Source organism: Erinaceus europaeus, chromosome 9, assembly GCF_950295315.1.
Source record: "Erinaceus europaeus chromosome 9, mEriEur2.1, whole genome shotgun sequence".
In the NCBI taxonomy this organism is placed as follows: Eukaryota; Metazoa; Chordata; class Mammalia; order Eulipotyphla; family Erinaceidae; genus Erinaceus; species Erinaceus europaeus.
This window is the reverse complement of record NC_080170.1, coordinates 120,502,736-120,637,314: the sequence shown is the minus strand read 5'-3', so window position 1 is coordinate 120,637,314 and position 134,579 is coordinate 120,502,736. Positions and strand designations below refer to the sequence as shown.

The 134,579-nt window shown below is 47.4% G+C and overlaps 3 protein-coding genes across 7 annotated transcripts in view; 1 reads left to right on the top strand and 2 right to left on the bottom strand.

Annotated features, from left to right (window-relative positions):
• Positions 1 to 32,949: 32,949 nt before the first annotated feature.
• LOC107522339 (large ribosomal subunit protein eL39-like) lies at positions 32,950 to 34,063 on the bottom strand. The gene is made up of 2 exons (XM_060197038.1): positions 33,957 to 34,063; positions 32,950 to 33,189 (listed from the first exon to the last, which is right to left on the bottom strand). The coding sequence occupies exon 2, from the start codon at positions 33,103 to 33,105 to the stop codon at positions 32,950 to 32,952; it is 156 nt and encodes a 51-aa protein (XP_060053021.1). The 5' UTR covers positions 33,106 to 33,189; positions 33,957 to 34,063.
• A 29,782-nt stretch (positions 34,064 to 63,845) lies between these two features.
• On the top strand, positions 63,846 to 74,260 carry ATP5PO (ATP synthase peripheral stalk subunit OSCP). The gene is made up of 7 exons (XM_007519742.3): positions 63,846 to 63,956; positions 67,326 to 67,376; positions 69,341 to 69,451; positions 71,392 to 71,521; positions 73,356 to 73,468; positions 73,815 to 73,901; positions 74,080 to 74,260. Exons 1-7 carry the CDS (start codon positions 63,921 to 63,923, stop codon positions 74,191 to 74,193), a joined length of 642 nt encoding a protein of 213 aa, XP_007519804.1. The 5' UTR covers positions 63,846 to 63,920; the 3' UTR covers positions 74,194 to 74,260.
• Positions 74,261 to 85,698: 11,438 nt separating this feature from the next.
• Positions 85,699 to 134,579, bottom strand: part of ITSN1 (intersectin 1) — a 209,352-nt gene continuing 160,471 nt past the window's right edge. For 4 of the 5 annotated variants that reach the window (XM_060198668.1, XM_016186705.2, XM_060198667.1 and 1 more), the window contains 11 exons: positions 105,450 to 105,571; positions 103,983 to 104,089; positions 96,933 to 97,116; positions 96,216 to 96,314; positions 93,170 to 93,337; positions 91,890 to 92,102; positions 90,411 to 90,532; positions 88,566 to 88,648; positions 88,182 to 88,265; positions 87,867 to 88,040; positions 85,699 to 86,456 (listed from right to left, as the gene is read on the bottom strand). In XM_060198668.1, coding sequence (XP_060054651.1) covers positions 86,308 to 86,456; positions 87,867 to 88,040; positions 88,182 to 88,265; positions 88,566 to 88,648; positions 90,411 to 90,532; positions 91,890 to 92,102; positions 93,170 to 93,337; positions 96,216 to 96,314; positions 96,933 to 97,116; positions 103,983 to 104,089; positions 105,450 to 105,571 — 1,505 coding nt within the window. In that variant the 3' untranslated portion in view covers positions 85,699 to 86,307. Of the gene's footprint in view, positions 86,457 to 87,866; positions 88,041 to 88,181; positions 88,266 to 88,565; positions 88,649 to 90,410; positions 90,533 to 91,889; positions 92,103 to 93,169; positions 93,338 to 96,215; positions 96,315 to 96,932; positions 97,117 to 103,982; positions 104,090 to 105,449; positions 105,572 to 132,843; positions 134,569 to 134,579 lie in introns of those variants that run through there. The other variant, XM_060198669.1, reaches the window with a different exon arrangement.

The following is a 134,579-nucleotide window of genomic DNA, read 5'->3' as shown; positions in this document are numbered from 1 at the left end:
GGGAGAAAGACAAGGGTGGACATGGCATTCAGGGGCACAGGTTGAATATGGATATGCAAAGCAGCTGAACAAGGCTCTGGAGCCTTCCCTTCTCTCTTCTAGAAGCTTCTCCTACTACCTAGGCTTTGTCTACCTGGTCCCCTTCTTCCTCACCCCAGAACCCCCATTCTGCTGTGCACCAAGCCCTTCTAGGACATTCTCTCACAGTTCTCCCTCAAGTCCCAGCGTCCCTACCCACTGCAGGTCCAGGAAGTCCTCCTGGTCTATAAATTCCCTCCCTGGAATTCCAGGAAAAATCCAGAGTCACCACCCCAGGGCTACTTACAGTTTGAAGTCAAACCCCAAAGAACACCAAGGAGACCCCAAGTGGGTGCCTCAAATCAGGTAGGGCATCTGATACCATTCCCACAACACACACACACACACACACAGAGGAATTTACAAAATACAGGTGCTGTGTGTCCAGTCTACACATGCTAAACAGGATACGGAAGTTAGAATAATGCTTCTGCAAAAGACCTTCATGTCTGTGGCTCTGACATCCCAGGTTCAATCCCAAGCACCATCATCAGCCAAAGCTGAGCAGTGCTCTGGTAAAATAAATAAATAAACAAATAAATAAATAAATTTAAAAAACACAGTAGGTTCTTGAACTTTCCAACTGCGGGAACCAATAAATCCTCACCACCACCACATACACACACTCAGGGAAAGGAGTGAAGGTTTCAACCTCTTGACAAAAAGGTTCTGATGCCCACTGAGCTGAGGATGGGCTCAGAGACAATGACTGAGGGGTACTTTGGAGCTTCAAGTTCACAAAGTCATGAGATAAGAAAGGAAGGAAGGAGTGAGGAAAGAAAGAAAGAAAGAAAAGAAAGAAAGAAAGAAAGAAAGAAAGAAAGAAAGAAAGAAAGAAAAAGAAAGGAGAGAGAGAGGAAGGGAGGGAGGGAGGGAAGGAAGGAAGAACGTGGGACTGGGTGGTGATACACCTAGTTGAACGCACATGTTCCAGTGTGCAGTGACCCAGGTTCAAGCCCCTGGTCTCCATCTGCAGGGCGAAAGCACCACAAGTGCTAGAGCAGGGTTGCAGGTGTCTCTTTATCTCCTTCCCTCTCTAGCTCCCCTTCTCTCTAGATTTCTGTCTCTAGCCAGTAAATAAAGGTTTTTAAAAAAGAAGAGAAAGATTAGATTAGATATAGACCTAGGTACAGATACAGAAATACAAGAGCAGCGACTGGGTGGGGGTCATTTACCCAGTAGAGCCTACACACTACCATGCTTGAGAACTCAGGCTCAAGTCCCTGCTCTTCATGTGCAGTGAGAAACTTCACCAGCAGTGGAGCAGAGTTGTAGATGTCTCTCCTCTCTGTCTCTCATCTTCTCTCTCTTTCTCTAATTTTTTAATTATATTTACTTGTTTATTTATCTGATGGAGACAGTCAGAAATTAAGAAGGAAGGGAGAGATAGAAAGGCAGAGAGACACCTGCAGCCCTGCTTCACCACTCACAAAGCTTTCTCTCTGCAGGTGGAGACTGGGGGCTCAAACCTGGGTCCTTGAGCCTTGTGACATGTGCGCTCAACCAAGTGAACCACCACCCGAACCCCCTCCACCTCTCAAGTAATAATAATAACAAATGGTCTGCAGGAAAGGAGGAATTGTATAGGCACTGAGACCCAGCCATAACCCTGGTGACAAAATTAATATAGCAAGAGTAGAAATAGTCTAAGGAATGCATAAAAGAAACATCACAAGCCCCAAACTAGGGAAATTGACAAACTAAAGAGAAAAGCAAATAATTACAGAAGAAATTTGGGTCAGGGTAGGTGGCTCAGTAGTAAAGCACAACCCTTGAATACATGAGTCCCCAGGTTCAATTCCCAGCACCACAGGGAAGTATGCTGGTATGTCTCTGTTTCTGTCTTTCTCACTAAAAGCTAAAATAGAGCTGGGGAGATATCTCCATTTGTTAGACCACCAGGCTTGCAATGCCTGAGGTCCCAGGTTGGTCTGGCAATGCCATAATCCAGAACTGAGTGCTCTGGTGCACCTCTCTCTCTGTCTCTCTGTCTCTTTGTCTCTCTCTTTCGCTCACTCACTGAAAAAAATAAACTAAAACTCTTAAAATAACAGAAAGGTATTTGACTGTATTACCACCTTCACATCCATCTCCCAGTTCTTCTGTCTTCTTCTAGACCCAGATTTAGTGTAGTGTGGTATCCAGATGTTCAACTTGGAAAAGGGAATGAGGGAGGTGGGAAAAGAAGGAGGAGGAGGAAGGGAAGAAGGAGAAGAGACACTGCTGGTGCCCTTCAGAGCCAGCTGGCTCCAGGTCTGGCTGTCTTCCCCAGAGACTGCCAATAAGTGATTTCAATACAGAACAGCTACAAACAATCTCCTTGACAGTTAGGATCATGTGTAATCTCTTAGTGTCGACCAGAAGGTCTGACATTCATATCACTTGCCTTGTACCTCCTCCCCTGCCCTCCCCCCCAAAAATCCTCATTTCACTTCTATTCATGAGGTATAAACCCCTGAGTGTCTTGGCAGACCTAGACGCAATTCATTGCACTGAGGTTCTAAGTCTTCTAAGACTCAACATCGCTGCCTTAATTAGTTTGCTAATAGGCATCCCTTGGCGGAGAACAAAATCCCAAACAGGCACACAGAAGTTATCAGCCGCAGAAGCAATTTTCCCAAAGTTACTACTCCCTGAACCTGGCTGTGGCTCCTCAGGGGTCCAGTGAAATAAAAACCAGACGTCCCATCAACACTCTCCACCAGCAGCCTTTCACACTTAATGGCTTTCTCCTTGCCCACCCCACCCCCAACTCCCGCCTTCCTCAACAGACCTCTCCCCTCCCCTCTCCCTCTGTTAGCTAGCAACCTCCCCTCCACCCTTTGAGCTGGGGATCTTTCCATTTCTTCCCATTCCAGAAAGCCCTCCGTGTCCTCTCTCACCAGGTTAGCAGCTTTTTTCCTCTGAGCCTGTCTCTGGCAGAAGGGAAGCATGTTCTCCAGCACCTGCATGCCCAAACTCGGGCTCCTGTATCCTCAATGTCTTACATAAAGCCTGCCCTTAGTGTACGATCAATAAGTGCTGGGTGGAGGGAAGGGAGGAGGAGGTGGGTTAATTGGTGAAGGACCATATGGGACTCTTTGCAATAGACTTAATGTAGAGTGGTGGTGCCTGGTTGAGTGCACATGTTACAGTGCTCAGGGACCCAGGTTTGAGCCCCTGGTCCCCACCTACAGGGGCAAAGTTTCGCAAGTGGTGAAGCAGTGTTACTGGCGTCTTTCTATCTCTCTTGCTCTCTGTCTTCCCTTCCCTCTAGACTTCTGGCTGTCTCTATCCAATAAATAAATAAAGATAATAAAAAAATGTAGATGTTGACTTGCCAAGATGTACACCAGAGAGTTCTAGAACGTTAGAATGCAATGTGACTTCAATAAGAAAACTGTAAATAAACAAATGAATTTATGAGCATATAAGTGGGATAAGTCCACAGATGTAACACTTACTCTTTCTTCATTCTCAACTTCTTTTATTTATGGGATAGAGATGCCTTTTTTATCCCCCAGGGCACTGCTCAGCTTTTGGTTGTGGTGGTGCAGGGGATTGAACCTGGGACTTTGGAGCCTCAGGCATGAGAGTCTGTTTGCATAACCATTATGCTGTCTCCCCAGTCCAGCTTCTCTTCTTTTGACCCAGAATAACCTGATGGCAACATCTCTCCTGAGTAACTAGCCATGAATCCTCTGTCCATCTGTTCCCCATGGCTTTCCCAGCACCTAGAACTGTATCTGGCTGACTGAGTGGATCAATCCTGCAAGTTGATTATCCACAATCCACCTCCTCTACCCCATGAGATTCCTTCTCTCTCCTTCCACACCCACCATGGAATGATGAACCCAAAAGTGGCAAACACAGGAGGCAGTTACACAAAGCCATGCCTGGGTAAGTCAACCGTTGAAGGGTTTCCCATGCCCAAAGTAGATCTGATCCTTTAGATCCACTGGATTACCATGAAAACAAGACCAAGGTGAGCACCATGAAGGAAATCCACCTTTTGGAAATCTCTCTTCATCAGACCACCATGTCATCTATGTTTGGTGCCAGTAGTCTGCTTTGGGTCTTGGGCAAAAAGCTTTCCCAATATGATGTAATCCAGACAATGGCCGAGAACTGAGTTTTCTTCTCTGGAATCGATTGTGCAAAAGCTTCATGGGGAACTACTGGTTATCACGATCACAAATCAGGACGTTTGTTCAAGTAGGTGGGAGAAGGGGGGTAGTCTGCTCTGTTAGACCTTGTGATTAAGAGAGAATTTTTGTTCCCATCACTCTCCCAACCCTAAGTTCCCAAGAGTTAGAACACAATGAACACACTTCACAGTAAAAAATAATATCGATGATGATAAACCTCTTGAACAGGAGGCAATGTTTCTTTCCTGGTTTCTGGATCTCCATGTTCCCAGGATCACTCAGTCATGTCTTTTTATGAACAATATAGAAGGGATTGTGGTTTGAGGGTCCATTTGGGAGAGTGTGGTGGGTGTGGGACCCTGACCACAGAGTCAGGGCCAGTCTGTGCTCCGGTGTCTACCCTCAGAGCACATCAACAAGCCATAGTGACCCTTTGTGCCTGGTCTCTGTGCTGATAAAACCTATTGCTCAAAGGCTTCCGACGTCCCACCCTGACTCCCCACTCCTGAACTCTATCTCCTTGTAGCTTCCAGTGGGAGCACAACTCTTTTCACTTCTCTTCATCTTTTCATTCACACCATCCCCTCTTCTATTTATTTCTCTGAAGATTAGAGCTATAAAGGACTCTGGGTACATTCAGCATCATTTCTCTCTTTTTATTTTTTTAATCTTTATTTATTTATTGGATAGAGACAGCCAGAAATTGAGAGGAAAGGAGAGATAAAGAGGGAGATTGGCACCTGCCGACCTGCTTCACCACTTGTGAAGCTTTCCCCCTGCAGGTGGGGACCAAGGGCTTGAACCAGAGTCCTTACACATTGTAATATACACTCAACCAGATGCGTCACCACCCAGCCCCTCCTTCCTTCCTTCCTTCCTTCCTTCCTTCCTTCCTTCCTTCCTTCCTTTCTTTCTCTCTCTCTCTCTTTCTTTCTTTCTTTCTTTCTTTTTTAAAGTGTTCAAGGGCCATCACACCACAAACAAAAGTGGGCTTGGAGCTTAGCTCAATCATTTTAAAAGTATCTGCATTTTGAAGGCACTACCAGAGCAGGTGAGAAAGTGGATTGGCCATCAGTGTCCAGAGAGAGAGGCGAAAGAGCTCCATGGTCAGTCTGTCCAGACCTGGTGGTTAAGTCGGCATCACTGCTGCCATGCTATATCATCAAGCATAGCATCACTGGCAATCCTAAGAGCGGTTACCATTTTGGAGCTAGAGGCCATTATTCCCATTTCACAGAGAAGAAAACTGACACTCAGATTGTGTATTGCCAGGATCAAGAGAAACCTGTTGGAAAATGCAGTTCATTGTCTCAGCAACTCTGTTCAAGCATGGTGGCAGGGACAGTGTCAAAGTCCCATGGGTGCCTGCAGGAGTCCTCCAGCCCTGAGCACGTGATTTCTTAGAGCCATCTGTGGCCCAAGCAGGACAGCTCTCTCTCTTGGTCTACTGGCCGGAGCTGCCATATAAAATGACACACAAGGCATTTGTGGCCCTTCGGTTCTGCAGGTTGAAAGTTTTGAGGTCAAGATGTCATTGTGCTTGGATTCTCCAGAGTCCTCCCTCCCTGGCTTGTGGGTAGTGGGCCTGACACTCCTGCTCTTCTTCTGCACGTCTGTAGTCTCTTTTTTTTTTCAAATTTAATTTTTTTATATTTATTTATTTTCCCTTTTGTTGCCCTTGTTGTCTTTTTATTGTTGTAGTTATTATTGTTCTTGTTATTAAGACCTCATCACAGACCCCTGCGAGCGTCCACCTGGCTTTGACCTAGCACGTCATGATTGGGCCCTCCTCAATCACTATCGAACAGGCCATGGCCGGTGCGCCGCTATGTTCCATCGCTGGGGAGCCAGAGACGACCCGAACTGCCCCTGCGGCTACAGACAGACCATGACCCACATAGTCAATGACTGCCACCTCTCCAGATTCAAAGGAGGTCTCGAAACTTGACATCAGGCTCAACCTGACGCTGTTGACTGGCTACAGAAGAAGGGCAAACGCTAGAAGAAGAAGAAGGACAGCGAGAAATGGAGAGAAGAGGGGAAGATAGACAGAGAGAAAGACAGACACCTGCAGACCTGCCTCACCGCCTGTGAAGCGACTCCCCTGCAGGTGGGGAGCCGGGGGCTCAAACCTGGGTCCTTGCGCTTTGTGCCACGTGCGCTTAACCCGCTGTGCTACCGCCCGACTCCCGTCTGTAATCTCTTTCTTCCTTGCTTTACCTTTATTATTTTTTAATATTTGTAAATGAAAGAGAGAAGGAAAAGAAAGAGGAGGGGAATGGAGAGGATAAGGGGAAGAGGAAGAAGAGAAGGAAGAAGAGAGAAGGAAGAACATGACTCTGGCATATGCAATCCAGAGGACTGAACATGGAGTGACATGCTCGAGAGTCCAGTGGTTCATCTACCATCTACTGTGCCAGCTTCATGGCCACTCCTCTACTTTAATGATTTTTTTCTTTTTGTTTGTTTTATTATAATGAGAGACACCGAGAGAAACACCAAAGGCAATGATCAGCTCTTACTTATGGTGGTGTTGGAATTGAACGGGAACATCGGCATGAAAATCTTTTTTGCAGGAGCACAGCAGGTTAAGCACATGTGGTGGAAAGTGCAAGGACCAGCGTCAGGATCCCGATTCAAGCCCCCCAGATCCCCACCTGAAGGGGAGTCGCTTCACAGGCGGTGAAGTAAGTCTGCAGGTGTCTGTCTTTCTCTCCCCTCTCTGTCTTCCCCACCTCTCTCCATTTCTCTCTGTCCTATCCAATAGCAACAACAGTGATGATAAACAACAAGGACAACAAAAGGGGGGAAATGAATGAATAAATAAATAAAGTTTATTTAAAAGAGAAAAGAAAATCTTTTTGCATAGCCACTGTGCTGTCTCCACAGCTCTGATTTCTTTAAATATCCACTAACCAATAAAAGAGAGAAACAGAGAGACAGAAAATCACTCTTCTGTATGCAGTACCTGGGATGAAACCCAGGACCTTATGTTTTCAAGTCCTGCATTCAACTGGACTTTTTATTCCCCTCTCAAATATGCATTCATTTATTTTATGAGGAAGATAGAAAGAGAGCGAGAAGCAGAGTTTCACTTCAGCATATGTAGTGCTAGGGAATTGAACCTAGGGTCTCAGGCATGCAAGTCCTGTTCTCTACCCAGTAAGCCACCTCCTGACTCTGAATCACTTTTTTTTAAATTTATTAATTTATTTATTCCCTTTTATTGCCCTTGTTGTTTTATTGTTGTAGTTATTATTGTTGTAGTTATTGATGTCATCTTTGTTGGATAGGACAGAGAGAAATGGAGAGAGGAGGGGAAGACAGAGATGGGGAGAGACACCTGCAGACCTGCCTCACTGCCTGTGAAGTGACTCCTCTGCAGGTGGGGAGCCGGGGGCTCAAACGGGAATACTGACGCCAGTCCTTGCGCTTTGCGCCCCCTGCACTTAACTCGCTGTGCCACCACTCGACTACCTGAATCACTTTTTTTTTCATTTCTTTATTGGGGAATTAATGTTTCACATTCAACAGTAAATACAATAGTTTGTACATGCATAACATTCCCCAGTTTCCCATATAACAATACAACCCCCACTAGGTCCTCTGTCATCCTTCTTGGACCTGTATTCTCCCCACCCACCCACGCACCCCAGAGTCTTTTACTTTGGTGCAATACGCCAATTCCATTTCAGGTTCTACTTGTTTCTTTTTTTTTCTGATCTTTTCTTTCAACTTCTGCCTGACAGTGAGATCATCCCATATTCATCCTTCTGTTTCTGACTTATTTCACTTAACATGAATTTCTCAAGGTCCATCCAAGATCAGCTGAAAATGGTGAAGTCACCATTTTTTACAGCTGAGTAGTATTCCATTGTGTATATAGACCACAACTTGCTCAGCCACTCATCTGCTGTTGGACATCTGGGTTGCTTCCAGGTTTTGGCTATTACAAATTGTGCTGCCAAGAACATATGTGTACACAGATCTTTTAGGATGGATATGTTGGGTTCCTTAGGATATATCCCCAGGAGAGGAATTACAGGGTCGTGGGGTAGGTCCATTTCTAGCCTTCTGAGAGTTCTCCAGACTGTTCTCCACAGAGGTTGGACCAATTGACATTCCCACCAGCAGTGCAGGAGGGTTCCTTTGACCCCACACCCTCTCCAGCATTTGCTGCTGTTACCTTTTCTGATGTATGACATTCTCACAGGAGTGAAGTGGTATCTCATTGTTGTCTTTATTTGCATTTCTGACAGAGACTTGGAGCATTTTTTTCATGTGTTTCTCGGCCTTTTGGATCTCTTCTGTGGTGAATATTCTGTCCAAGTCCTCCCCCCATTTTTGGATGGGGTGATTTGTTGTCTTGTTATTGAGTTTGACAAGCTCTTTATATATGTTGGTTAGTAAACTCTTGTCTGATGTATGGCATGTAAAGATCTTCTCCCATTCTGTGAGGGGGTCTCTTGGTTTGGGTAGTGGTTTCTTTTGCTGTGCAGAAGCTTTTAAATTTGATGTAGTCCCATACGTTTATATTTGCCTTAGTCTTCTTTGTAATTGGATTAGTTTCATTGAAGATGTCTTTGAAATTTGTGCGGAAAAGAGTTCTGCCAATATTTTCCTCTAAGTATCTGATAGTTTGTGGTCTAACATCCAAGTCCTTAATCCACTTGGAATTTACTTTTGTATTTGGTGAAATACAGTGGTTCATTCTTCTGCATGTTTTAACCCATTGTTTCCAACACCATTTGTTGAAGAAACTCTGCTCTCCCCATTTAAAAGTCTGGGCCCCTTTGTCAAAGATTAGATGTCCACAGTTGTGGGGGGCCGAATCACTTCTTATAAAGACACCAGTCAGGTCAGGATCCGAGCATGCCCTCATATCCCTCTTTTAGCATAACTGCCCCCTTTAAAGTCCTGTCTCCAAGTACCATCCTGTTCTAAGGTCCTGGGGTCTTCAACACATGGATTTAGAAAGTTCATTATTCAGTCCAGTAACAGGGTCAACTCAACCCGTTTCCTCACCAGCCAGCTTTTCTTTCTCTGTAGTGGACATGCCTATTGATGGCACATGGGCTGATAACATGATAGAAGTTTCAGGTACGATGCATACAATTCAAGATGTGTACACTCAACATGATGTCCTCGTCCACCACCGGAAGGTCGGTTTGCATTCGACGTCATCTAATCCATGATGTAGGTCAGCGTGTTGAGTGGGGACGTGCAGACAGAGCACTGGGAGAGGAGTGAGTATCCCCACTAAGCGTCAGGGTTCTGCTCCTGAAACCTCATCGATTCTGCCATCCAACAAGGACCTGCACCTCACCGGTATTTCAGACATAAGGTACAGCTTTGGTGGTGGGTGGGTCTGACAAGCATCAACAGTTTAATATCGCTTCTGTATCATTTAGAACATTTCTTTTTTAATTTTTTTATATTTATTTATTCTCTTTCGTTGTCCTTGTTGTTTTATTATTGTAGTTATTGTTGATGTTGCTGTGGTTGAATAGGACAGAGAGAAATGGAGAGAGATGGGGAAGACAGAGAGGGGGAGAGAAAGATAGACACCTCTAAGACCCGCTTCACTGGCTGTGAAGCGACTCCCCTGCAGGTGGGGAACTGGGGGCTCAAACCCGGATCCTTATGCCGGTCCTTGTGCTTTGTGCCACGTGTGCTTAATCCACTGCGCTACTGCCCAACTCCCTAGAATATTTCTTTTTTTTTTTTCATTTCTATTGGTGATTAATAGTGGGATAGTCCTATGAATGGGCTCTGTTTCATGCAGGCAGAGCTGTTTCTACTCTGCCCACCACTCTCTCCCCAGCTCCTGGTACACAGCAAGTGCTCAGTAAATGCAGCGTATGTAGAATGACTTGTTGATCGCTACGCTACAGCCTGGCATCGGGATATGACATGGGCAGGGGCCCCTGGAAGCTCAAATCACTCACCCAGCATCTCCCCCAGATAAAGGGACTCTTTCAATTGCCACAAAAGTGAAGATGGTGAGGGGCCACTGTGGGTAAAATGCTGCAAGAGCTTAGAGGAAATGGTGGTGAAATGTGTGATCACTGGCACATCACAAAGCCCAGTGTTGACTGAATAAAGATCTTTGTCCAGGGCTAGGAGCTAGCTCCCCTGTTAGGACACATGCTTTACCACGAGTAGAAACCAGGGTTGGAATCCCAGTGCCACATGGGAACACCATGACACTGGAGGAACCTCCCATGCTATGGTATGTTTCTCTCTCTCTCTCTCTCTCTCTCTCTCTCCCTTCCTCCTTCTTTCCCTCCCTCTCTACTGGAAGCAGAGCAGAGGGAAGGGAGCAGGAAGTAAAAATATTTTTTGTTCAGAGGCCAGATGGTGATGCACCTGGTTGAGCACACATATGACAATATGCAAGGACTCAAGTTCGAGCCTCTGGTTCCCACATGCAGAGGGGAAGCTTCACAAGTGGAGAAGCAGCGTTGCAGGTGTTCCTCTGTCTCTCTCCTTTTCTATTATCCCCTTCCCTCTCAATTTCTGGCTGTCTCCATCCAATACATAAACAAAGATAAATTTTAACAAATTCTTTAAAAGATTTTTTTGTAGAGAGTCGGACGATAGTGCAGCAGTTTAAGCGCATGTGACACCAAGCACAAGGACCGGCATAAGAATCCTGGTTCGAGTCCTCGGCTCCTCTCCTGCAGGGGAGTCACCTCACAACTGGTGAAGCAGGTCTGCAGGTGTCTGTCTTTCTCCCCCCACCCCCGTCTTCCCCTCCTCTCTCCATTTCTCTCTACCCTATCTAACAATGACATCAATAACAACAATAATAACTACAACAATAAAAAAAGACAACAAGGGCAACAAAAGGGAAAATAAATAAATATAAAAAAGATTTTTTGTTCTTGCATAATTTTTTAAACTGAATCAAACTTTTAAAAATATTTATTTACTTATTCCCTTTTGTTGCCCTTGTTGTTTTATTGTTGTAGTTATTACTGTTGTTGTTATTGATGTCGTTGTTGTTGGATAGGACAGAGAGAAATGGAGTGAGGAGGGGAAGACAGATGGGGAGCCAGGGGCTTGAACCGGGATCCTTACGTTGGTCCCTGCACTTTGCGCCACCTATGCTTAACCCGCTGCGCTACTGCCTGACTTCCTGTTCTTGCGTAATTTAAGAATCCAAACATCCTGAGCAGATGACTTCACCAATGTGTCCTGGAACCCCACCTCTCCAGAGCTCTGCCCTACTAGGGAAAGACAGAAACAGGCTGGGGGTGTGAATCCACCTGCCAATACCCATGTCAAGCAGAGAAGCAATTACAGAAGCCAGAACTCCCACCTTCTGCACCTCATAATGATCCTGGGTCCATACTCCCAGAGGGATAAAGAATAGAGAAGCTTCCAATGGAGGGGATGGGATACGGAACTCTGGTGGTGGGAACTGTATGAAATTATACCCCTGTTATCTTACAGTCTTCTTAATCATTTTTAAATCACTAATAAAAAGAAAATCCTTTGAAGAATCCAAACATAGGGGCCAAGCAGCGGTACACACACATTACAACGCATGAGGAACCTGGGTTCAAGTCCCAGGTCCCCATTTATAGGGAGAAAGCTTCACAAGCAGTGAAGCAGTGCTGCAATTCTCTGTCTCTCTCTCTCCCTTGCTCTCCTTCTACCCTCTCAAGTTCTCTTCGTCCCTATTTTTTTTAAAACTATGCAAATATAATAATTCTTCAATTTTCTCCAACTTGAAGATGGCCTGTTGACCTGGCCTCAGGATACCTGGACTCTGCTATCAGTCCAGCACTCCACTGGACTGTGACCTTAGCACACTACTGTGCCTCTCGGAGCCTGTTCTTTTTCTTTTCTTTTTTTAAATTAATTTATTTACTGGATAAATACAGAGAGAAATCAAGAGGGAAAGGAGAAGATAGAGAGAGACAGAGACACCGGAAAACAAGACGCCTGCAGCACCACTTCATCACTCTATGAGGTTTTCCCCCTGCAGAGGAGGACCGGAGGCTTGAACTCGGCTCCTTATACGACTTTGTAATGTGTGCACCTAACCAGGTGTGTCACCACCTGGCCCCTGCTATTTTCTTCTTCTTTTCTCTCAAAGATTGTTATATTTGCTTTTTTGAAGGTATCACTCAGTCCCTAGAAGTGCCTGGAATCGAACCCAGGGTCTCACATTTTGCGAAGTACGTGCTCCGCCCACTTCCATCCCAGCACAGGCCTCTGTGTTCTTGTTTTCAGGTCCTAGAAAAGGCTGCTGTCAGCAGTTCCCTTCCTCCTTGACCCTCCAGCAGTTCTGAGAGCTTCTAGTTCATGCTTCATCCAGGATGGTTGAGATTGTTTGCTCATGGCTAATTCTCCCAGCGCTCAGCAATGTCACTCTCCCTGGGAGTCAGGCCACAGAGATTCATGGCTTGTTAAGCCCCACTCTCACAGGGGTGGGAGAGAATACAGGAGACACCGGACTTGACTGCTTAGGGAAAAAAAAAAAAAGGCATTTCATCTCAAAACTGTATTATTCACCCAGCCCTGATCCTCAAAGCACAGTTCGATGTTGCTTTTCTGGAGAGTGTGAGCAGAGAACAAAGGGCCTGTCCCCCCCACAAGGGGACAGAGGATGAAATTCTCCAGGGAGCAGTGCAGGGGGGGGGGCGTGTTTACAACAGGCAACCCCACCCCCCAACCCAGACACCGAGAGATACCCCAGGCTGACTCACCTCAAGGGCCACTGAAGTGAAACGGGAAGCAGGGTAGGCAGTGCCAGGGCACCAGGAGCCCAGAGGGCGGGGGAGGGCACTGGGACTTTCAGAGGGAGGAAATTTACCAAGTGGAACCCAGGGACTCAAAGAGTTCACAGCTCTCTCCCAGAAAGCCCCGAGGCACTCAAGCCAGAAATAGATGTGTGTGTGTGTGTGTGTGTGTGTGTGTGTGTGTGTGTGTGTGTGTGTGTGTCTGGTTCTGCTAACTTAGAAAGATAAACTCTGGGGGCTGGAGAAATTGCACTGGGAAAGGCTTGTGTCTTGCCAGGAACACCGCCCAGGTGTTTATTATGGTACCAGAGATCCAATGCTGTGATATCTCTCCCTCTCTCCCTCTCAGTCTCCCTCTCCCAACCCCTCTCCCTCTCCTTTTCTCATTCTGAATGAAAAGGCAGCCCAGAAGCAGTAAAATCACACATCAGCAAGGCCCCAGCTTCAGAGAAACAACTAAATAACTGTTGTGATCAAGGGGAGGAGCTGTTAAGTCCACTCGTGTCCCCAAGACAAACATTTGTCCCCATGCAATAAAGCTAGGACATCTACAAGAGGGGGTGGAAAGAGGTGTTTTAACCCCAAATATTTTTTTATTCTATTTTTATTTAATTTATATAACAGGACAGGGAGAAAATAAGAGGAGAGAGAAAGAGAAAGAGACCTGTAGCCCTGCTTCATCACTTGTGAAGCACCACCTTCCCCCTCCCCCTTACAGGTGGAAACCAGGGGCTCAAACCCAGGTCCTTGTGCACAGTACCAAGTGCACTTAACTAGGTGGTCCACTGTTCACTGTCCAGCCCTTTTAACCCAAAAATCTTAAAAGAAATCGCCCATCCCGGGCCCCCGCCCTGCTCGCTTGTCACTCTCACACCAGTTGAGATGTGGCTTCATTTCTGAAGACCACAAAGGGCACAGAAGCTCTCTGGCCTTCTGCAATCTCCTCAGTACTTTGGCACAGAAAGCCACAGGGACACTAGTCACCTGAGGAAGAGGACGAAGGGACGCCCATGGGTCTGTTGAGAGAGCAGGGCCACTGAGAGAGGAGGGTGGCTGAGTGCCTATCTTTTGGCCAGGAGCAGAGGAGCTCTGTTGGGCCACTGGGTGCTGAACCCATGCAGCAGGCCTCATGGGCAAGTGGAGAAATTATAAGAGTTAGCCAGTGAGTCAGAAGGTGTCCTGCACCCCCAGGTACCCATGGGACTTTGACACTGTCCCTGCCACCATGCTTAAAGAGAGTAGATGGAAAGTTCAGGGTGAAGATAAGATCAAGGGTTCACTGAAAATTCTAACTTGAGAAGCTTGGGGTAAATTATACTGCGATGAGAAGACCCTAGAAAAAGAGCACTTTGCAGTCCCTTTGAAAGACTGTATGGAGAGCCCCTAAGCAAAACAAACAAACAAACGAAATTACCTTATGATCCAGCAATACCACTCTTGGGAATTTACACAAAGGACACTCAAATACCAATTCCAAGGGACCCATGCTCTCCCCCCCCCATGTTTTCTTTTCTTTTATTTATCTTTTTGAAGATTTTTCATTTATTAATGAGAATGATAGAAGGAGATAGACAAATCCAGATGCATTATTTACACTAGCCAAGGAGTGGAAGCAGCCTCAATGCCCATCATCAGATGACTGGCTAAAGAAGTCATGAGATACAGACTTCGTGGAATACTACTCTACAATAATAAATTAAATTAAATTTTAAAAAGGTGATATTGTGTCCTTTGGGACAAAATAGATGGAACTGGAGGTGATTATGCTTAACAAAATAAGTAAAGAGGTGAAAGACAACTATTAGATGATTTCACTCATGTGGAATCTAGAGAACTGATACACATGAACTTGGAAAAAAAACAGAAGTAAAAGAACTCTGTGAGAACTCTGTGAGAACTCTGTGAGAACTCTGTAAGACTCTGTGAGACTCTGTGAGAACTCTATGAGACTCTGTGAGAACTCTGTGAGACTCTGTGAGACTCTGTGAGAACTCTATGAGACTCTGTGAGAACTCTATGAGACTCTGAGAACTCTGTGAAACTCTGAGAACTCTGTGAGACTCTGTGAGAACTCTGTGAGACTCTGTGAGAACTCTGCGAGACTCTGTGAGAACTCTGTGAGACTCTGTGAAAACTCTGTGAGACTCTGTGAGAACTCTATGAGACTCTGTGAGAACTCTATGAGACTCTGAGAACTCTGTGAAACTCTGAGAACTCTGTGAGACTCTGTGAGAACTCTGTGAGAACTCTGTGAGACTCTGTGAGAACTTTGTGAGACTCTGTGAGACACTGTGAGAACTCTGTGAGAACTCTGTGAGACACTGTGAGAACTCTGTGAGACTCTGTGAGAACTCTGTGAGAACTCTGTGAGACTCTGTGAGACTCTGTGAGAACTTTGTGAGAACTCTGTGAGACACTGTGAGAACTCTGTGAGACTCTGTGAGAACTCTGTGAGACTCTGTGAGAACTCTGTGAGAACTCTGTGAGACTCTGTGAGAACTCTGTGAGACTCTGTGAGACTCTGTGAGAACTCTGTGAGACTCTGTGAGACTCTGTGAGAACTCTGTGAGAACTCTGTGAGACTCTTTGAGAACTCTGTGAGACTGTGAGACTTTGTGAGAACTCTATGAGAACTCTGAGACTCTGTGAGACTCTATGAGAACTCTATGAGACTCTGTGAGAACTCTGTGAGACTCTGTGAGACTCTGTGAGAACTCTGTGAGACACTGTGAGAACTCTATGAGACTCTGTGAGACTCTGTGAGAACTCTATGAGACTCTGAGACTCTATGAGACTCTGTGAGACTCTGTGAGAACTCTATGAGACTCTGTGAACTCTGTGAGACTCTGTGAGACTCTGTGAGAACTCGATGAGACTCTGTGAGAACTCTATGAGAACTCTGAGACTCTGTGAGACTCTGTGAGAACTCTGTGAGAACTCTATGAGAACTCTGAGACTCTGTGAGACTCTGTGAGAACTCTGTGAGACTCTGTGAGAACTCTATGAGACTCTGTGAGAACTCTGTGAGACTCTGTGAGACTCTGTGAGAACTCTGGCACTTCTCTGTGGGAGGTGACAGGGTGGGGACACAGAACTCTGGTGGTGGGTGTGGTGTGGAACTAGATCTTGTCATCTTAAAATCTTGGAACTCACTATCAATCACAAAAAATGGAGGGAAGGGAGTCAGGCTGTAGCACAGCGGGTTAAGCATAGGTGGCGCAAAGCGCAGGGACCAGTGTAAGGATTCCAGTTTGAGCTTCTGGCTCCCCACCTGCAGGGGAGTCGCTTCACAGGCGGTGAAACAGGTCTTCAGGTGTCTATCTTTCTCTCCCCCTCTCTGTCTTTCCCCTCCTCTCCCCGTTTCTCTCTGTCCTATCCAACAACAATGGCAACAATAATAACTACAACAATAAAACAAGGGCACCAAACGGGAATAAATAAATAATAAATGCTAAAAAAATGAAGGGAAAAGAGCACTTTGAAAAAATTATTGGAAGCAGACATGATATGACAACTTACTTTTGAAGGCATGTTAAAAAAATAAAAGCATTGCTGAAGTTTGTACAATGGTACCGACCAATGTTATCTCAATGGTTATAATAATTACAAATGTTTGAATAAATAAGATAGGGGCCCAGAGATGGCTTAGCCCACAGAATCCATACTCTGGAATCAAACCTCAAACACTGCATCAGAGTACCACAGACAGCACCTAGGGAGCTCTACAGCTGACAGAGCGGTGCTGTGGTGTCTATTTCTGTGTGTGTGTCTCGGTCTTCCTCTTTCTCTCTCTACAAAACAGAGAATGAAAAGCAAGCATAATATGACATGGTATATGCATGAGGGCTAATGTTCATTCCCCAGTGTCACACAAAAACAATGATCTGTAAAAAAACAATAATAAAATAAAATAAAAACTAGGGCAGGGACACGGGAATGCAAACTCAAGACTTCCATGTCAGACTTTTCAATACATGACAGCTGAGTGGCTATACCATCTCTTCAACTGGTACCAAGGGGAGAGGTTTGAGTAATTAGCTCACAAAAACGTGTATAATTTTCAAATAGAATTTATTTAAAAGAGGATACAGAGGTCTGGGGTAATGCAAAAGACTTTCATGCCTGAAGGTTTCAGGTTCAATCCCCAGCAGCACCATAAGCCAGAGCTGAAGAATGTTCTGGTTAAAAATAAATAGAGGGTTGGGTGGTAGCACAGCAGGTTAAGCGTAAAAGAACCTGCTCAAGGATCGTGGTTCAAGCCCCCAGTTCCTCACCTGCAGGGGGGTCACTTCACAAGCGGTGAAGCAGGTCTACAGGTGTCTGTCTTTCTCTCCCCCTCTCTGTCTTCCCCTCCTCTCTTGATTTCTCTCTGTCCTATCCAACAACAACAGCAATAACAACAATAATAATAACAACAACAATGGCAACAAAAGGGAAAAAATAGCCTCCAGGAGCAGTGGATTCTTAGTGCAGGCACTGAGCCCCAGGAGAAAATCTGGGATATAACCCTGGAGAAAAATAAATAAATAAATAAATAATAAAAATAATTTTTTAAAAAGGTACATATATATAATTTTCCCCCACAAGTGCTGAGAGAATGGCACAGTGAGGTAAGTGCAAGACTTGCATGCCTGAAGCCCTGGCTTCAATTCCTACATATGCTGAGCAATTTTTGTTCTGGCCTCCCTTTCATGAAATAAAAACAAATCTCTCACCTTGTATCTGGAAAAATTAAAAAATAAACATAAAGAACAGAATCAAGACTTCTGGAAGTGGTGGAATCATGCAGGCTCCAAGCTCAAAAACATTCAATCAATCCATTCGCAACTTAATCTTTAACATTAAAGTTTAAAACTCCAATAAGCATGGCTGGAGCTCAGATCATCAAGAAAGTGGCACCTCCCTTAGCACCTGGTGTGCTCAGCCCCACCCTCCAGGCCCCCTCTCCAGTCTTTTCCAGCTTCCTACAGAGCCCACAGGCCAATGGTCTCCTTCTCCCTGACCCTGCCTGGTGACAATTCCAGGGACATGGCTCTGCCCTGTCCACCCCTCCTCCCAACACTGGCAGGAATCCTTTTCTCAACGAGAATAAACCTTGTTTGTTGGGAGGAAGAGGGATGACCAGAGAGAAAGAACCCAGAAGGCCCTGACCACACAGCCTTCCTGGAAACAAAGGACTGTTTTGCATCTTCCTCTTCCTCCTCCCACTCCAGGAATAGCAAAAGGCTTGTGCCACTGGGCCTCCAATGCATCAGGACTTCATCAACAGACAGGGGGAAGCCCAGTCCATCCAGTGTCATCGTTAAAGGATGTCCAGTCTTTACCAGATCTCTTGAGTGTTGAATATTGCTCTCCTCAGGTTTGGGAGGCACCAGTCCTTGTTACCCATTCATCAAGCTCCTAAAGGCTCCTCTTCCCTGGTTGTCATCATCTGGGTGCTCATTGTTGAGGAGACTTTATAAATTTCTTTTTTTTTTTTTAAGTTTATCAGCGCCTAGAGCATTGTGATGTCCATTCCTGCTAACGCCTCCGTTCTTTTTATTTCGCTTAAAGAGGAGAAGAAGCCTCAGCACCCGAACTTCCTTCCTTTCAGTAGCTCTCCTATGTGGTAGCCAGCTCTCTGATCTGGGCCACATGCACGGCAAGGTGCCCTACTGGGTGAGCTATCTTCCAGTTTTTATCAATTTATTTTCTATTTTATTATTTATTTATTGTTGGATAGAGATAGAGAGAAATTGAGAGGCGTGGGGGAGGGAAAGAGTCAGAGAGACACCTGCAGCACTTCTTCACCACTCATGAAGCTTTCCTCCTGCAGGTGGGGGCCAGGGGCTTGAACCTGGGTCCTTGTGCTCTGTGATGTGTGCGCTTAACCAGGTGTGCCATCGCCTGGTCCCCTTATTTGTTTATTTACTTATTTTCAGGACCTGGAAAACTATGGGTTACAAGATTGTAAGATTACGGGACATAGTCCCACACCATACCCACCACCAAAATTCTGTGTTCCTACCCTCTCACATCCCAAAGTGAACGACTAGAGTTCTCACAGTCTTCTAAATAGTTTGCTTGCTTCTGCTTTTTGGTTTGTTTGTTTCTTTTGGGGGGTTGTTGGTTTGTTTTGTTTTCAAGTCCATGTGTATCAGTTCTCTAGATTCCACATATGAATAAAACCATCAGGCAGTTGTCTTTCATCTCTTATTTCACTAGGCATCATCACTTCCATTTTTTTCCCAAGGGACATGATATTGACAAGACAGGCCCCCTACCCAGTGCACAAACACTAACATCCCATCCCTCCCCTCTCCCCTTAATTGGCCTCAGTTCTCTTGTCAAAGCTCATGATCTATTTTTATTTTGTTTTGTCTGTTTCCTCAGTTTTATTTCCTTATACTGCACTCATGGGTAAAGTCACTTGATTCTGGTCTTTCTCTTTCTGATCTAGCTCACTTCCCACAGTCTTCTCAGATTCCTTTCATTTGTCACCAAATGACAGGCTGGCATCTTTTTGTAACTGAGTAGGTTTCCAGCGTGTGAATGCACCAAGACTTCTTTAACCAATCATCTACTGGAGGGCATTCTGGTTGCTTCTTTCCCTGAACTGTTGTGAACCATCCTGCAATAAACCCTGGGGGAAAATAGAATTTCCTGGGTTAATGCTGTTTGCATTCTTTGAACACATCCCCAAAAGTGGAATTTCTGGATTTTATGGGAGCTCTATGTCTAGTTTCTTGAGGAAGCTCCATACTATTTTCTAAAATGGTTGCACCGGTTGTGCTGGCTGTCCATTCTTAAACTGTTGTCTACCTTCCTCTGAGCCTTGTCCTGGAGTTATCCTATGGCTGAGGCCACTGGTACCTATGGCCACTTCAGTTCTAGAAGACAGTCCAGAACATTTCAGACCTGGTTCTGTTACTCTATGTCCTGTTCATCTGCATTAGAGAGAGAACAGTACAGGCTGACACATCTCTTTTCCATTCTCAGTGACCTTTGCTGTTTTCCTATCTATGCATTCAGTAATGTTAGCTTTTGGAAATCATTTTATTGGGAGGTTGATGGTTTACAGTATAATTGTTGATGCACAGATATAACTTTTCATCTCCTGGTGATAGATTTTTATAAAACACTCTCACCTCTAGCCTAAGTACTCCACTATCATTCACCAGGACTCCAAAGCCCACCTAACACCAAAGCCCTCCCTGTTTTCCCTCCTCTGAATCCTTTGCTTTTGTGCAATACACCAAACTCACCAAATTTTATTTTGTTTTCCCTTTCGGTCCTTTCTTAAGTTCTGCTTATGAGTGAGGTCACCCCATATTCACCTTTCTATTTCTTTTTTTATAAATATTTATTTATTCCCTTTTATTGCCCTTGTTTTTATTGTTGTTGTTATTGATGTCATTGTTGTTGGATAGGACAGAAAGAAATGGAAAGAGGAGGGGAAGACAGAAAGGGAGAGAAAAAGATAGACACCTGCAGACCTGCTTCACCGCCTATGAAGCGACTCCCCTGCAGGTGGGGAGCCAGGGGCTCAAACCGGGCTCCTTACGCTGGTCCTTGCACTTTGCACCATGTGCGCTTAACATGCTGTGCTATCACCAACTCCCCACCTTTTTCTTTCTGACTTATCTCACTTAACATGATGTCTTCAACCTCCATCCAAGATGAGGTGAGAAGATGACTTCATCATTTTTAACAGTTGGTAGATATAGCACAACTTTCTTATCCACTCATTTGTCATTGGACACATGGGTTGCTTCCAAGTGTGGGCTATTACAAATTATGTTCCTATAGGTGTATATAGATCTCTTTGAATAGGTGTATTGACTTCCTTTGGATATATCCCTAGAAGCAGAATTGCCTAGTCATAGGGTAGAACCTTTTCTAGCATTCTGAGAATTCCCCCAGACTGCTCGCCATGGGTGTTGGACCAATTTGCTTTCCCAAGAGCTCAATGAGAAAGACTTTCAGCCAAAAATACTCTACCCCACCAGAATGCTAGCAGGTTTTTGATGTTCTTTAAAATAGAAATTACAATCCTCTCTTCCTTAATATATTTAGATGGATGTAGAGCTGGGAGATAGCTCGGCAAGTGGAGCACACCCTCTGCCATGTGTGAGGACCCACGTTCTAGCCCCCAGAACAGTATGAAGGCACCATACACAATACCAAGGGAGGCTTTATGAATGGTAGAGTAACAACAGTCTCTTTCTTCTTCTGTCTCACTATCTGAAATTAAAAAAAAAAAAAGAGAGAGAGAGAGAGCCAGGAGCAGTGAAGGTATGCATATGTGAGGCTCTGAACAACAAAAAAGGTGAACGCTCATCTAAGCTGAATGATGACCCCTGATACCATCCCCACTCATGCTGAATCTCACATTTGTACAAATTACTTCTTTCTATTTGAGCTCTGTAGTCAGAGCCCCAGGGTTCATTTTGGTTTGGTATTTCTGTTCTCCCTCTCTCTCTCTCTCTCTCTCTCTCTCTCTCTCTCAATATTTTTATTTGTTTTTACTATTGGATAGAGACAGAAATGGAAAGGGGTGGGAAAGATAGGGAGGGAGGGAGAGAGAGACACCCACAGCACTGCTTCACCACTTGTGAAAGCTCCCCCCGAAAGTGGAGGCGGGCTTTGAGCCTCAGACCTTAATCACTGTAAGGCATGGGCTTACCCAGGTGCACCACCACCTGGTCCCTTTTGTTTACTTTCTTTATCTGTGCTCCCTGGTGCTGCTCATGGCGCTCCATGTGGTGCTGGGTCTGGAACCAAGGTCTTGCGGGTAAGCGTTCTCCCCACCTCTTGCCCTGCTATGTAGACTTCTACTGTCTTGTATGACGTGATATGGGCAACTATGAAACTCATTCCATGAAAGACATAAGCCCCCCAATCTAAGATGTCACCACCATAAATGTCAAGATCTCCCCCCTCCCTGGACCTTTACCTTGACTCTGCACTGCCCCCCTACCCCAGTGGGCCTCAGTCCCACCAACTCCCTAATTAAGGTACAGTTAATCCCGGCCAGAGAAAAATTCCTGGTCACCATGGAGGTGTTTGAAATGGGCTGGAGAGGGATTTGCAGAAACAGGAAGGTTGACGCCATGCAGGAGGTGAGGTGGGAATAGGATTAAAGGTTTAAAAAATGCTGGTTTTCTTCTGTTGTTCTTCTGAGAGCTAATAAGAGGATTTCAGAGATGGGGAGAAGGCAGGAGGGAGCCTGGCAAAAGAAGTAGGGTGTTAAATCAAGGGGACCTTTCCAATGGTTGTTCCTGAGTGTTGCTCATATGGAATGTTTGTTTGCCTGAGACATTAGAGGTTCCACCAACAGGAAGGAAGGAAAGCCTCTGTTACACGAAGCTTTGACTGCTGTCACCTTCTGGCTAGGGGTCTTGGGCTTCTGTTTTTCTCTTTTCAACTCAAGGCTTGAAATGTGCCTTGACCTTTCAGATTATATCATACGATGAGAGTAGCATGTCTCTTAGCTAGACAAGTATTTAGACACAGACATATTGGGCCAGGTGGCAGAACACCTGGTTGAGTGGACATATTACAGGGTGCAAAGACCCAGGTTCAAGTCCCCAGTCCCCGCCAGTGGGATGGAAACTTCACAAGTGGTGAAGCAGGGCCATAGGTGTTTCTCTGTTTCTCTCCCTCTCTATCTCCCCCTTACACCCTCGATTTATCTGTTTCCATCCAATAATTAATTAATTAAAAGATTTTTTTTAAATAAGAAGAAAATATAAGCACAGGCATATAGATTGTTAAAGCATAGTGAGGCTAACACTTCTAGACCAAAAGGCTTAAAGAACTGGGGGGAGGGGTACATATAAAACAAAAGACTAGGGGACACCACTCACCCACCTCAGAAAACTTCTAAATATGTGTAGTTGGTATAGTACTTTGATTGTACTGTTTATTTTTATTTTATTGTTTACTGAGGCCATGCACAGAAGCCATCAAGTAAACAAACAAAAATGCAGGTAAGGTGCTTGAAACAAGTAATTAGGACAAGAGAGATAGCACTGTGGCTCTGTAAAAAGACTCTCATGCCTAAGGCTCTGAGGTCCCAGGTTCAATCCCCTGCACCATCATAAGCCAGAGCTGAGCAAAAAAAGAAAAAAAGAAATAATAATCACAGCCTGGTAGCCACACACAATGAGGGCCAAGCTTTGTTTTTTTCTTTCTTTTTTTTTTTTTTTCTGAGTGCCAGTGGAACCTCCATTCATTTTCATTCAGCAAGATTGAAGCAGTAATGGCTGGGTGTGCAGAGAGTTTCCTGCAAATTCATGTGAAGCTGGAGTGGGGGGTGACGGGCTCCAGGCAGCCAGCAGGCCATTCATGCAAGCCAGTCATTCATTAACCCTCAGGAAGTGTTCCTTGCCAAGGGCACTAGTATTATTAGAAATGGAACCCCAGCCCCAAATGGGTGGAAGGCTACAGTTCTCACTGCAGGATGGGCTTATGGGTGTCAGCCAGGGAGCCTGAGTCATTTCTTAAAGTCCCCTCTGGCTCCTGGAGAGCTTGGCTTTGCATCTCTCTCTCTCTCTCTCTCTCTCTCTCTCTCTCTCTCTCTCTCTCTCTCTTTCTCCTGGTCTGCTGCATGCACGAAGCAAGTTTCTGAGTGTGAGGTATCATTCCTGCCATCTTTAGGAGCTGGTCCTGAGTGACTGTGACAGGCTGCTGTGTTCCATTAGTGTGTCGTGCAGCGGAGGCCCTGGGCCAGAGTGTCATGGTGCATGGCTTCAGTTACCCATGGTCAACTGGAGACCCAAAAGATTACATGCAAAAGGATGTTTTAACATTTTATTTGTTTGTTTGTTTTCATGCTCAGCTCTAGCTGATAGTGGTGCTCAGATTTAAACCTGGAACCTCAGAGCTTCAAGCATGAAAACCTTTGTGGCACAACCATTATGCTATTTCTCCAGGCCTGGCTGTTTTGAGATAGATGCTACATGTTCTTCCCTTTTATTATAGTATATTTCAGCTCTTGTTTTACATTTTCACGATTGTGGTTGGATTGTTCCTCTGCCTAGTTTATCACATAAACTTTGTCACATGTAGAAGAAAGATAAACTACATAGGACTTGGTATTCTCCATGTGAGTCTTGGAATTTAGAGCATATCTTCCTGAAATAACAGGGAGATGACTAAGTAACACTCTAAACTCGGGGCATGGACATCTGGCTAAAGACTACATTTCCCAGTCCACCTTGCAGCATAAGTGGTCATGTGACTCTGGTATAGTGGTGGTCACATTTGGATCTTTCCCTCCAGGAAGTGGAGGCATAATCCCCTCCCTGCTCTAATCCTATTCCCCCTCTCCACTATTGGAAAGTCCTGCCAGCAACTGGAAATGACACAGCACCAGTGAAAAAGAATGAAAGTGGATTTTTTTTTCCAAATGAATATTAGACGCAACTTGTAAGGGAAATGAATCTCTTAAACTTTGTCAAAAATATCGATTGGCCAATGGAGGGGAAAGTGGTTCAATCTCAGATTATTCTCCCACATCATTTCCCCCCTTCATTGTTGTCCTTTTCCTCTTATATAGTCTCTATCTTCTTTGTGTACTTGAAGGATTCCACATTTTCAGAGTCAGTCATATGCTAGAAGCCCATCCTATAAAGCTGGGTGGTATTTGTGTGTTTGTCAGCTCAGGGTATGCAGAGAGGATCAAGTTAGACTTCTTATTTTAACTCATAGATGTAACCTAACATTTCTTTCTTAAAGGCAAGTGTTTGAAGGCCAACCTGGAACTCCTTTCTTAATGCTAATAGAAGCCAAAGTTTCTTTCTTGGTAACAATAGATGCAAACCAGAATCCCTTCACTAGAATGTTTGATCTCTTCTTGCTCAGTTACACCAGGGGAAGCTCTCAGGTGGTGGCATTGCTCCCTCTGTCTCTCTGTATATGAAGGAAAAGGCAGTCTAGGAGCAGTGAAATTGCTTATGAATGAAGCCCCAGCTACACACACAGCATCTCATTCACATCGTCACAGCAGTGTTCTGTATTCTAAATATGTGTACTATAGTTCTAGCACTATATAAGTGACTGCTTTTCTACATTATCTCATTTAGTCCCCCAAAAGAAAAATATGAGTATATTTAGTATCATTGCTGTTCTGATACAGAAAAAAAAATCCATGTTTCAGCTCTCAGTGTTATAGCTCAAACGTAAACAAAGAACCAGACGGAGGCCACCTAGAAGGGAGAGTGTTGGGACAACAAAAGGGAACAGGTGGCTTCCAGGAGCAGTGGATTTGCAGTGGAGACACCGAGCCCCACGCCACAGTTTCCCTTCAGATACTGGAATGCATAAGTGAGAGTCTCCCCATACAGTGGTTTTTCTCTCCATTCTTTTGCCTGTGGATTTTTAATTTCAGTTCCATTTCGAAAATGAGAAAACCAAGATGTTAAAATGTCCAAGAGATTTGTACTCCATTCACCATCTAGCAGATAATGGAGAAAGGAGTCGAACCCGAACACTGAGATGACACCTCTTCCAAGTCTATCTCTAGCCAAGAAAATGACAGGCTCACAGAACATTCCCTCTGGGGCCCAGGGAAACATGTTCCCGGATTAAAAAAATCCAAAAGAGTCCAGCATTGACTCGGTGTGTGTGATCAGCATTCCTTGCTTTTCCAAAGACGCCACTCTCAAAAACTCTACTGGAGGGCTGGTGAGGCAACGTAAGGTGATGCAAAAGGATTCATTCCTGGGGCCAGGTGGTGGCGCACCTGGTGAAGTGCACAAGGATCTGGGTTGAAGCCCTTGGTCCCCACTTGCAGGGAGAAAACTTCACAAGTGGTGAAGCAGGGCTGCAGGTGTCTCTCTGCCTCTCTCATCCTCTTTGCCCCCCCCCCCCCCGCTCTCAATTTCTCTCTGTCACTATCCAGTAAATAAATAAGATGAAAATTAAATTAAGTTAAAAATTTTTTTTTAAGATTCATGCCTAAGGCTCTGAGGTATCATGTTCAATCCCCTCAACCCCCCAGACACCAGAAGTGAGCAATGCCCTGGGCTCGCTATCTATCTGTCTGTCTGTCTGTCTGTCTGTCTATCTCTAGCTCTCTCATATAAATCCATTTATTTATATTTAAGAAAAAAATCTACTGGAGCTATTCAGGAGGTGGTGTAATGGATAAAGAGTCAGACGCTAAATCATAAGAACCTGAATTTAATCCCCAGCATTGCACATGGCACAAAGTAATGCTCTGGCTCTTTCTTCCTCTCTCTCTCATGAATAAGCAGATCTGAAAACAAACAAGCAGAAACCTCTTCAATAATTCAGCAACTCCAAACTGACTGATTCACCTGTCTCCCAGCCATACCATTTTTTTTTCAACTTTTATTTGTGGTTAATAGTGGCTTACAATATTGAGGGGTAAAGGGTAGGTATATAGTTCCACACTGCACTCAGCACCATGGTTCTGCCCCCCTCATGCTCCCACTTCCCCCAAAGATAAACACCATAAAGACTTCTCACAAAGTCTTAGAAACAGTTTGTTTGCTTCTGGTCTTGTTTGTTTGTCTTGCAAGTTCGTGTGTATCAGTTCTCTAGATTCCACATATGAGTGAAACCTCCTGGCAGCTGTCCTTCATCTCCTATTTTGCTAAACATAATCACCGCCAGTTCCTTCTACTTTGTCCCAAAGGACACATTGTCATCTTTTTTATTACAGAGTAGTATTCCATGGAGTAAGTATTCCATAAATGCTTACCCTATCATCTGTCAATGGCCATATAGGCTGCTTTCCCTCTTTTGCTATTGTGAATAATGCAGCTATGAACATAGGGGTGTGTACGTCTCTTCAGATTAATGTTTGTTTGTTCTTTGGATAAATGCCTAAGGTTGGTATGCCAACCGTGGTATTTGACATGGGGAAAGGGGCTTGAATATGGATAAATCATGGTCCTTGAGATCTTGGGTCTTAAGAAACCTGTGTTCGGCGGTAAAAGAAAGAACGAGTGGGCATATGGCATGTGGCATGTCACTGCAGGCTGGGGTGGTCACGTTTTGCATTTCCAAGGCTTTTCCAAAGGGTAGACACCTTTCCATTTGGAGAGCCATGAACACAGCTCACTGCCAGAACACATACTTCTAGATAGGAGTCCCATGGTTTGATCCCCAGCACCAGAACAAAAGAATTGGCCAGGTGGTGCCTTGAAGGCAGCGCTAGATAACAGCGCATCTACTGAGACCTGTGATGCTTTAGGACCTGCGTCTTCTCACCCAGCTTCTACCGTGGGATTGATTATTTGGTTTCACCTCATTTTAGAGATGAGGAGAGGGAGGCCAGACGAACCCGAGGCATGTGCCCAAGGCCAGTTTCACCAGCAGTGAGGCAGGATTAAATTTTTTTTTTCTTGCCTCCAGGGTTACTACTAGGGCTCAGTGCCTGTACCACGAGAATCCACTGCTCCTGGAGGCCTGTTGTTGTTGTTGTTGTTACCTTGGTTGTTTTACCATTGTTGTGGTTATTATTATCATTGTTATTGATGTCATTGTTGTTGGATAAGATGGAGAGAAGAGGGAAAGACAGAGAGGGGGAGAGAAAGACAGACACCTGCAGACCTGCTTCACCACCTGTGAAGCGACTTCCCTGCAGGTGGGAAGCCGGGGGCTCAAACCGGGATCCTTCCACCGGTCCTTGCACTTTGTGCCACGTGCACTTAACCCACTGCGCTACCACCTGACCCCCAGGATTAAAATCTGTCTGTCAATGTGAGTTCAGACCTACAGGGATGCAGAGGTTACATAGGCTCCTGTGCTGAACATGGGCCCCAGATCAATTTGATGGGGTTTACAGTAAATAGTATTTATACACTTTTCCCATATTTGGGAGCTACTCTTTCCCCTGATCCAGCTTTCTAGCCCTCTTTCCAGCCATGACGTCATCTCCCCAGACAATAACTTGAGTCCACATGCGTATCAGATGTCAGGCTCAGGCAAAAACTAATAAAGCCATGCACCCTTTGAAATATACTTAAAATAGACCTACTACTTATTTCCAAAACAGAGACTCCAAATCTTCATCTGCACTATTCCAGCCTTTAGGTTCATGATTAGTCAACAATTTATTTGGCTTTATAAGTTAACTCTTCTTTCAGCCACCAAGTTCCAGATGCTACCATGATGCCAACCAGTTCCCTGGGCACATGACCCCACCAATGTGTCCTGGAACCCCACTTCCCCAGAGCCCCGCCCCACTAGGGAAAGAGAGAGAGAGAGAGGCTGGGAGTATGGATCCACCTGCCAATGCCCACATTCAGTGGGGAAACAATTACAGAAGCCAGACCTTCCACCGTCTGCACCCCATAGTGACCCTGGGTCTATACTCCCAGAGGGATAAAAATAGGAAAGCTATCAGGGGAGGGGATGGGATACGGAGTTCTGGTGGTGGTAACTGAGTGGACTTGTACCCCTCTTATCCTATGGCTTTGCCAACATTTCCATTTTAAAAATAAAACTTAAAAAAAAAAAATTCTGTCTGGGGAGTCGGGCAGTAGTGCAGCAGTTAAGTGCACGTGGCGCAAAGCGCAAGGACCGGCATAGGGATCCCAGTTCAAGCCCCTGGCTCTGCACCTGCAGGGGAGTCACTTCACAGGCGGTGAAGCAGGTCTGCAGGTGTCTGTCTTTCTCTCCCCCTCTCTGTCTTCCCCTCCTCTCTCCATTTCTCTCTGTCCTATCCAACAATGACATCAATAACAACAATAATAGTTACAACAATAAAACAACAAAGGCAACAAAAGGGAATAAATAAATATTTTTTTTAATTTTAAGAAAAAATTCTGTCTGACTGACTACAGCACTCACACTTTAGCAACGGCTTTCAAAATGAGAAAAAATTTTCTCAGGTGAAGATTTCCCACCCCTCAAACCTTTTGGCCAAAATGAAAACACCTGGAATGTGGGTATCCCCCTCACCGCCCCCCCCCCCCGCCCCCCCCCGCCCCGCTTCCCACCCCAGAGTTGAAGAAATAGCATAATGGTTATGCAAAAAGATTTTCATGCCTGAGGCACCAGGGCCCCAGATTCAATCCCCAGCACCACCATAAGCCAGAGCTGAGCCTTGTCCAGGAAAAAAACAAAATAGTAATAAATTTTTTAAATCCCTTTCTAGCTTCACAGTAAAAAGCTAAGAGAAAAAGGCTCTATGAAACATTTTTATTTTTGCTTTATTTTCAGATAGAGACAGAGGTCAAGAGACAGAGAGAGACAGTAGAGACCACACTGCATCAGGTCACAAGTATGTCTTTCTTTTACAGTCACTCCTAAAGGGTATTTTCTTTGCATCTAGAATTCCTGGAAAAAAAGTTTTCTGTTTTCTTTTTTTCTTTTCTTTTTTTTTTTTTTTTTTTTTACCAGAGCGCTGCTCAGCTCTGGCTTATGGTGGTGCAGGGGACTGAAGCAGGGACTTTGGAGCCTCAGGCATGAGAGTCTCTTTGCATAACCATTATGCTGTCTACCCCTGCCCTCTATTTTTTTTTTTTTTTTTTTGCCTCCAAGGTTATCACTGGGGCTCTGTGCCAGCACTAGGAATCCACTGCTCCTGGAGGCTATTTTTCCCATTTTGTTGCCCTTTGTGTGTTTGTTATTGTTGTTATAGCTGTTGTTGGATAGGACAGAGAGAAATGGAGAGAGGAGGGGAAGACAGAGATGGGGAGAGAAAGACAGACACCTGAAGACCTACTTCACCACTACTTCGAAGTGACCTCCCTGGGGGTGGGGAGACGGGGGCTTGAACCGGGATCCTTGCGCTGATCCTTGTGCTTTGTGCCATGTGCACTTAACCTGCTGTGCTACTACCCAGCCCTGGAAACCGTTTTCTTCAAGCACTTTCAAGGTGTAATTCTGCTGTCTTGTAGCCACCATTGTTTCTGATCCACAGTCTACATTTAAATGAGTCATTCTCCCCTACATGTCATGTTATCTCTGGCTGCTTTCAAGATTTTTCCATTACGTTTAGTGTTCAGCAGCTTATGATGTGATGGTGCTCGAGTCCCCTTTCACTTACCCTGTTTGGAATTCACTGAGCTTCCTAAATACATGTCTGTGCTCAAGTCCCCTTTGGCTTACCCTGTTTAAGATTCACTGAGCTTCCTAAATGCACATTGTTTAACCAAATTTAGGGCTTCTTAGTAAATAACTCTTCAAATTTTTTTCCTTCTGTTCCAGTCTCTTTCTTCTCTTCTTGTGGGCTTCCAACAACATTATAATTCTAAAGCCTGTTCCACAGGCCCCTGAGACTCTTTTTTCTTTCCCCCAATCACTTTTCTCCCTACCCTTCAGGATGGATCATTTTGATTGCTTCATCTTCAAGTTCATTGAGTCCTCTTGTCATCTCCGTTCTGTGACTGAATCTATTCAATGCATCTTTTTATATCAGGTCATGCCATTTTCCCTTGAAAAATGTCCTTTGTATTATTATTTTTTTAAATATATAATTATGGGGAGTCGGGCGGTAGCTCAGTAGGTTAAGCGCATGTGGCACCAAGCACAAGGACCTGCGTAAGGATCCTGGTTCGAGCCCCCGGCTCCCCACCTGCAGGGGAGTCGCTTCACAGGCGGTGAAGCAGGTCTGCAGGTGTCTGTCTTTCTCTCGCCCTCTCTGTCTTCCCCTCCTCTCTCCATTTCTCTCTGTCCTATCCAACAACAACGACATCAATGACAACTGTTGTATGCTTTACATTAGGTTCTAGTTCTCCCCCGCCAAGAGAATTGGATCAGTCCTGTTAGTTTCGCGGGCCTGCTTGGCCCCGCCCTGAGGAACCCCAACAGAGTTCCTGAGTTCCAGAGTAGGTGAGAGTGCTTGCGCCGCCACAAAGAGACAGCAGAGTTATGTTTGGTGATTAGTTTGGTTTAGTTTATGAATCGTTGTTCCTGAATAAAGAAATACAGCTGCCCTGCCCAGCCGTTGTCTCCGCGTCTCTGTTACCCGCCCGTGAAGCTAGCCCAGCCAGCTAGAGCCCTATGAATTTTAACAACAGACAACGACAATAACCACAACAATAAAACAACAAGGGCAACGAAAGGGAAAATAAATAAAGTTTAATATATATACATATATATATATATATAATTATGGGCTGGGGAGATAGCATTATGGTTATGGACCTCCATATATACCTAAGGCTCTGAGGTCCTAGATTCAACTCCCAGCACCACTATAAAATATGGATTTCATTATTATGCTTCTGTGTGTGTGTGTGTGTGTGTCTCATACACACACACACTCTTTCTCCTCTCTCACTCACTCTCTACATTTAAAGATGTTTGCCTTTATCTGATGAGGTGATTCTTTTTTTAGCAGGACAGAGAGAAATTGAAAAGGTGTTGTAATTTAACTTAAAAAGGGTTGGTGGGGCTGCTGCAGTGTGTGAAAGGATTCACAGGGGGAGTTGGGAACGCGTTTAAACAACACACAGTTTATGAGGGTGAAACAGGTAAAGGGCAAAATAAGCAATCATCATCAAGGGTTCAGAGTACGCTAGGTCCATAAAGTCTGAGTATAATTATCAAAAGTTTAGTCCCATAAGATAAACAATTATCAGCTCTGGTAAAGGTTGCTCGTGGCTATAAAGGGGCCTAAAAGCTTACTGGCTAGCAGAGTCACACGTGTTCAGTTCCCAGGAGAAGTAGCCATGGCGGATATCTGGCGCACCTCTGCCAAGATGTTTCTGACCAGGAGAGGCAGCAGCAGCCAAAGAGAGAGACTTCTGGCTGGCTGTACTTTTAAGTCTATCCAGCCCACCCACAATGCTTTGCACACCAGCACAGACTGGATCCACTCACAGTCCGCCATGCACCTGCACAGATCACTGCATGCTCTGTCACCAAGGCTGAGGTCAGCACTGTGCTGGGACTTCCATCTATGGTCACTGGTATACTGCATCACCACAGAAAGGAAATGAGGAGACAGAGAGGAAGACAGAAAGATAAAAACCTGAAGATCCGCTTCGCTGCTTTTGAAGTGTCCTCCTGCAGCCAGAGAGCAGGGGCTAGAACCCAGATCCTTGCACACGGTGACATGTGCGCCACAGCCCGGCCCCCTGGAAATGATTATAAAAGAAAGACACTCTTGTGACCTAGTGCAGTGTGCTCTCTTTTCTATCTGTCTCTTGACCTCTGTCTCTATCTGAAAATAAAGCAAAAGTAAAAATGTTTCATAGAGCCTTTTTCTGTTTGCATATTCTTTAGGCTATCTCCCCTGGCCTGTCAATGGACTTTTTAACAAAAGTCCCATCGGACGTAGCATGAGTGTGTCACATGTGTGTCATTATCTGATGAGGAAACCCCCAAGAAGTTGTATGATGGGGGGTGGGGCGGTAGTGCAGTGGGTTATGCGCACGTGGCACCAAGCGCAAGGACTGGCAGAAGGATCCCGGTTTCAGCCCCCGGCTCTCCACCTTCAGGGGAATTGCTTCACAGGCGGTGAAGCAGGTCTGCAGGTGTCTTTCTCTCCCCCTCTCTGTCTTCCCCTCCTCTCTCCATTTCTCTCTGTCCTATCCAACAATGAACGACATCAACAACAACAATAATAACAACGAGGCTACAACAACAAGGGCAACAAAAGGGGGGAAAATGGCCTCCGGGAGCACTGGATTCATGGTGCAGGCACTGAGCCCCAGCAATAACCCTGGAGGCAAAATAAATAAATAATAATAAAAAATTTAAAAGAAGTTGTATGATTTTCTTGGTGATAATGCCAGAACTGAAGTCCAGTAAGTCTGGCTCACACCCTTGACCAGTGTCCTGCAGGTGTGCGTTATGTCCTTGCTCTTGAACTCTAAGCCACCTTTAATTCAGGCTATATTCATTCTTTTTTCTTTTTCTTTTTTTCTTTTTTCCTAACCACTCACATATTTATTACTGAGTCAGGAAACAAGAAGAGATACAGGACCGAGTGGTTCCTAATCAAGTGTGCTAGACAACAGGACTTCACTCAGAGTACTAGCAGTCTAGCCCAGTATAAACATGTGCACATCCCAGAGGAATCCTTACAGACCCACATTTGACCTTCTCCAGTGTCTCCTCCGGAAGTTGTACCTGATTTTATTCCCAGTTTTCATCCGAATCCACTGGGGAATGGGACAGTTCTGCTTCTGTTTCTTAGCCAGGAAGCGCTTGATTCTGAAAGTCTTGTGAGAAGACATGGCGGAGAAAAGGAGAGAAAGCCAAACCCAGCCTTCAGAGAAGTCCTTCCCAGGTTTTTCATAGCTTCGTACCCTCTGTGGACCCTGCAGAGGGCATGGGAGAAGAGAGGGATTCAGATTGCTCACCAACCTTGTTCATTCCCTCTCCCTGGTCACCAGTACCCACCATTCCCTGTATCTGGGGTCTCCCTAGTGCACTAACCTATCTGTCTGCCTCCAGCTGGCTTTGTCAACCTGTGTTCTTTGCCAATTCCATCCTAGGCCAGACCTAAACTCACTCCCTCACTCCATGTCCCAGATCCCTAAAATAGATTGGCCTGCTAGCTAGATTCTAAGATATGGCCAACTCAGGACAGAGTGGAGGAGCATCTTGTTGGTCCTTCTTTTTCTGGAAATACCAACTAGATCAGGAATCACCCCCACCCCACTTCACTTTGTGAGAGTGTTTTCTCTAAGAGAGAGCAGGGTGGAGGCCAGGCAGTGGTCCATCTAGCGGAGTGTATATATCACCACGTGCAAGGACCTGGGTTCAAGGCTCTGTTCTCCACCTGCAGTAGGGAAAGCTTCATGAGCAGTGAAGCAGTGCTACAGCTCACATCTCTCTCTCTCTCTCTCTCACTCACTCTCCCTCACTTTCTTTCCCCCCCTTCTATCTTATAATTTCTCTATGTCTCTATCCTGAACAAATAAGTAAATAAAAATAATCTGAGAGAATGAGATGGATTCAGAAAGAGAAATCTTTCAAACATAGCATTTGAGATCATACTGGATCAGTCTTGCCAACAGCAATCAGGCCTGGGGTTCACAACCTGGAATTTAAGGGTCCTTTTCAGAGCAGGCATCCCACTCACCTCCTACGGAGAGGCTGAGCCTCAGCTGGGCATGAGATGTAGCTCTTACTTCGTGGCTTCAGAGCAGAAGTAGCACAATGCATAACTGAGCTGCTGAAGGAAAACCCGGCAAAGTCATCTTGTTGAGGTCAGGGAATGAACAGGGAGAGCCTGGGGAGCACAGACATGGCTGCACCACGCCGGAACACATATTCCCCAGGCATACACGTTTCCCATGCTACTGGGGGAAGAAAGCAAATGTTGCATGGAGGAAATAGGCTGGGTAACAGGTGTGGGTGTGGCTTAGAAAGGATGGAGGTGGGATTTGGAAGTGTATAAGAAACTGTTATGGACATTGTCAGTCTCTGTCTCTGTCTCTCTCTCTCTCTCTCTCTGCCAAACTGGATGCATCAACACATGACTAAATGGCCCTCTCTCTTTTTCTCACTGCTCACATGTACTCAAGCATGGGTATGTTCTCAGTTTTCTCTCTTAAAATTCCTGCAAGTCATGCTTCTTCCTCAATTTTTTGTTGAGCAATATATGTGTGACAAATCCTTAACCATGAGGAGAATGGTCCGTCTGTCCTTCCCCCACCACACACACACACACACACACACACACACACACACACACACACACACACACACACACACCAGTACAATCTTTCCAGGTTTCTGGGGCGCATTCTTGGTTTCAGCAGGCCTCCAGTCAAAGTCTAGCTCATAAGTCACCAAAATCCAATAGCCAGAAAAGGGTTCCTGCCAGCCAGTCTTGTTCACTCAAACAAGGAGAAACACCAACTGTATAGTAACCAAGAGCTCCCATTCTAAAGGCATCAGATCTCACTACAGAGCCAGAGGAAGGACCACCAATGGGTCCAGGAGTCTGAGGGTTGGTAATTCAACTCTACCACCCAGCACCAACAAGCCGGTCCAGCCTTGGATAATCTAGCCAGAGGCTAGATTCCTCTGCTCGTCCACCAGAGGAAAAAGTAGAGGAATGCAATAACCTTTTCTGGGCCCAACCACATGAGCTGTAAACCCCTCTTCCAAGCACCAGCTATGTGTGATTCACAGACTCCTGGTGAGATTTGTCAAGGACTAAACACCGTGGGCCTGGCAAATTGGTTCATTAGCTCCCTCCACCCTCGCACTAGCTCAGCAAAGTGGTGCTTGCCCGTGGCGTTTTCTGAAACGGAGATAGTCATGTGCCCAAGATGGTAACACTGGTTGGGGGCCATGTGTCTTGTCAGGATTGGGATCTATCTTTTCTGTCTCTTGCTCTGCCCCTGGTGTCCTGTTAGCTTCTCAAACTTGCTGCTTTCCCCACCCTGAGAAAGGAAGTAAAGGTACAGACAGAGGCTGCCCAGAAAACGGCCACCCCTATCAAGTGCCCTGTCTACACACAATACCCCCACCACCCACGAGGCCACAGAACAAAGGAAGACTCTAGAAGAGGGTGGAACAGGGCATTAATGAGATGCTGTAGGGACAGAGAAGGGGCAGATGATTTAAAGGCAGTAGCCATCCAGGGACTTGACAGCTGGCTTTGAAATGATGCCTTTGTCTTCCTGTGAAGAGTGTTGGCAACTTCGCATTTTCACTCGCAGAAACAACCTGTGTGCCATCTGCGCTGTGCAGTGATGCTTTGTCCACAAAATCACCTGGCAAAACTCCTGTTCCCATGATGCAAATTAACACCTGGGGGCACAGGGGAGGGAGGGGGACCAGCAGGCTTCCAGGGCCACACTGAGGAGCTGGATGCTGCCAACACTGTTGCTTAGCAACACAATGCCCTTCCAGAAAACACAGCCTTCCCGGCATGGCGAGATCCTTGTGGCTCTGCCCCAGTTATTCATAATCCTTTGCCCAGATTCCTCCTAGAACTCAGCCTACCTGAGGGGAGCTGGAAAAAGCCCAGGACTGTGTGCAGCTTCCTCCAAGCGAGTTGTGGAATTTTACTGGCTGGTCCCACGCTTCTCCTTCAAACCCCAGGCCCTTCCCACCACAGAAAGGCAGGTCCCCAGCTTGTGACTCACCACATACCTCAGGATCCTTGTTTGTCAGTCCTGGTTATGACTCATGCTTTCTTTTGCCTCTCTCTCTCTCTCTCTCTCTCTCTCTCTCTCTCTCTCTCTGTTTTTTTCCCCCTAAACTGAACTACTTGACATTTAAAGTGGGCTGGGGAGGGGAAGGTCTTTCTTCTCTTTTCTCCCCTTCTCTTGTTTTTTAAGCCCTTCTGTCACTTTGTGTGAAGAGTGGGAGTGGGAAGAGGTGAGTAATGGCTGCTGAGAAGGTAAACACAAGTGAGTCTCCAGTCAGTCACAGAGAAAACCAGCTGAGGATAAAAACATGGTCATGTAGTCAGGAAAATATGGGAAGCCCCTGGGCTTTATATCCTAGAAGGGACAGAGGCCTGATCCTCATTCAGCAGGGGGTTATAAGGAACAAAGAAAACTGGGGTTTTCAGGAGAAAGAGAGAGAAGCACAAGTGACAGACACTATCTGGAGCCAGACAGACAGCTGGGTTGGGGCTCTGATAGGACAAACATCTGTTGGGTGTGAGACAGACTTTTCCCTCTTGTATATAGCCCAGCACAAGTCTTGTCCTCTCCACAAAACCTTCAACCTATCCTCAACCTTAGACATCACCCTCTTCTCCCTCCTGATTGAGAGCACCTCCTGACCATGACCAAGGCACACCTCCCTGTAGGGTGCCAAACCAAAGTGCCGCCATATTAGTAAGGTCTGTGCTTAACTGGGTGCACCACCACCTGGCCCACCATATTGGGATGCTTGGTGCAGGCCATCTCTTTGTAGGGGAGATGGATATATGAAAGAATTGCTTGGCTATGCTGGTGAGGGTGTGGAGAAAAAAGAACCCCTAGGTTATGTTGTCTATAGAAATGTATGTGGGTTCAGCCTTTATGGAAAACAGTGAAGAGGTTCAACCAAAAAGTAGAACTGGAGGTGGGGTGGAGGTGGTAGCATACTCCTTACAGCACATATTATAATGCTGAAGGGTTCGAGTTCAAGCCCCTGGTCCCCACCTGCAGAGGGAAAGTTTCATGAGTGGTAAAGCAATGCTACAGGTATCTCTGTCTCTCTCCATCCCTCTTGATTTCTCTCTGTCTCTATCCAATAAATGAATATTTTTTCAAGTGAAAATAGAATTGCTCTCTGACTCAGTAATTCCATTCCTACATATCCAGCCAAAGAAGACAAAAACACTTACTGGGAAGATATATGCACACTTACGTTCACTGAAGTGCCATTTATAATAACCAAGATGTGGAAACAACCCAAATGCCCAGTGACAGATAAGCTGATAAGAGAGTTGTGGTTTATGGACACAAGGCAATATTACTCAGCTCTGAGGAAAAGATGAGATCTTCCTTTTATCGTTTTTGTCATAGCCTATGTGGCAGTAAAGAGGGTCGTGTTAGGTCAAGTGAGTGCAGTGGAAAAGGACAGTGCAGTGCTGAATGGCCTCTAACTCATATGTGAAACAGAAAAAAATAGGAGATGAGAAAAAAGTCCAAGGGAAATCAGCTCTTATACTCTGATCCCAGGACTGAGGTCACTGAAAGGGGAAGAGGAACTGAAAGAGGAAGAGGCCCAAGGGACAGCGGTGGCAAGAGTGTGGCGCTTCGGTGCTTGGTGAAGTGTGGTAGCATCTATCATGAAGGGATGTGAAGCTGTTTCCCTAAATATTCCAGTGTTGTATACAATGTCTTGTGAACCAGTAATTCCTCAACAACATCCAAAAAAAAAAAAAAAGTAAGAACTAATTAACCAACCCAATAACTAAATCCAATTGACCTTTTTTTTTTTTTTGCCTCCAGGGTTATCGCTGGGGCTGGGTGCCTGCACTATGAATCCACTGCTCCTGGGGGCCATTTTCCCCCATTTTTGTTGCTTTTGTTGCCCTTGTTGTTGTTATTATTGTTATTGCTGTCATTGTTACTGGTTAGGACAGAGAGAAATTGAGAGAGGAGGGGAAGACAGAGAAAGGAGAGAAGATAGACCCCTGCAGACCTGTTTCACCTGTTTGTGAAGCGACCCCCCTGCAAGTAGGGAGCTGGGGCTTAGAACCTGGATCCTTGCACTGGTCCTTGTGCTTCACGCCATGTGCGCTTAACCCACTGTGTTACCTCCTGCCCCCTCAATTAACCTTTTTTCAAGTAGAAGAAACCACCTGCCAATATATATATATATATATATATATACATATATATATTATGATTATTTGAGATAGACACAGCGAGGAATTGAGAGGGAATGGGGAATACAGAGAGAGAGAGCTGCAGACCTGCTTCACTGCTTGTGAAGCTTCCCCCCTGCAGGTGGGGACCAGGGGCTTGAACCTGGGGCCTTGCACGTTATAATGTGTGCACTCAACTAGATGCGTCACTGCCTAGCCCCTTCAATCCAGTTAACCTTTTGAATTCCTGTTTGTTCTCAAGATTAATAACATGCACTATCTATTCCAGAAAGGAATGAAGATCTAGGATGTGATACCACCCACAGCATTTTGAGTGTTCCAAACCCTTATGCCAGTATAAAGCCTTACTAGAAAAGAGAAGTGATTATCTAGTGTCCCCATGGTTAGTGGTCAGGACCACAGGGGTCAACTGGGGTAGGGGAAAGTTCTAACTAATGCAAAACAGTTCTCTTCTCTGGTTTGGATAACGCCTGAAAAATCCAAAATGTATGCTTTGGGGAATTAGCATTCAAGAGCGTTGTTAAATATGTAAATACTCTCTTTCGACATTAAGTTTATTACGAACCCCGTACTTTTGGAAAAAATTCATTAAATCCATTTGCAGAATATAAGGGACTTGAGGCAGATCCTGTTTACTCTTTGTTATGGAAATGTTCAAACACAAACTAAAGGTAACCACAAGGCCCCACCCCCACATCCCTCCCCTGTGAGTTCCTTAGCCTGCTTCAACAATTAGCATCGTAATGCCCTTCTTCCATCCACTGAACTCTGAATCAAAATTACTTGAAGCAAATCCAAAATCCAAAAGCTCCTGTTATTTCATCTGTGCACATCTCAACACACGACTCTAAAATGGAAGCAGTCCTTTCTAAGCCAACCACAGTGTTGACTGTGATAATCCAGCAGCCCCAAAGACAGTAGTACTTCCTTACTATCACCAAATATCAGGGCTGCCTTCAAATTTCCCCCAACAGAATGATTTGACTTTGAGATAAGAGGAGCACTCGATTCACAGTAAGCACTGGTCCTAGGGTTGGTTCTACCTAGCAGAGGGACCATACTGTGAATCTCCTGTCCACCATCCTGTTTTGTTTTGATTTCCATGTTCACAATTGCCAACAGTGATTCTGTAAGCCGTCAGCAACCAGCTGTCATGAGTATACTGGGTTAGGTAGTAATGTTTGAGCATTAATCTTGTCAGTTTCACTGGCTTGTAGAAGTTAGTCTGAACTTCTGTTTTCTTCTACAATTGAGGAAATCATTGGACCTACCCCAGAGTACTTTTTGTTTTTAATACTGATTTACAAGAGAGAGAACTGGAGCATCACTCTGGCATATGTGCTGCCAGGGAGCTTTAGAGTCCAACGCTTTACCCACTATGCCCCCTCCCGAGCCACCCCCTCTGTATTCTTAAGAGAATTAAAGAAAGTAAAGTATATCACGCACTTAGAAAAACCACAGTAACCCCATGATGAACGTGAACTATTATATCACTCTCCCCCAGTCTCCTTGGAAACCACAGCTTGGGCAAGCTGATGCTTGATCAAATAATGGCCTTGTCACAGCTGCTCCTCTGTTTGACAAAACATGAAGTCTGAACTACGCTCTGCCAGCCTTCCTCCATGAGAGCACCTGCACCCAGATCACCCTGCAGAGAACCGTGAACCAGGCTACCCTCAGGAGCACCAGTGTTTGAGAACTTCTGTTTCCAGCTTGCCCAAATGGTTAGGGAGTGACTTTCCCAGCCAGAGAGAAATGAGGTGAAACAGAAGGAAGCCAGGGCTTGAGGTGCTTAGTTCCAGACTCTTGGAAACGGAGTTGGCAGTCAGCTGAGGTAAAGAACAAGCACCTCATCACAGACCCCTGCGAGCGTCAACCCGGCTTTGACCTGGCACGTTATGATTGGGCCCTCCTCAATCACTATCGAACAGGCCATGGCCAGTGCGCCGCTATGTTCCATCACTGGGGAGCCAAACTGACGACCTGAACTGCCCCTGCGGCTCCAGACAGACTATGACCCACATAGTCAACGACTGCCACCTCTCCAGATTCAAAGGAGGTCTCGAAATTTTACATCAGGCTCAACCTGACGCTGTTGACTGGCTACGGAAGAAGGGCAAACGCTAGAAGAAGAAGAAGAAGAAGTGGGATTAGCATTATCTCTATAGGGCCAGAGGAGGTGCTGAGGGCAGAGAAGCACTTTTCACTACCCAGCTGGGGTATGATGGTATTTGCGGAGTATCACCACAATTGCATGAAGCTAAACACAGAATTCCAGTGCAGTGTTGTCAAAGACCATGTGGTCTCATGATGCCCATGACAAAGAACATACCAGTCCAGTTGTCTAGTTCCCCCACCCTCCCATTCCCATTAACAAATGTCATTTTGAGTGTCACTTCTTTGTCAGGCATCATGCTGTCACATATGGAGGAAAATGCAGGTATATTCCTGCCTTCTTGAGCACATACAGTGCTCTGAAATATTCAGAGATGGAAAAAGAGACAGAGAGAGACGTAAAGCTCATGAAAGTCTACAAATAGAGTGCCCAGGAAGTCGTACAGTGAACAAGGGGTTAAACTCTCAAGCATGAGGGCCTAACTTCAATCACTGGTGTCACAAGTGCCGGCATGATGCTCTGGTTCTCTTTTTCTCTTACTAATAAAGCAATAAATATTTGTTTAAGTCTAGAGCTAGGAAAAGACCTTAATGGGGGCCGGTGAGTGGTGGCACACCTGGCTGAGTGCAGACATTACAGTGCGCTGAGACTGCAGTTCAAGCCCCTGGTGCCCACCTGCAGAAGGAAAGCTTCATGAGTGGTGAAGCAGTGCTATCTCTCTCTCTCTCTCTCTCTCTCTCCATATATATATCCCTTCTCAATTTTTTCCTGTCTCTACCCAAAATAATTAAATAAAAACATTTAAAATAGAGGAGAAAATGGAAGGTGTCGTATGCTTTACATTGGTTTGTTCTAACCCCCCCCCCCCGCCAAGAGAATTGGATCAGTCCAGTTAATTTCGCGGGCCCGCTTGGCCCCGCCCCAAGGAACCCCAGGAGAGGGTCCCTGAGTTTGAGAGTGCCAGAGTTGGAGGGTTCCTGAGTTCCTGAGTTCGAGAGTTTCAGAGTTACAGAGTAAGAGAAAGTTCCACAGTGGAAGAGTTTCAGAGGGTTCCCCAGTACGAGAGTTCCAGAGTTCCAGAGTTGGAGAGTTCCCAAGTTACAGAGTAAGAGGGAGTGCTTGTGCTGCCGCAAAGAGACAGCAGAGTTCTGTTTGGTGATTAGTTTGTCTTAGTTTGTGAATCGTTGTTCCTGAATAAAGAAATACAGCTTCCCTGCCCAGCCGTTGTCTCCGCGGCTCTGTTCACCACCGCGAAGCCAACCCGGCCAGCAAGAGCCTCCGAATTTTAACAACAAATGGCGCCCACATGGACCTGACCTGCGCATCTCTCAGATAAGTAAAGACAATTTGGCTACCTATGCACTATGGCCTTCTCTTCTGCTTGTGAAGAGATCTCCAAAGGCCTCTGCTCTTTCTTCACGAGACTGTTTTGCTGTTTCTGGAACATTTATCTCTGGACCACTCTGTGGTTTCCACTCGCTCGGGCGAACTCAGAACAGCCAGCGGGAAGAGCCAGCGGGCAGGAGGCGAGGCACGGAGCTGCCGTTTCCACCTGGTTAAACAGCCAGCCAGCCGGCTGCACCCAGACAACCCTGCGCACCGCGCCCGCAGCCCCGCAGCCCCGCAGCCTGCAGGAGGCCGAGGCCAGCACACAAGAGCCCCTGGAGCCCGAGGCCGAAACTGGGCACACGAGATCTCCAGCCGCCGGTCCGGTCTGAAGGCAGACAAGCTGGAGTACGCAGAGATTCGTGCAGAGATCGCAACCTGCAATTCCTAAAAGTGAAGCTGCGCGGGAAGCCACCTCCAGATGGTGAACCCCCCCCCAACAACTAAGACAGTACAGATTTAAATTCGTGTTTAAAATGACATGTCTTCGTAACAAAGGTTTCTCTCCTTGTGTATTAATGACCATGTTTATGTGTGTGTTTAAAGTTTGGTAAACAGTAGCTTTAAGGCTAAATTCTTACTAGTCAAAGTTAAATGAAAAAGGTTTTCAATGTAATTCTCATAAAGATAAAATTAACTTACATTTAAAGTCTAAGGTAAAAATTAGTTAACAATCTATATATTTTAACTAAGTTAGTCTAAACAAAAGGTTAAATAGACTTGTTGATATGTAAAACTCTCCATTACCTTCTCTATTAGAAATGGTAGATCGCACAATGGCTATGCTAATTATTCTCATGCCTGAGGTTTCCTCTCCGGCCCACACCTAGGGTGTGTCTCCATCTTGAATGGGTGTAACAAAAGGTTAAAAGACGTTGTTGATATGTAAATGTAAAAGTCTCAAATTCCTTCTCTATTAGAAACGTTGGATCGTGCAGTAGATATGCTAATAACAAGTTTTGTTTCATAGTAAGTAAGTTGCAGCCAGCTGCCTGTGGGACTCTACGCTGTTCCCCGCCCCCATGCAAATGCCCGTTGAGGCAAGTAGCCCCCCAGAGGCAAGAAATGTTTTTTTTTAAGCTGATAAAGTTTAGTTTGTGCCAGTTTCTTTTTTAAAAAATGCCTGTACGATATAGGTTTCTGTTCACCCCACACCCTTGATACTATAGTCATTTAGTTAAAAAGAAAAGGGGGAATTGTTGTATGCTTTACATTGGGTAGTTCTTCCCCACCAAGAGAATTGCATCAGTCCTGATAATTTCGTGGGCCCGCTTGGCCCCGCCCCAAGGAACCCCGAGAGAGGGTTCCTGAGTCCGAGAGTTCCTGAGTTCCTGAGTTCAAGAGTTTCAGAGTTACAGAGTAAGAGAGAGTTCCACAGTGGAAGAGTTTCAGAGGGTTCCCCAGTACGAGAGTTCCAGAGTTCCAGAGTTGGAGAGTTCCCAAGTTACAGAGTAAGAGGGAGTGCTTGTGCTGCCACAAAGAGACAGCAGAGTTCTGTTTGGTGATTAGTTTGTCTTAGTTTGTGAATCGTTGTTCCTGAATAAAGAAATACAGCTTCCCTGCCCAGCCGTTGTCTCCGCGTCTCTGTTACCCGCTGTGAAGCTAACCCACCCGGCAAGAGCCGTCCGAATTTTAACAACAGGAAGGAAGGAGAAAGAAGGAAAGAAAGAAAGAAAGAAGGAAAGAAGGAAGGAAGGAAGGAAGGAAGGAAGGAAGGAAGGAAGGAAGGAAGGAAGGAAGGAAGAAAGAAAGAAAGAAAGAAAGGGGGAGTCGGGCTGTAGCGCAGCGGGTTAAGCGCAGGTGGCGCAAAGCACAAGGACGGGCGTAAGGATCCCGGTTCAAACCCCGGCTCCCCACCTGCAGGGGAGTCGCTTCACAGGCGGTGAAGCAGGTCTGCAGGTGTCTATCTTTCTCTCCTCCTCTCTGTCTTCCCCTTCTCTCTCCATTTCTCTCTGTCCTATCCAACAACGACAACAACAATAATAACTACAACAATAAAACAACAAGGGCAACAAAAGGGAATAAATAAATTAAATAAATATTTTAAAAAAAAAAAAGAAAGAAAGAAAGGAAGGAAGAAAGAAAGGAATTTTAATGGACACATTCTCCAACCCTTTCATTGGACTGGTGAGAAGACAGAGGCCAGAAGCAGGGTAGAAGTTCCTTGCCCTACAGGGACTCTGGCCAACCAGGCTCTCGTGTCACAGTCCTCAGACCTCTCCCTGCCTCAGTCTAGTTTACCCTTTGCTGCACCAAAGAAAGCAAAGAAAGGGGAAAAAAAAATACTTGTTCTTTCTCCATGTCATGAAAATGAATCACTGGAACTTGACAACAACAAAATCCTTCCCACTTACTGTACAGTGCTAGTACATTTTTTTTTCATTTCATCTGAAAGTGGGTTATAAAACAGCATACAGAGAAGGAAAAAGAAAGAAAGGAAGGAAGGAAGGAAGGAAGGAAGGAAGGAAAGAAGGAAGGAGAAAAATCCAGCACACAGTGTGGGATCTCACTTTTGCAAGCAATCTATCTGTGAAGTACAGAGAGGAATCAAAGGTTGTCAACAGGAATTACAGAGAAGCTAAGACTAAGAGTGCTTCCTACTCTCTTCTAGCTTCCCAGAATTTTCTAGGCCTTCTACAATAAGCACAACTTACTTCTTTAGGATTAAAAGGTTAGTTTAGAAAATGTTTTTAATCATGTTTTGCCTTTTCAAGGCAAATGCTAACCTCTTAAGCTGTTTCTAGAATCTTTTTAAATATTTATTTATTTATGACAAAGAGAAATTGAGAGGGAAAGGGGAGGTAGAGAGGGGGAACAGAAAGACACCTGCATCCCTGCTTCACCACTTATAAAACACACATTCCCCCACACAGGTGGAGACCCCGGGATTGACCCCAAGTCCTCGTGCATTGTGTCATGTGAACACTACCACATGCATCTAGAATCTTTTTGTCCAGATTACAGCCTTCAAATGAAATTTTGTTATTGTCTTCCAGCAGCAACAACAAAAAGATGCAATTTAAAACACTTAGGAGGGAGTCAGGAGGAGTGCAGTGTTGGATAGTATGCCAGCTCCCCCTGGCTTCTGTTTAACCATATGCCTATATAGGGATAGATTTAATCCCATTCAAAGCTTTGGTCTATTTACATAAATCACTTTTACATTTACATAAAGCACTCCAGGGCATTGGTGGTTCAGTGATAGGATTCTCGCCTGCTCTGCCCCCTCCTTGTCACACTCTGATTTTCACCAGTCACTTTTCTCTCCACCCTCTCTATGTCACATCCTGTTTCCACCCTACTTGGCAAGTATATATAAAGACAGCATTGTGAGTTTTATAGTACCTTGAGTTCAGCTTAGCTCGTCTTAGATTGTGCTGCGTCCTGCATGAATAAAGAGATACTGCCTACAGCTCAACCATGAGTCCCTGGTCATCTGTTACCCGCCCGTGAAGCCAGCCCGGCGAAAACAACATAACCCGTCGAAAACAACAGTGCAGCGTGTTAAGCGCACATGGCGCAAAGCACAAGGACCTGCACAAGGATCCCGGTTCAAGCCCCCAGCTCCCCACCTGCAGGGGAGTTGCTTCACAGGCGGTGAAGCAGGTCTACAGGTGTCTGTGTTTCTCTCCCTCTCTCTGTCTTTCCCTCCTCTCTCCAATTCTCTCTGTCCTACCCAACAACGACATCAATAACCACAACAATGTTAAACAACAAAGGCAACAAAGAGGAAAATAATTTTTTTTTTTTTTAAAAAACACTTAGTAACCTGTTGCCAGGACTTGTCCAAAAGAGCCCTTGGATTTATTTAGGAAGTGACTCATAATAGAAATAGTCTTGAAGGAATTCAGCATATGTATAGAAAGTCCCAGAAATCTGCTATGTAGAACTGCCTAGTACACTGTGCCCAGAGGTCCAAGATGCACCAAGCAGGGGGATCTCAGCGTTCAAGCAGCTTACCATTTAACCAAGGAGAAGAGTCTGCGTAGGCAAAGTTCAGCAGCAAAATGAGAAGAAAGGCATGATTCTGGACAGCCCACACTGTGTCAGCCTGCTGCCACAGTTGACTCCAGCCACTGAGAGCCATGAAGCAGAAAGAAGATGGGGGACTGTGAGATACCCCTGAATGGTTTTCAAGCAGGGAATCGACAAAACCTGCATTTCTGGAACACCAGGATCTGTCAAATGTACAGCTGGACCGGAGGAAGTGAGGAGAGAGGAGAATAGTGCCGATCAAGTGAAAAGGACTCTGGGACTCAAGGGCAGTCCACTCACTAAGAGGTTTATCTGAACCTGTCCTGTGTACTGCCTGAGTCTGTTGGAAAAGTTTTCTGAAAGGCCTAAAGAAGACAGATTCCAAAAAAAAAAAAAACTCTGGTTGGGTTCAACAAATGACACTCAAGGCTTAAACCACTGGGAGAAAGTCTAAGGTCATCAGATAAAGAGAGGACTACAAAAGTTGGATAAGGGCAAGAGACTGGTCACTTAATAATGGCCCTTTTGGTCAATATCACACCACCCCATCATCTGGGGCCCTAGTCAAGAAACTCTTGGATTCCCACACAAACATGATAGGCCTAGACCTCTAATGGGTCCCTCTCTCCATCACCACTGGTCACTTCCATCAGGAACGTCATCAAGAACCCTCTTATAAGCCTTCCGAGGACCTTGCCCTCACCATAAAGCTGCTATGGTAGGGAGTGCCCCAGTCTCTGAAGAGAGGCTAGGAGTATCCTGTCCTGCCACTCAAGGAAGACTGGTCCTGAACTGAGTGCAGTGTACAGTGTTCCCAGCTGTGACCCTGAGCTGTGAGCTCAGACCAATAGGGACTCAGAGGCTACACAGCTCTGGTGCTAAATACACATGTACACACGGGCCCTGGATCGGGTGGATAGAAGTAGATAGTCAATTTTATACACAGAATTTTTTCAAGATTAGGAGCTACTCACTGCCCTAATCCAACTTTCTAGCTCCTTCCTCTGACATCGTTTTCTCAGACAATATTTCTAACTTCATGCTAGCTATCAAACTCAAGCAAAACTATCATTGTTGTGAGCCCCTAGAAACATGCCTAAAATGAACTTCCTAGCTTTCTTCCACCCTAAGATCCCTAATCTCATCAGCTCTGTTCCTACTTTTTGGTTTCTGTTCATTAGCCATTTTGTCTCACTGTATGTCCTGTCACCTTTCAGACACCAAGTTGCAGATGCTACGATGATTCCATCCTGACTTTTCTGAGCAGATGACCTCATTAGTGTGACCTAGAAGCTCATCTCTCCAGAGCTCTAGCCCACCAGGGAAAGACAGAAACGGGCTGGGGGTATGGATCGACCTGGCAACACCCACGTCCAGTGGAGAACAATTACAGAAGCCAGAATTCCTACCTTCTGCTCCCCAAAACCAATCTTGATCCAGAGTTCCAGCATGGCATCTTTTCTTCACTAACATGGTATTGTCTTACCGTGAGTTTGCAGGGCTGTGCAAATTCCAGGAACACATCTCCACCGAGCCGCCACCTGTGTTCCCGTGCGCTGCCCCTGATCACATGGTCCCCTCCTCCCCTCCCCCTTCCTTCCTTCTCTTGAGCCTCTAATAACCAACTCTTTCTCTTTATTAGTGATTTAATATTGATTTACAAAATTATAAGATAACAGGGGTCTAATTCTGCACTGGTGGTCACCACCACCAGAGTTCTGTATCCCTACTCCCTCCGCTGGAAACTGCACTCGTTTTCCCAAAGTCCGCAATATGAGCTGACTTTATATCTATCACTATCTGTATCTATGTATTTTTCCTCTTTTTATTAGCAATTTACAAAATAACAGAGGTACAATTCCACACCATTCCCACTACCAGAGTTCTGGGTCCTCATCCCCCCGCCCCATTGGAAACTGCATTGTTTCTTCCAAGGTCATAGATACAAGCTGACTATTATTTCTATAACTGTCTATATTTGCCTATATTTCTGTGGTCCTGCCTTCTCTTCCTTCCGAAGTCACACCTACACCTGTTACTACTTCCAAGCACCCTCCCTTTTTTCTCTTCTTTCTCAGATAAAAGAAAGAGTGTCTGGCTTCCTCCGGTGTTATCCAGATTCACTTCCCTTTCAGGTGAGGGTACAAAAACAAGGTTCCTGGTGACACACACGTTGGGTCCTGACCACCTTGCTTTCTGCAAAGTCTGATTTCTTTCTGTTGTAGTTTGTTCATTTGCTTGGGTTATTTATATCCCACATCTGAGGGAAACCATCCAATAACCGTCTTAACTTTCCGACTTATTTCACTTAGCAGAGTCATATTGTCCATATTGTTGCAAAAGGTACGATTTCATCTTTTGTAATAGTCAAGTAGGCTCCTGCAGATAGTACAGTGGTAGAGCACCAAAGACTGACAGACCTGAGGGCCCAGGTTCAATCCCCAGCACCACCATCAGTCAGAGTTGAGCAGTGCTCTGATCTCATTTCCTCTCTCTCTCTCTCTCTCTCTCTTTCTCTCTCTCATTAAACTAAATCTTTTTGTAAATAGCTGAGCAGTAATTTGTTGCCTATATAAGTCTTTACCTATTCATCTGCGGCTGGGCATTGAGGTTATTTCTGTGTCTTGGTTACTATGAATAATGCTGATATGAACGTAAGTATGCATTTTTTTTCCAAATTAATGTTTTACTACAGGGAATAAAGGTAAGGAATGGCATCCAATGTTATCTCTCCCACAGTTCAAGTAGTCCATTGCCTCACTATGTTTCTATGAGTTGAACAAAGAGCATACAATGTCACTGGAAGTCAATGCTCATATTACAATATAAAACCTAAGATTCCTTCTCTTTTTCTAAACCAAGCAGATTTTTTTTAAGTCCAGTAAAAATACACTGGGGAGACAGCATAATGGTTCTGCATAAGATTTTCATATCTAAGACTCCAAGGTACCAGGGTCAATCACCAGTGCCACCATCAACCAGAACTAAACAGTGCTATGGTAAAAAATAATAATAAATAAATAAAATCTAATAAAACATTTACCTGTTTGACGTGACTGAGTTCAGGTTGTCTCTCCTGGGATGGGGTGGAAGGGAGTACTCAGTTGTTTGTTTTCTTCTTCCAAGAATTTGGCTTCATTTTTAAATTATTATTGGGGTGAGGGATATCATGGTGAGAACACACCATAATTCTATGCCAGCAACCCCAGAGGTCCTAGGTTCAATCCATGGCGCCACCAGAGTGGATCTAGTGATAAGCAGGTCTCTGGGTTCTCTCATAAGAAATAGTGTTGGGGAAATCAGGAGGTAGCAGCGGGTGCAAGGACTGGCATAAGGATCCCAGTTCGCCGGCTCCCCACCTGCAGGGGAGTCGCTTCACAGGCGGTGAAGCAGGTCTGCAGGTGTCTGTCTTTCTCTCCCCCTCTCTGTCTTCCCCTCCTCTCTCCATTTGTCTCTGTCCTACCCAACAACAACGACATCAGAAACAACAATAAATCAACAAGGGCAACAAAAGGGAAAATAAGTAAATAAATGAATGAATAAATAAATAAATATTAAAGAAGTTTTAAAAGGGGGGTTGGGCGGTAGCGCAACAGGTTAAGCGCACCTGGCACAAAGCTCAAAAACCAGCGGAAGGATCCCAGTTCCAGTCCCGGCTCACCACCTACAAGGGAGTCGCTTCACAGGCGGTGAAGCAAGTCTGCAGGTGTCTATCTTTCTCTCCCCCTCTCTGTCTTCCCTTCTTCTCTTCATTTCTCTCTATCTTATCCAATAATGAACGACATCAACAGCAACAATAATAACCACAACAAGGCTACAACAACAAAGGCATCAAAAGGGGGGGAAATGGCCTCCAAGAGCAGTGGATTCATGGTGCAGGCACCGAGCCCCAGCAATAACCCTGAGGAAAAAAAAAAAAAGTTTAAAAAAAAGAAAAGAAATAGTGTTGGAAAAAATGGGTTGAAACATGCAGGAGAATGAAACTGAACCACTATATTTCACCAAATACAAAAGTAAATTCCAAGTGGGTCAAGGACTTGGATGTCAGACCAGAAACTATGAGATACTTAGAGGAAAATATTGGCAGAACTCTTTTCCGCATACATTTTAAAGATATCTTCAATGAAATGAATCCAATTACAAAGAAGACTAAGGCAAGTATAAATTTATGGGACCACATCAAATTTAAAAGCTTCTGCACAGCAAAAGAAACCACTACCCAAACCAAGAGACCCATCAAAGAATGGGAGAAGATCTTTACATGCCATACATCAGACAAGAGGCTAATAACCAAAATATATAAAAAGCTTGCCGAACTCAGCCAAAAGAAAACAAATTACCCCATCCAAAAATGGGGAGAGGTCATGGACAGAATATTCACCACAGAAGAGATCCAAAAGGCCAAGAAACACATGAAAAAATGCTCCAAGTCTCTGATTGTCAGAGAAATGCAAATAAAGACAACAATTAGAGACCACTTCACTCCTGTGAAAATGTCATACATCAGAAAAGGTAACAGCAGCAAATGCTGGAGAGGGTGTGGGGTCAAAGGAACCCTCCTGCACTGCTGGTGGGAATGTCAATTGGTCCAACCTCTGTGGAGAGCAGTCTGGAGAACTCTCAGAAGGCTAATAATGGACCTACCCTATGACCCTGCAATTCCTCTCCTGGGGATATATCCTAAGGAACCCAACACACCCATGCAAAAAGATCTGTGTACACATATGTTCTTAGCAGCACAATTTGTAATAGCCCAAACCTGGAAGCAACCCAGGTGTCCAACAACAGATGAGTGGCTGAGCAAGTTGTGGTCTATATACACAATGGAATGCTACTCAGCTGTAAAAAATGGTGACTTCACCATTTTCAGCCGATCTTGGATGGACCTTGAAAAAAATCATGTTGAGTGAAATAAGTCAGAAACAGAAGGATGAATATGGGATGATCTCACTGTCAGGCAGAAGTTGAAAAACAAGATCAGAAAAGAAAACACAAGTAGAACCTGAACTGGAATTGGCATATTGCACCAAAGTAAAAGACTCTGGAGTGGGTAGGGGGTAGAGTACAGGTCCAAAAAGGATGACAGAGGACCTAGTGGGGGTTGTATTGTTATATGGAAAACTGGGAAATGTTATACATGTACAAACTATTGTATTTACTGTCGAATGTAAAACATTAATTCCCCAATAAAGAAATTAAAAAAAAATTTTTAAATATTTATTTTATTTATTTATTCCCTTTTGTTGCCCTTGTTGTTTTATTGTTGTAGTTATTATTGTTGTTGTCGTTGTTGGATAGGACAGAGAGAAATGGAGAGAGGAGGGGAAGACAGAGAGGGGGAGAGAAAGACAGACACCTGCAGACCTGCTTCACCACCTGTGAAGCGACTCCCCTGCAGGTGGGGAGCCGGGGTTCAAACCGGGATCCTTATGCCAGTCCTTGTGCTTTGCGCCACCTGCGCTTAACCCGCTGCGCTACTGCCCGACTCTCAAAAAAAATTTTTTTTAAAGAAAAAAAAATAGTGTTGTGGGAGGTGGCCCATGGGGTGAGGTGTTAGAGTCTCAGACATGAGTTCCAAGTTTGATGCCTGGCATCACATGTGCCAGAGTGATGCTCTGTTTCTCCCCCTTATTCCATTAGCAAATAAATAAATATTTTTTTTGCTGTAGCTATTACTGTTGTTATTGATGTTGTCACTGTTAGATAAGACAGAGAGAAATGGAGAAAGGAGAGCAAGAGATAGACAGACACCGCAGACCTGCTTCACCACCTGTGAAGCTACTCTCCTGCAGGTGGGGAGACTGGGGCTCCAACCAGGATCTTTACACCAGTCCTTGTGCTTTGTGCCATCTGTGCTTAACCCGCTGCACTACTGCCCAACTCCCATAAGTAAATCTTTTTAAAAAATAAAACAAATAATATTTTAATAAAATCATTTTTTTTTAATTCTTATACAGACCAGAAAAAAAGAGTAGAGAACTTTGTCACGGGGGGTTGGGAAGGGGGGAAGATTTCCTAAACCACTGGAAACATCCCAGCTTCCCAGGGACTGAAAGGGAGAGAGAGAATGGGAGTGTCTGCCCATGAGGAACTTTCCTTTTTTCTTTACTGGGGAGAGGGGTTAATGATTTACAGTCAACAGTAAAATACAGTAGTTTATACATGTGTAACATTTCCCAATTTTCCACATCACAATGTGATCCCCCCACCCTTGTCCTTCTCCACCATCAAGTTCCAGGACCTGAACCCCCCACCCCCAGAGTCTTTTACTTTGGTGCAGCACACCGACTCCAGTGCAAGTTCTGCTTGGTGTCTCCCTTTTTGTTCTTATTTTTCAACTTCTGTCCATGAGTGAGATCATCCCATATTCATCCTTCTCTCTCTGGCTGATCTCACTTCACGTGATTTCTTCAAGCTCCAACCAAGATGAAGTGAAGAAGGTGAATTCACCATTTTTTAATAGCTGAGTAATATTCCCTTGTGTATATAGACCACAACTTGCTCTGCCACTCATCTGTTGTTGGACACCTGGGGTGCTTCCAGATTCTGGCTATTACAAATTGCGGGTCTACACAGATCTTTTTAGATGTGTGTGTTGGGTTCCTAAGGATCTATCCCCAGAGAGGAAATGCAGGGTCATAGGGTAGGTCCATTTCCAGCCTTCTTTTTTTTTTTTTTTCTTTTTTTTTTCCTCCAGGGTTATTGCTGGCCTCGGTGCCTGCACCAAGAATCCACCGCTCCTGGAGGCCATTTTTTTCCCCTTTTTTTGTTGCCCTAGTTGTTGCAGCCTCGTTGCGGTATTATTGCCATTGTTGACGTTGCTTTGTTGTTGGATAGGACAGAGAGAAATGGAGAGAGGAGGGGAAGACAGAAAGAGAGGGGAGAGAAAGATAGACACCTGCAGACCTGCTTCACCGCCCGTGAAGCGACTCCCCTGCAGGTGGGGAGCCGGGGACTCGAACCGGGACCCTTACGCAGGGCCGGTCCCTGCGCTTTGCGCCACGTGCGCTTAACCCACTGCGCCACCGCCCGACTCCCTATTTCCAGCCTTCTGAAAGTTCTCCAGACAACATGTTCTCCACAGGGGCTGGACCCATTCACGTTCCCACCAGCAGTGCGGGCGGGCTCCTTTGTTTGTGGGGACATTTCTTTCCCGCCTGATGAAATTATCTTGAACTAGATGGTGCCGCTTGCTACCCAACCCAGCGAATATGCTAAAAGCTCGACATATACATTTGCCGAGGTTAACTGAATTTCACGGTATGTGAATTCAGCATCAGTGCAATTTAAAAGTCAAAACAATCGGAGTGACAATCATCATAGCATCACTGAAAAAAAAAAAGAAATACTAAGTCTGGGCATGGGAGGAAAATAACAGAGAGGTTTTCTTTCCTGCCTAAACTTTCTGACTGAGCTAAAATGACTCAGTTTCCAGGCCGGTGGCACCATCACTACTCGGTGTCACTGCCCTGCCCCTGTGGAGGCCCTGGTCCAGTGACACCCCCCAAGCCACTGCCTTGGGTGGAAATGTTCTTAGCTGCTCTGCCGTCAAACATGCGTGTCTTGTGAGCACGCTACCTGGCTTGCAACGTGATGTAGAAATTTGCTGCTGGCTGGGTTTTTTTTGTTTGTTTGTTTTTGTTTTTATATTATCAAGTGTTTTTTACTTTGCCGTTGCAGAGACCATGAAGGATACCGTTTGCAAATGTGGAAGTTAAATAATAATTTTCTCACCAGAATGCTTGTAGAATGCTTGTGGCCAGAGCCATCACACATCACCCTGCCTGAAACACATCAAAAAAAAAAAAAATTTTGTGTGTGTGTGTGTGGCGTCAGGGAATGAGTCCAGGGCTTTGCATATGCGTGCTGCTACTGCAGAGCTGCCTCCCAGGAACCTGTTTTCATTGTGTTATAGAGAGAGGGGAGACACACAGTTCACTCCACCATCCACGGAGCCCTAACCAGCAACCCCCCTACCCCCTGCCCCCCAAGTACCATCCATAGTGCTTCCCCATGGTAAGCTGTGCATTCTACCAGGTGAGCTGTCTCCCAGCCCACCTGTGGTGTTTCAACGGTCCACAGAGAATTTCAGTCACTTGTCAAGACTGACAGCTACCACCCCTGAAAGATTAACACCTCCTCAAAAAGCTTTTAGCAGGAGAACATAACTTGGGGGGAAAGTCCATGTCTCAGGAACATCAGCAGGAATCAATGCGGAAACTCCATAGAGTCCAGGATGCACTGCGTCACCAAAAAAAGGAGGAGGAGGAGGAGTAGAAGGAGGAGGAGGAAGGGGAGGAGGAGAGGGAGGAGGAACAGAAGGAGGAGGAGGAAGGGGAAGAGGAGGGGGAGGAGGAACAGAAGGAGGAGGAAGGGGAAGAGGAGGAGAAGAAGGAGGAGGAGGAGAAGGAGAAGAAGGAGGAGGAGGAGAAGGAGTAGAAGGAGGAGGAGGAAGGGGAGGAGGAGAGGGAGGAGGAACAGAAGGAGGAGGAGGAAGGGGAAGAGGAGGGGGAGGAGGAGGAGAAGAAGAAAAAGGAGGAGGAGGGGGAAGAGAAGGAGAAGAAGGAGGAGGAGGAGAAGGAGAAGAAGGAGAAGGAGAAGAAGAAGGAGGAGGAGAAAGAGGAGGAGGCGACAGGGCATGTCACAACTCCATTCGAGAGCTTCATTTCCAGCAGGTACCCAAACCGAGCCCTAGACAGGGCTGCCTCTCAGACAGGATAACTTCATTTTACCATTTTTCACCCTGTATTGCTGTAGTCCGATGCCAAGATATGACAGGAGGAGTTTCCTGTCTCCTCGAAGCAGCTTAGATGTAAAAGCAGCTCCTATACATTTAAAGCTTTGTCAGTTAAAGCAATTCTACCATTTCTAAAATTATTGGTATTATGGGTATGATTTATTTTGCTGCATTTTTAACCAAACACATTCAGAAAGTGAATGTCTTGCATAGAACAAAGAGAAGGAGACTCTTCAAACCTGCTTCACTGCTCATGAGCCTTGCCCCCTGCAGGTGGGGAACAGGGGCTTGAACCCAGGTCCTTGTGCATGGTAATGTGTGCACTTCACCTGGCCCTCATGTGTTTATTTTTCTAGGACAGAGAGAACATGTTGAACTATCTCCACAGCCTCCTCTTATCCTACTTCAAACCATGCAATAAACATGGTCTGCCTAGCTACAGATTTGGCCTGAGGCTCCCAAGACCACACCCCTAGTAACTCCCTCCTCCCTCAGAAATCCTAAAGACCTTGCTTTCTTCTAGCCTCGAGATTCTACACACAGAATTATTTCTTAAAAAACATTTTATGTATTTATTTATTAAACAGAGACAAATTTAGAGGACAGGGGAAGCTAGAGAGGGAGAAAGACAGAAAGAGACATCTGCAGCCCTGGTTCACCATTCGTGAAGCTTTCCTCTTGCAGGTTGGGGACCATGGACTTGAACCCAGGTCCCTGTGTACTGTGATGTGTGTGCTTAACCACGTGCGCCACCACCCAGCCCCTTCTACACACAGAATTAAAAACTCACAGAAATAAGTCTCCTGCCAGGCTTCCCCCCAGCAGGTGCACACAGAAAATGCAAAAACCACAGGCTTCTTGCTACTCAGAGCCATCAGAGCAGGGTCGCCTACAAGAACGGGCTCATTCATGTGTCAGAGAAACAGTGGCTGCCTCTACTCTCCCCACCTATGTCCTTCCCAGGCTCTGCTGCAGACATTGGCTCCAGGTGAAGGCATCAAACAGAAACCACAGAGAAGAGCAGTCTGGAGAACTCTCAGAAGGCTAGACATGGACCTACCCTATGATCCTGCAATTCCTCTCCCGGGGATAGATCCTAAGGAACCCAACACATCCATCCAAAAAGATCTGTGTACACATATGTTCTTGGCAGCACAATTTGTAATAGCCAAAACCTGGAAGCAACCCAGGTGTCCAACAATAGATGAGTGGCTGAGCAAGTTGTGGTATATATACACAATGGAATACTACTCAGCTGTAAAAAATGGTGACTTCACCGTTTTCAGCCGATCTAGGATGGACCTTGAAAAAATCATGTTGAGTGAAATAAGTCAGAAACAGAAGGATGAATACGGGATGATCTCACTCTCAGGCCGAAGTTGAAAAACAAGATTAGAAAAGAAAACACAAGTCGAACCTGAAATGGAATTGGTGTATTACACCAAAGTAAAAGACTCTGGGGTGGGTGGGTGGGGAGAATACAGGTCCAAGAAGGATGTCAGAGGACCTAGTGGGGGTTGTGTTGTTATATGGGAAACTGGGGAATGTTATGCATGTACAAACTATTGTACTTACTGTTGAATGTAAAACATTAATTCCCCAATTAAAAAAAAAGAAGAAGAATTCAAGAAACCTTAAAAAATAAAAAAAGAAAGAAACCACAGAGAGCCACCCAGCTGGTAAGAGGCAGGGTTTGGGGTTCTGGGTTGGGTTGGGGTTCCAGCCTCTGCTGAAAGAACCATCTATAGAGAGACACCTGCAAGTCCTGTGTTCCATCACCTCCACCCACCATCATTTTTTTAATCCACTCACCAAACATAAGAATGCTCTGTGTTGGGAGTTGACGGTAGCACAGCGGGTTAAGTGCAGGTGGCGCAAAGCACCAGGACCGGTGTAAGGATCCCGGTTTGAGCTCCCGCAGGGGGGTCGCTTCACAAGCGGTGAAGCAGGTCTGCAGGTGTCTGTCTTTCTCTCCCCCTCTCTGTCTTCCCCTCCTCTCTCCATTTCTCTCTATCCTATCCAACTACAACAATAAAACAAGAGCAACAAAAAAAGGGAATTAAAAAATTAAAAAAAAAAAAAAAGCTCTGTGTTTAGGGCTGGGGAGATAGCATAATGATGATGCAAACAGACTCTCCTGCCCGAAGTTCTGAGATCCCAGGTTTAATCCCAGCACCAGAAGCAGGCCGCTCTGGTCTTTTTCTTTGTGACTTTCTCTTTGTATCTCTCTGTGTCTCTCTGATTAAAATAAAAATTTTTTAAAAAATTAAAAGATTAAAAAAACAAAGATTTGCATGGCTGAGTTTCTGAGGCCCCTGCTTAATTCCTGCAGCAACCAAAAGCCAGAGCTGAACAGTGCCCTCTCTGATATCGCTCTCTTTCTTTTACTATTGTGTTTGTGTCTCTCTCTTTGTATCTCATTTTCATTAATAAATAAATTAAATATTTTTATGTGATTCGAATTCTTTACTGAAAAAAGAAACAGGTGCTGGGAGAAAGCAAAATGACTGCCGAAGACTTTCCTGCGCGAGGCTCCCAGGTTCAGTCCCAGGCACCACTGTGAGCCAAAGCTGAGCTCAGGTCCACCTCTCCTTTACCTCTCTCTCTCTTCTCTGTGTTGCTTTCTCTCTGTATCTCTCTCCTTAAAAAATATACAAATCACAACCTAACCAATACAACGATTGCCAACTCAACATGCTTCACTTCAGACTGTGTCCAGAGACTTCACGTGTGGAATGACAACCCTTCAGCTTCATTACTCGGGTGAGACCTTTCCTTTCATAGTATTCTCTAATTCCATCCCAGGTGGTTCACTTTCTAACAAAGTCCCAAAACCTAGATATAGACCAGGTTCTGTGAGCAAGAGCATATGTTCACACGTATCCGTAAACTCCTGCAAAATATATGCCTGAAAGCAGAAGTACACTAGAGTTTGCAGTGAGTACCCCCCTAACACTTCCTCTCCACTATTCCAAGCTTTGGGTCCATGATTGCTCAACAATTTGTTTGGCTTCGTATGTTAACTCACTTTTCAGTCATCAGGTTCCAGATGTCATCAGCATGCCGGCCAGGCTTCCCTGGACTGAAGACCCCACCAATGTGTCCTGGAGCTCCGCTTCCCAGAGACCCACCCCACTAGGGAAAGAGAGAGGCAGACTGGGAGTATGGACCGACCAGTCAACGTCCATGTTCAGCGGGGAAGCAATTACAGAAGCCAGACCTTCTACCTCCTGCAACCCACAATGACCCTGGATCCATGCTCCCAGAGGGATAGAGAGTGGGAAAGCTATCAGGGGAGGGGGTGGGATATGGAGATTGGGTGGTGGGAATTGTGTGGAGTTGTACCCCTCCTACCCTATGGTTTTGTTAATTAATCCTTTCTTAAATAAAAAAGAAAAAATATATATACAAAAAGAAATTTGATGAAAATTCAGAAAACTTAAAAAAAAAAGTGTTGTGTTTCTCATTCTTTCCTTCCTTCCAGTCATTACCACCTCCCAGGACAGAACACCCATTAAATAGTCTCACTTCTCCCCCAGCCGAGTCGGGAAAGAGATTTTGGTGAAGAAAATGTTCCTTCTTCCAAACCAGAAATGTTTCTCTATGGAGCCAGCTGTGGTGATGACTGAGAACTGAAGAGCTACAGGAAATTGAGGGGGAGATGGGGGCTGGGGGTGCAGAATGGGATAGGCTGGGGGGACTAAGGCTGGGGATAAGACCGCAGGACAAAACAAGAGATTGAAATAGTCTGGACCCCATGATTGCTCAACAATTTGTTTGGCTTTGTATGTTAACTCTCTTTTCAGTCACCAGGTTCCAGGTGTCATCAGGATGCCGGCTAGACTTCCCTGGATTGAAGACCCCACCAATATGTCCTGGAGCTCAGCTTCCCCAGAGACCCACCCTACTAGGGAAAGAGAGAGGCAGACTGAGAGTATGGACCGACCAGTCAACGTCCATGTTCAGTGGGGAAGCAATTACAGAAGCCAGACCTTCTACCTTCTGCAACCCTCAATGACCCTGGGTCCATGCTCCCAGAGGGATACAGAATGGGAAAGCTATCAGGGGAGGGGGTGGGATATGGAGATTGGGTGGTGGGAATTGTGTGGAGTTGTACCCCTCCTACTCTATGGTTTTGTTAATTAATCCTTTCTTAAATAAAAAAGAAAAAATATATATACAAAAAAAATTTGATGAAAATTCAGAAAACTTAAAAAAAAAAGTGTTGTGCTTCTCATTCTTTCCTTCCTTCCAGTCATTACCACCTCCCAGGACAGAACACCCATTAAATAGTCTCACTTCTCCCCCAGCCGAGTCGGGAAAGAGATTTTGGTGAAGAAAATGTTCCTTCTTCCAAACCAGAAATGTTTCTCTATGGAGCCAGCTGTGGTGATGACTGAGAACTGAAGAGCTACAGGAAATTGAGGGGGAGATGGGGGCTGGGGGTGCAGAATGGGATAGGCTGGGGGGGCTAAGGCTGGGGATAAGACCGCAGGACAAAACAAGAGATTGAAATAGTCTGGACCCCAAAACACAAAAAATCTGTATTAGAACATATCTCTCTCTCTCCCCTCTCCCCTCTCCCTCTCCCCTCTCCCCTCTCCCCTCTCCCCTCTCCCCTCTCCCCTCTCCCTCTCCCTCTCCCCTCTCCCCTCTCCCCTCTCCCCTCTCCCCTCTCCCCTCTCCCCTCTCCCCTCTCCCCTCTCCCCTCTCTCCTCTCCCTCTCCCTCTCCCTCTCCCTCTCTCTCTCATCGTTTTGGTTTTGCTTGTTCATCTCACAATACTCTGCTTTGTTATCTCTGCGTGAACATCCTCACTGAGGTTTGAATGGGGAAAGCTCCAGAAAGAAATTGAATGCCAGGTCAGAAGCTTCATTTATGTGGTGAAAGGGCGCCCTCTAGCGTCTGCATGATCCATCTGCAAACTGGACCGAATAGCACCAGCAGTGTGACCTTGAGCTCCAGGGTTTCAAGGTGAGTGTCACCACAGAACTAGAGGAGGGGGGAAAAAGAGGTCAGGACCTGGCAGGGTGACGGGTTCCTGAGATACCAGCTCCTCCCTCCGTCATCTTTTTAGATTTTGAGAGTCTGTGCTGCAGGCATGGCTACAACTCAAACAAAGGAGGAATAGGAGATAGCTCAGCATTGTCTGGGTTACCCCCTGGATTTGTTCACCCCACCTAGCACATGGAATTCACTACACCAGCTTATGGTTTGGTTTTATTTGGTTTAATTTTTCAGAGAGAGAGACCAGAAGACCACTTGAAATGCCAAGGAAATGAGCCTGAGACCTCACGCACTCAAGTGCCCAGCTCTATGGTTGAGTGTCTCTCTGGCTCTGTGGTCCCTGTGTTGAGAAAGTAAAACTGAGCAGAGCTTGTTTTGAACTGAAATTCAGCATGAAGAGGCTATGAAGACAGCTCAAGCTGTTAGAGCACCAACTTGCACGCCTGTGGTCTCAGAGGCTTGCAGGTTCAGTCCTTGGCACCATCTTATGCCAGAGCTGAGCAGAGATCTTGTCAGTCTCTGCCTCTTTGTCTCTCTCCTCTCTCTTTCTTGCCTCACATTCTCTCTTGCATAATAAATAACTAAACTTTTTTTTTTATAAAAGAAAAAGAAATTCCATGTAAAACAAAGAGTTGAAACTCGGTATCTGGGTTTTGCTTCGCCGCTGCCCTGCCCTGAGTGACCTTGGGCACCTCCCTGTGACTCCACTGGTCTCAGTGGTTAAATTAACCATTCTGGGTGCTGGGGAGCTAGTTGAGTGTCAGCACCAACGTGCATACCTGAGGCTCCTGAGGCTGCAGACTCAGTGGTGGCACCACCTTACGCAAAAGCTGAGCGGTGCACTGATTTTTCTCAACCCCCCGACCCTTGTAAATCTCTCAAAAAATAAATTTTATGAACAAAACGTCTTTTGAAATCAACTGTTTAAATATATTTATTGATTTATTGAATAGAAACAAAAAGAAATTGAGAGTGAAGGAGGGAATAGAGGGAGAGAGAAACTCTCCTGCCTGAGGCTCCAAAGTCCCAGGTTCAAACCACCCACACCACTGTAAGTCAGAGTTAAGCGGTTCTCTGTTTAAAAAAAAAAAAAAGTAAAAAGAAAACTGAAGTTCTTGCAGTTCAGATTATTGTCTGAAAAAACATTAAGAGACAACTTATCTAAATATTGGCAATAGCTGACTCCAGCAGAAAAGACAGTAATTACATCTTTGCTCTGTTTCTGAATGCCTGAAAGTTTTGTATAAGGATGAGAAAAATTATTCTCTAAATAGAACTGTACGTATTTATGGCCACTATAGTATATTTATAACAGCCAATATCACCCAATGGACATTCCCAACGGCAGATGAGTGGGTAAAGATGTGATTCAAACGTGTGTGTGTGTGTGTGTGTGTGCACACATGCGCTATGTACACACATCCACAGTACAGTACCACTCAGCTGTAAGACTGAGACCTTGCCGGGAGTCCCCCGGTAGTGCAGCGGGTTAAGTGAACATGGCGCAAAGCGCTAGGGCCGGCCTAAGGATTCCAGTTCGAGCCCAGTTCGAGCCCCGGACTCCCCACCTGCAGGTGGTCGCTTCTCAAGCGGTGAAGCAGGTCTGCAGGTGTCTATCTTTCTCTCCCCCACTATGTTCCCCTCCTCTCTCTATTTCTCTCTGTCCTATCCAAAAACAACAACAGCTATGACAACAATAACAACTACAGCAAGCACAACAACAAGAGCAACAAAATGAGAAAAATAGCCTCCAGGAGCAGTGGATTTGTAGTGCAGGCACTAAGCCCCAGCAATAACCTTGGAGGCAAAAAAAAAGAGAGAGAATGAGACCTTGCCATTTTCACCAACATGAAGTTTTGCTAAGTGAAATTACTCAGGAGAAAAAGAAATATAATCTCACTCCTGTGTAGACTATAAAGAAAGTAAAAGAACACACAAAATCAAATGAAAGCAAGCACAGAACTGAGGTCACCGAAGGGGAGTGGGAGGAGGAATGGAAGGGCGGAGGAGCTCACTGTTGGTTGAAGGTACTGGAATTTTTGGTGGTGAGCATGGAGTGCTAACACAAATCAGGAAGAAGTGTGAGCTTGTGCCTCTAAAACATACAGCCTTATAAACTAGTGTTACTGGGGCCAGGTGGTGACATGCCCGTTAAAGCAAACATGTTATAATGTACAAGGACCTGGGTTCAAGCCCTTGGTCCCCACCTGCAGGGGGAAAGCTTCATGAGCAGTGAAGCAGAGCCACAGGTCTCTCTCTCTCTTTCTCTCTTTCTCTATCTCTTCCTTCCCTCTGATTTCTCTGACTCTACCAAGATAAATAAAATACAAGAAAATAAAATAAACCACCTCAGTAAAAAATAAAGGGGAGATGAGAAGAGATGAAATCAGAGGTCATTTTTTTTTATTTGTTTGTTTTTGGTTTTTGCCTCCAGGGTTATTGCTGGGGCTTGGGGCCTGCACCATGAATCCACTGCTCCTAGAGGCTATTTTTTCCCCTTTTGTTGCCCTTGTTTTTGTTTTTATCATTGTTGTGGTTATTATTATTGGTGTTACTGATGTCATTGTTGTTGGATAGGACAGAGAGAAATAGAGAGAGAAGGAGAAGACAGAGAGGAGGAGAGAAAGATAGACACCTGCAGTCCTGCTTCACCGCTTGAAGCGACTCCCCTGCAGGTGGGGAGCCAGGGGCTCGAACCAGGATCCTAACACGGGTCCTTGCTCTTTGTGCCACCTGCACTTAACCCGCTGCGCTACCATCCGACTCCCCAGGTTTTTTTTTTATATATAGAGACCGAGAAATTGAGAGGGAAGGGAGAAGTAGGAGGAGAGACAGAGAGACACCTGCAGCCCTCCTTCACCACTTGTGGTGAAGCTTTCCCCCTGCAAGTGAGGACCGAGGACTTGAACCCAGGTCCTTGCGCATGGTAGTGTCTGCACTTAACCAGGTGCACCACCCACTGGCTCTCTAGTCGGTTTTAAGTGTCAACAATTCAAGCACTTAATGTGCAGCTTGACGAAACGAGAATCCGTCAAGAAGCCCAGCCAGTCTATCTTGGCGTTACTCTCGATCGCACTCTGTCATTTCACGAACATCTCATAAAAACTGCAGCAAAGGTGGGCGCGAGGAATCACATCATTGCAAGACTGGCCAGCTCCTCATGGGGCGCGAGTGCTTCCACACTACGATCATCATCTCTGGCATTATGCTATTCCACTGCAGAATACTGTGCCCCAGGATGGTTCCGTAGTCCCCATGTCCACTTGGTCGATTCCAAATTATATTCCTCCATGAGGATAATTTCTGGAACCATCCGTTCCACCCCGGTTCCATGGCTGCCAGTTCTTAGCAACATCGCCCCGCCAGATATTCGTCGGGATGCGGCATCATCTAAGTTCATTTCCCACGTCTACGCTCGACCGGACCTGCCAATATACGCGGAGATCTTCGCCCACCCTGTCCAACGCTTGACGTCTCGTCACCCAATCTGGTCCCCTACGCCTACACTGAACTTCTCTGTTCCAGACTCTTGGAAACAGAGTTGGCAGTCAGCTGAGGTCAAGAACAAACACCTCATCACAGACCCCTGCAAGCGTCAACGCGGCTTTGACCTAGCACGTTATGATTGGGCCCTCCTCAATCGCTATCGAACAGGCCATGGCCGGTGCGCCGCTATGTTCCATCGCTGGGGAGCCAGAGACGACCCGAACTGCCCCTGCGGCTCCAGACAGACTATGACCCATATAGTCAACGACCGCCACCTCTCCAGATTCAAAGGAGGTCTCGAAACTTTACATCAGGCTCAACCTGACGCTGTTGACTGGCTACGGAAGAAGGGCAAACGCTAGAAGAAGAATTCAAGCACTCAGAGGACAAGCCAGGTCATGTTATGCTCAGGTGAGGAGTGTGGAGGGCTGTCACAACCTAGTTAGGAGCCATCACATCCCAGGTGAGAGGCTGCCACAGCCCAGGTTTTTGTTTTGTTTTGTTTTGTTTTGTTTTGTTTTGTTTTGGGGGGGTACACAGTGTCCGCTCCTAGATTATAAGGTACAGCTTCAGAAACTGATCTGTGCCCCATCCTTTGTCATGGTGGAAAAGACAGCAAAGAAGATGCTAAATGCTGAAGGTGAGATAGAACAAATACCACCTGACATCTCTAAATGGAAAACTTTATTAATTATTTAAAATTGACTTACAAAACTAAGATAAAATGGGGGAAAATTAACTGTACACAATAAGCCCAATTCCTCAGCAAGCACAACTTAGCCAGCAAATCGAAGATTTCGTTGGATTTTTTGTTTGTTTGTTTGGTGATTGCTTTTTGTTTTCCGACACCAAGCAAGCCCATAACCCCCCACACACACTCCCTGCCCTGAGGACTACAACTCCCAGTCTGCATGAGCCTTCTGCACATGCGTGCAAACGCTGTCCGCCTACATTCCCCAGCAGGCTGAGCGGCTACGCTGACGCGCGCCTGCGCCCTGGCGTCTCTCTCGCTCCTCCGATTCAGGTTTGACCTACAGCCGCCCGGGGAGAAGATGGCGGCGCCCACCATGTCCGGCCTGTCTCTGCAGGTGAGAGGTCGGAGATCCTGGAATCCCCCGGGGAGGAGACCTGCTGGGGTGACCCGTTGCTGAGTCCCGAGCTTCACGGTGCAAGGCCGCAGCCGGGGCCACGCGGCGGCCTCCATCAGGGTCTTGAGGCCCTCGGAGCTGCACCCCGGGGCGGTGGGTGCGGGCCTGGCGGGGGCCCGGGGGGAGGCGCGCAGGGTGGAGGGGGCTGCACCCGGGGGGGGGAGGGGGATTCACTAGGGGGGGAGGGGGCTGCACCCGGGGGGAGGGGGCTGCACCCGGGGGGGAGGGGGCTGCACCCGGGGGGAGGGGGCTGCACCCGGGGGGAGGGGGCTGCACCCGGGGGGGAGGGGGCTGCACCCGGGGGGAGGGGGCTGCACCCGGGGGGGAGGGGGCTGCACCCGGGGGGAGGGGGCTGCACCCGGGGGGGAGGGGGCTGCACCCGGGGGGAGGGGGCGGCACGACGCGCCCCCAGAGCGTCTTCTCTTGCGGCTGTGACCGGCCCTGCCTGGGACGTCTTATGAGGCGGATGTCAAAGCATTTTTAAAGAATTATTATTATTATTAGTGGTTTAATCGTGATTTCCGCGATTGTGAGCTAACGGGTGTAAGTAAACCCACGCCGTCCCCACCACCCTCCATTCCCTCCATTGGAAACTGCAGGGCTCTCCCAAGGTCACAGATGTGGGCTATTGATTTTATATCTGTCTCTATATATTTGTTCTTTTTTTTCTCTCTCTCTTTTTTTTTTTGTAATCGTATTTTACATAGTTTTTAAAAAATTATTTATAAAAGGAAACATTGACTAAACCACAGGATAAGAGGGGGCGACTCCACACAGTTCCCACCACCAGAACTCTATCCCATCCCCTCCCCTGATGGCTTTCCTCTTCTTTTCTTCCTTTTTTTTTTTTTCCCTCTCTCCCTCCCTTCAGCTAAGACAGCAGAAGAGGTTATTTATTGTACACGGGTTACCTTCAGCCACAAGGAGAGCAGAACTAGTCCAGAATGACAAGCCCAAGGCAAAGGAGCACACGGGCCGTGTCCTGGTGTGAGCAGTGAAGGTCCCTCGAGAGGGTCGTAGGATCCAGTGGGATGAGGTTCTCGCCCCGCTGCAGCACGAAGTCCAGTTTGTCCCAGCGCCTCTGGCCTCCGGGATCCCTTTTTTCTGCTCCCGTGGCTCCCATGGGCGCACACGTCTACTTGGGCCTCTGCCTCATCTTTCTTCTCTTGCGTGTCAGCCTGCGCATTCGCTTCTTCCTCCACTTGGCTCTCATCGTGCAAAGGGTTCTAGGAAGATGGTGCGAAGGCCAAGAGCTTTCCTATTCTTTTTTTTTTTTTAATTTATTTATAAAAAGGAAACATTGACTAGACCATAGGATAAGAGGGGTACAGATCCACACATTTCCCACCACCAGAACTCCATATCCCATCCCCTCCCCTGATAGCTTTCCTATTCTCTATCCCTCTGGGAGCATGGACCCAAGGTCATTGTGGGATGCAGAAGGTGGAAGGTCTGGCTTCTGTAATTGCTTCCCCGCTGAACATGGGTATTGACAGGTCAATCCATGCTCCCAGCCTGCCTCTCCGTTTCCCTAGTGGGGCAGGGCTCTGGGAAATCGGAGCTCCAGGACACATTGGTGGGGTTGTCTGTCCAGGGAAGTCTGGTTGGCATCATGGTAGCATCTGGAACCTGGTGGCTGAAAAAAGAGTTAACATATAAAGCCAAACAAATTGTTGATCAATCATGGATCTAAAGGCTGGAATAGTGCAGATGAAGTGTTGGGGGGTCCTCCACTTTGTAGATGGCTAGTAGGCATATTTTAGTTATATTCCAAAGGGCCTGTGGCTATACTAGTTTTTTGTGAGCCTGAAATCTGATTTTCCCCCCCTAGGGTCCCGCCTTCTCGTCCTTTCTAAGCCACACATACACCTGTCACCACTTCCAGTTGTCCTTCCTTTTCTTCCTCTTCTCTCTGGATCCTGATGGGGGTTCAGGGCCCTCTGGTTATGTTCCCCCAACGTCTCCCCCTCAGGGAGTCTGGACCGAAATTCTTTCTGGGGTGCAGAAGGTGGGAGTCCTGGCTTCTGTCATGGCGTCTCTGCTGGACGTGGGCGTTGGCAGGTGGATCCAGACCCCCAGCCTGACAACGATCCAGTTTTATGCCATAATGCAAAGTCCCTCCTCCGCTTTCCGCTGCAGTTTCCAATGGAGATGATGGGGACCCAGAAGCCTGGTGGCGGGAATGGTGTGGAATGGTACCCCTGTTGCTTCTATGACTGTCTGCCTGTATTTCTGCCCATCTCCCCCCATGGTCCTGCTTTGCCTTTTTAACTTTTTGTTTATTTATGTTTTTACTCCCTTTTGTTGCCCTTGTTTTATTGTTGTAGTTATTATTGATGTCTTTGTTGTTGGATAGGACAGAGAAATGGAGAGAGGAGGGGAAGACAGAGAGGGGGAGAGAAAGACAGACACCCACAGACCTGCTTCACCACCTGTGAAGGGACTCCCCTGCAGGTGGGAAACCAGGGGCTTGAACCGGGATCCTCACACTTGACGACTCCCTTTCTCTGCCTTTCTAAGTCACACCTGTAACTGACTACTTCGGAATGTCCTTCCCTTTTTTCCTCTTCTCTCTCTGGGTGCTGACGGATTGGGGTTCAGAGCCCTCTAATCATCATCCCCTGACATCCTGTTAGATGATTCTCTAGGGAGTCGGGCTGTAGCACAGCGGGTTAAGCGCAGGTGGCGCTAAGCACAAGGACCCGCATAAGGATCCTGGTTCAAGCCCTTGCTCCCCACCTGCAGGGGTGTAACTTCACAAGCGGTGAAACAGGTCTGCAGGTGTCTGTCTTTCTCTCCCCCTCTCTGTCTTCCCCCTCCCCTCTCCATTTCTCTCTGTCCTATCCAACAATGACAACAATAATAACTACAACAATAAAACAACAAGCAACAAAAGGGAATAAATAAATAAAAATAAATATAAATATATATATATATATTTTTTTAAAAGATGATTCTCTGAACATCAAAATTCTCATTCGCTCTCCTCCTGGTGTGCTAGACTCAGCCCGTTGCTAGCGAGCTGGTTAGTAGGACCATCAGTGAGCAACTTGCAAATGGAGGGTGTCGTAAAGGGATTAATAAGTAGTAAAGCTAGATAAGCAATGATAGCGCAGAATAAAATATGGTACTTGAAGAAGAGCGAGTAAATAAGAAAGGCCTTCAGTAGTCATGACCATCTCAGCCTCGGGTCCACTTTTCTGATGATGCTAAGAAGTGAAAACTGTGTTCAGTGCTTTTTGTTTATTTGTATAAAGGCCGAAATTCTTCAAAGCGTCTCATTTGCTGTACTTGGCTTTATTTTTAAAGGTGCGATGCTTCGGTACCTCTGTGGCCAGGCCGTTCGCCAAGCTCATGAGGGTATGTTGACTTCTGTCCCTTTGGGATTGTAGAGTGTGAGTGAATCAGCAGTGTAACCGTGGCATGGGTCTGTGTGTTGCTGTCCCAACTCCTGTGCGTGATCACAGTCACTAAAACTCAGTACTGCTGAGCGCATTCCCAGCGTGACAAACTGGAAGTACGAAGATCTCTGAAAACTCCCTGACGGTGGTGAGAAATCGCTGGTCTTCCCGTTCATTTCACGAAGAGGTTGCCAGGGCTGGGAAGATTTGCCCAGGGCGACCGCGGTTGCTTGGAACATGACCCTGGATGCAGGATCTTTGCTGTGCAGACTGTTTTCCCATTACAACTGTATGGTGCCACTAAACAGAAGCACTGCTGATACATACTGTGTTGTGTGGAAGCCCTCCGTTTATTGTGAAAAAGCACTAAGCACCAGGATGGGGCGGTAGCACAGCGGGTTAAGCTCATGCGCTGCAAAGTGCAGGGACTGGCGTAAGGATCCCGGTTCGAGCCCCCAGCTCCCCACCTGCAGGGGAGTCACTTCACAGGCGGTGAAGCAGGTCTGCAGGTGTCTGTCTTTCTCTCCCCCTCTCTGTCTTCCCCTCTTCCCCTCCTCTCTCCATTTCTCTCTGTCGTATCCAACAGTGATATCAGTAACAACAATAAAAAAAGAGGGCAACAAAAGGGAAATTAAATAAATATTTTTTTACAAAAGCACTAAGCACTTAGGAAATTGCCTGGGGATCCCATTAAGCTGAGCACTAGCAGTGCACTCGATAGGGGAGATTTCTCTTGTTCCTCTGCAGTGGATAAAAGTCAAGGCGTGTGGGCTTCATAAACATTCGCCATCTTGGCTCCTGATGCCACTTGTTAGCATTTAAAACCTCCCGTGCTTGGTACTCAGTAGTTAGAGGAGTGAGAAGGAAGCACGGGCTCTTCTCAGAATGAACAGTTGGCTCAGAGGTGGTTAGAAAGGAGCTTAAAGCGCCTTGATCCTAAGCCCCTTGGGGTTTCTTTCATGTGGTTTTGTTGGCTAAAGCCAATATTGATCGGCTTCTGGCTGATGGTGCCAGAGCTCCAGCCTGCGACTTCTCCCAGTGATGGTCCTGTGTGCTACCACTGTGCTGCTCTGTTGGCCGCCAGCCCCCCACCCCCCCCCCCCATTTACTTACTTGTTTACCAGAGCACTGCTCAGCTTTGACTGATGGTGGTGCTGGAGGGTGAACCTGGGACTTCAGAGCCTCAGGATTGAAAGTCATTTGCATAGCTCTTATGTTGTTGCCACAGCCCAGATCCTTCATTTTAAATATTTTATTTATTTTAATGGTGTGTTTGGGGTGGGGGAGGTTTTATGGCAGTGCTAGGGATTGAACCTAGGACCTCAGAGCCTCAGGCATGAAAATCTTTATGGAGAACTGTAGGCTATCTCCCCAGCCATTCAAACCCTCTGTTTTAAGATGAGTTGGAAGCTCAAAAATTTTGAGTGCCCCGACCAAGGAAGCATTCTGAATTCATTAGGAATGGTCTTTGGGCAGCCAGGTGGCACACCTGGTTAAGCACTCACATCACAGTGCGCAAAGGACTCTGGTTCAAGCCCCTGGTCCCCACCTGCAGGGGTAAGCTTCACAAATGGTGAAGCAGGGCTGCAGGTGTCTCTGCCTCCATCTCCCCCTACCCTTTCAGTTTCTGGCTGTATCTGTCCAGTAAATAAAGATAATTAAAAAAAATTTTTTTTTTAAAATGGTCTTTTGGTGGGGGTGAAAATAGCATAATGGTTATGCAAAGAGACTCTCGTGCCTGCGGCTCCAAAGGTCCCAGATTGAGTCCCCTGCACCACCATGAGCCAGAGCTGAGAAAGAAAAAGAAAGAGAAATGGTCTTTTGGACAGCTGTTAGGCCACATGTTTGAATCAGAAGCACAAGGACAGATATAAGCACAGTACTGTCTTCACTTTCTCTCCCTCCCCCCGCCCGCGCGTAAAGCCTCCAGTCCAGGTGTACGGGGTGGAAGGTCGCTACGCCACCGCTCTCTATTCTGCTGCGTCTAAACAGAACAAGCTGGAACAAGTCGAAAAGGAGCTGTTGCGAGTAGCAGTAAGTAGCGCTCTTGTTCATTATGCTTAAGTTCCTGTGGCACGTTTTCCCTGGCGCCTGGCAGAAAAAGAACTGCCCCCCAAAAAAGCCTGTTTCCTGTAATGATACTGAGAGTAATAACACAGGCTGCCGTTATTCAGAACCAGTTTTGTAGAAGTATAACTGAGTACATGTACAAATATTAACATCGGGGACCAAGATTTCAGACCAAGAGAACAAGACGTGTAAGATCTAAAGTGTGAGAGGGAGTCGGCCTGTAGCGCAGCGGGTTAAGTGCATGTGGTGCAAAGCACAAGGACCGGCATAAAGATCCCAGTTCGAGCCCCCGGCTCCCCACCTGCAGGGGAGTCACTTCACAGGCAGTGAAGCAGGTCTGCAGGTGTCTGTCTTTCTCTCCCCCTCTCTGTCTTCCCCTCCTCTCTCCATTTCTCTCTGTCCTATCCAACAACAACATTGAGAACAACAATAATAACTACAACAGTAAAACGAGGGCAACAAAAGGGAATAAATATTTTTAAAAAAATGCGAGATACTAATTGAAGAAAAGTTTCCATTTCAGAAAAGAATTACAAAATCTTTGAAAAAGTTTATGCTTGCATTCTAAATATTTCCAAAGCAATCTTTGGGAAATATCACACTTCTATTTTGACTGGGAAGTTGAGTTTCCTGGTGCGACCTCCCTTCAGTTTTCATTATTCTGTTCCCCAGATGTGTCCTGAGAGGGTACTAACAGAGTAACTGAAGGGTTAATAATAGAGGCGTGTAACTGGGAGGTGCCCCAGTAGGAACGGTTGTTTGGTCCTTTGGGACTCTAGGTGTTGGGAGTTGTGCTTTGCCCCTGGATCCAGACCTCCGAGATTGAATAGAGTGCAGGTGACACGGCGGCAACGGCAATTCCTGCCTTTTGTCCATTTTCCCTGCCAGACTCATTGAGGCTGTTCTAGAGCTCAGAGAGGTCTCTCTCAGGGCCGGGTAGTTCTCTGAAGAGGACAAGATCAGCATGAGCGGAGGAGGGAAAGACCCTTTGCAAGAGAATCCTGCTCTGTTGCAGTCAGCGTGTTTTTAGTACTGCCCTCGAGTCTCTTACTTTGTGAAAAACTAGAATGTAGGGCACTGTACCCTCATACTACCCAGTAGATACACTACCTAGGTGCGCCCCGCACACCAAGCTCTGTCACGAGTTCAGTCTGCTAGTGTGGTAGTGTCTTGAGAAGCCAGAGCACAACTCAACGTGTGATGCTGGGGTCAAACCAGGAGGCATGCTGGTCCTCTACCAGCTGAGCTGTTTCCCTTGCAGCTGGTTGCTTGGTATTTATTATTATTATTATTATTATTACTATCATCTTTATTTATTGGATAGAGACAGCCAGAAATAGAGAGGGAAGGGAAGAGAGACACCTGCAGCCCTGCTTCACCACTTGCAAAGCTTTCCCCCTGCAGGTGGGGACCGGGGACTTGAACCTGGGTCCTACTGCACTGTAACCTGTGCACTCAACCAGTGCACCACCACCTGGCCCCCTGCTTAGTATTTTTTTTATGATCTTTCATAAGAAGCAAAAGACATTCTAACGAACTTCACAAAGTACTGTCAGACTTTGTCAGGAAACAGCACATCCCACCAAAGTAAAGATGATGGCGTATAGTATATTCTTACAGTCTGTGAACACTGTATAAACTTGCCTTCATCTTTCGAAAAATACATAAAGGAACCAAGTGGTGGCTTACAGGGTTGCGCACACACATCACAGTGTACAAGGACCCAGGTTCAAGCCCCGGGGCCCCCCACTTGCAAGGGTAGAAGCTTCATGAAATCCCTCTCAATTTCTTTCTGTCTGTATTCAAAATAAATAACTAATTGTTGTAAAAGAAATACACGATTCATACAGCTTATATATATATGTCTCCAACAACTGTAAGAAATTATTCTCTGGTGCTTGCAGCAAATCTTGAAGGAGCCCAAAATTGCCTCTTTGATTCTGAATCCCTACGTGAAGCGCGTCACTAAAATGAAAAGCCTGAGTGACTTAACGGCCAAAGAGAGGTTTTCTCCCCTGACCGCCAACCTGATAAGTAAGTCGTGCGTCTTTTTCACCCAGAGTCTCCCGGGAATGCGCCCCTAGGCCGAGAGCAGCACTGCCCGGAGCAGTGAGGCGCCTCAGGACCCACCGAGGCCAACTGAGTGTGAGTCTCAAGCCACTGAACTGTGCACGTTAAGCGAGGCCCGAGGTGTCAGAGCATCCGCGTGCACAGTCAGTGGCGTTGACCTTGGAGACCAGTGGGGTTCACGCCAAGAAAATGGTTCGTGGCCAGCAGCTCTGCCTCTGTCGCCCAAGACTTGCAGCCTTAGGAACATGGAGACTGTCTTGCAGACTTCCAGAGTGCACTCAGAATGCGAGGTCGAAGGAAGTCTCTTCAGGTTGTCATCACTGAATAGAAGCAGGCCGTTAACTGGGGGATTTTTAGGCAATCTTCAGAATCCATGGCCGAAGTGAACATCAGATTGCACAAGAAACCTTACAGATCTCTTACCAAGTTTAATACTTTTTTTTTAATGCAGTCTCGGGCTGGGCGGTGGCGCCCCCAGTTAAGCGCACATACTACCAAGCACAAGGGCCTGGGTTTGAGCCCCCGACCCCACCTGCATGGAGGATGCTTCATGAGCAATGAAGCAGGTCTGCAGGTGTCTCTCCTTTTCTGTGTTTCCCCGTCCCCTTTCTCTGTCCTAGCCAATAACAATAATAAAAAAATTAGAAAATGCAGCCTCTTTTTAAACATGGGATATCATTTTGTTGTTTTTTATCATTCGTGATTTAATTCTGGTCTACAAAATCACACTTTCAGAGGTCATTCCTCTGTGTGTCACTGTACCCCCCTATTTATTTATTCATGAGAGAGACAGGAGGAGAGAAAGAACCAGACATCACTCTGGTACATGTGCTGCCGGGGATCGAACTCAGGACCTCATGCTTGAGAATCCAGTGCTTTATCCACTGCACCATCTCCCGGACCGCTTTTTATTTGTGACTGATTGATAGTGGGTTACGAGATGATAAGATTACATCAGAGTTTCGAGTCTCCACTCTCCCTCTTCTAAAGCTAACTAAAGATAGTCTCAAAAAGTCTTAGAAACAATTTGTTTACTTCTGGGGCGGGTGTTGTTTGATTGTGCAAGTCCCTGTGTATCACATCTCTAGATTCCACCTGTGAGTGAAACCATCCGGTCTGTCATCTCTTTACTTATTTCCTAAGCATCAACACACCTCCAGTTCCATCCATGTTACCCCAAAGGACATGATACTGTCTTTTGATTGCAGAATAGTATTCCATGGAATATATATCCCGTAACTTCTTCAGCCAGTCATCTGCTGACGGGCATTTAGGCTGCTCCCACTCTTTGGCTCTTGTGAATGATGCAGCTGTGCACATAGGGGTGCATGTGCCTCTCTGAGTTAGTGTTGGTATTGCTGGGTCGTAATTTCATTCTTGTTTGTCTGAGGACTCTCCCTCCAGACTTCCAAAGGCACTGCACCAGTTTGCATTCCTACCAACAGTGTAGCAGGGTTTCTTACTCTCCACGTCCTTGCTGACATTTGTTCCTGCTTTTATTTTGAGAGAGAGAGAGAGACCGACCAGAGTACTGCTCAGCTGTGGCTTATGATGGTGCTGGGGATTGAGCCTGGGACCTCAGGTGTCTTCCCCAGCCCTTGTTTGTTTTGTAGGCCATTGTCACAGGTGTGAGGTGGTCTGATATACTTCTTCTTACATGACAAGCTACGTCTTCTCCACCCACTAAGTTTGAGAACTTGGATGTAGTGTTTGATGGTCACAAGTTTGAGTTTGCCATCAAGGTGAATGACCTGTCATTAGTGGATTTCACGTCACCGAGACCCCTTCACTTTCCCAGATCTGCTGGCTGAAAATGGCCGTTTGAACAATACTCCCTCCATTGTCTCTGCCTTCTCCACCATGATGAGTGTCCACCGCGGGGAAGTACCTTGCACAGTGACCACTGCATCTGTAAGTGATGGATTCTCAGTGCTGCTGCCTTGGGCTTTGCACAGAGAGGGAAGGTGGGAGAACTAGTGGAGACAGCTCCATCTATTGATGCCTTCCACATGCTGCATACCTCCTTGTTCCTTCACACGGGAAGAGCCGTGTAAATTGAAATGAGCTCCCTTACTTCACAGGCGAGGGAACTGAGACCCAGGGAAAATGAGTCACTTACCCCCGGTTACAAAAGAGGGACCCAGCATCTGAGTGCATGTCACGTGTTTGCCTTGGAGCTGTGTGTCAGAAAGGGGTTTCTGTTTCGCTTTATGCAGATTTATAGAGTGATTTTTTTCTTTTTTTTTCTTTTTTTTAGGCTTTAGATGAAGCCACTCTTACAGAACTAAAAACAGTCCTGAAGAGCTTCCTAAGTAAAAACCAAGTGTTGAAATTGGAAGTGAAGGTAGGTTTTTAACTAGATATGGTATGTTTCTTCAAATTAGTTGATACTTTAAAATAACGGAATAGGTTTTTTTTTTAATATGGTTTTTTTTTTTTTTTTTTTGGCTTCCCACCTTTCCATTTGATACTGCAATGGCGATTTCTCTGCTTTCACATTTCCACCCTGTTTTCTTTCTTAGACTGATCCATCAATCATGGGTGGGATGGTTGTCCGCATTGGGGAGAAGTACGTCGACATGTCTGCAAAAACCAAGATTCAGAAGCTGAGCAAGGTCATGCGGGAAGTTGCCTGAAAGGGTCGGTTTTCGGTCTATGAAAATTCTAAACTTGGAACAACAATAAAATGCTTCCTGAACAGAATACACCGTGTGCTGCTCCTAAGTAGAAACGCCAGGAGCCTTGTGTTCTGCCTTTGCTCTCACCGGCCTGCTCCTTTACAGGTCGCTGTCTGTGGAAGCCTGTGTCCATTAGGAGGGAGAGCCGAGTCAGCGAGGCCTCACTTTTTCCCAGGCACTAGTCAGTGTTTGCTGAATCCTCTGTCCTTGGTGTCTGAGCCCAGCGCGTAGGGATGTGGCAGCCCACGGGTGGGGCTGAGGTACCGCCAGCACCTGGCATCGTCAAGTTTCGACTGCTGGTGCCATTTCTGTTCGGGGGGGACCTTGACAGTGACTCTGTCCCAAGCCCCAGAACCCACGCGCGTCAGACACCCAGCAGCTGAATCAGATCTGCCTAAAGTGCCCGAGTTCTGTTCGGTTCTGTCTGTTCAGACAAGGACTTCAGCCTTGGGGCGTTTCTCCTTGTTCCGAGCCCGTAGCAATCATGACAGTCCTGCTCTCCATGCTCCCTCCCTATGTCAGGGCACCAGTCTGCCAACAAACACTCATCCCCTCTCCCCTCCTGGGGGCAAAAGTCCCGGGCAGCTGTGCACGAGCCCTGACTGTCCTCTGACCTACAGTGTGACCAGCATGGAAAATCAAAGGACTCTGCTCCCTAGGGAAGCGGCCAGGGGAAAGCGCACATAGCACTAGAAGTCGCTGAACTCTCTGGCCCTTCAGTTCTCCGAGGTCTCTCTAGCAAAACCTGTACTTTCTCAGCAGTCAGGGAAGTGGTGGAGCCGGTAGAGCACCGAATCTCACGCTGGAAGCCCCTACTTTGATACTTGCCTCCGCGTGTGCAGCCTGCTGCTCTGACCAGCTTCCTCGGCGCCTGTAAATGCAAAAGCAAAGAGCGCGGCCTCAAGTATGAGGTCCCAAGGGCCAGGCCCGGCCTGTGCAGATAGACTCCTCAGCTTTACCTGCTGTCACGTGGCCACCGCCGGTCAAGCGGTAAGACAGGTAGCCCAGCAGGAGCAGAACCTTTGCTGCCACCGTGACCATGTTAGTCACTCGCAGAGAGGAATCCTTCTGGCCTGTAGTGACTGGGGAAACCTAAGAGCCACTCGATTAAGAGTCCATTTAAATTTAGACTACAGGGGGCTGGACGGTAACACACCTGGTTGAGCACACAGGTTACAGTGCACAAGGACCCAGGTTCAAGCTCCCAGGCCTCACCTGCAGGGAGCAAGCTTTGTGAGTGGTGAGGCAGGGCTGCAGGGGCTGTCTGTCTCTCGCAGCGTCTGTCCTATCGGATAACTGTGGGCCAGGCACTTGGGGCCTTTAAAGCACCAGGTGGTTTCATACACAGCAGCAGCCATGAGCCATCTTGACTAGAGCTGCTGTGCGCTGGGTGTTAGTCTGGGGCCCATGGATGTGTCTTGAAGGGGTCCTGTGGCAGGTAGCTTATCTGGTGCAGCGGATACTACCAGGCATGAGGGAGTGGGTTCAGCTCACCACCCCCATCCTCACCTGCAGGGAGGAAACCGCCAGTGGCAGAGCGGTGCTGCGCCAATCTCATTGCAGCCTTTTCGTGTACCTCTGTCTCTCACCCTTTCTTAGAAAGGCAGGGGGAAGGTGTTGGCGTGAGGAATGGTGGAACTGTGCAGGTGCTGAACCCTGGCAACAGCCCCAGGGGCTGACTCGACTGAGCCCAGGCCTCAAGAGTACGTAAAGCTTTCAGTTTGAGCCTCAGTCCACATGGGAATGCCATGAGTGGTGAAATGGTACTGTGTTTTTTTTTTTTAATATTTATTTTGCCTTTTGTTGCCCTTGTTTTTCATGGTTGTTATAGTTATTGTTGTTATTGATGTCCTATCCTGGATAGGACAGAGAAAAATGGAGAGAGGAGGGGAAGACGGGGAGAGAAAGACAGACACCTGCAGACCTGCTTCACCACCTGTGAAGGGACTCCCCTGCAGGTGGGGAGCTTGGGGCTCGAACCGGGATCCTTCCGCCAGTCCTTGCGCTCCGTGCCACATGCTTAAACGAAGATTTTTAAAAAAATAGAGGGCAATGGGGCTGGGTGGTGGCGCACCTGGTTGAGCGACAAGTTACCGTGTGTAAGGACCCGGGTTCGAGTCCCTGGCCCCCACCTGCAGGGAGAAAGCTTTGTGAGTGGTGAAGCAGGGCTGCAGGTGTCTGTCTATCTCCTTCCCTCTCGATTTCTGGCTGTTTCTATCCAATAAATAAAGATAATAAAATAAAAAAAAAAATAGAGGGCGGCAAGATAAACTCATCTGGACAGTGTATCTGCCACACACACACTCCAAGTTCAAGCCTGGTCCCTACCGTAAAGGAGGAAGTTGTCATGCTGTGGTGTCTGTGTTAAGTCAGTGTGCCTGAGAACTACTAGCATCTTAGGAAGACATGGAAGAATCAAAACTGGTTGATTTGGGTTGCTTTGTTTTTCCTTCCATCCCTACAGCTTTTTCTGTGAGCCAAGGAGACTCGATGAGAAGTGGCCCTGTGACAAGCTGCTCAGACTTCCTGTCTGCACAGGAAGGAGATGAAGTAGAAAGAACTCAGAATAGTCCGAGGTCACATAGTTAACTTTTTTCATTTTATTCATGAACTGTATAGGCTCAGACCTATACAGGTCAGAATAACCAGAGTTATCTTGAAGAGATTTTTTTCTTTTTTCCATTTCAAGAGACACATAAATAGCAATTTGTAGTGGTGTTGATACTGGTTGGGGGGGGGGAGGGTATCTTCAGTTATCATTTAAATCTGCAAAATGTAGTATTTCATACATCATAAAGTGCCAAAGGGACATTCATACAACAAACTAATCTCTTGTTTAAAAAAAAAAAAAACATATTTTGGCCCTGCCTTGTGAATCTTTACACAAATGCATAGCTCTGCAAGTTGTCATCGTGTCTAGTAACTTCGACCTCCACTGCTCACACGATGCAGCAGGCAATACAGCTTTTCTCTCACGGAAAGTTGAACAGCAGTTATGGTGACAAGTCCATTCCAGTCAGCAGGACGTTTAGGGTGGGCAAGGGACATAGTCCTACTCGTGGGCAGAACTGTGAGGGGAGCAGTGTGGAACACACACACACACACACACACACACCGTCACTGTGGCCCATTGGCAACAAAAGGGACACGTGTGTCAGGATTGATAGTTCCTTTTTCCAGACAGGCAGGGGCTAGCTAACACGTGTTGGTGTGCTCCCCAGTCAGTTCTGACCAGGCCGGTTCCAGACGCCTATCTAGTCTAAGCTTGGACCAGATCTCTAATGGACTCTTGCTCCAGGAATCCAGTCACAGTCCACATGGACTGATCCTCAAGGTGATTTGTAGCTCATTTGTGTCACTCAACAGATCTTAGAAGCTTCCTGAAATCATAGTCGCCCACACCCCTGAAAATTCAATCTCGGGCCCATCATAAAGGGGCGGTTGGTTGGCGGCGCTGAGAAGCCCATAGCCCATGAAAGAACTCTCCTTGGGTCTTTGCAAGCTGTCAGCCCTGAACTCCCCACAAAGCTGCCCTCTCCAGGAGGCCTGTTTCTCCACTATCACTTCCGGTCTCTCCTGCACCACTTCCAGTCTGCCAGGGAAGCAAGGGTGGCCACTTCCTGAAAGGACTTTTGAACGCGTCTTTCAGTTTTTAGACTCTTGAGTTTCATGCCTAACTTACCACCCCACCCCGACCTCTACTTCGGCCCCCGTTGGTGGCCTGCAGGGATGTTTCTAGAATATGGATGGTCTGGGCACCAGAACCACTTGAACTTATGACACTGTTCCTGGGAAGGGACACAAGACAATGCTTGGCCCTCTGGGAGGCTGGGCTGCGCTGCCTGCTTTGAAGACCCAGAAATAGCTTGAACCAGAGACCTCAAACTCCATCCTAAAACAGACCCAGCTGTCCAGCCCATAAAGATGAGGAAAGGCCCCCAGGAATATACATGAGAAATGAAAATGCCTTCAGGATAATCAGAATCTAGGGAGGAAGAAGTCACCTCCTCTACTCACACTGGAACTCTCTAGGAGAGCTGGGTCAGCACTGGATTCCCCACCAAGCCACCAGACTCCAGGGAGAGTCTCCTTCCTAACAACCACTTTACAGAACACATCACCAGTTCAAATCAGTTTTTAATGAAACACCAAGGCCCTACCCAGGACTGAAGCTATGGATACTTTTCAGTTTTCACAACACCGCCCACCCAATCTCATTTAAATCAGTCGTATTCTCTAGGGGAAAAAAAGACTTCTTTTTAACTTCTAACATCCACAATTTCCTTTTGTTGTTGTTTGTTTTTGTTTTAATGTAAGAAATGTAGTTGGGTTGAACCCAAGTCATCTGATCAGGCATTTTCTACTCCTAGAATAAGTTTTTTTAAATTTTTTTCTATAATTTTATGCACTTAAATTAGATTCCTAAAATACTCTCATATACATACAGAAAAATAATCTCTCAGTGACAAATCACAGTTTACAATGACAAGTTAAATACTTTTTTTGACTCCAGCATCTGTGTTAGTTCATTCGACGTTTGACAGAATAGCTTCTTAAAGATTATGTACACAGTCAGGGATGCTCCCATAAACAGCCGAGATCAAAGACGACCCCATTTGAAGAGTACAACTTTCTCACTTGGTGGAGTGGATTTCTGCATCCCCCCACCACCCTTGCCCCCAGCTGAAAACTAAAAAAAAAAGTCAGAAAACTGGAAGTTGAGAGCAGATCAGCACACAGGACATTGTCATGGGAGATGCCTCACCTGTCTACATGGATTTTCATATATGTCGACTCGACCACCTCTAGGCGTGAGGGGGCGCGTGGAGCTAAGGCAATACGATGATGTGGATGATCGCCAACTTCCTTCTCTGCGCAGAGCTGCCATGTGGGGGAAAGGGCAGAGTCCAGCCAGCTAGGCCTCTACAGACAACATCAAAACTGGTCCCACGGTCCAAAGCCACTTGGGCTTCAAGTGCACGTGTCAGAATCAACGCCGTCATCCACGGGCTGCCTAAAACGGCTCCTTTCTGACCCAGCGACATTGTAAAGATGCTGAGTGGCCATCGGCATGTCTCTGAAAGCCAACACTGCCACCACATCACCTCCAAGCTTCTTGAAAAACACTTCCTGAATTTTCAGGAGGTGGGGAATTGGCGCAGAGGCCAGGAACAGAGCTGGGGAAGTTGCTTTTTCCTTGCAAAAGGGCACAGTCTAATGCACAGAAGGTAAAACTGCAATTTCTGTCCATCTGCCTGTTGTGTTTGCTCAGCAAACTTTTCTCTCTCTCTCTCTCTCTCTCTCTCACACACACACAAACACACACACACACACACACACACACACACACACACACACCGCCCCAGAAGCAGGAAACAAGAGAAGGGTGGTTGTTCTGTGAGTGGTGAGAAGAAGCTGATTTGCAAGCAGGAGGCAGAGTAGCAAAGGCTTTGGGGATTCCGGCCCAGTTCAAGAAAGAAGGCGACAGGGAGGGAGGTCAAAGTACCCTCTGCTTCCAGGAGTTATGGTCTTCTAGAACTCAAATCTACTCAGCCAGTGAGCTCTTTGCTTTCGGCTACCACGGCTTTACTCTAAAGCTGCAGGGGCAGTCCTATGGGGTCCCCCTCTCAGAAGCAGGAGGGTGTTTGGACCAGGGGGCAGGAGGCTGCTGACCAGAAATACCTCTCTCTCCAGCTCCCAGACCCCAGGGGAACAGCAGAGGCCCACCACCTCCCTACTTCCAGGGCCTCTTACACGGATGGCCACTTTAAAGACCACCAGGAAAGGAGACAAAAGACCCTAGATGAGTGGCTAAATGATGCAAAGGAGGGCTTTATTATTATTATCACTGGAAACATTGTTTAGAGGGAGAGAGGCCAGAACACCATTCTGGCATCAACAGTGTCCAGACTTGAACTCAGGCCTCTGCAAACATTCTTCCGTTCCCCCTCCTCACTGTGGAAAGGGACCTTTTTTTAAAAGAGTGGGTTCAATAGAGAGACTCCAAGGCCACTCAGTGCCTTGTGGGTTGACAAGTGCCTGGACACAGTGGCATCTCCAAGGGGTATGGGGTCCCCTGTCCCTCTGATAGCTAGCTCAGGCCACACTGGTGCTCATGGGAGAGAAAGCAGAGTGGATGGCCCCTGCGTGAGACACCCGTCAAGTGAGACACCATAAGACAAGTCCCACCTGCTTCCAGAACCATCCAAGAAGACCTGCTGGGTTCACAAGTGAGTGGTGTGGCTCCCAGGACGCTGCCTTCCCAGCGTGCCCTCCCTCGCCCCACTCTCTGCCCTCACCCTCTGCACTGGGCTCTGAACTGGCAGTGGGGCAGGTCCTGAGTGTGACGGAGGGAAGGTCAGAGCCACCAGCCTCCCCATTCGGTCCCCACGTCCACTCACCCTGCCTGGTGTACACACACACACACACACACACACACACACACTCATGCAAACACACAGGCTCACATACACACTCTCACACTCACACAGACACAAGCACTGTCAGACTACATAGACACACAGCCTCAGACTCACGATTCACACAGACGTGGACACTCAAGTCCGCTCCCTCACACACTCACACATTCACATATCCTCACTCACAATCACACTATCACACCCACAGTCACACACATTCTAATTCACACAGCCACTCAGACCCATTCACACACTTGCACAAACTCACATCAACACACCCATTCACACCCAAATGTTCACAGGTTCTCATGCACTTACACACGCACACACACACGCACACACACACCGCAGTGAGTCTCCTCAGCCTCTCCTGCCTCACTCCCTCCAGTTCTTTACACCTGAAATGCCAGAAGTCAGAATCGCCCAGGGAGACTTATCCAAGCCCAGTGAAGGGACATGACTTGTTAGAAAGGAAGCCAGGGGCGGGGGCAGATAGCTAGATAGCAGCTCCAAGACCCCAAGTTCAACCACTAGCAGCACCAGCAGCCAGAGCTAAGCAGGGCTCTGGTCTCTCTCTGTCTCTGTCTCATTAAAATAACAGGCAGGGGAGACAGCATCATGGTTCTACAAAGAGACTCTCCTGCCAGAGGCTCCAAGGTCCCAGGATCAATCCCCTGCACCACCATAAAACAGAGCTAATTAGCTCTGGAGAAGAAAAAAAAAAAAAAAAAAAGGAAGTCAGGGGGCCAGATGGGTGCTACAGCTGGTTAAGCACACACATTAAAGTGCGAAAGGACCCAGGTTCAAGCCCTTGGTTCCCCAGGGGAAAAGCTTCACAAGTGGTGAAGCAGGGCTGCAGGTGTCTCTCTGTCTCTTTCCCTATCTCTCCCATCTTAATTTCTATCTCTATCCAATAAAAATATTTTTAAAAGAAAAGAAGGGAGGAAGACCAAGAGCTTCAATACAGCCCTTGCAGCAGGGCAAGGCAAGGAATCACTAGGTGCCCTAGGAGTTCTGGGTTCAAGCCCCACATCAGCCCCTAACTTCCTCCCCTCTACCCCCTCAGCCTCAGTCCCCCAGCAAGTGCATTCTGTGACTGGCACAGGAGTGAAGGGGCAGCGGGTGGAGCTGGTGGGAGAGCCAAGCTTTGCATCAACAAGGACCTGGGTTCCCTCCCCACACGCTGGGAGGGAAGGAGCAATACCCACAAGTGGCACTAGGGGGAGCCAGCGCTCTGCAAGCCTCCAGCCAGACCTGCGCTTCCACCAGAGCGCCCCCTTGCGGCGCCAGTGCGCAGAAAGGCAGCTGCCGGCAGGAGCGATGGTTTAGCCTCCTAGAGCCGCAACTAGCATGCGGGCGTCCCAGGTTCATTTCTGGGCACCATCATAAACCAGAGCTGAGCAGTGCTCTGGCTTTCTCTCTCCATTCTCTCTCTCTCTCTCATTAGGATTGGGGTATAAGACACATAAAAAAAGGTAGTTTTACCCATGTTCAGCAGGGAAGCAATGACAGGAGCCAGACCTTCCACCTTCTGCACCCCACAATGGCCCTGCGTCCATACTCCCAAAGGGTTAAAGAATAGGAAAGTTATCAGGGGAGGGGATGGGATACAGAGTTCTGGTGTTGGGAAATGTGTGGAGTTGTACCCCTCTTATCCTATGGTTTTGTCAGTATTTCCTTTTTATAAATAAAAAAAAATTTTAAGGTAATTTTAGAAATGCAGTCACACAGGTGCATATGCCTTTCTCTTAAACAAATAAATATGTACAAAGCCAGAGATCCTATTAGAAAGAAAGAGGTACCCACACCAGCACTTTCAAGAGACACGCTGGGTACTGGCTGATTCTCTGTAAGTCTTAGGGGTTTGGGATTTGTTTGTTTTTATTTTTCAAGGCTGGAAAAAATAAGCCCATTTCGGAAGCATTTTACTGGAGGGGGGTGGTGGAAGGGAAGCTCTGTATACTAAACCCCCACCCTTTCCACCATATATTCCGTGGAGAGAGTATACCGGAATCTTATTAACCCCCCTCTCCTGGGGCCAGACTGTGGTGCAGCAGGTTGACAGCACACATTACAGTGCTCAAGGACCTGGGTTCAAGTCCCCACTCCCCATCTGGAAGGGAAAGCTTCACTAGTGGTAAGGTGGTACTGCAGGTGTGTCTCTGTCTCTCTCTATTTCTATTTTCCCTTCTCCTCTCAGTGTTTCTCTCTCTCCAAACAGAGGGGGAGAGAGAGAGAGAGAGAGAGAGAGAGAAAGTAATTTTTTTTAAAAAAAGAAAGGAAAAAGTGACTGCAAGCAGCAGTGGATTCAGCATGCAGGCAGTGAGCCCCAGTGATAACCTTGGTGGCAAAAATGAATAAGAATAATGAGAAAAGGAAGAAAAAATATATTTATCTCTCCTTCCTGTAGAGTAGGGCCCACTGTCCCTGGAATACATCAAGCATGTAGTGTGCGGAGGACATAAAACAAGTGTTGTCTGGAACCCCAAGACCAGAAGGAAGAAACGCCTTCCCTTGCAGGAGCTGATCACACTGACACACAACCGAGATGATTAACTAGAGGTGGACACAAATCCTGAGATTGGCTACCAGGTCCCCAAAACACAACCCAGTGCAAGTGGTGGGTGTATACCACTGTATACTGGGATTCCTTCCCCTATGAAAGCCAGGCTACCTGAACAGAAGAAACCAGTCACTTTCCTAGACAGAGGTCATGCTTCAGTTATTGAAAAAGCAAAGAAGAAAACAAAAGAAATAACTTCCCCTTCCAACATCAGCGTTCTTTGAGAGCTCCCTCCTCTGCCATCAGAGGCCAAGGGACTTGTTACCCAAAGAGGAATGGCATCTTATTCAGCATCACTGGTGATTGTAGCCTTGAAGGGTCCCTCTTCTCACATCAGGCCAATCCTGAGCCTGACAACCTCCAGGTTTGTGGTCACAGCACAGCTGAGGGGAGGGGTGGCCTACCTGCCTTTCTTCAAGTCTGCCAGAAAACCTCCTCAAGAGGGCCAGGAGATGGATTGTCTATTTGGGAGAACTGGTTTACCAAGAAGTCCCAGGGCACAGCCCCGTGAACAGAGAAGCCCTCTGTTGGGCCAGGGCAGGTCAGTGTATCCTGCAAGAGTGTCTGGAAGGCTGTCATCCAAATGCTCAGAGGCAACAGCCTAGAGAGAGCCCGGGTTTACAAAGAGCTGGGAGCATCTTTGCAGGGACATTCTTGTAGGTCAGATATGTTTCATCTCTATGATATCTCACTCTGGTACCCAATAAGGTAGACTTGGAAGAACAGAGGTGAAGGAGTTTCAGGCTCCACCCATATTCCCTGCACCTCCTCCCACCCCCAACATGACTGTGTGGGGGGCGGCCCTCAGCTGATCAAAGGTCAGCCTAACTCATGACCAATGGGTCACAGAGGGAACAAGACAGGTAACTCTGAGAACAGGAATTCAGAGTCGCTGCCCTGGAAGGCATCCCTGGGAAACCCCGTGCACACACTTTGGGGCGAAAGACTCACATATTGCTTGTTTAGGCTGCATGACTTATGGCAGTGAGTGGTCTGAGGGATTTAAAAGACATTCGAGCAATGACACCCTGTGTGGCGACACAGAGAAAGTTCGTGAAGAACTCGAAGAAGAGGAAAAAAAGATTGGAATAGTGACCAAGTATCTCCTCATTTTTCACTGAGTATTTTTTTCTTTTCCCCTTCTGATATCACAGGTCCCTTGTTAGGACATCCAACAAGTCATATTGGTTAGAGGAATGGGCCAGTACGGGTCGTATGTCTGATTATAGGTTTCATTTAAAAATCTCTTCACGACATCAGAAAATAGAAGCATAAAACATTTGGACCGTGTTTTTCTGCCCAGAAGGGGTGAACAGAGAGGCAGACCTTGAAGTCAAACTTGGTGTCTAAGGTTGTTGGGTTGAAAGTTTCTAACTATAGAAGAGGGTGGTTTGTCTCAAAAAATACATATGTTTGTTATTCTGGATACAAAAGTCTATGCTATCGTCAATAAATAAATAATAAAGTATTTCTGAAAAGTATGAAATGTAAACTTTGGTGTCCTTTCACACACACACACACACACACACACACACACACACAGGCATACACACACACACACACATATTTTTGTTGTTTTGTTATGTCTTAAAAATTGCTTGAAATCAGACAGAGCTCTTAGGAGACGTGCTGACATGAGGCTTTCAGGAACCCAACAGAGGGGAGGGTGTGATTGCTGGCAGAGGACTTCTACAACCCTAAGATCTAACACTCAGCAGGCAGAGAAGCACCGACAGACACAGGAAGAAGCTGGGCCCCAGAGCCAAGATGACATGCAAACCACCGCTTATGGCTACAGCACACTGGAGCTGTGAGGACACTGGCATGCAGATGGAGTACAACCTGCACTCGTCACTCGCAGGTCAGTGGGGACCTCACTGACCGGCCTGTCTCTTAGCCTTTTGGTCACAAAGTCAGAGAACAACCCGCCCCACCCAGGTTGGTCACCTGGTTACCCACCTGTGATGCTATTTCTGCGCCTCAGAGGGGACCATGAAGAGCAAAGAATGGGGCCCAGACTTCCCTCTTCCTCCCCCACTGCCTGGAATCCACAGCTCCCAGGGTCTCCCCCCACCCACCTCCAGAGTGTCACTTCCTGCTCATGCCTTGAGGGGTTATTTTAGGGGGTGAGGGGAGGGGAGCAGGTCCCTTGGAGAGCTGCTGAAGTTTCTGAGAGAATCAGGATTCCATGCTTTCTAGCATAAAGAAGCTCAGAGCTGGTCACATATGAGTTTTCTTGGCAGGAGACAGAGCGAGACCTCCAGACCAAGAGGGGACATCTTCCAGCTGGGCTGGGGAGCAGGACCCAAGGTCAGATCAGAGGAACTGCGGAGAACCAAGCCAGCAGGGTACTGCTGTGTGGATGGCAAAGCAAAAAGAACGCTTCCTCCACCTTCTTCCAAGCATGCTGGAAATCCAAATGGAATCAGCCAGCACTCGTCACTGATTATTTCCCACTGCATCAATCCCCACCCCCCCAAAAAAAAGACAAAAAACATAGGGGTGGGGAGAGACTCCAATGGCTCTAGCAACGTACCTTCTAGAATCTTCCACGGACCAGCTCTTCAAACAGCTTACCCCGTCCGTGTCTGACCAAAAGACCATGTCTCCCAGTGGTCAGCTCCAAGGCAACCAATCAGGCCTCCAAGAAGGCAAGATTCTGAAACACTGACAGAAGAATCCTGTTTCCAACCTCCATGACCAGAGGTCAAGGGACCTGGGGGGGGGGCGGTGAGTTGTCTTGGGGGGCCGATGGGGGTACGAAACAGGAGGGCATGAGCACTCCCCCAGAAGACAGACGCTGCACTGATCACTCTAATTACAGGGACCGCACTCTGGCCTTCAGCCCAGGGACAAGTCGAGCTCCTGGCAGAAGCCCCTAGAAGCCCCCATCAGAGCAGCGGTGAGGACAGAGATGGGGAGAGACACAGTTTTGTCTGGGGTGAGGGGAAGATTGTCAAGTAGTCCCAGGAGCTCCAAGGGGTCTGGCTCTACTGTCCCGTCACGGCCCCGTAGCTGAACATGGGTTTCAGTGGTCTCAGGAAAGTCACGGCGGGCCAGGCAGCTTCTGCAGCTCCGCTGAGCTGGGCTCTAGGGCTCATCAAACAGCTGCAGGTCCAGGCGAACCACGATCTCGCCTGTGGGGACCTCGTGCAGCAGGAGACACTTGGTCACCGGCCCCTTGGAGCCCTGGTCCTTCTTGATGTCAGCCACTCGGATCTCTGTCCGCCCCAGGAAATCTGAAAGGATGAGAGACAGAGTCTGCTCAGGGACAGAGAACATCTGATCCTCCTGGGAGGCAGAGCAGGACTCTCCAGACTCTCAACACCTCTCACTGTTACAGAAACACACAGTGGTGTGAGAGACCTCCGGGTCTCTTGATTTAGTCCCCCACATTCTTTTTGGGCATTAATTAATTTGTTTGTTTGTTTGTTTTCTCTTTTGTTGCCCTTGTTTTATTGTTGTAGTTATTGATGTCATTGTTGGATAGGACAGAGAGAAATGGAGAGAGGAGGGGAAGACAGGGGGAGAGAAAGACAGACACCTGCAGACCTGCTTTACCGCCTGTGAAGCGACTCCCCTGCAGGTGGGGAGCTGGGGCTTGAACCGGGATCCTTACGCCGGTCCTTGCGCTTTGCACCACGTGCACTTAACCCACCGTACTACCACCGGACCCCCTTTGGGCATTTATTATAATCCAGGATTTCTGATTACGAGTGTTCTTTCCTTCTTCTTCCTCTTACTCATTTTTTTTTTTTGTCGCCAGAGTTATCTTTGAGGCTTCATGCTGGCACTACAAATCCACTGCTCCTGGCAGCCATATATATATATATATATTATTGGATAGGACAGAGAGAAATGGAGAGAGGAGGAGGAGACAGAGAGGGGGAAAGAAAGATAGACACCTGCAGACCTGCTTCACCACTCGTGAAGCATCCCCTCTGCAGGTGGGGAGCCGGGGCTTGAACCTGGGTCCTCGTTCAGGCCCTTGCTTATAGTACGATGTGTGCTTAACCAGGGGCACCACCACCTGATCCCCCTAGGAGTGCGCTTTGAAGGTTGCCATTTAAAGCTCATATCTCAAAATCAGTGGTCAGATCACTGAGTGTCTTTTATCAACATAAATAAAATGTATGTATTGGACAAGGAGAAATTGAGAGGGTGTGGGGTAGAGAGACAGAGACCCCTGCAGCACTGCTTCACTGCTTGTGAAGCTTCCCCCTCCCACCCCTGCAGATGAGGACTGGGAGCTTGAACCCAGGTCTCTGCACACTGTGCCACCACCCGGTCACCTCTTTCTTTCCTGACTTTGTGGCACTAGGACTTCAAACATACATGGTACCACTACTCAGTGGCCTTCCTGGGGGGTGGGGGGGATTTGCTCACTCTTCTGTGTATAGAGGGAGAGAGAGGAGAGAGACCACAGTGCTATTCCAGCACCCATGAGCTCTCCCTGTGGGGCTGGGGCTGGAACCCCAGGGTCTCAGGCCTGGCAAGGTATATGCTCTACTGGCTGAGCTATCTCCCGGCCCCTACTGAGTTGTTTCTAATGAGAGAGGCAGCGGCACTAGCAGACCCGGGGTCCCGCTCCCACTGAACCACCTCGCCACCCACATAAGGGTACCCGGAGCTGGGGGTCCTCCACTCACCATCTGGCGAGAACTGGTCCCTCTCAAACACAGTGACACACAAGACCTCTTGCTCCAAGTCTTTGATGAAGAACTGGCAGTTGGAATTCCACTTGGGGTTCAGGGTGTCCTGGATGGTCTTGGTGATATGACACTGGGAGCCCATGGTGACCTCACAGTAGGGGTTACTCTTCCCTGCAGGGGACAGAGCCAGCTGGAGCCCGGCCTGCCCTCCAGGTATAGCTTATTGGGGTGGGGTCCTGGGGGACCAGCACTCTCCCCACCCCCCAACCACCACTGCCTCACGGGACAAGGGGCAGGAAGAGTGGGCCTTACCATGTGAACGGCAGGGCTTCAGCTCGATGCCTTCGACCACGTTCACCATCAGCCTTCCAATCCCGGTGGCCCTCTGGGAGCGGACTAGGAGGGCAGGGGAGAGAACACTGGAAGTTCATGTCTCCTTCTGGGTCTGCTTCACACACCTGCCCCAAGCTACACCCAGTCCCTCTGCCTCTCCTTTCCCACCACTGCTGCTTCCTTGCTCCTGGGGGCTTCTTCCTCTGCACCCCACTCTCCCTCCTCCCACCTCTATCCCTCCTCAGGCCTCTTCTCTGGCTCCAAAACCAGCCTCCAGCTCTGAAAAGTCTAGACCCTACCCCGGGCACCCCCCCCCCCCCCCCCGCACTACTGCACAGGAAACACGGCCCCAGCCTGCGCTACCCAGGTATGCCTTCTCCCGCTTCTTTTTCTCCGTCTCTATGTAGAGCTCTGAAGCGGCTTTGATTTTCTGCACCCAGGCGGTCCTGGGGAAGGAAAGAGAGAGGTGACAACCAGCACCTGGAAGAAAACCTTCACGTTGATTTGAAAGGTGTGAAAACACAAGTTGAAAAGGATGTCCTCCCCCTCTGTGTTCATAGCTGTGCTGTGTTCACAACCTCCAGAACATGGAAGCAGCCTAAATACCCAGAGACAGGTGACCGGAGAAACAACTGGGAGATACAGAACTCAGTGGAATACTACTGTGCCTTGAAAAAGCACCACTGATCATTTCAGGATGGAACCAGAGGTGATTATGTTAAGTGAAATAAGTAAGAGAGTGAAAAACAACTACTGGGTGTTCTCACTGATATGTGGGCTGTAAATAGTTAAAAGGAATAAACTTGCAAAAAAAAGAATCAAACTGATTTTGCACTCTGTCTTAAAGACATAATTGAAGCAAAAAAAAACCCCAAAAAATCAGCCAGTATATCTGTCCCAATGTGCCAATGGGGGGGGGGGGAGGTGTGTGTGTCAGATTTGGAGGTACCTCTGAACCCTAGTCACTTTTTTATTATTATTATTTGACAGGACAGAGAGAAATTGAGAGGGAGAGGGAGATAGACAAGGAGACAGAGAGACACCTACAGATCTGCTTCACGGCTCATAAGACATCCTCCCTGCAGGCAGAGAGCCGGGGCTTAAATCAGGATCCTTACACGTGGTGATGTGTGTGCTTAACCGGGTATGCCGCTGCTTGGCCCCCAGTATTTTTTTTTAATTCTGATTATCATTATTATTATTATTATAAGACAGGACAAATAGAAATTGAGAGAGGAGAAGGACAAAGAGAGGGAGAGAGAAAGACAGACACCTGCAGGCCTGCTTCACTGCTCATGAAGTGTTGCCCCTGCAGGTAGGGAGCCGGAACTTGAACCTGGGTCCTTGTACGTGGTAATGTGTGTGCCACCGGCCAGCCCCCAACCCCCAATCACTCTCTCACTGGTTCATGCCAACAGGAAACGTGAGCGGCTCCATTTATCTCATAGACAGCCGAGGCTTTCTTTGCAAAACTCTCAAGCAAACTGAATTCCCCACCCTCCAATTTGAATTATTCATGCCCTGCTTGGAACATCTGAAAATCTCTTGAAAAACTACATTAGGGGCCACTGGGTGGTGGTGCACCCGGTTGAGCACATGTGTTACCACATAAAAAGACCTGGGTTCAAGCCCCCAATCCCCACCTGTAGGTGAGTGTGGGGGGGGGGGGGAGAAAGCTTCGCAAGTAGTGAAATGGTGCTCCAGACCTTTCCCTCTCCCTCTCCTTCTCTCTCTCCCTCTCTCTATATTTCTCCTCCCTTGTCAATTTCTCTCTGTCTCTAACCAAATAAATATTTTTAAAATGAAAACCATGGGAGTCGGGTGGTAGCGCAATGGGTTAAGTGCTGGTGATGCAAAGCACAAGGACCGGCCTAAGGATCCCAGTTCAAGCTCCGGCTCCCCACCTGCAGGGGAGTCGCTTCATAGGCACTGAAGCAGATCTGCAGGTGTCTGTCTTTCTCTCCCCCTCTCTGTCTTCCCCTCCTCTCTCCATTTCTCTCTGTCCTATCCAACAACATTAATATCAGTAACAGCAACAATAGTAACTACAACAATAAAACAACAAGGGCATGAAAAGCATATTAAAGGGTCCTTCCCTTCCAGCTGGAGGTGAGGCCATCAGAACAGAGGCTGGTGGGCCTGGCTGATGAGTGAGAGGTTCCACACCTGGGTCACCGGGTGCCTGGTGCAGGGAGGCGGCAGGGTTACCTTTCATTTATGCTTTCTGCCCGCAGGGTGTAGACTCGGTCGATGTGTGAAATGTGGAAAATGGGCTCATCTCCAGAAGGGTCGGTGGGTAACTTGACTAGGACCTCATTTAGGAAGATAGGCTGGGAAAGAGTGAACAGGAGTTAGACAGAGAGAGAGAGAGAGAGAGACCAGGGCCCTGCTTGGCTCTGGCTGATGGTGGTGCTGGGGACTGAACCTGGGACCTCAGAGCCTCAAGCATGAGAGTCTGTTTGCAGAACCATTGTGCCATCTCCCTGCCTCTTGTGGGGTAATTGTTAGAGCCACTAGGGCCTCATGCAGGTTTTATAGCAGAGCCGAGCACACCGTCTCCAGGGTTAAGCGCTTATTCTGTCTAAAGCGCTCATTTAGTAGGGGCCTAGCCGCGGCGCTCCTGCTCATATATCACCATGCACAAGGACTAAGGTTCAAGTCCACACTTCCCACTTGAAGGGGGGCAGGGACACTTTACAAGCAGTGAAGCAGGTCTCTCTCTCTTTCTCCCTTTTTTTTTTTTTTTTTTTTGTCTCCAGGGTTATTGCTGGGGCTTGTTGCCAGCACTACGAATTCACTGCTCCTGGAGGCCATTTTTCCTTTTGTTGGATAGGTCAGAGAGAAATTGAGAGAGGAGAGAGAGATAGAGAGGGAGAGAGACAGAGAAACACCTGCAGACCTGCTTCACCACTTGTGAAGCCTTCCCCTGCAGGTTGGGAGTCAGAGGCCCAAACCAGGATCCTTTTGTGGGTCTTTACACTTTGTAACCCAGTGAGCCACTGCCTGGCCCCTTCTTTATCCCTCTCTATTTCCCTCCCTTTCTCTATTTCTTTCTGTCCTGTCAGACAATATATACATACATATATATGGGAAAAGTGGCCCATAAAAGAAGTGGATTCATAGTGCCAGCAAGAGTCCCGATGATAACCCTAAAGGGAAAGAGAGAGAGGGAGAGGGAAAGAAAGAGAGAGAGAGAGAGAGAGAGAGAGAGAGAGTAAGAAAGAAGAAGAGAGAAAGAAAGAAAGAAAGAAAGAAAGAAAGAAAGAAAGAAAGAGAGGAAGGGAGAAAGAAAGGGAGAGAGAGAAAGGGACAAGGAGACCACTCCATGGTATCACACATCCTCAAGTCCCCGAGTTCTTTCCCCAGTGCTGCAGCAAAAGCATTTTGGTGGGGATCTGGGAATGTCCAGGTGCTGAAGCTCTGTGTCCTGCTTCTCCATGTCTGCCTCCCCCACATGGAGCCCCAGAGCTGCTCAAGGACCTGATAAGACTTCCCACCTTATGGGGGTCCCCCAGAACCCTCGGGCAGCTAAAAGGCTTTATTCCCTCGGTCCAAATGAACACTTGCAGCACTGTGGCGAGGTTACAGCCCCCTCTCTGCTTCTGTCACCCCAACCCTGGCTCCCCCTCCCCCTGCTCCCCCACAGCCAGCCCCCAGCCCCGGCCCAAAGTCCCCCCCCACACACACCGTCTTGTACATCTTGTACTGCAGGTTGGACTTGGGGCTGAAGACCTTGTCGGTGCCCGAGGAACCCAGGGGCTTGGCGATCTGTGTGAGCAACAGGAAGTCGTTGAAGAGGAAGCCATAGAGCTCCTTGTTGCTCTTGGCCTTGTAGAGTTTGCCGCTGTGCAGGAACTTGCGAGGGCCCAGGCAGTTGGTCACCGAGTTGAACACGAGTTGCTGGGAGAGGCAAACAGAAGGCAGAGGAGATGCGGTGAGCTGGGTCACCGTGTAAGTGTGAAGCCCACTAGAGAAAGAGAAACAGCCTGGGGTGTGGATCCACCCACCAACACCCATGTCCAGTGGAGAAGCAATGACAGAAGCCAGACCTCCCACCTTCTGCATCCCATAAAGAATGTTGGTCCGGACTCCCAGAGGGGGAGAAGTGTCAGGGGAGATGACCAGAGGGCTCTGAACCCCAAGTCCTACAAGACCCAGAGAGAGAAGAGTAAGGAAAAAAAAACATTTGGAAGTAGTAATAGGTAGTAGTAATAGGTGTGACTTAGAAAGGAATAGAAGGCAGGAACACACACACACACACACACACAACAACAACAAATGGGACTGAGTGGTGGTGCACCTGGTTGAGCACCTGCAGGGGGGGGGCTTTGTAAGCGGTGAAGCAGGGCTGCAGGTGTCTCTCCCTCTTCCTCTCTATTTCCCCCTCCTCTCTCAATTTCTGGCTGTCTGTATCCAACAAATATAGTTAAAAAATAAATTTTAGGGAGTCGGTTGGTAACACAGCGGGTTAAGCTCACGTGAAGCAAAGCGCAAGGACTGGCGGAAGGATCCCAGTTCGAGCCCCCGGCTCCCCACCTGCAGGGGAGTCACTTCACAGGTGGTGAAGCAGGTCTGCAGGTGTCTGTCTTTCTCTCCCCCTCTCTGTCTTTCCCCTCCTCTCTCCATTCCTCTCTGTCCTAGCCAACAATGATGACATCAATAACAACAACTGCTACAACAACAACAACAACAACAAAAACAAGGGTAACAAAAGGGAATAAATTAAAAATTAAAAATAAATAAATAAAAAGAAAGCAAGGGAGAGAGCTTTCCCCCTGCAGGCGGGGACCAGGAGCTTGAACCCGGGTCCTTGCACACTGTAATGTGAGCACTTAACCAGGTACATCTCCACTTAATCTCGGACTTGGAGATCTTTCTGGCCCTTCTCCCATTAATTGCTACAGCCCAGCCCGGGGAGCCAAGGTCCCGAGCCCCCACCCTCACTCCAGGATTGGGGGGCTGGCTACCTCAGACAGGCCTTCACATTGCACATGGGCCTGGATCCACTCCAGCCGGTCCGAGTTCTCCTTTTCGCGCACACCCTCGTTCACCTGTGAGCACAGCTCCTCAGCCTTCTCCAGGGCGTGGCGCAGGTGGCTGTGGTCGGGGTGGTTCTCAGGAGTGTTTTCTAGAATCTGCTCAGGAGAAGAGAAGAGAAGAGACGACAGACAGTGTGGACTTGCAAGCCACAGCCACAGTTCTGAAGAGCCGGCGGTGACGACTCCAAACATGAGGGTCACTTCTTGCCAACCAGGAGCTGGGATGCCATGCTCTTTGCACATGGGGAACAAGAGGGCAGTGCCCATGGTGAAAGCCATGCCATCGCCTTGGATGGCTCCCTGCAGAATGATGCAGGTGATGCATGGACCCCAAAGATTACGTAGAGACCGTAAACTATGTCTGACGTAAGTTATGACTGGCACCCTGAAGGTGTCTCCATCGAACGTGTACCCCTAAAAGAGGGCGACAAACAATGGAGCACCGCCTTAAGGACCAGAACCCTTTTGATAGCAAGTTTTACAACACAACAAGAATTCCAGGTTAGGGGGCCGGGCAGTGGAGTACCTGGTTAAGTGCACATTTTACCAAATGCAAGGACCCAGGTTCGAGCTCCCCACCTGCGGGGGGTCTGCTTCATGAGAGGTGAAGTAGGTCTGCAAGTGTCTGTCTTTTTTTTTTAAGTTGGTGTTTCTTTTCTTATTTATTTATTGATATTTTAAATATTTATTTATTTATTTATTCCCTTTCGTTGCCCTTGTTGTTTTATTATTGTAGTTATTACTATTGTTGTTATTGATGTCGTTGTTGTTGGATAGGACAGAAAGGAATGGAGAGGGGAGGAGAAGACAGAGCGGGGAGAGAAAGACAGACACTTGCAGACCTGCTTCACTGCTTGTGAAGCGACTCCCCTGCAGGTGGGGAGCCAGGGGCTTGAACCAGGGTCATTATGCCAGTCCTTGCTCTTTGCGCCACCTGCGCTTAACCTGCTGCACTACTGCCTGACTCCCTGCAAGTGTCTATCTTTCTCTCCCTCTTTCTACCTCCCCACCTTTTTCAATTTCTCTCTGTCCTCTAATAAAAATTAGAAAGAAAAAGGAAAAATGGCTGCTGGGAGTGGAGGATTCGCAGTGCTGGCACTGAACCCCAGTAATACACCTGATGGCAATAAATTAAAATAAAAGAATTCCAAGTTACAAAGGAGTTGATTCAGGCAGGAAGCAGGACCAACAGTGCCGCCGTGAGCAAATCTCTTTAGGGCTTGGGGTAGTAATGAAGTCCTACACAGTCCAAATCTCATCTTAGCATCTCTGTGTCTGTTGTGCCTCAGTGAGCTATTCTTCTTCCCTCACCTATCAGGGGTTAAGGATGAACCCAGGAGCTGTGGCTCCCTGAAATCTATTGCTCTTTAAGTCCATCTGTGACTGAGGGGCAAAGCGGATAGCTTACTGTGTCTGAAGGCCTTGAGGCACCGAGTTAGGCAGTAAGTAGGCATTAGCTGTGGACTCATCAGATTTCTAGTTGGATCGTGCTGCTACCGGAAGGAAGTCCCAAGGTTCTGGAGTACCAGTGCAGGCAGACACAGGTGAGTGATGAGGAGTTTTCCCGGCTAGGCTGTGCAGAATCAGCGGGTAGAGTACCAGGCCTGCAGGTGGGCCTCCCGGGCTGCAATCCCTCTCCACTGCTGAGCAGCTGTGCATTAGGGGAGGGTCCTCAACCTGGACTGAACTAGGGGAGCTGAACTGTGCAGCTGGGAAGAAGACAGTGAGAAGGCCGGAAGCTTCCTTCAAAACTAACATTCTAATCCAGCTGAGGAGAGGGGCAGATAGAGAGGACAGGGAGACAGAGACAAACCAGCAGCACTGTCTCACCCCTCATGAAGCTTCCTCCCTGCACATGAGGACTGGGGCTTTGAACCTGGGTCCTTACGCATCGTAACTTGTGCGCTCAACCAAAGTGCGCTGCCACTGGCCTCTTCCCTAGCCACCATGAGATTAAAAACTCATTAAAACCATGAGATTAAAAACCATGAGGTTAACCAGGATTACAGAGTTTCCCGTTTGTTGTCATTATTACTACTGCCACCAGGGTTATTGCTGGGGCTTAGTGCCTGCAGAGGTAGTCCACCACTTCTAGTGGCCATTTTGCCTCCCTCATTCCCACCCCTGTTATCATATCGACAGAGAGAAATCAGGCAAGAAAGGGAGGTAGAGAGGAAGACAAAGAGAAGACAACTGCGGCACTATTTCACCTCTCAGGAAGCTTCCACCCCTGCAAGTGGGGACCAGGGGTTTGAACATGGGCTCCTGCTCATGGTAACTTGTGCATTCAACTGCGGGCGCCACTGCCCAGTGGCACTCTCTCACTCTCTCTAGCTCTCACTGTCTCACTCTCTCATGCTCTCTGAAAAAGTCATCCAAGTGGTGAAACCCCAGTGACCACAAAAACCAAAAAGATGTATTTTATTTGTTGCAGGAGAGAGAGAGAGAGGAATCTCACAAGAGACAGGAATAGAAAGATATGCCAAGGCCAAGCATCACTCCAGAATGTAGGACACTGGGTCAAACTAGGAGCCTCAGGCATGCAAGTCCCATGCTCTGCCCAGTGAACCATCTGCCCAACACTGGTGTCTAATCTGCACTGGGGAGCCACATGTGTCAGAGGGGGACCTACCTGGAATGCCAGCTCCTTGAAGGCCGAGAGAGAGAGCTGCACTTGAGAAGGGAGGCCAGGTACTCACTTTTCTTTCTTTCTTTCTTTCTTTCTTTCTTTCTTTCTTTCTTTCTTTCCTCTTCTCCTTCTTCTCCTTCTTCTCCTTCTCCTTCTTCTCCTTCTTCTCCTTCTTCTCCTTCTCCTTCTCCTTCTTCTTCTTCTTCTTCTTCTTCTTTTTTTACCAGAGCACAGTTCAGCTCTGCCTTATGGTGGTGTGGGGGATTGAACCTGGGACTTTGGAGCCCCAGGCATGAGAGTCTGTTTGCGTAACCATTATGCTATCTAGCCCCACCCCATACTCACGTTTTTAATGATCAGTGGGTATCTTGTCACCCTCTGCATTGGCTTCAGGATAAAGCTAGAAAGGGGCATTCCTTTACACCGGGGGTCCATGGCCAGTCTCTGAAATGAGAGACGTCAGAATTACTCACCTACTTTTTTTTTTTTTTAATTGTGGGAACTAATGGCTTACAATGCACAGTATAGTAAATACAGTTGTTATTTTCTGCAAGGAAGACTAAAACAAAAATAAACCAAAGGGGGAGTTGGGCTGTAGCGCAGCGGGTTAAGTGCAGGTGGCGCAAAGCGCAAGAACAGGCGTAAGGATCCCGGTTCGAACCCCCAGCTCCCCACCTGCAAGGGAGTCGCTTCACAGGTGGTGAAGCAGGTCTGCAGGTGTCTGTCTTTCTCTCCTCTCTTTCTTCCCCTCCTCTCTCCATTTCTCTCTGTCCTATCCAACAACGATGACAACAATAACTACAAAAATAAAACAACAAGGGCAGCAAAAGGGAATAAATAAATTTTTTTTAAAAAAACTTTAAAAAATAAACCAAAAATAAACCAAGGGGTACTGTATCAAAGTGAAAAGCTTCTGCTCAGCAAAAGGAATCACCACCCAAACAAAGAGACCCCTCACAGAATGGGAGACAACGGCTACATGCCATACAAGAGACTAGAGGCCCGAAAGGGGAACCTATGCCAGCTGGCGCCAGCCCCTCCCCACCCGCCCCGCCTCCTCACTTTGACAAAGTCCTTGAAATCCGGGGCCTCGTCCGTCTTCTGTTGGATCAGGGCGGCCCCATTGAGCTGGCAGCTGCAGAAGCGGATGTAGGGCTGCATGTGGGGCAGCTGTGCCGTCAGAATGTCCCCGATCATCTTCACGGGCATCCGCTCCCCAGACATCTTCTTGCGGACCCTCAGTGCTCTGCTCGGAGACATGGGAAGTGAGGTGCCAACCCGGCCAGGGACAGAGCCGTGTAAGGGGTGTGGACCAAGGGGGCTACCAGAGCATCTGCTGGGGAGACTGCAAGCCAGGAAAGGGACAAGGGCAGCGAGACAGACACACAGCTGTCACATGGGCACCATTCTCCAGCTGCATCAACACTTCCTGACTCTTCCCCACCTGCAGGGGGGAAAGCTTCACATGTGGTGAAGCAGGGCTGCAAGTGTCTCTCTGTCTCTCTCCCTCTCTCCTCCTTCCCTCTGGACTTCTCTCTCTCTCTCTCTCTCTCTCGCCAAGAAATAAAGTATTCTAAAAATTAAAAAGGCTGAGTGGTGACACACCAGATTGAGCGCTTATATGACAGTCTGTAAGGACCCAGGTTCAAGCCCTCCTCCTCCCCACCTGCAGTGGGGGAGCTTCATGAGTGATGAAGTACTGCTAAAGGTGTCACACTCTCTCTCTCTCTCTTGTTCCACGCCCTCCACTTTCCCTCTCAATTTCTCTCTGTCTCTAACCAATAAATAAAATATTTTTTAAAAAACTTCCTGCCTCTTAGGAGTGAAAGCTTTCAAAACAGCATCTTTGACCTACAAGTCAACATTTAAAAAAAAAAAGTGTATGGATTGGAAAGACAAAAAAATGATTCTGCAGCAAGACTTTTGTGCTGAGACACCCAAGGTCCCAACTTTAAACCCCAGCACCACCATAAGCCAGGGTTGGGCTGTGCTCTGCCAAAAATAATAAGTTTATTAAAAAGGATATGTATTGCTTATGAGAAAGAGGGAGAGAGAGAGAGAGAGCCAGAGCACTACTCTGCCACATACGGTGCCAGGCATCAAACTCAGGACCCTGTGCCTGCAAGTCCTACCCTCCACCATTGTGCCGTCCCCAGGCCACAAAGACAATTGAAGTTCCTGTATTCTCAGAGTCCTTTCTTGAGTACTACAGACAGGACTCCTGAGTGTGGGTCCAAACAATGAGCCTGTTTCCAAGGTCAGTGGACGTTCATTGTTTTCAGATTAGACCGAACAATAATTAAGATGATTTGTCAATTACCACCAAAAAAAAAAAAAAGAAAGAGAGAGAGAGAAAGAAATTCCCATTGTGGTTCCTGATATATAGGACTCAAACAGAGCCATTCTGCCTCACTGGTCTGGCTTACTTGGAGGTGGCTGGGAGTTCTGAAAAGAGAAGCTCAAAATAGGACCATGGGCCAGTGGACCCAAACGCTTTATATCCTGGAGCCCAGAAGGGGGTTGGGAGGACTAGAAGGTGTTTGTTGGGTCTGGGGGTCTGGTCTTAATCTCATTGTTTAGAGTCAGGATGGCCAGGTCTGTGTGCCCCACCCTTCAACTCTAGTGTGTGAACTAACAAGTTTCTAGAAGGGGCACTGCGCTGAGCTTTACCACGGCAAGGAGCGGGGTGGGCTGGAGGATGGGAGTGTCCTGCCTGCCTTGGTGACCTCAGGTGGATGGAGAGATGGGTGGGTGGGTAGAAGGACAGTTTTTTTTTCATCGCAAGGTGTTGAGAAAGAGAAGAAGGAAGAGTTGACGGAGGAAGATAAGCAGGAGGAAGAAAAGCAGGAGGAAAAAGAGGAGGAGGTAAAGGAGGAGGAGGAAGGAGTAAAAGGAGAAGGAAGGAGAAGAAAAGGAAAGATGAGGAGGAAGGAGGAGAAGAAAGCAGAGGAATGAAGAAGAGGAAAAAGAAAAGGAGGAGAAATCTGGCCCCAGAAAGTTCCCGTTCAATTCAGGCTGTTTTGTTTTGTTTTGTTTTTTTAGAAAGTGAAAGCATTGGTCAGTTTACCCAAAGGGATCAGGCCACATCTGAGGAAAAGGGACAAGGCAGGGGGCGCCATGATGGGCAGGGGGCACCATGGATCCCCTTGCTCCCCAGAAGAACTGAGCCCGCCAGCTGGGTGCCATGGCTGCACTTTTGCAGACTCCCAAGGGGCCCCAGAGATACCTGGGAACTACACAGAAGAAGTTTTAAGATACGACTGCCTGGACAAACTCCTGTGACGTCTGCCTCCTGGATCCATACCCTTTCCCCTGGGGGGACACAGGCTGGACCCCTCCCCAGTAGAGTCCTGGACCTCCTTCATATGTAAGTGAATAAGTGTTAAAAAAATGAGCAGACATTAGAGGCTTCATTTGTTTTCTTTCTTTTTTTTAAATATTTATTTCCTTTTTGTTGCCCTTGTTTTTATTGTTGTCGTGGTTATTATTATGGTTGATGTTGTTGGATAGAACAGAGAGAAATGGAGAGAGGAAGAGAAGACAGAGAGGGAGAGAGAAAGACAGACACCTGCAGACCTGCTTCACCGCCTGTGAAGTGACTCCCCTGCAGGTGGGAAGCCGGAGGCTCGAACCAGGATCCATATGCCAGTCCTTGCGCTTTGCGCCACTTGTGCTTAACCCACTGCTCTACCACCCGACTCCTTTTTTTTTTCTTAATGTTTGTCACCGGGAACCTTTTGCCTGTTTGCTTGTTTGTTTTTGATTTTTATTTACTTGTTTGTTAGAGAAAATTGAGAAGGGAGGGGTAATAGAGAGGGAGAGAGAGACAGAGAGACATCTGCAGCCCTATTTCACCACTCTTGGAGGTTTCCCCCTGCAGGTGGGGAACAGGAGCTTGTACCCCAGCCCTGTGCACTGTGATGTGTGCACTTAACCAGGTGCGCCATCCCCTGGCCCCTGGAAGTTCCGTCTTGTCCTCCTGGGTTCTCTCCCTCCCCCTCAAGGGCCTCGCCTTGTCTGACATCTAACCGGGAAGAGCTTCAGCATTGGGTGTTGCTGAGCTGGAAGCCAGTCATGGATGGGTGGGAAGGAGAGACTTTAGAGGCTGTGTTGCAGAGGATGCTGGGTAATTTGGGGAGCAGACTGATCTGCTCTGGTGATTTCTTTTATTTTTTTAATATTTATTTATTGGATAGAGGCAGCCAGAATTGAGGGGAGTGGGAGGTAAAGAGGGAGAGAGACAGACACCTATAGCCCTGCTTCACCACTTTCAAAGCTTTCCTCCTGCGGGAGGGGGGGGGGGCCACGGCTTGAACCTGGGTCCTTGTGCATTGTAACATGTGTGCACATCACCCATCAAACCACCGGACAGTGGTGGAGCTGGCCCTGCTTCTTTCTCTCACCCACTACTATTTTTCCTTCCTTATGTAAGCCCCCGTCACAGGGTTGTGAGTAAGATGGTTCCTTTTGAAGCACGAAACTGGCCATCTTCTCAGATTGCCAGTGCCTGAATAAATTTGCTTTCCTCACACCAAGCCTGGCTCCCTGATGGTGCAATGAGCACCAAACACACAAGGCACCCGGCTTGCCTTCTGTGTAACTTTGGGCAAGTCACTTGACCTCTCTGAGCCTCATTCCCCCAGCTGACACAACACTGTCAGTTTCCAGAGCTACAGAACAAAAGGGAGGGGTTTGAGAGTCCGGTTGGTTCTGACAGAACTCAGTAAATGGGCTGCTTGTGTCCTCACAGGAGCAGAAGCAGGTAGGGAATGAAAGGTGGAAAAATGACAGGAAGATACAAGGTCAGCAGGCCAGGTGGTGGAGCTGGTTAAGTGCACACATTGCCATGCACAAGGACCAGGGTCCAAGCCCCCACTTCCTACGTGGAAGGGGGGGAAGCTTCACAAGATGTGAAGCAAGGACTTCAGGTGTCTCCTTCTCTCTCCCTCTCTGTCTCTCCCTTTCCCTCTCAAATTAAGGGGGCAAAATAAAGGGAACAATGGCCACCAATATTTAGTGGATTCATAGTGCTGGCATCCAGCTCCAGCAATAACTCTGGTGGCAAGAAAAAATCATCAATTAAAAAGGCAAAGTCAATGTCCAGTTCCTCTCCTGGGACAAGGACACTTGGGGACACCAGACACATGTCCTATGTCACCCACCACTCACTGAAACCTACCCATCCAAAAGTGCTTTAATCTGGAGTTTTAATCACAGAAAACAGCTGTGTATGTTTTATTTTATTTTGATTTGAGATATTGACATAGGAAAGGGAGCGAGGCAGAAAGAGAGAGAGAGAGACCACAGCACCATGCAGTGGAGGCGGGGCTTGAACCTCGGTCAAGCCCGTGACTAAGCAGAGCACTTATATCCACGTGAGCTATTCCAACCTGCCCAGTTGTATCTCTTTTAAAACAACTTGTGTTCAACACTTGAGGTTTATCTATATGCTTTGGTGTGTGTGTCTGTGTGTGGGGGGGGGATGGTTTAAGACCCACTCAGGATTCAATTTCTATTTCTTTTTTAATTATTTTATTCTACAAAAGCCAAATCAGGGCTAGGAGTAGCTGAGTGTGCAGCGTGCCATGAGTGAGGCCCTGGGTTAGAGACCTCGTTCCACATGGAGCACCACTAGGGGAAGTGTCACGGATGACGGAGAGATACTGTAGTGACTCTCCTTCTCCTTCCCCTCCTCTCCCCCCCCAACGCCCTCCTACCTTTCACACAAAATTAAATATATAAAGTCAGGCCAGGAAGTCTATCACATATGTGTGAGGTTCCCAGGTCCATTCCTCAGCCCCATATCAAGGAAGAACAAGTTAGGGGCCAGGTGGGGTTGTACCTAGTTGAGTGCACACATTACCATGTGCAAGGACCCAGGTTCAAGTCCCCAGTCCCCACCTTCAGGGGGGAAACTTCATGAGTGGTGAGGCAGTGCTGCAGCTCTCTCTCTCTCTCTCATCTATCTATCTATCTATCTATCTATCTATCTATATCTCCCCATTTCTATCTCTATCCAATAAATAATAAAATAATTAACAAATAAGAGAGATCAAATTAATAACCACCACACTCCCTTAAATTCCTCTCACCCATCCTCCCACCCTCAACTTCCTTCCTTGGGTGACCTCAGCTCTTTTGCCAATGTCCATGGCTTATGCTGATTTTTTTCTGTCCCTCACTTTAGTTTCATGTATTACACACATGGATGAAATCATATGATTTTTCCCCTTTATTGATAACTTATTGCCTTCCCAGAACACCCTTATTTTCCTTCCCCCAACTCTACTGGCTGAACGCTTGTAAATTCAGGGGCTCACTAAGTGCTTGCCCTCTGGTGACAGGCAAGCTCTCTTAGGTGAATGGGGTTCTCTGGGCCTAGGACCCAAATATGTAGACCTGGTGCTCACCACTCAGAATAACCTCCACATGGCAGGTAGACCTGGTGTTCACTGCTCAGAATACCCCCACATGGCAGGTAGACCTGGTGCTCACCGCTCAGAATACCCCCACATGGCAGGTAGACCTGGTGCTCACCGCTCAGAATACCCCCACATGGCAGGTAGACCTGGTGCTCACCGCTCAGAATACCCCCACATGGCAGGTAGACCTGGTGTTCACCACTCAGAATACCCCCACATGGCAGGTAGACCTGGTGCTCACCACTCAGAATACCCCCACATGGCAGGTAGATCTGGTGTTCACCACTCAGAATACCCCCACATGGCAGGTAGACCTGGTGCTCACCACTCAGAATACCCCCACATGGCAGGTAGATCTGGTGTTCACCACTCAGAGTACCCCCACATGGCAGGTAGACCTGGTGCTCACCACTCAGAGTACCCCCACATGGCAGGTAGACCTGGTGCTCACCGCTCAGAATACCCCCACATGGCAGGTAGACCTGGTGCTCACCACTCAGAGTACCCCCACATGGCAGGCACTCCCAGCAGCCCCCTCTCACACATGAGGACAGCGAAACCCCAGGTGTGTAAACGACAGTGGGTCACAGCAGGGGACAACAGCAGAGAGGGGTGAGCCAAGAACCAGACCTATGTTCAGAAAATTCTAGAACAACTGCTTTGGGAGAAAACCTGGAAACACTTTCTCTAAAAGTTCCTCAAGGGTCATCTTGGATGCCTTGTTTTCCAGAGGATATATATATATATATATATATATATCCATATATATATATATGGAGAGAGAGAGAGAGAGCAGACATTACATTCCTTTTCTCACACCCAACTCCTTCAATCACTCCCAAATGCACACTTGTGAAAGTGAGGACCTGAAAGTGACTTATGAGAACAATCCAGGGACCACATTTAGGAGACAGCTACTTCCCAACTTCATGAACACAGAGATCAGCAGTGGACACCCATTCTGAGATGTGTGTGTTAGCTCTTTGTTCTTGGGCCCTGGGAGAGGGCTGGTCCTTTCTCCCACTGGTCATGTCACCAGAGAGTCTCTGATTTACTCCATATTCTAGAGAGATATGTTACCTCAGACATACAGACACAGACCTGGGTTTGGCTTGAGGACTCATAAGGGACTTTTGTGATGCTCTAATCAAATCCTTTCATTTGATAGGATGGGAACCGAGGCTCATGGAATTGAGTTCCAAGTCCAGGCCTCCTGTCCCCTGGTCTCGTTCCCACTCTCTGGTCTTGTAGCTGTCTTTGCAAATCAAAGTTGGAGTAAAATATGTATAAGTGGCTCCAGGCAGCCCAAGGAACAACTGAGATGGGACATGAAAGACTCTTGTACCCCTGGGAAGCTGGGTCCAAGCACTAGCCCACACCCTGGGGAGGACAGGCCTGAAATCAGGAATCAGAAAGAGCCTAGCTAAGAGAGTTCTAGAACCACAAGAAAAGCAAACACTGGGAGGGATCTCTGGCCAATTCACTCTTGGCCATGAAGCTCTAAGGTGGGGTGTTCTCACAGCAGAGGTCAAGAGATAGGAGCCGTGGTGCATGTGATTGGGACCAGCAGAGAAGACACGGAGGGACACAGGGCAGCATGCGTGGGGGGGTGAGAGAGAACACGGGGATGGCCAAGGGGAGGCGCTAGTGAGTGAGCATGGTGAGGCGGGGTTAGAGGAGAGAGGCTTACTTCAGTAGCTTGATATTACACATAATCAGCTCCTTCCAGTTAACAAAAATCATAGCCCCCTCTTTCTCTGTCAGCAGCTCAGACTCCATCAGAGGTTTCTGAAAGATCTACAGGTGCAGAAAACGAAGCAGTTCAGAAAGCAAATGGTTAGCTCTGGACGCGCACAAGCATGCTTTCACTGAGGAGGGAAGGATGTCTATTCAGCCTCCCCTCCCTGCACCCCAAAGGCCTCTGCAGTTTGTCTGGGAGGCCCAGAAGCTGCACACCCCACTCTCCTGTTGACCTCTTCTCTGTCCTGGTGGGGGTCGGAGTTGCAAGATTGGTGAGCTGAAGGCTGAAATTGTGTAAGCACTAACTCCTCCGTTTAGAGCTTTGCCTGCAATGAGACCTGGACATGGCAAGGGAGATGGGGGGCTCCCTCATGGCTAAGTGGGTATTCTGTCAGCAGATATGCCACCCAGACAAGCCTGAGGGATTCTGGGGATGCAGCCCCCCCCCCCCCCCAGTAGCCTGGCCTGAGACTAACAGCTTAGGTGACAGACCCCATCATTACTCAGACCTCAGCACAGGCTGATCAGTACTTGGCACAGGGTGGGGGTGGGGGGGGCGGATGGAGGAAGGGGGTGGTGAGTGAGGTTGGCCTCCTGGGTCCCCAGAAATAAACAAGCCTGCCCACACTCTGCAGGGACCCCCGTTCCTGTTCCTGGATTAACTCAACATCAGGGGAGGGAGTGCAGGAGTGTAGGGGGTGGGGCAGGGGGATTCCAAACAGGCTCAGGGCTCTTCAGATCACAGGGGGACCCTGCCAGCACTCTGCAGACTCCTGATTCCTAAACATGCAGGTCCCCACGTGGAGGGACCAAAGTCTTCTTGAAAAGTAAGGGTCCAGGGGTAGAGCGTAATGATTATGTAAAGAGACTCTTCTGCCTGAGGCTCCAAAGTCCCAAATTCAATCCCCTGCACCACCATCAGCCAGAACTGATGTAGTAGCGCTCTGGTGGGAGGAGAAAAACAAAGAAAAAAAAAAGCAGGGATCACCAGCGATGCCTCACCCCATATTTTTGGGAGGAGGAACCCCAAATGAGGCATCAGCCAGGAGGGGGTGGTGAGTGGGGCTCCGGGAACAAGTATCTTTATTCTTTCCAAGGGCTTTTCTCAGGGAGCATATGTGACCCTAGATGCCAACCCCAGGACCAGGGAGTGACAGGAGTGACACAGTCATGGAATTAGCCAGCTGGCAGCTGGGCTACAGCTCCCAGTCCAGGGTCCCCCTGTGACCTTCCATAGGAGCCCATGGGGACCCACCAGTCCCCTGGCCTGAGGCAACACAGTCCCTCTGTGGGTGTGACTTAGAAAGTGGCCCTGGGGTCTCTCCTAGAGTCAGAGTCCCCAGCTTGGGAGTGGGCTGTTCTTGGTGGGGGCCACCTCTCCACCCTGCGCCCCGCCCACACCCACAGATGCTGTCACCTCGGTGACCAGCTGCAGGTCATTCACGTAGTTCTCCTCAGTGACTATGAGCTCGTGGATGTAGCCCTGCCGCTTCCTCTCCGTGGGCGTCAGCATGTCCAGCAGGTGCAGGTCTGAGCACCCTGGAAGACACAAGCAGAGGGGTGGTGAAGACCCAGCCTGGGGGCTGGCGTGGAGCCTCAGCTTTTGTGTCCGGGTCCTTGTAGTCAGGAGGACCTGTGGACTGAACAGTGTCCCCCCACCCCAACTGAACAAGTCACTTCCTGGAGCCTGGGGAAGGGACCTTGCTTATCTGGAAGTAGGGTCTCTGCAGACAAAATTGAATGAAAGAGAGAAAAGACACAATTTTATGGTGGGTGGTTTTGGTTTGCTTCCTTCCTTCCTATCTTTCTTTCTTTTTTTTTCTTTCTTTCTCTTTTTCTTTCTTTTTTTTATAATTTATTTCTTTATTGGGGAATTAATGTTTTACATTCAACAGTATTTTTCTTTCTTTCTTTCTAATCTATTTACTTAGATAGCCCTGGAGGTGGTGCAGCCGATAAAGCATTAGACTCTCAAGCATGCAGTTTGATCCCTGACATCTCTCGCTCATCAATCAGTCAATAAATCCTCTACATTAAAATATTTATTTCTATCCAAAATAAATAAATAAATAAGCCTGGGGCCTCAGAACCCCCAGCATGAAAGTCTTTAATTTATTTTTACCTTTAGATAAAGATAAATGAAGAGGGAAGGGGAAGACAGAAAGAGACAGCCCTATAGCACTGCTGCATAGCTTGTGAAGTTTCCCCTCCTCAGGTGGGGGTTGGGGGTTTGAACTCAGATCCTTGTGCATGGTAATGCACATGCTCAACCAGGTGCACCACCACTGAGACCCTAATTGCCTCCTTTGAACAGAAAGGGAAACTGAGCCACATAAAAATCTCTCCACTGGATGGGGAAGACAGGACTTGACTCCTGCAACTATGACTCCAGGGATGGGCTCCAGGAACAGGAAGACAAGAGTGCCCTGAGGAGTCTTTAGAAGGGTGCAGTGACTGTGCTGGGTTCCTGAGGGGACTGGGGCCAGGCAGGTGTTGGGTGCATGCAGACTGTGCTGGGGACCCCTCCCAAGCCAAGATGCTGCCCCCACCCCAGTTTTACAAAGACTGAGCAACAAGCCTGCAAGCACACAGGTACTAGAGCACTGTGATGAACAAAGGTGCCTGAGAGAAGGTTCTCTGCCACACACCAGAGCTGGCAGTGTGGGCAGTTACAGGCGCTGGTGGAGCCCGACTCACTTGGCAGAGGTGGGCCATCATGGGCGACAGTCTGGTTCCCAAGAATGCCTGCAATCAGGCAAAACTAGGCCCATCCCTTCTTAACAACAACTTCTTCCTCTTCCTCTTCCTCTTCCATTTCCCCTTCTTCTTCTTCTTCTTCTTCTTCTTCTTCTTCTTCTTCTTCTTCTTCTTTCCTCCTCCTCCTCCTTCTCCTCCTTCTCATCCTTCTTCTTCTGTCCTCCTTTGTCTACCTCTACTTCTACTACTACTTCTCCTCCTTCTCCTCTTCCTCTTCTTCCTCCTCCTCTTCCTCCTCTTCTTCTCCTCCTTCATCTACCTCTACTTCTTCTTATACTTCTCCTTCTCTTCTTCCTCTTTCTCTTCTTCCTCCTCCACCTCCCCTTCTTCTTTCTCCTCCTTTTTCTTCTTCCCCTTCCTCTCCCCTTCTTATTTTATTTATTTATTTATTTATTTATTTATGAAAGGAGACATTAACAAAACCATAGGGTAAGAGGGGTACAACTCCACACAATTCCCGCCACCCAATCTCCATATCCCATTCCGTCCCCAATAGCTTTCCCATTCTCTATCCCTCTGGGAGCACAGACCCAGGGTCGTTGTGGGTCTCTCCCCTTCTTATTATCCTCCTCCTCCTCCTTCTCCTCCTCCATCTACCTCTACTTCTACTATTACTACTATTCCTTCTCCTCCTCTTCTTCCTCTTCCTCCTCCTCCTCCCCCTCTTCTTTCTCCTTCTCCTCATCTTTCTTCTTCCCCTTCCTTTCCCCTTCTTCTGTCCTCTTCTTCCTTCTTCTCCTCCTCCTCCTCCTTCTCCTCCTTCTTCACCCAGAAGCCAGATTCCTTCATCAGAATGTGGGGTGATGTCCTGCTATGGGTGGTGATGGAAGGGGACTGGGGTGGAGCTGGGACACAGACTCCCACTCATTTGTTTTACTCTTCCATTCTCCCCACTAGGGGGCACAAAGGAGCATAGCATGAAGGGACCGGGGCTTCTCAAAGTGTGGCTCCTCGCCCGGCAGCCACAGAACCATCCAGTTAGAGGCCCGTTAAAAATGTCAGTCTTCATGGCTTGAATGAATGGACTCTGGACTCAGAGCCCAGGAATCTGATTTAGAAAGAGTAACTGGCCAACTCTCCACTTAATGTTTTCAGACACTCAGGTTTAAGAAGTTGGCTCTGGACACTCAGGGGTTCCTAGATGTTCATCTTCTCATGAGCGAGAGGCAGCATGGGCACATGACTGGCCTGCATGCTGGAAGCTTCTACAAATAGAATGAGCCCTCTGGGAACAATAGGATCATACACTTCCTGGCAAATGTTTTGCCAAGCTAAAGAGGAGCTCAAAAGTTGGAAATGTGTCTCTCAGTCCTCGGTTTTACCCCCTCCCCTGGCCAAATGGTCTTTCTAGGAGGTTGGCACATCGCTCCTTGGAAGAGGACAATCCTGGGATGGGCAGGTGATGCTGGCAAAGGAGCAAGACTGAGCTCTTTGCACCCTAGACCTCACAGTGGGTGCTCTAGGGTGTGACTGGCGGAGCAAGAACAAACCTTCTGGCAGATCTGTAGGTGTTTCTGGAAGTTGAGCCTTTGCTCAACCACCAGCTTGGCCCAGCTCTTCTTCCTGTCTCAGGGTGCTGGGTTTAACCACCTCATCAACACTGAATCCCCAGGAAGAAAGCAAACCTGGACCACTCCCTCCCTCAACCCAGCCCACTGCATGAGCTCAGCTTCATGGGAACTGAGTGACAACAGCCATTTCTTGGGCTTTTTATGGGGAAGGTCAACCGTCCGGTCCTGGCAGCATCTCATTCCTTCCAGAACATTCTCACCAGACTCACCTGTGAGGGAGCCAACCTGACCAAGACTAAAGCCGTTGTCTAGTCCGGAGGCAGAGGGCGGTTCTTGCACTACAGGACCAGAGTAAGCCCCTTCTGCTCCCCCCAGAGGAGAGCCCACTGAGTTGTTGGGTTGAACCTTTCTGCAGGATGTCAGAAAACTGGTCCAAAGCCGCAGACTCGCCTCCCACACACGTCTGCAGCAATACCGGACTACAACAGCTCACGACTTTAGAGCATTCAGAGGCCCTCCAGAAGGTTGTCCATAGGTTTCATTCACTTCTTCACTCACTCACTCACTCATTCATTCATTTAATAAATATTTAAATATTATTTGTTCAATAAATATTTATTGCTGCCCTTGCAGAGGAGTCTGGAATTGATGAGTTGGTGCTGGGGATTCAGCAGTGGAAGAAGAGAAACAGCTGGCCTTCTAGAGGGTATGGATAAGAGCTCTGGGGGCCTGGGCTGAAGGTGGCACTGCTCCCCTCACCCCCCCCCACAGGTGAAAGGTGGTTCTTGCCCTTTCAGACTCAAGATGATGTTGCCCCTGCAAGCTGAAGGTATCACTGACCTCCCTGATTGAAGGTGATACTGCCTCTACAGGCTGAAAGTGGCAGTGCACCCCACAGGTTGAAGCAGCATTGTACTCACAGACTGAAGATGGTGCTGGCCCTGCAGGCTGACGGCGGTACTGCCCTTGCAGGCTGAGGGTCTCACTGACCTCCTTGATTGAATGTGATACTGCCTCTACAGGTTGAAAGTGGTAGTGCACCCCACAGGTTGAAGCAGCATTGTACTCACAGACTGAAGATGGTGCTGCCCCTGCAGGCTGACGGCGGTACTGCCCTTGCAGCTGAGGGTCTCACTGACCTCCTTGATTGAAGGTGATACTGCCTCTACAGGCTGAAAGTGGTAGTGTACCCCACAGGTTGAAGGCAGCACTGTACTCACAGACTGAAGATGGTGCTGCCCCTGCAGGCTGACAGTAGTACTGCACCCACAGGCTGAAGGTATCACTGTGCTTCCAGAATGATAAAGATGGTGCTGCCCCTGCAGACTGAAAGTGGTACTGCACCCAACAGGCTGAAGGCAGCACTGTGCTTCCAGAATGATAAAGATGGTGCTGCCCCTGCAGGCAGAAGGTGGTATTGAGTTCAGAGGTGGAAGGTGATCCTGCCCCTCACAGGCTGAAAGTGGTACTGCGCCCACTGACTATAGTACTGTGAATATAGACAGAATATAGTACTGTGCCCCCTTAGTTGAAAGTGGTATTGCCCTCCAGCCCTAAACCCAGGTCTGGCTGTCCTATCCACTAAATCAGGACTGAAAGAAGGTGGCCTGCAGCACACAGGACAGAGAGGCTCCCACACCAAGTGCCAATGCCACCACAGAGAAACACTAACAGCCAGACCACGACCAGACACTGCAGTGAGTATGGCACAAGGAAGTACAAAACACTCTCGAAACAAGTACCTAGGAGGGGAGATGATGGGTACTAGCTGACTTTGGGTTTCAGAAGCTCTTCTGTGCCTTCAAGTCTTGTATTGTGTGGTTTGGAAGGATATTCAAGAGTGGAATAGCCGCAAAAGGCTCATAGTGGATTGGGGTCATTGATCTGAGAACCCTAAGTGATGGGGTCACAGGAAGGTGACTGGGATGAGGGAGTCCCTACTCATGAAGGTGGGACATGAAGAGGCTGCACACCTCCTGCTCCAAGAACTTGAGGCCTCCACTAAGCCCACCCTTCAACCCACTGCAGAGGGATGGAGCCAGGGTGACCAGGGGTGACAGGCACGTAAGTCTGGGCTGCTTCCTCAAGCGGGCCTGCCTACCAGCCTGCTGGAAACAGAGGGGTGGCCCAGATAACTCCCCCAGGACCCAAACCACAATAAACAGCAAAGATTATGTGGGGAGACTGGCCTCTACAGTATGCTTTGAAATTGTCCATCAGCTGCCAAACGAACTCACAGGAGACTGCTTTTAACATTCTGGCTGATGAATGCTGAAGCAAGAGAAAATACTAAAGACTTGAGACAGGCACTCTGAACTCTAAAATATTCCTACTTTGCAATTTTAATACTTAGAAAAACAGGAAAGATAAAAAAAAAAAGGACTCCATTATTCAGAGCAGGCTAAATGGAAAAGACATTTCAAAGGAAGAAGTTTACTTTTAGGGTGGAGGGAGCTGAGCTGTTTCCCCTTTGGGGACCAGGATAAATCTGGTCTTCTGCCTCCCTTTCCTGGTGCAAAATGAGATGACACAGCCCAGAAAAGGCCTCTCCCAGCCATCTGAGAAGAAGCAGCAGTGCACACATCTTCCGTGTGCGAGATCCTGGGTTTGAACCCTGGGACCACGCAGAAGCACAGTGGATGGTGGAGTGATGCTATAGTGTCTCTCTTTACTACCCCTTCTCTTCCTTTGCCCTTTCCTTTTCTGTCTCTCCTTATCCCCTCACTAATGATGATAATGATGAAGAAGATAATAATATTAATGATAATAAATAATATAAAATTGGGCCAGGGAGATTGCTCAGTAGTTTTGAGTAGATATAGAGGTTCATTGCTTCACAACACCAGATTTAAAAAAAAAAATCGAGGGAGTCAGGTGGTGGCACAGTGGGTGAAGTGTATGTGGTGCAAAGCGCAAGGATGGGCAGAAGGATCCCAGTTTGAGCCCCTGGCTCCCCACCTGCAGAGGAGTCACTTCACAAGTGGTGCAGTAGGTCTGCAGGTGTCTGTCTTCTCTCCCCCTCTCTGTCTTTCCCTCCTCTCTACATTTCTCTCTGTCCTATCCAACAACAATGACATCAATAACCACAACAATGTTAAACAACAAGGGCAACAAAAGGGAAAATAAATAAATAAATATTTTTTAAAAATCGGGAGTCGGGTGGTAGCACAGCGGATTAAGCGCAGATGGCGCAAAGTATCTTTCTCTCCCCTCTCTGTCTTCTCCTCCTCTCTCCATTTCTCTCTGTCCTATCCAACAACAATGACATCAATAACAGCAACAATAATAGCTACAACAATAAAACAAAGGCAACCAAAGGGAATAAATAAATACATATTTTTTTAAAACTTTTTTTCTAGAGCATTGCTCAGTTCCAGCTGATGATCCTGCTGGTGGTTGAGACCTCAAAGCATCAGGCATGAACATCTTTTGCATAACTACTGTGTTATCTCTCCAGTCCTCTACAAAATAAGGATTCAAAAAATAGGGGGCCAGGGGGCCAGGTGGTGGTGCACATGGTTAAGTGCACACATTACAGTGCACAAGGACCCAGGTGCAAGCCCCCAGCCCCCACTTGTAGAGGGAAAGCTTCCTGAGTGGTGAAGCAGGACTGCAAGTGTCTGTCTCTCTCTCATCCTCTCTATCTCTCTCTCCTCTCTCAATTTATCTTTGTCTTAGTAAATAAAATAAAATATCAGGAAAACCCCTGGCTCCCCACCTGCAGAGGAGTCGCTTCACAGGTGATGAAGCAGGTCTGCAGGTATCTGTCTTTCTCTCCCCTTCTCTGTCTTCCCCTCCTCTCTCCATTTCTCTCTGTACTATCTAACAATGACAACATCAATAATAACAACAATAAAAAAACAAGGACAACAAAAGGGAAAATAAATATACAAATAATATCAGGAGAAAAATGTCTGCTTGGAGTGGTGGATTTGTAATGCCAGCACTGAGCCTCTGTGAAAACCCTGGTGGCAATAAAACATTAATATAACATAATATAATATAATACAATACAATACAATACATGATAGCATAACATAATACAATATAATGTAATGTAATATAATATAATATAATAGTTGGAGAGATATCATAATGGCTATGCAAAAGACTTTCATACCTGAGACTCTGAGGTCCCAGGTTCAATCCTCAGCACCACCATAAGCCAGAGCTGAGCAGTATTGTAGTAAAAATGACTGACTGACTGAATGAATGAATGAATGAATGAATGAATTACTGAATAAGTGCAATAGCAACCACTAAAACATGGGCCCATGAGCTTCCCACCCCTTTTCTATGACATCAGAAGTTACACGTGAATGGTCTTGCTGATGCTCTAAAGGGATTAACATTCCCCACAGAGAAAGGTCAAGCAGGTTATTATAGGCCTGTGCTCCAAAGTCATCCTCCCATTTCTAACTGGCCTCCCCTGGTGAACGTAAGGTGGCCAGTGACCACAGATGTGGAGAAGTTGCTATGAGTCTCATGACAGCAGGTTACACATGGGTGGAGTCATCAGGCCAGAATTTAACATGCAACTCAAAGATCGAGAAAACTGTTGCTGTGGTGCTGACTAACTCAAGAGGCATCATGAACCAGGAAGACACAAGCCCGGAACATACATGAGAGGGGATGCTGGGATCCTTTGGGTCAGGGTGTAACACATAGGTGAAAGTAAGATGGCTTGGTAGGAAAAACCAGTAGGCCAAGCACAGGTGTGGTAAGGTGAGCTGTGTCAGATAAGTGGGTGTCTTCCTCCTAAGGGAGGGAGAAAGGGGTGCATGCACTGAGGGGTCTTACATGGGCTGGCTTCCCACGTGGCATGAGTGAGGAAGGTTTCACCAGGATATCAGGTAAATACACAGGTGCTGTGGGAGATGAGAGGAAGAAGGAAGTAGACAAAGGGAAGGAGGTCACAGAAATGGGGGTTCCAAAGTGGTCAGGTGACAGGAGAGGGTACCACCCAGAAAACTGTGTGTCCATCTCAAAGGGAGAAGAGACAGCAGAGATGCTGGGGACTTTCAACCTCAGTCCTCTGGCTAAATGACTCAAGATCAACAGGAGACATGCTTATCAGGGTTCCTGTCTACACTGAAAGTCTCCCCTCAACAGTCATAGTCTCTTGCACCCACCCTCCAAGTCTACACTGGATTCTCTTGGTTAAGTGTCTCTGAATTGTGTCCCTGGCATGTGTGGGGTGACCACATTGGAGGAAAAGCCACAATGGATATGGCAGAAAGAAAGTTTCCCTAGTGGGTCTGGGAGATAGCTCACTTGGTAGAGCATCTGCCTTACAATACATGAGGTCATGGGTTTGAATCCCAGCCCCACGTGGGAGCACCATGACTAAAACTGGGGAGAGGTCTGTGGATGGTGAAGCAACACTGTAGTGTCTCTCCTTTGCTCTTGTTTCTCAACTAAATAAATAATCAAACACATAATGGCCCAGGGTGGAGGTCACTCAGCAGTATCACATATGCCTGAGGCCCTGGGCTCATGGCCTGGGACCATATAAAACTAAGAAGGAAATGAGTGAGTAATGAAGTAGGTAAAAGGGGCTTCTGATCAAAACACTTTGTTCTCCACACCACAGCTGATGTCTGACCCTCATCTCCCAAGCCCTGACTTTTGCACTTTCTCAGATCATGACACCTTGTGAGCCACTCTGTGAGGCACCTCACAGAGGATACTACTGCAAATTGTCACAAGCCCTGGGACCTCAGAGTTGCAAAGGCATGAGACTGGGTTTGCATTAGAATCTAGAGAAGCCACTTGGGCATGGAGGCCTGTGGTGAGAGAAGAGTTAATACCACTCCACAGTACCAAAGACCCCTGGGTCTGCTCCAACTTGCATCCAGATACCCCACTCCAGTGCATCCTCCCCACTCTGCTCAGCCAGAGAAGAAACAAAAGAGTAGTAAAGTTCTGCCCAAGCTGCCAGGTGGTCTAAGAATGGCAAAGTTGGAATAGTCAGATTCTTCAGGGGACTACTGAATTTTTAAAATTTTTATATTGCATTTATTTTTCTTTTTGTTGCTCTTGTTGTTTATTTTTAAAATAAATATATATTTCCTCTTTATTGGGGGATTAGTGTTTTACATTTGACAGTAAATATAATAGTTTGTACATATGCATTTTTCCACACAACAATACAATCCCCACTGGGTCCTCTGCCATCCTATTCCAGGACCTGAACTCTCCCCACCCACCCCAGAGTCTTTGACTTTGGTGCAATACACCAGCTCCAGTCCAAGTTCTGCTTAGTGTTTTCTCTTCTCATCTTGTTTTTCAACTTCTGCCTGCGAATGAGATCATCCCATATTCATCCTTCTGTTTCTGATTTATTTCACTTAACATGGTTTCTTCAAGTCCCATCCAAGATGGGCAGAAAATAGTGACATCATCATTTTTACTCTGGAAATGTCCAATAGTTCTAGTTTATCTATCTCTTCATTTAGCTCCCTCATTTCTTTACTATTTTTCTGCCTGGATGATCTGTCAAGTTGAGAGAGTGGGGTGTTGAAATCTCCTACCATTACTCTGTTGCTGTTACTATATTGCTGCAGCTCTTTCAGTAGATGTTTGATGTATTTAGATGGCCTCTCCTTGGGTGCATAGCTATTGATAATCATTAAATCCTCTTGACTGATTGGTCTTCTGAGCATTAAGTAATGTCCATCCCTATCTTTTAAAATTTTATTTATTTTAAGGTCTATCAGGTCAGATATAAGCATAGCTGTTCCTGACCTTTTTTTGTGGTCCATTGGTTTGTATGGTAGTTTTCCATCCTTTCACTTTGAGTCTGTGTTTGTCTTGTTGAGTTAGGTGGGATTCCTGCTGACAACATATGGTTGGGTTTGGTTTTCTGATCCATCTTCTTACTCTGTGCCTTTTAATAGGTGAATTCAGGCCGACATTTATTGGTATTATAGATTGAAGATATTTTGATGCCATTGTTGTAGATTGTTAGAGTGTTCTGATATATGGCATGTTTATGGTGATCTGATTGTTTATATTCTAAATGTGATGTGTCTTGGTGTCTTTGAGTCTGGGTTAATTCTTTTTGGGACCCTCTGGACTTCTTGAAAGACTTTCTCATTGAGCACTCAATAGATATTTTGCCATTCTCTTCTGGCCTGTATTGTTTGCATGGAGAAGTCTGCTGCTAATCTTATGGGTTTTTCCTCTGTAAGTGACTCTTTGTTTTTCTCTTGCAGTCTTCAGGATCCTTTCATTCTAAATGTGATGTGTCTTGGTGTCTTTGAGTCTGGGTTAATTCTTTTTGGGACCCTCTGGACTTCTTGAACCTTTATGTCTTTGATGTTGTCTATACTAGGGAAGTTCTCAGCTATATGTCCTGTAGAAAGTTCTCAGCTATATGTCATGTAGAATGCTTTCTTCTTCTCCCTCTCTTCCTCCAGTAGGCCTATAATATTATTTCTTTTGAAGTCATCTTATATGTCTCTGTTGTTGTTTTCAGTATCTCTTAATCTCTTTTTCAGACCTCTTACTTCTTTATTAGTTTTCCCTCTTCTTCTTCTAGTGTTTGCCCTTCTTCCGTAGCCAGTCAACAGCATCAGGTTGAGCCTGATGTAAAGTTTCGAGACCTCCTTTGAATCTGGAGAGGTGGCAGTCATTGACTATGTGGGTCATAGTCTGTCTGTAGCTGCTGGGGCAGTTCGGGTCGTCTCTGGCTCCCCAGCGATGGAACATAGCGGCGCACTGGCCATGACCTGTTCGATAGCGATTGAGGAGAGCCCAATCATAACGTGCTAGGTCAAAGCTGGGTTGACGCTTGCAGGGGTCTGTGATGAGGTGTTTGTTCTTTACCTCAGCTGACTGCCAGCTCTGTTTCCAAGAGACTGGAACAGAGAAGTTCAGTGTAGGCGTAGGGGACCAGATTGGGTGACGAGACATCAAGCATTGAACAGGGTGGGCGAAGATATCTGCGTATATTGGCAGGTCCGGTAGAGCACAGACATGGGAAATGAACTTAGATGATGCCGCATCCCGACGAATATCTGGCGGGGCGATGTTGCTAAGAACTGGCAGCCATGGAACCGGGGTGGAATGGATGGTTCCAGAAATGATCCTCATGGAGGAATATAATTTGGAATCAACCAAGTGGACGTGGGGGCTACGGAACCATACTGGGGCACTGTATTCTGCAGTGGAATAGCATAATGCCAGAGAGGATGATCGTAGTGTGGAAGCGCTCGCGCCCCATGAGGAGCTGGCCAGTCTTGCAATGATGTGATTCCTCGCGCCCACCTTTGCTGCAGTTTTTATGAGATGTTTGTGATGTTAGTTTTCCGTAGTTCATCCTCAGTCTTAATAATTCTGTTTTCTGCCTCATTTATTCTATTCTCTCTCTCCTCTGCTGTTTTCTGTAGTTCAGCTATTTTATTACCCTGTTCTGATACTGTTTTAGCTTGTTCAGCTAGTTGTGTTCTTAGCTTAGCTATTTCAGCTTTCAACTCTCTAATTACCTTGAGATAGCTAATGCTTTCTTTCAGAGTCTCATCTGTTGTTTCTTCACTTCTGATGACAATTCTTTCAAATTTTTTCCTCACTCCTGTGACTAATTCCTCAACTAACATGTGGATGTTGAACTCATTCTTCTGTGCTTCTACCTTTGGGGGACTTTTTGCTGAACTTTTGTCCTGGTTCATTTATCCAGTGTTTCACCTTGGCTTAACTATTATTATAGTTTCCAGGAATTCCATTTGAGTAGCTGCTTTTTCATTTGAAGACTTGACAGCTGAAATTCACTTACTTGTCACACAAAACTTGTAGCAGATTAGAAGTTTACTATAGTTGATAACTCTATTATAATTGCAAGTCCTTTCTAGTATGATTTTAAGGTTGTTTAAACAGTTTAAACTCAATAAAATGTGGAGAGGTAAACAGAAGAATCACGGTTAGAAGCCTCAGGCATGAAAATCATTAATATAATCATTGCACTATCTGCACCACCCATAACTCATACCGTTTTCAGGATTAAACATTTCAGATTTATGCCAAGACGTAAAAAAGAAATCAAAGGAGGAAAAAACAATTTTTTGGATTGTTTCTGGATGTCTCTAGAAATCATGGCTGCATCCAGCTTTTTTTTTTTAAGTCAATGTCATACAAAAATTCAGTCATTCAAATCACTCTCTAACAAAACACAACTTGAACCAGATTATCCAGATCTCACCATGTAGCATCATGAGTCCCCAGAGGGTGTCCTAGTCCAAAAAGCTCCTCGAAATTCCATTTAGGGTGCTTCTGACTGTTCCTGCAGGATTGCAGGCACCCATTTTTAAAAGTGTCTTCCCATCGAAGAAAGACTCCAATCAGGAAAGTAGAACTAACCACGTCTCCATTCTTGGGGACTGCCAGGGTACTTGAGAATGCTCCTCAAACTAGAGTAGTCCTTCTCCATGGGAAACATGCGAGAAGAAGTCCAGAAAGTCCTAGGGGAAATCTCCATGCATTTTCCAAGTTCTATGAACACGGTCACAAGAAATCAAAGTTCCCAGTCAGGGAACCAAAGTGTGGCCCAGAGCAAAATGTTCCAGAGACAGAGAAACTGTCTCATGATGAAACAGTAGAGGCTTGGGCAAACCTCTTCATAAGTAGAAAGACAACCCATGGCAGATGGGTAGGCAAGTTTACTTATCTGGAGGATGGGCGGGTTAGGTCCCACGTCGGTGCCGGTCCCTGTTTTAGGGCGCCATTATGTCGGACTAGCTTCGCGAGCAGAGACAGATGACCAGGGACTCATGGCTGGGTTGTATGCAGTATCTCTTTATTCATGTAGAACTGCAGCTATGCTAAACCAAGCTATGCTAAAACTAAACTAAACTGAAAACTCACAAACCTGTCTTTATATATACTTGCCAAGTAGGGTGTAAACAGGATGTGATGTAGAGAGGGTGGAGTGAAAAGAGAGTGGTGGAAAATCAGGGTGTGACAAGGAGAGGGGGCGGAGCAGGCAAGAATTCTACCACAGAACCACCAATGCCCTGGAGGGAGGGTGGTGCTTAGTTAGTGATTTATGTAAATAGACCGCAGCTTTGAGTGGGATCAAACCAATGCCATACAGGCATGCTGGTGCTTAGTTAAGCAGGATTAGAGACAGAAGCCCGGGGAGCTGGCATACTACCCAACAGTAACCTGTGGGCTTTGTACCAATAAGTAGGTTTTTGAGCTTAATTACTCACTCCTTACAAAGAGATAAAGCAGGGTAGGGGAGAGATAGTACAGTGGTTATGCAAAGAGACTCCCACACCCCAAGTATCCAAAGCTCTGGGCTCAATTCAGCTTCTCTGCTGGCAGCCAAAGTCAAGCCGGGCAGCACTTGGGCTCTGTGAGTTTTTAAACAAGTCCCATTTATAGTCTGTAGGTTCTGAGGCAATTATTCACCATGTTCTCATTAGGAGAACAATGAGGAAAGGCTTACACTGTACAGCCCCACTGCTAGACCATCAGTGTATAGATTTTCTCCTGAGTTTCCTGGTCAGTTCTCTGCCCCATGATATCAGCACAGGACCTCCCCTCTGCTGCTCCAGCCTCTCAGGGCAGTAGCGATGGAGACTCATAGTTGCATTTGGTGAGTCTTAGGGGGAGTCCTCTCTTCCCTTTAGCAGTCTTTTGTTGGTAAAACAGACTGGAGTTGGCTCCTCAACTGGAAAACTGCCAGACTGTTACCAGCCACTCATGAATAGATACGGGCTTTAGCCCCCGGAGTCTCTCCTTAGGCTCCTCTCTGGCCACGAGCCACACGTGTTTGCACTCACCAGTGACTTGGTGGGTGCCCAAAGTAGTCCCAGTCTTGTCTTGTTTCAGTCTCAGGTGATCTTTGATATTTCTTGTTCTTTAGAGAAGTTTCTAAACTGGGTAGAACTGGAGGTCTGAACAGAGTTGTGGTCTCTGGATGCTCTGGTGATTTAGTGGCTCCCAAAGTAGTTTGTCCTATCTCGATGTGGCCCCAGGTGGTCTCCTCTGATAGTCCAAGTTGACTCGACTACTGATTGTTTTTTAAAAACACTATTTGTTTTATTTGATAGCGCAGAGAGAAAACTGAGAGGGAAAGGGGTGAGAGAGGAAAAGAGAGACAGATACCTGTTTCACCACTTGTGAAGCTTGCCTCCTGCAGGTGGGGACTAGGAGCTTGAACCCCGGGTCCTTGCACATGGTGTAACACATTCGCTTAACCAGATGTGCCACAGCTCAGCCCCTGACTTTTTGTTGTTGTTGTTATTTTAATGTGACTGTGAGGTTTTATGCTTGTATCATACCACCACTAAATGATTTACCCAGGTATTTTTTTTTCATTCTTTTCATTTGAGAGTGGGAGAGAGGAAAAGAGGGAGAGAGAGAGAGAGAGAGAGCGAGAGAGACCACGTCACTGCTCCACCATTCCTGGAGCTCCCAGGTGCTGTCTACAGTGCTGTCATGTGATATAGGGCTTTAACTCAGGGCTTCATGCATGTTAAGGTGTACCAGGTGAATCACTTCCCAGCCCAACAATTGCCTTGTTCATTTATGAGCAACAAAAATGCTGGTGATTTTCTTATAAATCGTTTTCTTTTCAAATATTTATTTATTCCCTTTTGTTGCCCTTGTTTTATTGTTGTAGTTATTATTGTTGTTGTTGATGTAGTCATTGTTGGATAGGACAGAGAGAAATGGAGAGGAGGGGGAGAGAAAGATAGACACCTGCAGACCTGCTTCACCTCCTGTGAAGTGACTCCCCTGCAGGTGGGAAGCCAGGGGCGCGAACTGGGATCCTTACTCCGGTCCTCGCATTTTGTGCCACCTGCGCTTAACCCACTGCACTACCGCCTGACTCCCGCTGGTGATTTTTAAAAGTATTTCAGGCCCAGCCTTAGAAGCAGTGCTGAGATCCCATCCCCTGCCTTTTGGTGGTTAGCTCACGGCTTATTCCTGCCTACTGTCCCCATGATTGTAACCACCACACTTTTCTCTCTCTCTGACTTCCTGTTTCCCAGCTTCTCCATGTGGTGGCTTTTCTTGCAGTATTTCAGCTGTTTTATAGTCCTTTTATTTTCTTCTTCATTGTCACCTGGGCCTCACTGGGACTTTGAGCCTGCACAATTCCACCACTCCCAGTAGACCTTGCTTTTTTTCCCTCTCCTTTCCCAGATAAAGGGTGAGAGACAGAGAGGAAAAAAGAGAGGCAGAGACACCACAGCACTGTTCCAACACTCGCAAAGCTTCCCTCTTCAATGGTGCTCTCCTGTGGTGGGCAGAAGCTGAAATCCAGACCTTTGCGCGTGGTAAAGACAGAGCTCTACCAGGTGATCTACCTCCCAAGTCTCATTTTAACTGTCCTTGTTAGTGGCCATCAGAAGTCCTTGAGACCCACAAAGCAGACTGTGGTGCTAGAACAGAATTGCACACACACTCCGACTGGAAAACAAGGGAGGGTACTGGGTTTTGACTGGCGGGTTCTGGAAATTTTCCAGAGGAGGAACAATGTCATCTAGGCTTGGCCAAGGAAGTCTCGGAGTATGTGGGGGTGGGGTTAGAGGTCAGAGAGTCATCAGAGCAAGGGGAGTGGAAGGAGAAAGAGGGTGGAAAGAATGGCCTGGCTGGAGCCAGGGAAACAGGTGTGGAAGAGGGGAGCCAAAGTGAGATTCCATTCAGGCGTCTGCAAAGAGAGCTGGAACCCTCAGAACCCCATGCTGTGGTAAATACTGCTATTCCTCTCAACAGACAAGGAAACTGAGACACAGAGAAGTTAGGCAACTGACAAAATTCTAGATTAATCAGTGCCAGAGTTGTCAGAGGCCACTACAGACTGGCCCCCCTGCTCTCTGTTCTTATAAAATTAGATACCAAGGTAGAGAATTCCAAGTGGAGAAGTCACTGTGAAGAGAAGGCAAAATTACATTCACCAGAGTTCCCTGCTCCCAGAACCATCTTCAAACGAAGTCCGAATACACCAGGTTATTGGACAGGGAGAAAGCTAAAGGATGACCCCATACATTGGCCTATAAAAAGCCCAGAGGAGGGGGTCGGGCAGTGGTGCAGTGGGTTAAGCGCATGTGGCGCAAAGTGCGGGGAACGGCGTAGGGATCCCGGTTCGAGCCCCTGGCTCCCCACCTGCAGGGGAGTCGCTTCACAGGCGGTGAAGCAGGTCTGCAGGTATCTATCTTTCTCTCCCCTTCTCTGTCTTCCCCTCCTCTCTCCATTTCTCTCTGTCCTATCCAACAACGAATTGCGTCAACAAGGGCAATAATAATAACCACAACGAAGCTACAACAAGGGCAACAAAAGGGGGAAAAATGGCCTCCAGGAGCGGTGGATTCATGGTGCAGGCACCGAGCCCAGCAATAACCCTGGAGGAGGAAAAAAACAAAAAAACAAAAAAACAAAACAAAAAAAAGCCCAGAGGTGGTTGGAGGAAGCCCCTGGATTTTATCTTCTGTCCAGAAGAGACAGCCCAACTGTCTCTGATTTCTAGCAATAAAATTCATTACAAGTCACCATGACTGACATCTTATTGTCTCTGTGGCCACATCTTTATGCTAGATGGATGAAGAGCCTTGTATTAATTTGGGGGACCTGGAGTCACCAGATAACAGAGGGACTCTACCACCAGAGTCCCTACTCTTAATCGCTATGGTCCAGCCTGAAGTGTGTCAGCAGGCCAAGATGAAGGCATGGTTGTTCCCTCCAGAGGTCTCTCTGATTGGTTGGCAGGCGGCCACCTTCTCACTGGATCTCCATGTAGACTTTCCTCTGTAGAAGACTTATCCTGGTGATCCTCTATCCAAATGCCTTCTTTTTATCAAGACACCAACAGACCGGCCACCCTAATGGCTGTGTTTGACCACAGTCACTCTCCAGAGGCCCCCTCTCCAAATGTAGTCACATTTTGGGGTTCTAAGGCATGAGACTTCAACATGTGAAACCGAGGGCCACATAATTGAGCCCATCACAGGTGGCGGAGCACAGCTGAAGAGGCTTTGAGCACAGGAGACAAGTGTCTGTAATATCATCTTTTGTTGGCAGAATTGGCTATCTTTAAGGGGGTCCATCAAGAGGCCACTTTGGAGGGAAGGGGACACATCAGACTCACCTAAGGAACCCCTCCAAAACCCAGCATCCCTGCCACCACCACCACAACCCCCCCCCCCCCCCGCCTAGTCACATCCAGCTCACTGGAGTGGCACCCAGGCATCCATCCTTTGCAAAGAGCCCAAGTGGTCCCAACATGCAGCCCCCGTGAGGTTGACAGTGATGGTGATGGTCCAGGCAGTAAGATACCTACTGAGGAAAGGGAGTGAGGTCCGAGAACTTTCTTGGTGCAAGCACCCCACAACGGCACATCTGGGTTTGGCCCGAGGTAGTCCCTCCACACTGTCCAAGGGGTATGGTGGCCATGACCAGGGAGTGCTGTCCTTCCAGGCCATCCTTGTTCTGGAGAAAGAAGAACTCCTGACCCCTCCACCCCTCATACAGTGCCAGACCAGAGCTTTGAAAGTTGTGTCAACAGGGTCCAGACATACCCGGTGACTTCTGCCATTAGAAATGAGACTTTCTGTTGCCTGTGATGCCTTGGGGAGTGGAGCATCAGGAAAAGAGTACCAGCTTTTCAGAGATGCTCCAGCATGTGTGGGCCACATCTGCTTCCCACAGGCAGTCCATGAACACTGTGACCAGGAGGACACTCTTATCCTTAGAGTTGAGGCTTTGGCGTTGCTGGTGGAAGCCAGGCTGAATCACGGCAGCTGGGTCTCTTCGGATAATACCTGTTGGCTGACCAGTCTCAGGCAACACCAGTCTTCCTTGGTTGGGACATGAGAGGCAAGTGAGTCTGTGGTACTTCCAGTTCATTTCCAGTGACTTGCACCCAGGACCCCACTTCCATTCTTGCCAGGGAAGACAGGAAGTCAAATACCTCCATCACTATGACTTACTTAGGATAGTTATTGGGCTGTTGGGAAAGACATGACCTATCCTTCTGTTTCTCTATGCAAAAATGCATCATGACTTTTCCAACAGCCCAATACATGAATAAATCTGTCATAGATCAGCTCATTCCCTGCTCTGTCTTCTATGATTTTTGTCTGTTTGCTTGGTGCTGGGGCCTCAAACATATGCAATTCCATTGCTCCTTGTAGACTTCCCCCCACCCTTCCATTTAATTACAGATACAGATGAGGAAAGAGACAGAGAAGCAAAAAGAGATAGCACACACCACTCATGGATCTCCCCCTGGTGCCAACCCGGTGCTTCCACGGGGTGCTGGGAACTTGAACCCGGGTTTTCTTATGTGGTGAAGTGTGCACTCCACAGGGGGAGCTGCTTCCCCTGGAGTGAATTAATTTTGTCAGAGATGGTGTCTATCGTGCACTGGTCTGGGCAGGGGTCTCATCCACATAGGGCCCCTGAGCTCCGTGGTGTGTCCCTTCCACACCCCAGAATGGGGGAAGAAGTGAATGTGGACCAATCTGAGATTCGTGCTGAATGGCGCACCATGAACACCTCCTGAGCCATGAGCAAGAGGCCTTGAGTAACATGCCCAACTGTCAGGCAGAGGCTGTGCTAGCTAAGTCTAATGGGGGGCTGGGAGGTATAGTCATGTGTGCTGGGACTGTGTATGTCCATTCCCTGGGTACTCAGACCACCAAGGCTGATCTCCAGCCACTCATTTTACCTGTGGTCCCTGGGGAGGCATGTTGGGAGGAATTGATCCCTGAAGAGTGAGTGGAGCTGGCTGGGTGCACTGGCAGACAAAGGAGGGAGAAAGCTGGGTAAGCTAGCAACAGGGCATTTTCAGATGATCCCCACCAAGTAAGACTGGTGGACTCAAGAATCCAGGGTAGAGCTATCCAAGGAAATAGCTCTGTGGGCAGAGCATGCACCTTACCATATTCAAGGCCTTGGGTTCAAGTCCCAGCACTACATGGATGCTCCATGGCTGGTGGAGCTGTACTGTAGTTGTCTCTCCTCTCTTTGCCTTTCTGTCTGAAAGAATGATCTTTAATCACAATAAAAAGGACCCAGGGATGCAGCCAGGAAGGCGGCCCAGCAGCAGAGTACAGGACTTACAAGCAGGAGGTACTGAGTTCAAACCCTAGCACTGTATATGCCAGAGAAGTGCTCTGGTTCTCTCTCTCCCTTTCTAATTAGCATAAATATTTTTTTAAACATTGCCTCCTAGGTAGGTGGGGAGGAGACAAAGCTGGTAGAGGGGAGGTTCTGATTGGGCCAGACTTAAGAGATAGGTGGGCCCACTGTGCCAAGCCTAGGAACCATTTCTCACTAGCACACAGGTACTTGAGAAGGGACTTTGGGGTCCTGAGTGATGGGATCTCTAAGGTGCAGAGGGCTATATTTCCGTGCTTTCCATAGGCTCTACCACTCCTCCCTGATGAGAGCCCAGGGTGCTGCCATGATGAGCCACCATGATAAGGAGCCATAATGAGCTGCCATGATGGGCTGCCATGATGGGCAGCCATGATGAGCCGCCATGATGAGCCACCATGATGAGCCATCATAATCAGCTGCTATAATGAGTCGCCATGATGGGCTGACATTATGTAAGCCCACCATAATAAAAGTCCATCAGTTGTCTTGGGCTTCAGAGGAGACAGCTCCAAGAGAGCCAGTAGAAAGCCCATCATAGCCATAGACGTTTTGGACTTTTGTTTGGGGTCTTCGCAGTCATGTGAATGGTGTTGGAAAGAACTAGAAAGAACGTGAGCCTGGACTGCTGAACACCACTTTCATCAAGGGCCAGTTCATTCCCTTCCAACAAATGACAAAGGCCAGAAGCCTGTCCCTACAGATGTTTGCATGCAAGGAACTGGCCATTCTGCAGACAATTGACTAGTGCTGCCAATCCAGCTCAGAGAGATTGAGGACAGGGAACCGCTTCGATGATCTTAAGCACGAGCTTTTTTGTTTGGTTTTTTTTTTTAAACCAGAGTACTGCTCAGCTCTGGTTTATGGTGGTGTGGGGGACTGAACCTGGGACTGTAGAGCTTCAGGCATGAGAGTCTCTTTACATAACCATTATGCTATCTACCCCTCACCCTAAGCAGGAGTTTTGTTTAATGTTTTTTATTTGTATTTTATTTTTATATTCTTTGGGCCTGGTGCACAAGTGATCTCATCATTCCAGGCAGACTTTTCCAAATAAAGAAAAATGTAGAGCAGGGTAGGGATGGAGAGAGGGGAAATGCCACAGTGCCAGTGTTCTCTCCCCGGTGCCCTTCCTATTTGGTGCTAGGGTTCAAACTCAGGCCACATGCATAGCAAGATAGACACCCTACCCACTGAGATATCTCTTCAGCCCCAGCAGTTGGGCTTCTAGACCCTCTCTCTGTCCACAGTGTGGATGGATAAGAGATGGGAAGATGGCAAGCCTGGAGGAGAGCTAGGGGGAAATGACACATCATCGAGGTGGGGCAGGAAGAAGACATGGTGACTTCTGGGCCATTGCACTTGCTGTTCTCCAGGCTTAGAATGCTGCTCCCCATGGTGTCTGCAGTCAGCTACTCCACACCCATGTCTCCTGGCCAGAGAGGGCTTCCCTCTGGGTTTGACTCACTTAGCAATAGGGGAAGGATTTGACTGTGTGTGTGTGTCTGCCCCTGCTGTCACCAGCTCTGAGAGCAGGCATCTGGCCTCTGTTGATTGCTGCACTGACAGAGCTCAGCCTAGCCCAGGTTCCAGAGTCCTCGGCACCACTCCTCAGGGTTAGTGGGAGCCCCAGGAAGGCCAGGCCCTGGATGGTCTCTCAGGCAATGTCTGAGCCTCTGCCACAGCTGAGGGGGCAGAAAAGGGCTCACTGGAAAAGGCATTTGTGCCTCTGGAAGGAGGTGACAGCTCCAGCTGGAGACCATGCCAGTGGAGAGCCGTTACCCAGGAGTTCTAATTGAGGGGCTTCACATGGGCTGCCAGGAAATCCCAGGTAACACCCATTGTGTGTGTGTGTGTGTGTGTGTCCTGGGCTTGCTGGGAGCCCAGCAAGAGCTCTGGGGCCTGAGAGCTGTCTGGGGGGGGGGGGGGGTTGAGACTCCAGGAAGGCTGAAGAAGCGCAACCCCACCCCCTGCAAACACAAGGCCTTATCCAAGGTGGGTGGCTGTCTAAAAAAAAAAAAAAACATTAAGGCCCTGCTGGTATGTTTGGGGGTTCGATGTGCCAGTCTTGGCTGCAAGGAAGGTGCCTGCGGGAGGTGCTGATGAGGACTAAAGGGTGTCCCCTTTAGTCGGTGGTGGGGCAACATAGAGGCCACCAAAATGACAGTGCAAAGCCTGGCACTTTCCAAGGAAATGTCACACAATGCACGTGACCCACCAGCCCTCTGGGCTTCATGCATGGACATGGGAAATTGCCCTCCCCCTACCAATAGACACAGCCTTGTAATCCAAGGTGACCTACCAAATCAAAAGGAAGCAAAAGAGACTCAATAACTAACTTAGGGGCTGGAAGACAGCTTACCCACCATGCGTGAGGACCTGGGTTCAAGAGCCTAGAAGCATGTGGGAGCACCACGATGGCTCAGGGGAAGTTTCTAGAATGGTGGAGAGGGGGGTTGGTGCTTCTTCTCTGGTCCTCTCTCCCTCTCCTTCTATCTGGCATTAAAAGGGGTAGGGAGTCCAAACAGGCATGAAGCCCCAGCACAAAAAATTTAGGAGAGGAGAGGAGAGGAGAGGAGAGGAGAGGAGAGGAGAGGAGAGGAGAGGAGAGGAGAGGAGAGGAACTTGTGGCCCAGGAGGTGGTACACTGGGTCGAGCACATAACCTGCAAGCCTGAGCACTTGAGTTTGATCCCAAAACATTGTAAGTCTGAGGAATGCTCTATTCTCTCTCTCTCCCTCCCTCCCTCCTTACTTATAAATAAATACATCTTTGAAAAAAAGTTTAAAAATTAAAGGTAGATAAATAAATAAATAAAAGCAGCTTGACTGAATGGTGGCATACCAGGTACAAGGACCCGGGTTCAAGCCCCCAGTTTCCACCAGCTGCGGGGAGGGTTCGCAAACAGTGGGGTACAGTGGCAGTTGTCTCTCTCTCTCTCTCTCTCCCTACCTTCCCCCTCCCTCTCAATTTCTCTCTATCCAAAATTAAGAAAAAATAATTGATTAAAAGATTATCAAAAAAACCAAAGCAGCTTCACAGGAAGCTCACAGGTTGGGCCCAGGAAGTTCACAGATCAGGCGCACAGGCCTTCTGCCTCCCATGAAACCATGGCAGGAAGGCTCATCTATGGAGACACACATGGGGGTGGGGCTGGCCAGGCACCCGCAGAAAGCAAAGAGCACATGTAAATGAGGAAACGGACGCGCAGACAGGGCAAGTCACCTCCCCCAGGCCGCACAGCTCCTGGGTGACTAAACTGGGACTGGAACGCTTGCCAGGCACAGTCGCCTCGTAGAGGGGAGCCTGGGTGGGTGAAATGGTTGCCTTCAAGCTCCCTGCAGGCGGGCAGTCTTCAAGTAAATGAAGCTCTCGAGAGGCCAGCGCCATGTCCTCCCAGCGGAGGCCCAGGAATGGAATCTGAGAAGCTCCAGGCACTCGAGTCCTGAGGTTGGCACAGAGCCTGGGCACCTTGGGCAAGCCGGGGGTGAGGTGGCAGCCTCTCTCTGGAAAGTCTGCCTGCAGCCTGGAAGCTACCGAGGTGTCCTGAGTTTGGGGCCTTTCTCTCTAGTTCTCTGTGACTCTGAGGGAGCCAGAGTTGCGGGCAAGGTGGGCGGGGGGGGGGGGAGCAAGCATGGGAGCTGAGGCCTGGGCACCACGGGAGAGGACCAACTGGGAGTCTGGGAGCTGCAGTGTTGTGCCCAAAAGCCCCTTCCAGATTTTTCAGTGGCAAAGTCCAGGCTTGGTGGCTGAGGAGATAGCACAGTGCGTGAAGCATAGAACTTGGCAGGTCTGAGGCTCCTCTCTGGTGGCCCATGTACCAGAATGCTCTCTGGCTTTTTTGTCATGCGAGATAAATCTTGTAAAAAAAAAAAAAAAAAGAGGTGCAAGGCTACTGCCCTTGCTTCTTCAGGACCTGGATTCCACTGTGTTTCCTTCCGAGTATTTCCAGGGTGCAGCAAAGTGACCCATGTGTGACTGAGGTGATGGGCCGCCAGGGAAGGGAGAGAACAACCCTCTGAGAACCAGAGCTTCCTCGGTGACAAAGGGCAGGTCTGAAGTGCCCTCCAGGGCCAGCAAGCCAGCGTAGCAGGGGAGCCTATGCCCTGCTATACATCTTGCCAGGCTCGACCCCCAGCACCGTATGGCTTTAACATGAAGGGAGATTTGGTGCTGTGGTATCTCTCCTCCCTCCCTCCCCCTCATCTCTGAATGAGAAGTCAGCTGGGGAGCAGTGAAATCACACACACGTGAAGCCTGGCTTCATAAGGAGCAAGCAGATCAAAGCAGGGTGCCCTGCCCAGACCTGAGTCAGTCAGGAGAGAAACCACACCAAACGGGCCTCGGTCCAACCTCGCACGCCACACTGGGCGGGGCCAAAGGAAGGGACCTGTCCTCTTCTGGGGCTGTGACATATTGGCTCAGGATGCCAAGCAGATGAACCAGCTGCTGCCAGCCTCTACCAGAACTTTCTACAGAGTGAGTTGTAGCTGCTCTCTGGTTGACCCTGGTCTCACCACCCAACCACCGTGACCAATATGTCTGCATTTCGGTCACTTTGTGTCTGTCTCTCACTCCCTCACCCCATCTCTTTCTCTCTCACACACACATGCTCTGTTGATAATATAGGACATGAATATGGCAGCCTCTGTCAGACAGTGTGTTTAGTAGCAAGTGGCATAGGCAGGATTTTATAGCTAGTTCTCACTACTTACAGACTATCCTTTCCTTTCCCCTCTCTTCCCTCCCTCTCCTTCCTTCCTTCCTCTTCCTCACTCCCTCCCTTTCTTTCTCTTTCTTTCCTTTCTTTCTTTCTTTCTTTCTTTCTTTCTTTCTCTCTTTCCCTCCCTCCCTCGTCATAGCACTTAGAGAAGTGTCTGGGAAGGCACCAGAGATACAGCTAAGACTAAGAGTATAAGCTTCATATATAATATCCTGGTGTGACCCCATCCCAACACACACAGAAGCACGCGCGCGCACGTGCGCGCATGCACACGCGCGCGCACACACACACACACACACACACACACACACAAACATGGGGAGTTTTCAATGTAAAGGCTGGGAGTTTCCTGAGAAAGAGTAACTCTGTAAAGAGGCAAGTCCTGCAATCTGGTTTCTCATAATGTTTTCTTGAAGAAAGGTCTAAGACATCTCTGTCTCCAGTGAAATACTCATCCAAAGCCAGTGTGACCTTTGACTTAACTAAATCATTATTTGGACGCCAATCAGATCCCAAATACTAAGCCACTGTGAAGAGCTCATTTTTCTGTGCATTCTTGGGACAGATGGTATTCAGTGCAGTTTCCATACAAATTCATTGGCTATTTTTAGAACTAAAAGAAGCAGGACTAACTCGCTTTGCTAGAAGAAAAAGGATGAATGTATTCACTGACGGGATTTTCCACTATGCAGGAGAGGAAGCGGGTCTGGCTGATTCGTTGTCCCCTGCCACCTCCCACTGTAACCAGGAGTGGGTTCCTCAATCCTAGAGCATTGCTGAGTGGGACTCTGGCAACAACTGTTTGCTTCATCTCCTCCTTAGCCCTCAGGAGATCGGAGGAGCAGGCCTTTCTACTTGGGGTGTTGTTGCTTGGGGGAAGGCGGGCAGGGCTCACACGCAAAGGGTGTAGGGACATCTTGAGTGCTGAGAACTGGGATTCTAGTGTTTTCTTGACACCCATGAATCCTTGGACAGTCAGAACTCAGTTACTATGTGCTGTGGAGAGCCCAAGCCACCTGTTCCCCATCCAGAAAAAGGGCATGCCCTGGTTGTCATCGTGCGTGGAGTGGGGTGGTCCACAACTTCACACAGGAATAATGGCTCCTTGCTTTAGATCTGCAATGGCCGCCTTGGGACAGCAACTTGTAAACACAAAATGGCGACCACCTTATTTATCTCTTCTTGTCCCCATAGTCACTTGGGCAAAACTGGACCCAATGCTTGGATGCTAATGATTGGCCCAGACAAATCAATACCAACATTAAATGATTTAATGACTTTTTTTTTAACAATTAGCTTGAGAAAAAAAAAAAAAGAAACTAACCTGATATCTTTAAAGTCTATGGCCAAGGGAGAAACTGGCATTCCTTTGCAAGTTTAATTAGAAGGAATATACTCTCCATTTTATTCAACTTTTTAAACCAGCCTCTCGAAGAACTCAGAATATGAGGGGGACAAGAAGAGCAAGCTGAGAACACCACATCGAGGTGCTGGAGACAACACACACCTCAGCACACGGTGTTGGATTTGAACCCGGGTACATGGGAGTACCAAGGACAACACTGAGGAGTTCCATGGATGATGGAGTGGTGCGATGGTGTCTCTCCTGTCTCCCTACAAAATAAAGTACTGCCAAGGAGGTGACATAGTGGTATCAAGCACACATGCTCCATTTAAAAATAATATGCACAGGAGGGCTGGGTGGTGGTGCACCTGATAGAGCACATACCTTACGATACACAAGGACTCATGTTCAAGCCCTAGGTCCTCACCAGCAGGGGGAAACCTTTGCGAGTTTTGAAGCAGTGCTGTGGGTGTCTATCTCCCCTTCCCTCTCAATTTCTGACTGTCTCTCTCCAATAAATATAATTTAAAAAGTTAGTGTGTGTGTGTAAAATCTAGGTCCTGGGGCACTTTTCAGGCTGCTGACATATGATATAAACTCACTTATTCAACATGAAAGAGAGAGGCAACTAAAGCATCATTTTGGCACGTGTGATACTGGTGACTGAACTCAGGACCTCACGCCTGCAAATCTTGTACTCTCCCTCCTGAACCATCTCCTGGGCCAGTTTGGGCTAAAGGATGTAAAAATAAAATACAAAGAAAAAAAATTAAACAAAAAAACCCCTCCTGCTTAGGGTGGGGAGGTAGATAGCATAATGGTTATGCAAAGAGACTCTCATGCCTAAAGCTCTACAGTCCCAGGTTCAATCCCCCGCACCACCATAAACCAACCTCAGCAGTCACCAACAGGCAACATCTGGAGCCAGGAGCAACTGGGCAGACCACAGGCAAGTGGGATGAGGTCTGGGTTTCCCAGGATTGGTGCTGGTGGTAGCTGGGGTCTCTGTGTGAGGGACCGTCCTTTTCCTGTGTGTTTCGGGAGACTCAGTAATATGGCCACCCTCCACCCAGTGGATGCCAGTAGCGTTCCCTCTGAGTGAGAAGCACCAGCTCAGCGGGTCACCCTGCCATCAAATGGAATCACCTGTGTCAGCTTCCCACACCTGGAGGCAAGCCTGGAGGATTGTTCTACCCAGAGGGGATTACACACCTTGATAAGACAACTCTTCAGCCAAGACTCAAGGCTGGAGAAGATGAAGGGGTCCTGGGAAAGATGGGGGCTTGCTGCCTCCATGGAGGGAAGGAGTGGGGACAGTGATGGAGTGCTCCTCTCCCCTCACCCCTAAGCCTTCACACAGCCAGAATTCTCTACCGATTCTCTTTATGGTGTCACCTGTCTCCTTCCCGTTCTGATGTGTCACATGAAATTGTACTTTCTCCCCCAGGCCAAGGCCCATCTTGACTGGCACTCTCCACAGAACCCAGGTTGACGCCCTCCCATCTCTCAATGGTGCGTGGACCCCTCCCCAACAAAACACATCTGCTTAATGGACCATGGAAGCCTCTTTCCAACTCCACAGCAGGAGTGCCAGTCAGCAAGTCAGAACACACCCAAGCACATGGCCATCACAGTCCTGTCCCTGTGTCCACTGGCTTATTTCAGCCATGGTCATAAGACTAAGGTGTGGAAGGTGGATGTGAGGGTAGGGACTGGGAGAACAGCAGGGAAGGTGTAAACATTCTCATCAGTACCCCTGTTATTTTGGGGGTGTCCAGACCCTAATTTGTGATGAGTGTCTTATACCCTCAATCCAATCATATGCCTGTCAATGTAGTGACAACACATCCCAAAAGCCTGACATGATCATTAACTGCTAAGCTTGATGGCAAGTCATAGTCTTTGTAACTGGAATCTTTTATGATAATAGTAATAATGGCATCAGGAAGTGAACTGAGGGGCTCACATATGCATGGGAGCTTTGAGTAGCCTGCCTAGCTGAATGTTTTTATTCCATATATTCAGAGAGAAGGAGGGAGAGGAGAGGCTGAGGCAGAGTAGAGACAGCAAAGTATCTCTCCACCATTTACAGCAAACCCCACCCCCGCTGTCCATGGTGCTGAACCCATAGTCTTGCTCAAGATAAGGCATGTGCTCTGCCTGCTGATCCAGCTCCCAGCCCCTGAAACCAGAAGTCTAAGGGGCAAACAATTTACAGATTGATTCAAGAGGGCAGGGCAGAGGCAGTGGGACGGGAGGGCCTTTTGGATAAGACTGAGAATCTGAGGATGTCCCTGAGACTCCAGGGTCCCCCATCACCACCACCAGTTCAGGGTTCTGACATCAAGAACACAGAGACATTTCCGTCTAACTTTTATATGAAGAATTTAATTATCTATACATGTAACTAGTTCAAAAGGTTGTATTACAGTTGTTAAAGCCGCAGGTTTATATATTTATATATTTTACATTCACGTCCATGAAAATACTGAAGTGCCCCTTCCCACGCCCTGGGAGTGAGGAGGAGCTCGGCATTTGCCCAGCACCACCTCCTGTCCACATGGAAGGGAGGGAGGAAGGGAGGAAAGAAGGAAGGGAGGAAAGAAGGAAGGAAGGAAGGAAGGAAGGAAGGAAGGAAGGAGGGAAGGAGGGAAGGAAGGAGGGAAGGAAGGAAGGAAGGAGGGAAGGAAGGAAGAAAGGAAGGAAGGAAGGAAGGAAGGAAGGAAGGAAGGAAGGAAGGAGAGGTTAAAAAGTCATTATTAGTACAACAGCTAGCCTCATTCCCCAGCCCCACTCTGGCTGGCTGCCCCGGGTATGTTTACTGACAGCTTCCAGCTGTGTAAGAGACAGACACGGTTGGGCTACAAGACAAAGCGACCATGAGCTCTATTTCATATTATTCTGCAGAAATCCCACAGTCTAGTTAAAAGAAAAAAAAATGTAAACATTGGAAATGAACTGGAGGGAGACATCTATACATTCCTTCTCGTCAAGGGAATTCCTTGTTCCAAAGATGCCATTCCTTGAAAAGTTAAGTGGACTCAGACTTCGGGTACCAGAGATCAAGTGGATGGCTTTGACCGTCACACCTCCCTCCATGGTGAGGTCTATGGGCTGATGGTCTGAGAATACTCACAATGAGAGCCCACCCCCACCCCTACCCCCCAAACAGGAAACACCAGCTCGACCAGATAAATCTGGGACTGGACAGAAAACGCTGGTGCTCTGTTGCAGGGCACTGGGCGAAAGGAAACGGATGCGATCGTTTTGACTAGGGCATCGTACAAGGTGACGGTTTCCACCGTGGGGGAAAAACGGGTGTCTTATGTACAGGATGTGAGGGCGCATGCTCAACAAGGTACAGCCGACAGTCACAGACGAGCACAAAACACCTGCTGGGCGCATTCTACACATCTTTAAAAAACAGAACTCTCAAAGAGAACGCCTCTGGACTTCTACAGCTGGGGGTGGGGGTGGAGAGTAACCCAAACTATGCCATTTAGTTGGTAACACTGGACAAAACGAACCAAAATAAAATAAAATAAAAATACATCAAGTCTCAGGTTTATGGAACATTTGGAACATTTTTTTTCTTTTAATAAAGCACATGCAGCATTCCTTGATAGTGGGTCTTTTTGTAAAACCAAGAGAGCAAAGGAATAAATTTATTCATTTCTTCTTTTTTTTTATTAAAAGGCTAAAATAGATATTTAAAAATAATCTTAAAACTATGGAAAGCACCTGTGCAAAGGTGGGGCAAGTCGACTGGAGTCACAAGGAAAGCCACAAAAGGACCCACTACCCTGTGTGTGGTTTTATTATTATTATTTTTCTTCCTTTTTGTGATTTTTGTTTGTTTGGCTTCTATAGCTCTGCAAGTAATAACTTCACATCGTCATCACATGCAACTAAGGTAAAATGAGGTAAACTGCTCTGCAGTGAGTTCTTCCACTCAGAAGGCAGTAGGTGATCATGCTGGAAGTCACATGATCAAGGCTGCATCTCCCATCATCCCTCTGGGCAGTGTGATATGGGATAGTGGGTCTCTTTGAGGACTTTCAAGCCTGAGGGGGGGGTGGACAACATATGATTCCTAGAAAAAGG

What these genes read in the sequence shown, in the direction of transcription:
- LOC107522339 (XM_060197038.1), bottom strand. Translation starts at nt 33,105, where the DNA reads ATGTCTTCTCACAAGACTTTCAGAATCAAGCGCTTCCTGGCTAAGAAA.
- ATP5PO (XM_007519742.3), top strand. Translation starts at nt 63,921, where the DNA reads ATGGCGGCGCCCACCATGTCCGGCCTGTCTCTGCAG. An exon ending in CGTTCGCCAAGCTCATGAGG is followed by an intron (nt 67,377 to 69,340) that starts GTATGTTGACTT and finishes CCGCGCGTAAAG; the next exon opens with CCTCCAGTCCAGGTGTACGG. An exon ending in TGTTGAAATTGGAAGTGAAG is followed by an intron (nt 73,902 to 74,079) that starts GTAGGTTTTTAA and finishes TTTCTTTCTTAG; the next exon opens with ACTGATCCATCAATCATGGG.